Consider the following 144,179-nt stretch of genomic DNA (forward strand, 5'->3'; position numbering starts at 1 on the left):
ATCCTGTACAGAAATATTTAGTAAGCTGGGGAATGGACAAAAGCATAAACTTCTGCTTTTTCACACACCTTCAATAGGTTGTGTGGGTGTCTTTTCTTTAACGATGGAATATCAAAGAACGAGGACATTTTCTTTTTATGAACTGATCAATCAGTGGCTGCAGACACCTTCCTCTCTGTGGAGTCAAGGTAAGTATGGAGCCTATCAAAGAAGCTGATCCAGTCCAGGGGCTGGGCTGGGATTGCTGTGGTTGGCTGGTGTGGCTGCTGCTTTTTGCTTAAAGGATTGGATTTGAGCACTGAAGGGGGTGAGTGAGTGTGTGTGATTAAAATGTAAGTAAAATATCTGGTCCTGAGCTTTCCAAATGATCTTGTTGCTTGGAGGCCCTTTGGAGCTCCCAGTGGTCTCTGCACCTACGATTTCGGTAGGTCCCTGACTTCTGGTGATCCTCAAGTTGGTAGCAGAGCTGCTCTAGGCTTTGCTGAAGGACTTGCTGGTGGACCAAGCTTGGAGAGGATGAAGTTGTTGTAAGGCATAGCTGTGCCTGGTCTCCATTGTGCTAGGTGCTGTACGTGGGTAGCAAAGCGTTGGTTTGGACTCCCAAATGTTTTTTGTAACTCTGCATAAATGTTCAAGTGGTACTGCTTTGCAGCCTTGTTTCGTGCTTACCTTTGTTGTTTTAGAAGTTTTCAGCAACACTTCAGGTAGTGGCCAGCAATTTTCTAACCAACGTTATCTCTACTGGGCAGGGAAAGCAAAAGACTAGTTGGGTAAGTCATTGTGAACTGCTTGTGAATTTCTATAATTTATACCTAACAGTGTAAATCTCCAGCAGGTACACTACTGCTGCTAGGGGTGGCTTTGATAGATGTTTACATGTCAGTGTCAGACATTGGTAGAGAAGTTCTTCCTGTAGCAAAAGTGCCATTATGTGAGGTCAAGGAGATTTTGGCAGTAGCAAAGATTTTGGTGGTTTTTACTCATAAACTTGTAATTGTACAGTTGCAAATATGTAATCATTTTTAATCATTTAAATGATTTTAATCTTTTTCAAAAAATCATTAATATAATAATTTTTAATCATTAATCATTTAAATCATTTATTTTAAACAAACAAAGAAAGCTTTTTGCCCTCAGAAGTTGACTGTTGTGATTTCAGATGGAATAATGGATGGGTACAGGTGGTAGCCACTGAGCACTACCAAGCCTGATTGGCAGAGCTCTTGCAGACATCACAGCAGGTGAGGGTGTTAGGTAGGGTCTTAAAGGAAAATAATGAGAGAGGTAACTTTGCTGTTTCTTCAAAATGCCTATTCTTTATAATCGAGAGGCCTTGTTGGACAAAGCATGTGAAAACAAGCAGGCAGTAGTGGAGGGCATCCTGGTAGCTGACAGTGGGGTTTGAGCTCTATCACGACAACTTCGGAGTGGCTGCTGTGTGGTGTGAACCTCTAGCATTGGCCAGGAATGCATCAAAACTCAGGAGGGGAGTGGGGAAAAACATAAATACTGGCTGATACAATCCAAGCCACTCATACACATCTAAATTACTGCCTTGGAATATGTTTAATGGAAAAGTAGTTGGGCAAGAGTTTGGTTTTTGGGAAGAAAAAAAGTCGGTTCATTTTAGTGTCTAATTTTATACTGAAAGCAAACTTTCTTGTTTGCCCTCTGAAGTCAGCAGCAGTATGATGGGTCTCTGGGGGGGCAGCAGAGCTGGCCGGAAGCGGCCTGCCAGGGCTGCTCTGGGATTTGTTTTCTTTTGATTATGGGAAAAATAGCCCGAGATATTTCTGTGCATGCAGAGCATTCTTAATGACTGAAAAATCTGTTGTCAAGTAGGGACAAGGGGGAAGTGCCATCTTGAAAGACAACAAAAATGTGTTTGGATTAGGTCTGAAAACCCAAACAAATTTATTTTTAGTGACTTCCAGAAGCTTCTATTAAAAAAAAAAAAAAAAAAAAAAGAGTTGCACGGCTAAACCTGGACTTGCTGCACTGGAGTTTAGTGGAGTTCACGGAGACATGCAGCAGCAGGCATGGGAAGAGGGTGTCTTCCACTGCCTCTGAGATATTAATTACTGATTTCCTTCACAATTTGTTAGGCAAGAAACATGGCAGAGGGGATGTTATACAACGTGGGGGATTTGATAAGGCTTTGTGCCAGCCTGTGGCTCCAGACAGCCATGTTAGAAAAGGAGGACAGACAGGATGTGCAGCTCTCCCATTTCCAATGGTGACTGGGTGGCTGGCTCTGCCGCCTGCAGAGGGAGGCTCTGGGAAGGATAGAGTATGCTCCACAGGGGTATCTGTTTTGAAATAACTTTGATATTTCCACTGGAAAAACATCCTCTGGTGCCATTCCCATGTCCTTCAAAGTCAGTGCACTTGGCACCATGTGGGAGGCTGAGCAGTGGCCATCTGCTCCTCAAACTGTGCCACTGGCCACGTCACCTCTGGCTCTCCCAACTTCTGTCTTTGATTTTTAGCTCAACTGACTGCAACTTTTTTTTATCTGAGACCCAAACCCCAGGACACACAGAAGGGTGCCTCTTGCTGTGCTCTTGAGGCTGTGTTTTGTTGCAGCAGGCTGCATGGTGGTATCTCTGAAAGCAGTCTCCAGAAGCAGTGCAGGAGTTTGGTCCTTGCTGTCTGCTGTAGCCTGGCAGAGCCTCTGTGCCATTCCTGCCTCCTCTGCTGCCTGTCCTTGAGCACATATCTGCAACTTGGATGGGGAGAATTTCCCCACTGGTAAAATGGGATATTTAGTAAACTTCAGCTGGAGAGGGAGTAAGAAAAATGTACAATGCCAGATAACAAAGCGTGAGGAAATGTACTTACGTATGTGCAAGAGTTGTTATCTCCTGCCTCCAAACAATGATGTTGGGATACATTTAAAATACTCTGTAACTCTTTGCTACTGAATCTCACCGTGGCCTATCTCAGTCTAAAATAAGGTTATTTCCACATTACAGCCCTTCATCCTAGTTACACCTCTACATGTGGATATATGTTTTATATGTATGTTGAATATAGTATGTAGTATAAGCAGTAAGCTCGTGTATATGGGTTTGGGGATATTGGGGGTGGGAGGTGCTACTAGGAGAAACAAAACCTTTGCTACTTCCACGGGCAGCTACAAAGGACTGTGCACTGATACCACCACAGAGATGCTGGATGAAGCATTAAGAGGCTTTGCTTTTCCTCTGCTGACAGGGACAGCAGCTGGTATGTTACTTACAGTCCTGCTCACCTCTTCTTCACTTATGTTCAATATGGAAGCATTGCAGAGACCCTGCAGCACCCTGTCTACAAATCTGCTTTTCTTTCAGGCTATGTGTTCATATGCAAGGCTGCAGCTGAAGTGCTGGCTCAAAGAAAACAGCAGTCTTGGGTACTCCTGCTTCATGCTCCCTGATGGTGCCTGCTCAGCCTGCAAGTGAATTCCAGCTGCAGGAGATCCTTAGACCTGGGATATGAACAGCCACAAGACATTTGGGAAAGAGCATATGGAAATTACTCACCGCAGTGCGGTATGTGCATCTTCGTATTATCTTCCAGCTTATCACCAAAATGATTTCAGCTCTGAGGATGTTATGATTAATGAAAAATAAAAAAATTCAAACCGAAGGTTACATCATGAAATCTAGCATGCTTTATCAAAGCATTATCTGGCAGTTGCCAGAGCAGTTGATTTAGCACATTTTCTGCTGTCTTACAGGACAAAACGAGAAACATTTAAAAGAAACTTATGTTTTCCTCCAGCTTCCTTCTTTTTGATTCAGTTAAGAAGATGCAGTTGTGCATCCTTTAAGGACTCTCACTTTGTTTCAGAGGCATTCACGAGCTCTTCCATTTAGACATTCTTGTTATTTTTTTCCCATTCTGACAGTGCTTTTGGAAAATAATTGGCCAATTGCATATTACCTGACAGTAAACATACTCACTGTTAAAACAGGTTTTCTAGTTTTTTTATATTTTTAGAGTATGTTTTTTGATCCAGAGCTTGGAAAATGTGCTGTGGATGAGAGGCTACCAGCTGATAGCAGGAAATGCGTTTTTTTGTTGTTTGTTTGTTTTTAAAAAGGTTACAAATTATCTCTCTCTCTCTTTCTATCTATATATATATATAGATATTAATAGAGAATAAAATAACCACTTATAACCAACTGAAGGCGGCTCTTACTACAGCTGAGAGTCTGTCACTTTGACCATTAAGTGTGGTATCTGGTGTGACAGAACAAGGAGCCAAAGAAATAGCAGGTATAGCTTTTATAGGTTGGGAATCTAGACAGCAAGGGATCTATTTGAAATGATATGACATTGCTAGAAACAATAGGATGTATCTAAAGTTAGCATACTGTTTGTTGAACTGAGACTTGCCATTTTGATAAAAAGGATCCTCACGTGACAGTGACCGTTGGCAAGTGCCAGAGTCCTGTCTCCAGCAGGGTGCCACCTTCCTCTTTTCCCTTTTTGGTAAATGCACTGTTGAGAAATGGGAAGTGAATAATGCAGGAAGCTTTGATGTCTCTTTTTTTTTTTTTTTTCCTTTTTCTTTTTTCCTGTTCTTTTTCTGCTGTAGGGAGAAGTGAGAAAAAGGAAAAACATAGGCAGGCATGGAGGAGTGCTGCCACTGTCATTGTTTGGGAAGACCGTCAGCATTTCTTGCTGTAGGACACCAGTGCCCTTTTCTACCTCATGCCATTATAGAAGCTTAGTGGATTATTTTTTTTTTTTCCCCAGGATCTGTGTCCACTTGTAGAGGTAAGTGCAGTTAAATGCATGCCTTGCAGGTATCACAGGTAATTCTTGTTGCTCTCTCCCTATCGTTGAAACCAGCCATACACGCTGTTTTTTTTCTTCCCTATTCCTTTGCTGCATCCATCCTTATACATAGTGTGTGAACGTTGCGGACTTCAGGAAAAGGCACTAAGGTGAGACCAGAGTCATGCAACAGCTGACCTTCACAGAGCAAAATTTTTGCTTTATTACTTCCTTTGTTTCTGCACTTAATGCCTGAAGCTTTCAACTGCAGGTTTTAGGTGGAAAAGGACACAGGGAATATTTTTTTTTGTATTAATCTACCCTAATGCCCTATCTGCGGTGGGACGAGAGAGACTCACTTGGCTTGAACCAGCAGAGCTCTTTGCTTTTATCAGAGTCACATCCACCTGTACCAGCTGGGAGCTGTGTGTGTGTCACTGTTTCCTTGCTGTACCTGGAAGCACTGAGGAGTGCCTCTGCATTTGCACCAGAGCAGCCAGTAATTAACTGATTAGTTGGCTTTAATGTTCTTGCAATAGTTTCATGTGCCTTTTTTTTTTTTTTTTAATTTTTTTTGATAGTCCAGTTAGCCACTGGAATCATCACTAACTAATGCAGTACTTTTTCTCTGAGGTGATGACTTACCCAGATGTGTACCTACAAATGTGGGTTTTTGCAGATTCTTTTCATCCATGACACAAACCTCTGAGTTTGGTATTAAATGTATTTCTAGATAGACACGTATTTTATCATTTCTGGCTGAATAGCTTTCCATGTGGTTTCTTAGCTTTTATACAGTTTTTAGCTTGTACTTCTCCTATGCTGTGTGTGAATGTAGTGATGTATGCTAGCTGAGGTTGAGTATTTTCTTCTGATGGGACAGAAACTGACAGCACAAGAAAAATGCAGGTATAGCAGAACATGCCAGTTCCGATTATGTGCTCCTAAAAAATAATATGGCAACTGAAAAAAAAATATTTGCTGTCTCAGTGTTAAGTGAAGACTGGGTGAGCACTCGGTAGAATCTTAATTTTAAACAAGAGGAAAATATTTCTGGTCTTCTGGAGTTTTACCAAAAAATTGCGGTTAACTCCATAGCTTTAAAAATATGCAATTCAGATGTCTGGTGCTGATGCGTCCAGGGATGGTCCTTGAGGGATAGCCTGCAATTTCTTCCAGAAGCAAATGCTGTCTGCTTAATGGGTGACATTTCCATGTTTAGCTTGGGCACTCAGAGAAGGCTGATGTATTCTGCTCAACATCCAGCAGCTCTTGCTGACTTTTTCCATATCTTTCTGAATAGATAAGAAACTTTGAGGGAGGAAGTATGGGTGGTTCCCAAGCATGAGGCTGTAACACCAGCTGGGATCACAGTTTGACAGTCAGCGAAATTCAGCACATTTCAGTATGTTTCAGCAAGACTTCAAGTTGGGCAGCAAGAAGCTTGCAGATTGCTGCCACCCTAAATTGCGTTCAGAGTAACAAGGTCCAAACTTCTGGATGGGAAATTAGCTGTAATTACAGAATACTGTCCTTTACTTTTAAATTAATTTCATAAGTGAAGGTATCATCTGTTGGCATGTTCCAATGTTTAATGTAAACAAATCGATGATTGAAATGAGAATGTTATCGTAAAAAAAAAAAACAACACCCCCCACAGATGTTGCCTTTGCAAGAAGACATGCCCGCCAAAAATGTGTGCAAACTGCAGTGCTTATATTAGATCCAAAGTTGTTTGCATCACTTTTAGCACAGCCCTAGTTCCTCATCTTTCTTGGTTTGCTAACCTCTGCTATGTTTTTGCTCCTCTTAGCTGGTGTGAAGGTAAAGGTATGGGCAGCCGTGATCCAGCCAGCTGGTGTCTCAAAAAGAAACCTGCAGCACTAAATGTGAGCAGCTGACTTTGCTGGTACCTGTCTGACTGGGCCACTTAGGAAATGCTGTAGCGGTGGGAATGAGCCTGCAATTCCAGCTTCCTCAATGCCACACCCAAGGGAATATTTAAGGTATTACACATACATAAGCTTTCTTTTTTTAAGCTCTGCTTTTGGGCCTTGTGGAAGGAAGGTGGTGTTGCACTTAAAGTCTTGTCCCAGCCTTACTCATTCTCACTTAGTCTTCACTTATTCCTTGGTCTATGCATTAGTGGGACTAAAAGAGTAACAGGGAGCTGTGCTGAGGACTCACTAGTCTAGCTCATGTATTCCTCATGGTTCCAAGCAGTAGCCAGTGTCTTTAGTTCAGTTTTGGGAGACTTGGCAAATCCTTCTTTGCCTTTATAGCTGCAAATTGCAAGCTGCAGACCTTCCCCTGCAGGGATGGCTGTTAAGGTGAAATGCAAGGCTAGCAAAGACCTCCTGAATAACCTGCATGCCAGCAGATGAGCTGCCATGCATCATGCAAGTTTCCAGTTACACATTGCCCTGTGGCTCAGATGCCACGCCAGGGAGACATGCCACTGCAGAGTTCTGTGGTGCTTCCCTCTGGGAGCTGGGTCCTGACTCATACTCTTCCTGCAGTGAATGTATATTCATTTTCCAGCATGTGTTTCCTGCAAGGAGGCCCGCAAGGGGCAGTTAGTATTTTTAACTATGCTTTTCTTTTCAACCAGGCTGGTTATGGGCTGGCATAAATACTTGCTGCATTAAGAATATGTCCTAGATTTTATTGACTATATTTGTGTCACCCACGTGATGATGTACTGTTAAAACACTTTATGAGCTGGACAGTCTCTGTGCTTTTTTTCTTCAAGGAGGGCATGAATTGCTCATGTTGAATGAATTTCTTGAAGTTGTGAGAAAATAGTGTGCATTTGAAGGCCTTATGGATGTGTAGTACATCTGTTTCAAAGCACAGGCTGTCTTCCTTAAAACAATTGTGGTGTTTGTAATTTCCCATTTTGACTATGCAAAAGAAAAAAATTGCCCAAGTAGTCATTGTGTGAAACCCACCAGTAAACTTCACTTCCAAATATGAAGTCATGTGTACTTCACAAAAGCCAGTGTGGCTGAGCTGTAGGCAGGCCTCCTTTGAGGAGAGGGTGGCATTGCACTTGGAATAGCTGCTTGTGAATATTTGGCTTGAGTCACTGGGGGAAAGATCATCCACAGGGTTGGGAGACTAAGCAGCTTAATTGAAAAGATACCTGCTAAATAGAAGTATGCAGAAAACAGGAAAAAACTTATGCTTAAACTCTTTCCCAGGCATCAACTTCTGGACATAGTTGGAGACAAGATACCAGTGCTGCCGATCCTTCAGCCTGACAGATGCTCTCACAGGACCACTGTGTACATGGTAAATGTGACCATCTGTGCTGTGAAGCTGGAGGCAAGAAATAGGCAGAGAGCTCCAAAAGGTAAAATATATTAAAAAAACATATATATATATTTGATCCTATCAGAAAGTTGGCCGTTGATTCATTGTTACTGTGACTTAGCAAGAAATTTGAGAGAATTCCTTGAAACCAGGGTCCTAGTGCTTAATGCTATGCAGGTTCATAGCCCAGGATAATACTACTCTTCTGGAATACTCCAAGAAATAATAGGAATCTTGAAAAGGAAGTGTTCCTCCATGCCAACTGGCCTACATGTGAACTAGCCAGACTGGTTAAAGCTTAATTAAAAATTGCCAGAGTGGCTAAATTCTTTTCTAAGTGCAGCTGCAAAACATTAGCTGTGGGCATATTTTAGACCTTAATTAGTAACACTTGCACTGGAGGACCAAAATCCTTCATGACTGCAGCTGCAATCAATTAATATCAGTTAGGCATTTTTATAGGCAATACAAGGGTCTCCTGAAAATGGTGTTAGAGCCCACCTAGATTAAAAAAAATACTTACATGTAATAAACTACAAAATCAAAGATAACTACAAAATGTCTTTATTGAAAAAAGCAGATTATAGCATCTAAGGTTAAATGAAACTTCTGACTTTAATATTAAATAACTTAGGATGATAGCAAGTAGCTTCTTCTTTAGATAAATAAATCTACATTTCCCAATTTTTTTCTTCAACAATCAAGGGAATCAAACACTGAAACACAAAACCACAAGTAATTCTAAAGACTAAAAGACAGAAGCACATTGGAAGGTTTTACAAGGATATATACAAAAATAGTTAAACTAATGTATATTTTCAGCATGTAAACTAGTTACATGATATACAAACAGGGAATTTATATATTTCCTAACAAAATAAAAATCAACGTTGGTCCAAGTTCTTGGAAGAAAACTATATTCTTTTAAAGAAAATGAAAATATTTCTCAAATGAAACTTAATTTAAGTCAAATTATACACTCTAGTTACGGCATTAGTTACAGGATGAATCACAAACTTTTAAACTTTTCTTGAAACACAAGAAAGCAGCTTTTGTCTCCTTTAGAGCTTTGGTTTACTTAACTACTCTGGAATTTCTGGTCTTAAAGAGCTCCTCTAACCGTGTTTTCCTTCTGAAGCTCCACCTTACAAAATATATACATACACACATACACACATGCACACAAGTGAAAAGAAAAGAAACCCAAACAACCCCTTTTTGAAAGCTCAATTATCTGAGTGCATTCTTCTGTTTTGTTTTCCAATTATCATTTTGGTCCTTTCTTTGGATCACATCCTCCAGTGCATGAGGAACTCTGAATTGCCTAGGACAGCGTTGTATTGTAGGGACTTTGTAAGACTGCCTTACCAAAATGGAAAGGTGTACTCCTGATGCAAATGAGATCAAGTTGTTATTGTTTTAACTTTATGGAAATATTCTGACAGTACAGAATGCAGAAAAGGCTTCTGATGAACAATCACATCATAAAATGAACTCCAGAAAGTTTACATCTGTGTTGAACTGATTTTATATAAGCATACTCCTTAAGAAAATAATTAAAAGAAGCTTTCTCATTTACATAATTCCCCAGACAGGATGTAAAATGTGAAGAAACTGTCACTAGCACTACAGATTGCAGCACACCATTGGTTTAGATTTGCTTTTATTTTTTTTCTGTTCTTTGATTGAAAAACTGGCAAATTTCATTCAACCTCCAGCTTTTATACTTAATGCTGGAAAAGCAAAGCTATACTTCATTAGCCAAAAACAAAATGGACCTGTCTGTAGAAACTGATGGAACAACAACTGCTGCTTTCTGGTTTTTAAACAAATTACTTATCCTATATTGAAACAGTCAGTAAAAACTTTCAGTATTTACTGTGATGATACTTAACACATTGGAACTGAGTAGAACTACAAGACTGACAAATTAATGTGAAATTAAATATTATTCTGTTCTAAGGCATGCTCGTTTTCAAAAAAGAAGAAAAGGTATTGTATGTACATGTTAGATAGTGTGCTGACCCTTGAAAAGTAATGTCAAACTGGAAACTTAACCTTGCCCCTGACTGGAGGCAAAGTGCTAAGGAAGGTGCTGGCAGAAGACTGGGCTAAATGCCAGCATCATCTCCTCCTCTGGCCACTGTGATTTTTAAGGTTTTGCTTTTACAATGGTAGAGCAAAGCATGGTTCGGTACAGCAAGTACTGTTATGGGACGGCTTGCTCACAGGAACAGACCCAAACCTTCTCTGTATTTTAATGATTGTTTTCTTAATTTGGATTCTTTAATATGTATCACAAAGACAAGTAAACATAAGTACCTCAGAGCTAGATGTGGGCTAAAGCAGCATCTTTAAATGGAAAAGTATTACATCGCATCTCAGGCTAAAAGTTTATCCTGAAGGTCTGCTCGGTTCCATTTCATATTGTTTGTAGTAACCTTAATGGAACTGACCTAATCATACAATCTAATTTAAGACAATTTTTTTTCCTTTTCTAGAATTTGCTGTTTGGGCAAGAGGCACATGTACTTCTGCTTCCCTCTGAGGCTGGTTTGGTGACTACAGACAAACAGGTAATACTTGCAAATGCAGAGAAAGTGTGCATGCAGCCAGTGCCCACTCTTTGGAGGGCAGGCCTCTTAGGTCAAACTGTAGGAATAGGGCACTAGTTGCATTGTAATTCCATTCAAAACACAGTTCTCACATTAAATATGTTAATTTTAAACATATATTAATAAGAAAATCACTTTTTAAAGGAGCATCTGACTTGCCAAGGAGCATTCAATAGAACAGGTTCATCTAGGCCAATGGAAGTTTGGCAGAAGTTCAGAAAACATACCTTTTGTTCCTTACTAACAGAAAAAAATAGTTCACAGGAATTTTTCCTGCCTCCTTGCTCTCCCCCACCCCCCCAAGGAAATTCCAGACTATCAAAAAGTTCTGTTAAAGGAGTTAATTATTCCACTTAGGAATTAGTGTCCATTGGATGCCCTTTGTACTGCTCAAGAGCACCACAAATGGCTTTCAAAAAATCAATGGAGCATAAGAAACTAAACTGCAATGGTGTTACCAAATAAGTCATTTCATCAGTCTGCATGCTGAATTTAACGTGACTATTTCTGAACAGATTGGTCAGATTCTCGATGTGTTGAAAACTGGCATGGAAATGTCCCAATTTACACATGCGGAGAATCTTGTCTGGTATTTCCACTTCCTTTGGAGCAGAAAAAAAAAAAATATTTTATTGTAATTTTGGATACAAAGACAGCAATGATGGATTTATTTAAAATATAAATTCAGGAAGGCTGGATCAATTCTCATGAGAATGCAAGGAATTTTTTTAAACATACAGATGTGTGATTTGCATGTAAATCATCAACACATGGTAGAAAACAAACCATAAAAAAGATTCATCTAACTTCCTATATGGAAGACATATATTTCCCCAGAGCTCTGAGGTTACTGTAAAAGCTTATGCAAAACATGAAAGTGTGTACATTCTATGTACACCTAATACTTGTTATAAAATACCAATGTTTCAATTGTCAGTGTCTAAATTATTATTTCTGCTAAACTGTATTTTGTTTTCCCGTGAACATAATCACCATAATCAGTTCAAAAGTATATCTAGAAAAGAACACAAAGCTGAAGAGATAATACAAAAAACACTGTCCCCCCCTTTTTACTAACATATCAACACACAATCATAAAGCAGTTGGTAACAAATTCTTGTATAAAACAAGTAGCATGAAGACAAGTATACCTTTGCATAGAAAGGGGCTGCTAACCCTATTAAACAAAAACAGGTTTAAAAGATTGTTTAGTAAGTGCCAAATCATCAAGTTGGTATGAATGCATTCTGAAACTGTGGCTAGACTTGTACACGACAAGCAATTACAGAGGTCTATAACTTCCTTCAATTGTTGTGAACTTGCATGTAGCAATCTTTTAGATATGTTTGTCTGTAATGTGTTTTTCATGAGATGCTTGACATATTTCTTTAGCAAGCAAAATAGTCTTTGGATGACTGTGAAACCATGTAGGATAAAGAGTTGGCCTGGTGCTTCTTCACAGAATGCCATTATTTAACCCCTGCTGAAAATTGCCATTGCTAAAAATGTTTGCTTGCTTCCTATTCACTACCATTGGGAATGTAGGTTTTTAAAACTGTGAGACTGTATTCTCTAAGACCAGAATTTGATGAAATGAGCTAAAATGCTAGTGTTGTTCTTATCATGCCTGCTGCAATATGATAAGGTGCTAACTTCTGGAAATTAATTCTGCACTCCTTACTTTGGTGAAACCTCCACTGAAGAAGAGTGAGTAGGGAGTGCAGAACAGCCCTTTATACCACTGTTTTTAGAATTGCTGCCACTTACAGTTACAACTTAGTGGCACATTATTTGTTCAAGTAGACGGTGTCTCAGTGAAAACGTCTAGATAAAAGAACACATATGTACAAGATCAGAAAGAACCCCTCACCTCTGATTTAAAAAATAAATAGCTGGTTTAGATGGTTATTACTGGGATATCATCTTTAAAGGAACAGGAAAGTCATTTAAGATTTCTGTCTTCTCTTTCAAACAGCTTACTGGTAATGGAAATGTCTTTCAGAGTTCTGTGACGTGCATCGGATAGCTTGGAGGTGGATGTGATGGCAATTTAATATTAAGGCGCCTGATATGACAGCCATGACAGAGCAAGTGGCCTTCTAATGGGTAACAACGGTGGCCTTCCTCATCATTGAGCTGCAAGCCACAGTCCTAGAAGAAAAATTTAAATCCTGGGTTAGTGAGTGATTCAGGTAGGTTATCTCATATCAGTGTTGATCTGACTTCTGTAACTATGAGAGCTCCCTCCCATGCCTCCAAAAGCAGCAATCTCAAGAGTTTGTGGTAGACAGACCCTGACTATCTTGTATTAAACAAAATGCCGTTACTGAAATCTGCTAGGACAATCTCTAGAAGTACCCAGTCCAGTTTTCGCATTTTTCTTCTGTTGTTTCCCACTTATCTTCATCTATTAAATGTTGAAGCAAAACAGATAAAATTAGGCTAAGGACTAACCCTGATACACGCTCAACGTGGAACGTGTTAGGAAAAATAAAACAAGGAGCTCATTCTACAACAAGGCAGTGAGCAGGAATTAGGGGAGTATAAGCAGAGAATGAGAAAGAGGAGTAAGGCCAGAAGGGGAGATAAGGCATATTTTACTTACGTATCAGGACTGAACTTTCATATTATTATTTTTTTTAAATCTAATTTGAATTAGAGAAAGACTTCAAGGCCCATGGTTTGTATTTTTGGTGGAGACACATAAGTATCTCTGGGACTGGCACATAACTACAGGGATGACATAAGTGAACAACAGCGTAGGAACAGAAATAAAAACAACAGAGTAAACAATGATGCTGCCTGCTGACAATTGTGTACACTGCAGCAGAGGTAATCCTGGTGCTCAGTTATCATTGCAACCTTGAGAACATTTGAAAGTTACAGTGGTTTTGTGCTTGGATTTGCTGTTTCAAGAGTTGTAAGTACTTAAAATTGTTACTGTGACCAATTCTGACAAATCAGGGATTCTGAATATGTAACTGAACACCTAACAGAAGAAAAAATGTGATCAAACTGGGCATATAGGTAATTTTAGTACTGAAAATCAATGCAGAGTTTTTAATTGGACTCAAAGTATGATTTTTCAGCTTTCATAGCTAATGTTAAAATCTTTATTTTTTTATAATGCTGAAATAAGAATGAAAACTTTTAAAGTAAGCTTTAAAACTGAAATGTTAGTTTAGAGAGGCTTTAATCAAAGCTTCTGCCAATTTCTATTTTCTATGTGTGAATATATGCTACATACTACCTTTATAGTCTATTATATTAAGATTTAAAATTCAGTTCCTCTTTATAATTAAAAAAATTCAGATATATTACAAGTATTTGGAATAGCTGTTGGGTACCTTTTCCCTGTCCAGAACTGGATTCCTTTTTCTGCAACAAGAAAGTCTACTTTCTCAGTGGATTTCAGTTCTAGAATGAGTCTATATTGATCTGCAAGCCGGCTTGAACTTCACAGCAAATTTTAAGCTGTTGCATAAGGAAGAGATGACATGGAAAAGCAGAAAAGTTTCTGAGCTGACTAGTGACTTTGCATGATCAACAGGTGGTGATGACAAATGGCATTTCATATAAATTCGGCCTTTAAAAAGAATCCATATGAATCCCTCAAAATACTGGTACTAACTGAATTAGCAATATTTGGAGACAGCAGTGACTCAGTGTGTACAGTTTGAGCCTAATTTGAGGATGTTAGGCAGTAACCTACCCCTGTTAACACACGGCTAACCCCCTGATTTCTGTACATAAATGCATTCTGCCATTCTGGGCAGATGTGGAGGCAGCTTGATTTCCTTCAAACTGGAAAGAGAATGGGGAAATGAACAATGAAACAGAACTGAAAATAACCCCCTATTTGGACATTCTAATATAACATCAATAGGCTGGGAGAGAAGGGGAGGGAGCTGTTGTTTTAGGTGAAGCCTGCACAAAGCAATAGATGAGGAAAGGAGGAGGAGAGAAATAGTTTTCCAAAACGCTGAAATTTCCTGTGCCAATTTTTCTGGAATATCAGCTACCTCTGCTGGAAGAAGACAACTAAGAGGATGGGCTCCTCCTCAGGTTTAGGTTCATGTACATTTTGAGAAGCCCTGAATTTTGCTATTTTCTCCCTCAATTGGAAATCTCTCTATAAAACCTTTCTGTGCAGGAGTGCACAGAAGACAGCATGGCTACATTTTTTGCTTCTGGTGCTTATGACAGGCCATGCTGGATGCTATCACAGTTACCACCTGCATGAATAATAGAATGTATTTATCAGATAGCCGTACCTACTGCAAAAGGGAAGTTTTGGGTTGATCCCAAATTAAAGGGTTTGTCTCCTCCCTTATGGGATGCAGAGCTAGGACTGAGCGCAGCTCTCCTCCCTCCCTGTGAAGCAAGGTCACTAGTCCCAGAACCTGATCTGCCCCCCCAAATGTTTAAATGTTCTGCACAAAAAGAAATAGCAAGTCACTGGTACCCGTCTCTTTTATAGTAAAAAATCACTGTTCATCCAGCATGGAAAAACTCAGAACCCCTTCCCAGCATAGGGTAATGGTCTTTCCCTGCAAAGGCCATGTGGATTCAAGGCCCCTCAGACCACAGCCATGCAAACTGTATACAAAAAGATCAGGCAAAAAAAAGAACCAGCACTTCCCTCTTTGTTCTTTCCTCATCTACAAGTACAGAGAAAATTCCACTAAAACTAAACCCGGCCTTTGAAATTCATATACTGAGAGAAGAAAAAAGGAACTAATCTGGTGCTACTAGAGACGGCAGCACAACTGGCAGCCTATCTTGTACTCCTTCCTCTGACTCCTTTTGGGAGCTGTGGGGCAGAGCCCTGCCTGCCCAGGCGCGCAGGAACCAGCAAACACACTCTGGGGCGCGAGTCACGCACCGATCAGGAGGATGCTCGCTACTAGCAAAGCCTTGCCGTGGGGGAGCTGGGCAGAGGCACGCAGTGACGCTTACCTCGCAGTGATAGCACTCCACATGGTAGTCTTTGTCCATTGACACTACTCGAATCGTCTCCTCGGAGCCCTGTTGGGGAAAGCACAAAGAAGGTAAGAATGTGTTTTTAAGTGGTGTTTTCTCTATCTTCTTTCAGTGCCCAACTTACAGCTTTGGAAAGCTGCTTCCCAGGAGGATCCCCTCTCCTGCAGAGCAGGGCATGCTGAGGGTCTTGCCCCACTAGGCACAGCACTGCACCACTGCTTTTGCAGTTCAGCAGCAGCACGGGTATCTGACAGAGCTAAGCTGTAGAGGTCCTTTGGGAAGTGTAGCCAAACCTTCATGCTCAAAGGACAAATTTCTCTTGAGATCAAATCATTTTCCAAGGGCACCCAGGATTTGCACAGATTACCAGCCAAACAACATGACTTACTGATTGGGTCACTCTTCCCTATAGAAATCCTGACCTGATCTTTCCAGGACTTCTATTCCCCTCAAACCAGATGGTACACAAATATTTTGCACACACATGTGTCACTCTATGTACCCCATGGAGATTTACATACTAGTCCAGCAGGTAATTACGTGCACAGGCCAAAAACCTCAGCATGAGGGTGGATGTAGTGGAGTTGTGCAATACCTGGCTGAGCCCCAGGCCCTGCTGAGCAGCCCATACCCTTCTTCTAACCTCACAGACTTTCTCTGAGCCACTCTGATGCCTCTGAAGACAGAACTCATTAAATTTGCTGCCCTGCATTGTTTCCAGTTGCAGGCGTGGTCAGAGCATCAGATATGACGTAGCCTACGTCTAAGACAAGCTGTAGGCAAGTTAGCACCTGCACTGCTAGTTTTGATCTAACCTATGAGACCTCCATGGGAAAGAACATGGAGTCTATCCCGCTAACCATCAGATGAGTCAGCAGTAGGGCTGCTTTTTCTTCTCTTTTCTTTTTATTTACTTTTGTATCTAAATATATATATATTTGTATTTATATTTTATATGCTTTATATATATATATAATTTTGTAAGACACAAAACCAAGGGAAGTTTCCATAGGGCTTTTCTCCTTACACCCCACCAGCAGGGCAGGTAGTTCTGTCTCAGCCTTTATAAGGTTTTAAATTATGTGAGACTTTACCATTTAACAGAAAGAATTACAAACGGAAAATAACGTGCAGAGTGGTAGAGGTGGGCATGCTGAGAGGCTCTAGCCCTAAGCTTTACTGGGGCACAGCAGCTTACAGACAGCAAGCTCTGGCTCTATAAACATGCCAAAGAAGAGGAGTGAGATGCTGAGGCTCTTGCTTGTGAATGAGCTGGTCAGTGACCTCAACAATGGGAACTCAGAGGGTCCTACACAAACATCACTGCAGCAGGCAGAAAAGGATTGTCTTAACGTACAAATCTTACTGTATTAACGACACTGCCACAATGGGCTGAGGTTGCAAGCAGCAGTCATTCATCTGACTTTCCTTTTAGCCATCCTTTCTACCTGCTTTTCCACCCCTTCAAGCACTCTTATTACAGTGCCACCCCAGGATGACAGGCTATGTGGCCTTTTCACAGGGTCAGGGTAACCCCTCAGAAGTCTTTTCAAGCTTGGGCATCTTCACACATTCCATCAAAAATGCAAACATAGCTCAAACAGCAATTTTCCTTGTCTGCTAATGGGAGATTCTAAAAATAAACAGGGCTTTACTTCTTGGGTTGTTCTTGGAGCCCTGGTCAGGGCTTTCAATTAAACAAGATTTATAACAGCATAATCAAGACCTGGAAAGCACCCTAAAGATACAAAGTACTATGCTGCATAAGTGCTATGACTATTACAACCTCTGGGAATGTTTGGGAGTGACATTACTGCTGAACTGTATTTAATTTAGTATCTGACATACTACAGCCTCTGAAAGAGGGAGGAAAAGCATCTAATGTGTTTTTGCAAAGTGTTCATATGCCAACAGCTGTTTTCTCTAAAGAGTCTCTGCATGCTAACACGTACCTGTGCTGGTAGAATCGGCTGGTTACAGGAAGCACATTTTGGTGCGAAAACCCTAGGGTGCGAGAAGAAATTGTTCAAATTACATGCAAAGCCTCTCCAAAAAGTAGAACCAAGAGACCTATTCTAACCAGGCCCTCTCATTAGCAAAATGTAAATCCAGGCTTGGAAGCATCTCTAAATTTTTTTGGTCATATTTCGTGAAAAGGAAGTTTACAAAGGCAGATCTACCCCACCTTTACTGCATAGGTCTTCCTTCTAGGCATAGTCAGTCCAGCCCTACTCCCATATATGCCCTTTCTCTCAGCTTTCTTTACTCTTAAAGTTGTTCAAATTTTGCAGAGCACCTCACGACCCAAGGAATGTCACCAACTGACACACTAAGTGTGAAAGGGTCTGATCTGGGCTAGGACCTACTTAAACCAAATACATCAACTGGTTTTATCCACAGCTGTATTTTATGACAGTTACTGGGCCAACATTTGCTCCATCCTCACCAAGCAGTCAGTTAAACCAATAGGGCTGAGTTTAAAGTGCAGAGCAGAAGGGAGTCCAAAAGCAATCACTTAACCACGAAACATTTTGTAAGGTGAGGCTAAAATCATTCTAACACTAGCTGCTAATTACACGTCTACTGTCCAGTCTAGGTTAATGTAACTTATACTCTCCAGTGATGCGCTACCAGAATCTAGACTTATTAAAGCCAGCAAAACCTAACATCATTGCACAATTAGCCATGTCTACTTCATGTTGGAAATCCTGAAAGCAGTAGAGAAGCAGGCACCAGAGGAATATATCCTCTGACATAACTTGATTTTCAACCTCATCTAGCCCCTGAATGTCACACTAGGCCCACAAAGTGACATTTAAAACTTTAAAACACTTTACAAATGCAAAATGTGAGAAGAGCACTGAGGGACATCACAGCAGACAGAAATAACCCTTTTTATCTGCTGCAACGCTTACAACTATACCAATAATTTAACTTGTATAATTTTTCCAAGCATGCACTGGATTTATTTACTTACGTATGGTAGTCTTTGACACAGTAAATATTGTTTTCCACATCTACAGTGAAGGGGACTCCATCCAAACACTCGTTACATACCACACAGCGGAAGCAGCCAGGATGGTATGACTTTCCAAGGGCCTGCAAGATCTTAAGAGGCAAAACAACAAAATAAGTGGATGCATGATTACATGAGATTCCCCCATCCACTGCTATGTCCGACTCTTAAAAATGACAGTAAGAAACACACTTCAGAATGAAATTACCACTCTGGAGATCTGTCAGCAAGGGGCCGTTTAAAACAATGAGCTTGCTTATTTCTGTGGGTTTCTATTAGGCTCCCAATGATGACAGAGAACTGTGAAAATCAGACTAAGTCCCATCACTTTTAGTTCTGCAGAGCCAATATTGCCCAATAGAAATTAAAAATAGTTTCAGTGACTACTTCTTGGAAAAATCTGTTGCAGATACAAGTTAGTGAGATACAGAGTTAATTCACAAAATGTAACACGCTGTGACAGAGAGTCCAAAGGAGTCATTATTAAAATCTACAAAGTAAAACAATAAAACAAGCAAATAGATAGCCCTTTATTAACGCTCCTGTTCCACCACAGTTACTAACTAGCTATTTGTCACTGGGGCCCATCAGTTTCAGTTTAAATTCCATCTGTATCAATGGGTAATCAAAACTGCGCTGCCTTCTGCCATGCTGACCTTCCCTGCTGCATTTTAAAGGCTTTAAGGACAGGTTTACGCAGTCTCCTCTAGGTTGCTACAGAAAAATCCCCTCCTCATGGCATCCTTGTACTTACTGTGACACTACGGAGGGCACATCAAGCCCATGAACATGGTTCTGGGAAGGGTTAGACATAGTATCATCTTCAGGCATCTCTCAACACCTTACAGCACCACTTGCATGCAGTTCAGGTATAAGAATCACCTTTGAAAGGTAATCTCAGAAAGTTTCTGCTAGCAAGAACACTCATCTTGGAGCTATTAATAAGCTGGAGATGGAAAATCTCCCCTGATCAAGTTCTCATGGCCATGTAGGTGTTTCTACAGATAAAGTTCAAATCAACATGAAATAAGGTATGGAGCATAGGAAAAATGCGTGAAGTCAACTTAACTTCACCTTTTCCCTCTTCTAACAAATCTCTATAGCTCTCTGTTCAATGACTGACATCAGACTCTGATTTGCAAGCCTGTTCCTACCCAGACACAACTTGTCTGTGTGTGCGTGTTGCTATCCAAGCAGCTACAAAACATGCACTGTTAGCCTGCTGTGGTTGCGCAGCCACCCTTTGCACAGAACAATCCCTAATTCGACTGCACTTTCAGCCTTGAACAGCTTCAGGCTTGCAACCAAGCCTGTGGGGCTGCAGCACGGTTCCTCAGCTGCACACCAGTAATACGACTGTGCAGGCATGTTTGTGTCTGTGCACTCCTGGGGAGGAACACAGAGCAATTAGCCAAATAAGACTGCCTAATTCCTGGAGCTCCCAGAGCTGTTTCCTTTTGTTGGAGCATACTTGCTGATGGAAGAAAAGCAGATGAGCACCTGCCAAACTTCCAGCTACTGAGCTCCACCAACTAGATATTATGGACTCTTGCCTGGCGTTCTGCAATTAAGGGCCAGCTGAAAGCATGCAAGTTGGGATCCCCCTCCCTGCACGACACAACTCTAGAAATTTGCTCTTGGGCTAAAACGAACAATATCCTTGTCCAACCAGTGGTGCCAGGATATGAGCCAGAATCCTCATTAGTGAAGTCTCTGTTCCAGCTCCTACTGCGCCTCCGTGTTGCAATGCAATAGCTACTTCTAGTAGGCACGCTAATGTTCACATACATTTTAAAGCAAAAGGAAAACACTGACATATACACGATCTGCACTTCTTCAATATGCAAGCAATTTCATTTGTTTGGGCATTTTTGCTTAGGAAGAACAGACAAAATTCATCCTACTTTTTCCAAGTGAAATGATGCCAACAGTATCTGGCCCAACCCATGGCTCTTTGATTTTTAATTATAAAAGTAACTCTGACTGCTGGCTCCCTGCACATCACAGTAGCAATAATGGATTTTAACAGACATGGAGCAAGTGACAGAAGGTAAATAAAGCAAGTCACAGAGCTGGCAACAAACCTCAAGACTACTGATAATGCTTCTCTCTTCCTTAGACCAGACTCCATCCTCTTACTATTCTACTGTCTTACACAACACCTGCTTTCCTTTACCACGTTCTCATACAAAGCTGTGGTCTATTTTCCCCTTTTAGTATTTAAATTCCTTTTATTTTTTATTTTTAATTGGCACATGGCAGAACAACAGAATCCCATGATCTCAGGTATAAGAAAAGCCCAACTTCCTGTACTTTAGAGTAATACAACATGAATATATTTATGATACTGCCTCAATTTGAAAAATTACCTTTACAATAATGGAGACAACAATAGTCTGACAAAGGAAAAAGCACGTCTCACAGAGCACTATCCAAAATACATCAAAAAGACATCCCACAGTTAGAAGCTTAGCTCTCTTACCATTTCCATTATGAGGTGTCCACAAACAAAGCACTTGTCTGCTGTTTGCTGAAAACCTGAATACTGTTAAAACGACAGAAAAAACAGGATTATTAGTAACCACTCTTCTAGCTGCAGAAATACCTTTTAAATGAACACCGCGCTGTTTGCCAGCAAACTACACAATAGGTTTGGAAGACTGATTCAGAAAACTTGGTTCTGCTCTTGCAGCGTGCTGAAGTACCAGCTTGGCCTCCTAATCTGCTGTAAATACTGAGCTTTGCAACATAACAATATCATTTAAAAATATGATTTTTAGCTTTGAAGCCTGTTCAGGGAGTTTGCGTTCATTTGGCGTGCTGGAATTAGCTTCTAGTCACTCTTTTTGCTGTGCTAGTGGGGTAAAGTAAATAATTTAGAAGTAAACAGTGCAGGACTGACCTCCTGACTCGCACTCAAACTAGCAACAGGATGCTTACTGACCTCAGTTTTAGGACCTACATTTCACTCAGTACTATATGCAGCCTGGAAAGATGGAGACAGGCCCAAGGACTATTTAGCTACCTTGTGGATACCAAGCTTTTTATCAATGAGACAATTTTAAAAGTCCAGATGGAGGAGCTTGTGTTCCCTGTGATACGAAGCCCAGCTGCAAGCAATGGGAAAAGGAAAGGCTGGGCAGCCTGGCAGCAGAGCCCTCTGGGGTGCAGTCCCTGGAGCATGGCCGCAGGGAAGTACTTTGTGCACTTGGGACCACAGCTCCACATTCCCTCCCTGCACATTTTTTGTCTCATCTTTGTACCTGGGCCCCTAAAGCAGGTCCTGGTTCAGATGCCAAAGTTTCTTTAACCCTATGCTTAGGCACGTACAAATAATATCAAGGTTATCAGGCCAGGTGATTGACCTACCCAACAACTACCCTACAGGAAAGAGACATTTGCTTGATGAACTCCAGCCATGTAATTTTGAAACTGGTATTTACAGTGGCTGAACTTTACCCTCATCCGTACAAGTGCAGCATGTGTACTCCTTCCTGCCAGAGGAAAGGGGTGCCCAGGCACTTGTACGGTTATTTCAGCAACTAGGTTTGTAAGCTTGCCTGAAATGTACTGTAGTCATATACGATAAAAGATGGTGACTGGGAGGATAAGGGCAAACTGGACTCTCCTGACAGAGCTCAGGGTAATTGACTCAGAGCACCTAATGCATCCTCAGAGGCTCAGCCTAACAGAGCCTATGGCTTGCTCCATTCCCCCTTGATTTCGTGGGGATTAACTGTCCCCTCACTTCAAAAGCCAGTGGTTCACAGCCTAGCGCTGCCATATGTTTTTCTTTTTATTGGTGTGAGGGGATTACATATTATTTCACATCAAGAGGTTCGAGGCAAAATTATTGTTGCTATGCAACACAGCAGTTTAGAAGAAAAAGGTCTTGCAGACCCTTTGATGGGCCCTGAAAGTCAGTAAATGATGCTACAGCAGCTCTCACAGCTCTGTATTTGCTATGCACTAAGGAACACGGCTTGTACAATCTGAAGAAACTTTCAAACTTCAGCAAAGAGACCAGAGTGTTGAGGAACACATCCAGGGGTGGCAGTCGTAGCTGGCTACTTCTGGGAGATCCCATTCTGAACTGAGTAATGAAACTGGTGTGCAAGTCTGGACATGGAGAAATGGCTGAGTTCACCTCCCTGATTTCAGGTAGCAGTTTTTGTATCCAAATACTTGTTTTGTTCTTTTTACTGAGGTAGAAAAAAGTCCTCACTACTTGGGATGCTTCTTGGCTGCACTGTATCTGAGTAACCATCTGGCTAGACTATTTCCTAAGGTTGTGAACTCGAGGGTTACTGGAAACAGGTGGGTAGGTCCTGGCAGCGCAGACAGCAGAGGATTAACAATAATACAAACCCAGCTAATTCTAAAATCCTGCTGGAATGAATTTACCAGTACCATCTGGCTGTCATTTGATAAGGAATGCAAAGGAGCATTTACCCAGCTATTGATTAAGAGGGAACGTTATTCCCCAGGAACGGAATGGCTTAGTGGTCAGATTAATGTCATTTATTGCTAACTAGATTGTCATAAATTACACTGTTTGTCAGAAAGAAAGGTTTTGCTGACACAAAATCACTCTTTATATGACTAACCCTATTATATTAAAACCATGATTTGTTTTTAACAAGAGAATTGTTATTTGTCAAACACATCCAGAACTGGATTACCCAATTAAGACTTCGCAAAATGGCAGTAAGTCTACTAGCAGTGATAAAATCTTTCACTGTCCTTCACCACTACACTGTTCTCTTTTCTGATCACAGTATTGATCCCAGACAAACCAGAAACCTCCTGATTCACTGAAAGCTGGGGTTTGGATTAGGCTCTGCTTGTGCTTTAAATTTTCTTGGACTGGAAAAGAAAAATAGTCTAGGATCCCAGCAGCACCATTTTTCTATATGGTGGTTGTACTGTGGACAGTGTTGTGCAAAAGTAAAGAATAAAACATTTTCTCTACATTTTTGTATCTCACCTGTAAACTTCTTTAGAAACCTTGAGAATTCAAACAGCTGTTATGCTAGGTTTTCAATTTTAGAAGAAAACTTACAAAGTCTTAAAATACTAATTAAAATTGTTAACCTCTGTCTTTGAAACACTCGATAACTATTAAGCTTCACAAGCCTTGTGTGTGCAACAAGACAGAAGTTGCGATTTGCTCTAGACAGTAGACAAGGCAGAACGGCGGCATTATCATCCCAGCACACCCAAGAGCCTCCCTGATGGTGGGTTCCCAGCATGGCCGGGTGGAAGAAGCACTGGTCCCCCAGAGCTTGTGAACTACTTAACTGCATGAGAAGAGAAGTTAGGCTGTACAGACTTGTAGTTACTTTCATTACTGACATAGCTGGAGGGTGAAAAAAAAATTTTGGGCATACCAGCCCTTCCTCACAATCTGGAGACATGAAAAGCAGATTGAGGTGAAACAGTGAAATAATATGAGCTGATACGCAAGATCCTAACAGAGAAGCCATACCACAGATACAGTTCCTGTACACATGGTATTTTATACATACAATTTCATTCCAGATGGAAGGAGAACTAGGCTTACTTTATAACGTTTTCAAATGTGCCATTAAAAAAAAAAAAAAAGGAACTGTTGGCAGACCAGTAAGATGACAAATACCGACCAAGCTCAAAACTAGACTGGCATGTTCAAAAGGCTACAGACAGTACATACCCAGGACAAATAAGCGTATTTTTGAACTTTCCCAGGTATTCATTATAGATGTTCACTAGGCACATACAAAAACTTTGAAAGAAGTTGTTATAAAACAACAGCTCTGACATTCAAAGCTCAAAATGAAGCATTAGCCTTTACTGTCTTTTCCATGCATTAGAAATAAGATGCTAGTTAACAAAAAGCAAAGAAAACATTACCATGGAAGAGCTGGTATATTATTTTTCCTGATTCCTCAGTTTGGTCCCAACTGTTTTTTCCCATATTTACCTTGTCCTTGAATTCTCTTTCAGGATAATAAAATCTCAGTCTGTGTGCAAGAATCTAGACTTCAAAATAAAGCTTCCCAACGATATTCATATAAAATAAGACTCAGAAAACTAAATAAACCTTGAAGTTATGTCAATTACGTCAAAACAGAAAAGTAAAAAATAAAGTAGAAGAACTGGCTGGATGAACTTCTATTTTGTTTGCCATCTACTATACTTTGATTACCAAACAGGCTAAAAATGTCTAATGATTCTGTCCAAGAGTCTTTGTTCCAGTGTATGAGGAAAACAAGTCCCCTTCTGTCCCAAATACTTGGACTGTTAGTGTCCTTCTGTGATAATCTTGGGGTCTATGAACTCTTCTGTCTAATGTGCATTATGTCCAAAAGAATTTAACAATGAATTTTGAGTATATAATGAACAATTATGCATGGAGGATAATCCCACCAAGTACTGTAAGAAAACATTTTTCCTGTCTGCCGTCAATCCTTCAACTGAATCTTGGTTGTCTACCAAGGGTCTTTCACAGCGCGATGTTCTCATCACCATTTTCAAAAGCAAAAATAATAAAAAAACAGCATGCCTGAAAAAGGCTTCAGGACCTTAAGTTTCTACCTTAGGCAATGTCAGATCTTTGAAAAGACATGTCGCTGCTCCTCCTTCACATGCCTAACCATGCCCAAGGAGAGGCTGATGCACTTCCCTGCTGTTAGGCACTCAGCAAAACAAAACCTTCCTCCTGGAAACAGACCCTGGAATCTCATTCAGGCCCATTTTCTTCTTTGATGGGGATGTTCAAAACCTGCTAAAGGTTTGTGCAAACAGATCAAGTGGGTTACATTTCAGTAGGTGTGGCAATTGCTGCCGATGGTATGAAGCTGTAAAAACTGTTACAGCACTGCAAAGTTGCTGAATGTGACTGCTCAGCCTAGAATTGAGATTCTTACCCTTTCATGCTTTAAGGGCTTTAGAGAGGGATGATCAGGAGTTTTTGCCAAAATGCTGCAGGCATTTAATTCTGAAAACGAATTTCTGAATTGGGTGCTATGCTAATAATGTATTCCAACCCCAGGCTGCCTGTAATCCCTCACAGACTCTCTTCTCCTTGGTTTCCCATTAGCAGAGCATCTGTCTTCTCGCTGCTTTATTGTTTGCTCTCTGCATGGGACCCTTAGTACATGGGACACAACAATGCAAGAAATTCATAGGGTCACATTAAAAGAGGGAGAGAATATCAAATTTGGTTTCATGCAGATGGTTTTTTTTTTGTTGTTTTACCCACACATCTAAATGCAATGATTAAACTAAACTGAACAAAATGGGGCCTTAGCAGGCTCAGAGATACAGGAACTTCAGAGCAGGTGGCAGAGATTAAACTAAAGCAGAATGGTCCAGAACTTTACCCTTCATCTCGCCTGAAACCCTTTCATGTATCTTCCTGTTGCTTTGTTCTGTCTTGGTGCCAGTAAGGAAACACTAACACAGCAGCATATCTTCGTGCTTCTGTGTTTCCACTTAGTTAAGTTTGAAGGACATGGATAGAGCAGGGAGGGACTTTATGTTCTCTCAGTTTGTTGGGCCGTGCACAAAACACTGCCAAAACTCAGGAATTTAGCTGGTAACTAACTTTGCCTTAGCAGTCAGGCATTTCATCGCCTCTGAGAAGGGAACAGCCATCTACTTCATGGGGAGCCTACAGAGATCCCTAAGTGAGCACTCGGCAAGGATACTTTGTCTGATTAATTATGAGTAAAATGATGATTTTCTCAGCTAGATCTTCCTTGGACAAACTCCTGTGGAAGCTTTGCAGTGACAATGAACAAGAAAGAAACCTGAAGCAACAAATTTAACTCAGCACTGTATCATACAGTGCGAAATCTATGAACTCAATTCACATTGTACAACGCCTTACATTGCGTAGCACTTACACTCTTGCTACGGCTTATTTATTGTCAATGCTACCATCTATTATGCACACTGTGAAAGAAACTGTCTAGAACATATCTTCCTGAAAAAAGTCTGCATTTTATTCTAAACAGTTGTTGAAAGATTTCAATTCAAAACATACAGCAACTAATACCAGCATTTACTACAGAAGTGGAAACACACCACTTTCTCACATGTTTTTTTTTTCTAATGCTCCCATAGAAAAAAATTAATGCTGTCTGCTTACAAGTGTTTGGCAGGAGTTCCACATAATTAAAAAGAGCTCTAGTTCCTTTTTAAGTGTGCTTCAGTTACTGTAATTTATTTTTCAATGCAATATTAAGAAAAAAAGGGATAATCTGAGTTTTTGGATCAGCATCTCAAGAGGAAGTGGGGGAATGACTCTCTGACATGAAATTGACTGGACTTCCTAACGCACTTTCCACAACATGCCACTAGCACATGTGAAGAATGAGACAGCTGCAAGACCTAGTCCATAATGGTAAGTCTCATAAAATAAATAAATAATTAAAAAAATCTTTGTCTTCCTTGTCTATTTTGTCATGGCTCAAAGAGTGATTCCCATGACCCACTTAACAATCCATAACCAAATTCAGGAAACACCGAGCATCTTAGCAAATACAGATCCTACACATTGACATTCATTACATTATGTTTATCTGTATTACCATCTGGGGCTAGGTACTGCCTGTGTATTGCTCTTTTACAAACCCGAGATTTTTCTGGACTCCAGTTGGTCTCCTGTTTCAAAACACCACTTCTCTCCTATTAGCAGCCTACAGTCTGCCATGCCATGCAATGCAGTGTTTGCAGAATTCAGCCTTATGTTTCTCAGCCTTGGTGCCAACATTTTAACGTGGGCTTTAGCTTTAAAAACTTGTCATCTGGGATTAATTCCTGGGGGAAAATCCAGCTCCTCCTGAAGTCTATGGGAGTTCTGCCACCGGCTTCAGTGGCCGTGTAACTTCTTGATGTGGGCTATACAGCAGTACGGTGAGGTACAATGAGAGGTGAATCCAGACTGCCAGCTCTACACGCTCCTCGGGATGACTGAGATAATTAACTCTAAACTGCACAAGCCAATAAGTATCTGGCTATACCCTAAATATTGTGAAATTTGTATTTAAAGCCCATCTGTAGGTTTAATGCAACACTTCAATTCAGAATACCACAATTAATCATCACTGCTGTCAAATCTGTTCGTAAAATAAAACCTGGACCACTGGTATACTATGAACTGTCAAGAAAAAATAAGGAAAAACAATATTCATAATTTTTTTGGCAGGGAGGGGATGAAGCAAGACACACACAAGTAACAACTTGAACCTCACTCCCTCATGCACGGATTACAGAACATGCTATAATCTGTTTGCCGTTGTTTTCAGGGGTAGTGTTTGGGAGCACAGCAAAGCCCAGCGTTCAGGATGCCTTTCACTGCGTGTGCCGTGGATCTGCCCATGTCTGATTAATGCTATCAGCGTTCTGGAACTTGAAGGCACCTCCTGTCCCAGCCCAGAGGGTCAGTGCCTTGAAACTGCTCACAGACTTCCACACATTTCTGTCTACCAGGACTATTGCAGCAAATCCCTTTCCAAGCTTTGATTCCGTTATTCTGTTAAACACATCAATAAACAAACGTGTCTGTCTGTCCTTTGACTGGAGAATGCATTTTAATAGCGAGTCTCTGAAATGCAACATCCTCATAAGTATCTAGAACTACATTTGCTTTACAATTCCCCTTAGATATGAAATGGATATAAGCTGCAACTTTAATCATTTACCTTTTCAACTGGAGTCTATTTTTTTCTGAGAGAGTCTCACTTAGCAGTGATGGGCTCTCTGGCTAATGCACTAGCCCCAGTGCTCACCTCCCAAGGGGATCTCCAAACATTTATACTTGCTGAGATGGAAAATCAAACCCCTGACTCCAGCTGACACCAGCTTCCACCACTCTAAATAAAAACTATCTTCCTAGGGCCCCAGCGAGTGGGGCGGCCATTTCCCACACTGCCAGGCTTGGAGAACAGCACGTGCACAAACTGAGAAGAATAGCTTCGTTATTATTAATATTTACATTGCAGCCCTGTATGCCAGGGGCCCAAATTAGGGTCAAGGTCTCATTGTATTTGGTGCTACAGGAGATGAAGGTGCAAATCCTGCTCCCAAACGCCCACCACCCAGCTAGTCCTCCATTAGCATCCCGCCCCATTTCCCCCACTGCCCGCGGGCTGCCTGCCCTCCCCTCTGCCACAGCCTCAGCCCTTGCCTCTTCTGGAGGCCGGGGCAGGAGGCACTCAACAACCATCATGAGGGCTGGCCACGCTCAGGGGTAGGAAGGGCAAAAAGCCAACACCCCAAGGCCTGGGGGCTTTCAGCATCCTAAGTCTCTCTTTATGGTTGGCATGTGCAAAACTACATTTTTAGAGCCTTTCGCTTTGAGGATTTATGGGCAAAGTGACAAATCTTCCCCTAGTCCTACTGAAACGGATGAACAGGTTTAGATGAAACTTTCGACAATAAATGACAGCAGAGCTGGCCAGAGGCACAATTCTGGCATGGAGAAATTCAGCCTAAAGGATTAAATTTGGCAAAGTTGTTAAAGAAATGGGAAAATCTTGAAAGGGGAAGTTTTAGATGACCTTAATGCTACGCACTACAGCTTGTGGTGTCTGTAATAGGCTATCTCCATTGCATCTGAGTGTCTTCAGCAGTGCATTTAGCAACATAACTAACATCTGTCACAAGGTTCATTTTTCCTCTCATCTGCTCCCTGGAGGGAAATTCTCTAATTTCTTAACCTCTGCTGGACCCCCACTCAATAATGCTCATTACCTCAAGAGAAAAAGGAAAAGCCTATCAAAAAGTTTAAAAAAAAAAAAAAAAAAAAAAAAAAAAGAGAAATAAAGGCAATAATAGATCTAAGAATTCAGGCTGCTTTGGTGACACTTTTAAAGTCTTTTTTGCCAAGAAAAACAGTAATTTCTTTTAAATTTCTTTACGTGATATTTGAGCATTGAACAGGAAAGACAAATTAAAATTATTGAGCTATTTTTCCTTCACCCTTGATTAGGCAGCAATTTATCAACGAAATGGAACAAGAACATCTGACTGGGATTATTTATTATACAGTAAGGCATTTATTTTTTGTTCACTTCACCAGGAACAGTGTCCTTGTTATGGCTAGTTAGCCATCTGTGTCCTAAAAGCTTTCAGGGAAGGATTAAACGGTCATTTGTTTTATTTCCTTTCATGAAATAACTGTCCTAACAGGGCTGAGAAAAGAGCTGGGTATTGCTGGACTTGCTGCCTTAAGGTGGCGTGAAGACGAGTGACTGCATCTTCCCTCGAGCTAAAGCAAACCAGGGAAAAGTTTTTTATTTTGTTTTCTTCTTTTTTACTGCTCTTTTTATTGTCCAATAACACAATATCACTACCCAAGTGTTCCTACTGGAAATTGCACAGGTTAGGCAATCTCTACACCATGATTAGGCGGAAGTGGAATATCTGGGATTTTTTATTTTTTGTTTTTTAAGTCTGATTCGCTGACCACATTTAGCCAATATGGTTTGGATTTAAGCAGTGACAGAATCTGCAGCTAATCAAGGAACCAGGAGGCTGACAAGTGAAGAAGGCAGAGCAGTGCCATGCCCTCCATCAGTGGTGGTGTCCCATCCCTAATGCATCGATTCGCAGCCCTTCACACAGGAAGGCTGGCACTGTTCTCAGAAGGACGACCACAGCAGTTCCATGTGGCATCTCTTCTCCACCTGCAACTCCACGAGTGTGCCTAAAAACTTCTAGCATTTCTTCCCTGGAAAGAATGAGCAAAATAAGCTGCCTGATTCAGAGAAAGATAATCTGTGCCCTCAGTAAGAGCAAACATGTGGGAAAACTATTTGTTAGAAGAATGTACCTTGCGGCTATTGCCAGAGGTTTTGATGGGTGTATCTGTGCTTTGGATTGCTTTATGGCTCCACAGTGGAAATTGCTCATAATGAATGATAACATCTACATTTCTATAACACCTTTTCCAGAAATTAAAAGCACTTTTCAAAGAAAGGGTCAGACTTGGAATGCTTAACACTAGCAGCTCCTCATGTCACACTTTCACAGACTGATTTTTTTTGAAACAACTTGGTAGACAAAGCTCTCTGGCGCTCACTGTGCTTTAAGTGACAAGTGAGCTCTCCTGAAAAATGTGAGCCGTTTCACCACTGAAACGCAACTGCTTCTAGGGTGGAAAAGACACACCTTGAGTGGGTGGCACCAGCACTGTGCTAAACCTTGAAAGAGACGGTTTAGCCAAGGAGGGTGACCTCTGCTCTTACAGCAGGTGCTGAACACTTCCAAGGATCGGATAACAGCATTTCTGAAGGTCTTGCCTTCAAGGACCATGAATAATACCTCAGTGAATTCAATGTAACACCTTTGGAGAGAAAGAGCTGACCTGAAAGTTAAAGTACCTGGTACCTTCTGTGAGCTACAAAGTACGGTTCTGGAGGCTGCTTCTACAGGAGTTGTTCTGACACAGAGAACATCAGCACTCCAGAAGTAAAATACTGACACACATGGCAAAAATTTAAACTTTTCTAAAAGTTCCAATAAGTAGAAACCCATACATAATATCCATTCTTCCCTAAAAAGTATCTCCATTGGCTGTTTCACAGCGAAAACCAGTTCAGCTTTCTTGCCTTGCCACTGTTCCTGCCCAACTTACTGCAGGGCCACAGCAGGGTGCTGCTTCTTCCCTGTGCCTGGCCCAGCCTCAGGGACATCCCCAGTCCTGCTGGTGGGGTGCTGAGGGAGCACCTGGAGCAAACCCGTGAGACACAGAGCAGTAGCAGGGGGACGGACAGCACTGCCCCATGCTGCCTGCTCCGGGCACAGAGGAGCACGTATATAGGCTCTATATACACGCTGCTGCTATAGGACGGGATGGAGGCTTGCAGGAAAGAGGAGACAGCTCTTTGTGAGGGACCTGTGGAGACAGGGCTACAGGACAACTCCAGAGCCTGTTATAATGCACGGCAGCACCCACAGTTCTGCCTCCTTCTGTGTGCTCTCTTCTTGGCCTGCAAAGCGTGCATGGCAGTGGTCAGAGGCCACAGTGCAAGATTAGCCTAATACATCCAAAAGGAAAAACTTTTTACACAAACTCCTACCCCCGTCTTTGACTTTCCTAACTTCCTACCAGTGTACTGACAAAAAAAAAAAAAAAAAAAGTATGGCATATAAAGCTGCAGTAAGAGTGTTACAATGGAGACTTGGAATTACAATGAAGACTTAAATTCTCAGTTACACAAGAAGCATTTGGCTAACTGCTTTGGATGGAAAACACCTCTTTTTTAGACAGAACTGGGACCTTGTAGTGGCTAGGAACAAAACCTGGGGGCAAGAAGCAGGTAAAATTATTTCCTTTTAAATGCTACTCTGCGGACTTTTCCTCTGACTGCTACGCTTTGAGCTTTCTCAGTCCTCAGGACGCTGAAGTAGGCAAAGGTGTTTGATTTTATTAGAGAAACAAGGCAATTCCTGGTATGCTTGCTATGAGGTCTGCTCAAGGGAAGCTAAAAGAGAATTAATTTACTTTTTGAGAAGCAGCGAGTTTAACACTGGCAGGGATAACATCAGAATTTAATTTATTTTACTGCCTTTTGCTGCAGTCCCTTGGTCTGCTTCTCTCTCATCTCCCTGTGACAATGGGAACCTGCTAAGATGCATCCAAAGGACGCTTGGGCTTAAAAATCGATGCCTGGAATGTCCCAACTGTTCCTCTACTTGCAGAAAATGTATTCTTATCAGGTCCTTAACCTCAGTTTTCTTGAGAAAATCACTGTGTCTCCCTTCAGAAGCCTACTGCAGCACATCTAAGAATTAAACGGTTCCACCCCTTTGTGCCTCCCCCCCCAATTGAATGTTCTCCAAAAAGATGTAGATTTTTAGATTTTTGTCATGTTTAGGCTGAAATTACAAGATAACAGCAACAATCACATCATTCAACCTGGATGAAAGTTTTGGTCATGGGCAAAGTACATTCCAACACAGTAAAAAAAAAAAAAAAAAAAAAAAAAAAAAATCTCAAAGGTTCGAGCCCCTCTATCATACACTCCACCTTTTCTTCCTCTCCCTACACTTCTGCAGAAATGGGGGAAAGAAAGCTGAAAACAGCATGGAAGAACAAATAATTTTCTCTCTTAAAAGCAAACAAAACAGTAACACATTTCAATTATAACACAAAACGTTTCTGCACAAAGTACAATTTGCTCTTCTCAGCAGCCTCCAGCCGTGGTAGGCTGAGAGTAAAGGTAAAACATGTGAAGGCAAATACGGCTTATATTTTAGGACTTTCCATTATTTTTATGGATTGCATTGATGAGAAACGCATTTGTGTACTCTGAACTGCCAGTAACATTTTTGTTGTGGGATATACTTTGAGTCATTCCTTTGCAAAAAGGATGGCCATATTTTCATTAGAAATGGAAAGTTGTTCTGGAAGACCAATGCTTCTAAATGAATGGTATTTCAATAAATAAAGGTGCTGTAAATTCAACATACTGCTTCTCCAATTCATCATCCTATAAGCTAAAATATATCAGTTCAATTCCCAGCCATGCTGTCCCCTTATTCTTAATTATAAATGGTCTGCCACTTATCAAATCATTCTCTGTGTACCGCACAATCCTCACCCTTAATTGCACAAATATTTTATTTTTGGAACAACACAGCTCAGCAACAAGCTCCATTTTTCTTTTCATGACTCAGTCTCTATTAAAGCACACCATTTATAAAAGCTCTGGGCACATGGAGAGAAAATTAGTTGCTCCTCCGTGGCTAACAGTTTTTAGCTAATCACAATGCAGCTCCACATCACTCCTAGCAGAGCAGTGATTAAAACTGCGCCTGCAACAAAGCAACATTGTACACAGCGATGACGTGCTCCAGTCAAAAACGTCTCCCCTCTTGCTGTGATTGGTATTCCCCAGATGTTTGACTTTGAGCTTGGCAGGAGAGCCTTTGTGGCTGCAATTCAAGTCCCAAGCTTGAGCAGCTCCGCTGTGTATTCTCATAATTTACACTTTGTGATGGCTTATGGACAGTTATGTACTTGGTTTCATAGGCACCACTATGGGTCTGATTCCGTCTTCAAGGAGTTAGTGGTAAATGCTCCCCTAATTCTAGCACTGGCAGAAGGATGTCCCAGAAGAGTAAAGCAACTCTCAAAGCAAACAACCCAATATAAAAGAACAATTTGGTCTAAAAGAAAAAAATGAAAATAATGCCAAAAGTCTTACTTACTAGGAAGTCTTCTTCACAGTACACCTTGCCATTGACATTGTAGAACGCTTTTCCTCGTAGTCTTCTCCCTGTTAAAACAGTGTACAGTCAGAATTTTGTACTCTGTTCTGAAACCCAGTTGTTCAGGATGCCAAATAAAAAGCACACCCTGCTGCATGTGTTAGCAAGGCCAGTTCCTGGCTTCTCTACTCCCTGCAACGTCCATCCAAATAAATGAGGATTAGGCTCCTGTCTCCACCCTGCATTCACAAATTCTTAATCAACTAAATATTACTTGTAAGCAAAAATGATGGAACCTAGCTCATTCCAATTCCTGCAAATTTTGAAATCTAAAACCAAGGAAGATTATTCTGGACAAAAGGCTTGTTTGTAAATTGCAACAATTTTCTTAGCAGCTGAAATCACACCTAGCACAGATCCATTGGAATCAGCATCAGTGATGCACTTGTCTCTAAAGGACCACAAACATGGAATAAAGCAAATGGATGAGCCTGTCACCTTTAAAAATATTAATACATTAATCACTGTCACAACAACCACAGCCAGAGCTACCTGTGGTATCAAGGCAATACCATGTGTATATGATGGAGGGAAGGACAGAACATCACACTGAAAACAAGAGATTTCATTTTCAAGCTTGAACATTTTCTATTGCGTTACAGCTGGCTGAACTCTATTGACAATGCTTGTGATCATCATAAACTGATGGCTCCCTTTAGAGTTACGAAATACTCAACAGACTCCAGAGAGTCCCAAAAAAAAAGAATTTAAAAAAGGAACCCAGAAATCACTGAACCCAACCAGATTTTAGATACGGCAGATCAGATCCCTGCCTTACACCGGAGCTGCTACATTGAAGGCAATGAGATTTTATCAGTGTAAAAGCAGTGAGCGAGGATGGAAACCAGAATTACCCTGACTCACCTTATTTCTACTCTGTGTCAGGGTCCCAGTGACCAAAGCTCCAAAATATTTGGGTGTTCTCATGAGCCATTTGCAGCCTTGGCAATCAGATGGCACAGTGCATACTGTGGGCTGCATACCAGCTGCTGATGGCAATGCACACCAACAACACTGCCAGAGATATAGTGCAGGGAAAAGGGAAAAAGACTGTACTTACAGGTCAACAGACAACCTGTCCCAGGTCACTGCTGAAGCTTTTGTTTCACAGAACAAGCTTGGACTTCTCCAAAACAGAGTAGCTGCACCGTACATACCGCCTATCTGTGAAGGGTTCAACTCTCAGGGCCAGCAAGCTGAGCCAGTTGGCCAAGCACAGAGGGGCAGAAGTGCTCTCCATGGTTTCCATAAACAATGTTGAGGAAAATATGATTAATTTTCAGTGTTTAAAAGTGCCTTTTACACGTTGCCACTGTGATCTGATCCTGGGAAACAGTGTGTGGCACAAAAAAGTTGGGATCTGGGCTGATGCTTTTGGGAAATCACATGCTGCATGTGGTTGTCTGGCGGTTTTACTGTCGTGGCAGAGGGAAATGCTTCTTTTGTGTGCACATTCTTGGGCTGTCGATCTCACAGGCTGCTGTCTCCATACTGCTGGTAGGTGGAGTCAGCTCTTGTTTGTCTTTCCAGCTGCCTGGTAGCTCTGGTGGGGACCAGGAGCCCAGTGGCATAGGCAATGCACTCAGACTGTCAATCTGCTCTGAGGCGCTGAGGTAAAACTGGTCCGTGCCATATGTCACAGAAATAAGACACTGGGCCAGGACAGCCCTCAGGGGACCACGGGGCCTCCTTAGGCTGGCACAGGAGCAACCACCTCTAGAACTCCCCTGCTGCTTATCCAGCTGTTCTTAAACCTCTCCCCTGAAAGCTTTGTTACTGCCCTTCCTTGCTCCCTCTTGGTCTTCCTTGCTGACAGCACAGGCTTCTTTCCATAAGTATCTTTACACCCTCCCTATACAGATGCTGAAGAAGCCATTCCCCACTTGACTGCCACATCTCCCAGCTCCCAGCTCTGAGCAGGGCCCTGTATAAAACTGTAAATATGCCTCAGGTGACCTTCAAGTGCTGGTCGGTCCCTGTGAGGACCCGCTCAAAGTTAAACCCAGGTGCACCACCAGCAGCCTTTACCTCAGGTGCCAGCTCCAGCAGGGCAGTACAGATGCCCAGGCCCACCAAGAGTCTCTCAGGTCTCCTCAGCGCCACTGGTTTTTGTGGTGGTGTTGCTGTCCCTCACCACGCCTCTGAGCAGTGCTCGTGCCAGCTGCCGGGCAGTCACGTCCCTGTGGGTCAGTGGAGGCCCAGCAGGCCCGGAACCAGGCAAGGGCACACCTGGCCAGGGAAGGAATCTGCTGCCAGGAAAGAAAACAGGAACTGCTGCCCCGACGCCTTTTCCCAAACAGAAATGAAGGCACTAACAATAAACTAATGTAAAAGGAAGGGAAGGAAGAAAAGGCAAGAGGTCAGAGCAGCTTTTGAAAGGCCATCTGGGCTGTGCCAGACCGGGCCAGGACACGGGGCCTGCCGTCAGGCGGTGGAAGTGAAGCGGCCGCTCCCAGGCCGCAGCCCGGGCTTTGATGTGCTGAGGCAGCTCCTCGCCGTGCCCACACACACTGCCTGCACAGGTGCAGGGCCGGGGCATTCGCTTCAGGTGGTGAAGCTCTGGCCATCACCCTCACCACACACCCATTATGGTTAGAGGCAGCAGAGATAATTAGGGACAAATTGTGAACTCTGCTGCTGGAGGGATCTCTGCAGGAAAGGAATGCCCTCAGCAAGGGCAGGCATCAGCATCTCCTGAGGCATGGCAGAAGGTGAACGAGAACCTGTGTGTCCTGCTTTAGGTCCCAGTGTGCAGACCCTGGCAGCATTCAGGTTGCAGAAGAACCGGGTCCTTCTGTTTCCTTAGCACAGCACTCTTACAGTCAGTGGTCCGAGGCTTCCCTGACCAGGAGGGGGTAGGAAGCCCAGCACCCAAAGCAAACATGACAAAAAGGATGATTTGGACTGGCTCTCAGCGATGCCTGTGTTACCAAATGTGTTTGGCAGCTGACTGCTGGGTGACATGAAACAACCTCACCTCACCCAAGTGCAGCAAAGCTGCGAGTCCCTTCATCAGCCACTGCACAGCTTGTGGGCCACTGCTCACTGATTACACACAGCACAGCGAATCCTCCAACCTGCCAAACACACACACACCCAACCTCCCTTTCCACACAGGCAATGTGGTAAAAAAGTCTGCTTTATATGCTCACAGAGCAGCACCTTTCTAACTGAGAAAAAATATCTTTTTCCAGCTGAAAAAAACAAGCTGCCCATTAGGGAACTGACTTGCCTAAACTCATAAAGAAAGCAAGTAGCTTACTCACATGATAATTACTATTATTAGCAATAATTAATATGATTGACAGGCCTGTTACCTTAGAGGAATTTCATTCAGGGATCGCGCAATAATTATCTCATAAACAAGAAGCTGCAAGTTTATCACACAAACAGCATGGCCTTCACTATTCTGGCTTCTACATACCACATTTTAGAAATAAAGGCAGAAACACACATTCCTGGTGCCCTCCAGAAGCATTTGCTGAACGACAGCGCTGCACACAGCCATGAAGCCGTGTACCAGCGGGTGCAGGGCCTGGTAGGCTGGGACAGCTGCCTGAGCTCCATCAGCCAGGCAACACGGCTTCGTTTCTTGGGGTACTGGAGGAACTCCAGGCCTGGGCAGCACCAGCCTGTTCCATGGAGCTGTAGCCTATTACTGTCAGTCAAGCAGAGATTTCAAGTTTTTTCAAAAAAACTCACATTGTTTTAGGCAACTGAGTCAAGTGCCTGGCCAGCTAGACAAGGTACAGACATCCTGCCCACTGGTGCAGAGAACCTGCTGCTTGCTTTTCCTTGGAATGACTGAGCACAGCCAAGTGCGGGTTACTATTTGCTTTCATAATAGTGAAACAGAAGTCAGAGTTTCTAACAAAACTTGAAGCAACTTGCAGATAGCTCATTATAATAATAATGAGCACTTTTAATGAGCAGCCTAGCAGAGGGTTCACAAGTACTGGGTTTCACAAGCACTGTGCTGCTTTCCTCTTTTAGCTGGATACCCACCTTGGCACATCTGCCCTGTCAGACCAGTTTTCGGCAGCAGCAGGGAAGAGGCTCGATTTTAGACCCGACCTGAGCAGCAGTGGGTCAGCCAGGACCACGCAGGGGGATCACAAGGGTCCAAAGAGGGGGGCAGAACACCACCCAGCCTGCAGCCCAGGCACAGACATCAAACATCAGCTGTTACAGGGAAGCCCTTTTTTAGACTCTTTAGCCTCACTTACTGTAGAAAACAAACCTTATGCACTCAAAGTGACAACACCTGCCCACCAACTAACTTTTAAACTGATACCCAGATGTTGATGAGCTAGAGAGCTCCAGGATAACAAGGGTCCATCACATCAGGCAGAAAGCAGAGATCTTCCCAGTGAAGAAGGAGGTGTTTCATGTAGACACTCTAGTATTTAGTAAAAAGTAAGCCAGAAATGACTCTGTCCCAAGGAATGATCGGTGTTTGCAACCAGGACAACAAACATCCAAAAGAAAGCAATCTTTTTGGAATTTTCTTTCGATACATAAAATCAGAAAAGCTCTAGATTTTTAATAAATATTTTCACGTTTAACCAGTTTTTGAGTTTCCGGTATTTAAATGTGTCTAATAATTTCTTCCTACACAATTTTTATGTCCTGTGTGCTGCATCTAAAAGGACAGAACAGGAGAACTGTTACTTTAGCAAGGGACTCAACCGAAAGATTGGGCTTGCAAAAGGAAAAATGACCCACAGTTGACACATGCTGTCCACAACTATTCTCTCCAGTCTCCACAACACTTCGCTGGGTGGTGAAAACACACCAGCCAGGGAGCCAAGATGGGGTAAAACTTTTTCCAGCAGTTTCAAAAGCTGCTCCAGGCCCTCACAGAACAAAATGTGAATCACACCAGGTTTTACAGTCTCAAGGAGAAGCTCTGAGTGCTGAAAATGTCCCGCTCCTTCCCCAGCAGCGCTGAAAGCATCTTCAAAGCCCTTCTGGCCGCTGCTAGCAGCAGGGGATTTGCCTACGGGGAGGTGAGTTTATCAAGTCACAGCCTTCAGTGGTAGATCTCCAGCCTCACAGGGGATGATGCAACCGAATCAGGGGCCAACCCCCCTCCTTTGTAGAGCAGGAGATAGCCACGTCTCACTGTCACAGCATGGTTATTAGACCTAATTACTGTTTGCAGCATGCTTTGAAGTTGAAAAGTGCCAAGCATTATTATAATATTTTAAGTACTTTGATGATTAAAAACATGCAACTGTTGGGTAATAATCGTGATTTACTAGTATTGTAGTGTAAGCAAGTTCATGTGAGAAGTCTGCATTGTCTCAGTGGCTGACGCTACTTAAAAACAAACAGCTCCCCTCTGACATAATGGGAATGCTGCAGCAGCCTCAGCCTCGCCTCCCAGATAACGCCTGGCGCGTTCCTGAGACTACCAACGTGCTGAAAAAACACACCAGCACGCTTCCTCGCCATCGGGAGCTATGCTGGGGTATTTTAGATACATGTGCCTCTTGTAACTGCATGCTGGAAGGTTTCAGCATTAGGCGGAGGGAACAAAGTGCAAGATGACTAATAATATCCTTTTTATTTCTCATGTTACAGCTGTATGGAACAAGAGGCCTGTATTTTACTCAGAAATGTAATTAAAACCTCCCGGTACGGAGCGCAGTCGAAGAGGTCGGCTGTATTGCTGCTACAGATAAGAAAACTTCCTTCGTTAAAGCAGAGCTAATTAAAAGCCTGAACAGCCAAAGCTATCGCCACGGAATATTATTTGAGTACCTGCCATTCCTGTTTGCTGCAGACATGCCTGGGTAGGTCTGACCACACACGAGCACAGACCTCGCCTCTGCCGCTGCGTCTCCCATGGGGGCACGGCCCCCCCGGGCCCCGCGCAGGCAGCAAGGTGCAAGACCAGGCGGGCGCTGCCCTGCTGCGGCACCTCTCCGCCAGCTGCAGGCACAGCAGCGGCACTGAGGACGTGCTCGAGACCCTGGCACAGCCCAGTGCTGCTCCCAGGAACCCTGGTGAGGATTTCCACACTCTCAAAGTTTTGGTCCACGACTCATGCAGCTTTCCGAGCACGTCAGCCCCTGGCTCTTCATGCCTGACTGACCAACGGATTGTGCGTATCTGTTTTATTTAGCGATGTTAAACATGGACCTAATTGCTTGTTAACAGCTTCAGATGCCATCTCTGCAGCAACTGATGGGACACCAGCATCATTATTGGTCTTATGGTAGCATCCTAAGCGAGCCTCTCAGAGCATTCAGGCAAAGTGAAATGTAAATATAGACGAAGGATTAATACACAACATTTGCTCAAATATTTCACAGCTCCTTAAGAGAGAAGGAAAGTTCCCCCATATTACACCAGAGCCCCATTCAAGTGAAACCAGACTAGTCACAGGTAGCTGAGGCTGAGCAGCGGTTGTGTTTGCTTGCCTGCTGTCCTGCAGCCAGAGCCGCCACTACTTCAGGAAATTCATCACCTCTGGGTCCTATCACAAACTTTGTGCCAGGGCAATTGGTGCCGTGCTATCCGTGCTAGGTGCTGCAGACACCATAATGATAGCACAGGGTGCCACAATGGGGACCTCATCCTTAGCATTACACTGAACTCTCAGGTGCAGATGCTGCAGCTTTTCTTGCCATGCAAGGTGCCAGCCGCTCTCTGAAGAGCATTTGTGCACTCTCTGAAAACACACAACCACTTAGTTTGCCTTCTGGTAGCATCAGACAGATTCAGATTTCAAAAATGCCGGGTTAAAAATTTAGGTATGCATTTTAGCAACTGAGAAGCAAGGACCAAGAGAACCCAAACATTGAAAGGCGAATGCAATATCCAGCATCCGATCTGTTCTCTGTAAACCCTGAGGCCAGAACACTAGTATGTCTGAAAAGCAGAAGCTAAAATTAAAGTCAGAAGCTGACACTTCAAGAGAAATACCAAGTTTTACAAACCTGGAATAAAACCTTGAAAATATTAAAAACCAACAACCCGTTTCTGTTACATCCTCTACCAGTTATCACAGGATAAAACCAATGCTGAATTTCATCCAGGAGAAGTATTTTCTTTCACTAAGTAGAGGAGACTCATCTGTCCAGGAATTAAAGATGTGCCAGAAGAAAACAAAAGCTTCCAACAGTTTTTATTTATTTGTTACCATTTCTCCTTGACTCACATTTGAGTTTGGGCCTGCAGTTCTCCACCCCTCCCTCTGCTTTATGAGGGAGATCTGCACAGGGATTTTCTTTCCTTGGGGTTTCTGCTACTCCACCCACTTGAAAATGGGGAGCACCAAGGCTGCTTTAGCCCCTGGGTAACTGTTAATTACATTTTTCTTCTCCATCTCCTACGGGGGACTCGCACAAAGCCACTGAACAACGTGAGCACAACCTCTCCACACGTAAGGAGAGCCGGGTCTACAGAGCCCCATGCTGGACCTGCGGCCCCAGAAGCGGGGTGCAGCCACAGGGCAGAACCTCTTTGTACTGGGGAAGGAGCCACCGCGCAGAGCTGTGCTCCAACCCCACGCCCTGCAACTGGGGTGGGTGAAATTTCCATCCCCCCCCCCCACCCCCCCCGGTCCCCTCCTCACAATGCTCAGTTGCTCGGGCTTTGTGAAAGGAGGGGTGAATTTCTAGGGCTTTCAGGGTTTTTAAGATAGAAAAAAAAATCAATGCCAAATTCCTCTGAATAGAAGATACTGCGTGTTGGCAGAAGCCACTTTTCACAGACTGCAGCCGTTTGAAATCTGAAACACTAAAAAGTGGCTACTGTGGATGTGCTGTATTCTTCTTTTCAAAGCAATCTGGCACACAATTTTGGTCCCCGTTTCAGGACCCAATCCTGCATTCCTTTCACGCTCAGACTCCCATTGACTTTAAGGAATGCAGGATTGGATCCTAAATGTGTGCTTTACTCACACAATAGCTCCTCATGGTTACGATCTATTGAGAAAGGCACACTTTAAAAACCATTTGGAATTGCAGGCTCATCCACCAGGCCAGAATGCTTGTAAAGATCTTCCATTATTTCGGGAAAAATGCTTGGTGTGTGAATTACACACACACATACATTCACACATTTTTCTGGTTTCAAGCTGCAGGCACAGCTTAGCTTGAGATGCATCAAAATATTTTGAGCTGCCCTGATAGCTAATAAAGAAACCACGTGTAAATTCAGTTTTCAAAAAAAAAAAAGAAAAAAGAAAAAAAAAAAACTCCAGGGAAAAAGCAAACACTAAAGCAAACATATAAGCAGCTGAATCTTTAGGACGGTTTTTCAGAGAACATTTGTAAAGCCTTTAAAGACCTGCACTGGCTAAGACAAAACAGAGTCTTGCACTGTTATTTTTGAGGATGCTGTAGATTGAGTTACGAGGCTATTACGATGCAAATCTCAAATGTACAAGCTTTTTACTTGGCCATAAACACAAAACAGTATACATTGTCCTTTCAGAAGAAAAGGTTTGCTGCTAAAATAGCAGAAGCCCTACGTAAATAACCAACATTCTTTCTGACTGAGGTCACTGACTTGGCCTATTCAATTCCGGGCTAGTCTGGGATTTGACAATCTAAGCAGGGGAGAGGCCCTTTCCTTTTTTTCAAAAGAATGCTGGGATTTTATTTGAAATTTAAACTCTTGCAAACAAAAGGTGGCATCGTATGCTAGAGGCCTATGAAGGTGGAGTACAGGATGTGTATTGTTTTCTCCCTTTACATGGATTCTTTCAGGAAAGAGTATTCAGAGTCTGTGAACAAATTCTAATCAAATATTATCATCAGGTAGGCAGAAATAGTCAGATATGAATTAACAGTTTTAAAAAATTAGGGTACTTAATTTTTAAAACTATGGATCCAGGGCAAGTATAAAAAACTGTGTGATGATTTAAAATAATGTATTTAAAACATCTGTAAAAATCTTAACTGAAAATTCCTCCATAGCCTAAGTTCCTACACCAACTCTTATTTGTATGCTAAAAAATTACCTCGCTGCAAATTAGCTGTGACTGCAAAGTAGCATCCTTTTCCATCCGTCTCAGGTTGGTCTGTCCTGAAGAGGCAGATGGCAGTTCGCAGTTCTTCCTCCTGGCTCCTGTTGCCCAGCTCTTGTCTGGGCACTCACAGAAGCACCCCCTTTGCAGAACACTGACCAATTCCTCTCTGTGCCGCTAACCAGGCTCTGCGCTGCCTGCCGCAGACAGCTATGCTAAGCTGACTTTGCAGCTGGTGTGAACCATCACAGCATCACCGAGTTCATCACAATTTATACAAGCTGCAGACCTGCCCCAAGGTACTATCTTCACCAGAAAGAACTCCTCTCTTTGCTATGCGCTAGCTCCCATGTGGTAAAATCCAGATGAAAACAAGGCACTTTATCACTTTGACATGTTTGTAGCTCAAGGTAAACTCTAGACTCTCTTCTGCAGTTTACCTTAACCTGCCATGATGTCAAAATGAAAAACTTCATTACCTTCTCTTGGATTTTGCCTCATGTCAGCTAGCACGCTGAAGAAAACATCCTTCTATCCAGAAAGCACCTCGCTGCTGCCAAGAAGCCTTGCATTTGTGCTCATCGGTTGGTAACGTGTCTTGCTCTGACCACTGGGCAGCGTTCATCGCCACCAAAGTCAGCAAGCCCAGGACTGGGTGGAGAGGATGTGGAGGTACATTTCTGCCAAACCTAGCTGCATGGCACAAACTGTCAGTCTCCAGCAGGGTTATGTAGATAGATAGCTAACATCTTTTGTTACCTTGCTGGAAAACTCCACCTTTCTTGGCAGGGTATCCACAATCTCTGTGCCATGTTTACTCTACTGTGGAATTCTCTCTTCCTTTCTCTGTCCTCCTCCTCTCCTGTCAGGTTATTTAACCAAAAGGTTACTTAATGCTGCAGGGACTAGAGGATCTCTGACCTTTGGTATTCGGGCAAAGCGTTCCTGTACAGACATATTATAAACTTCATAGATACTTTCAAGCTTCCATATAATTTGCAGAAGTTAAAATTTGGCAGATGTTTCCTTTCTTTCCCCACTTATGTATTTATTCTATCCCATACCACCCATCAATTCCAGGGTTAAGGCATAAATTATTTCCATGGAGCTCTGATAGATGAACTTACATTTAGAAGGAGCTGGTAAAAATGTAAGCCAAGCATGTATTTAAAAACAGAAGTGCAACAGCCTGCACTGATCTAATAGCTATTTTTGGCCTATATGTATTAACTGATACATTAAAATATATTTCTTTATAAGCTAGCGAGCAGACACACTAACAGAGAAATGTAAAATAAAGCTCCAAATGTATGTGAATTAGGATTTTTTTTTAGGGCTGGTCTCACAAATGCAAGTAACATCAAAAACAATTGAAAAGTGACACAGATCACTGGGTAAAAGCCACGAGAGGCCTTCCCACCACCCAACAAGCTAGAAGGGAAAGGGGCATAGCTCTGTCCCCAAGGTAGCTTCCACTGTGGGAAGATTTCGTGGCTCCATCACAGACCCCGCTTGTTATCAACAATGAATTCAACTTTTCCAGCTGCTGCCTGTGAGCCGGGACTTAAAAGAGTACTTGTCTTATCACGCTATCCCAGGGGTCCCAGTGTCAGCCCATTCTATGGCAAAATGCATCCATCACCAAACCCCAGTCTATTCCAGGCCCAGTCTTCCCAGCTCTGCAGGACACAGCCTTCCCGAGCAGCCCTGCTAGCCGCTACCCACAGAACGTGGTGGGTGGTTTTCATTTAAGCTCCTCTAAGAACCACCACAACGGCAGCAGCAAGGATCCCTCCAGCACGGCATCCTGTCTCCAACTCTGGCCAAGAGTGGAAGCTAAATGGGAAAGAGCATTAGAAGCAGGGCTCGCACCGGCTGATGCGTTCCCAAGAATAACCTCTCTGCTTCCAGCTACCAGCACTTAAGGCCTTCCTGCACCGTGGGTTGCATCAGAACTATTATGTTTAATAGCCTCGCTGGACCAATCCTTCTTTAATTTGTCTAATTCCTCTATGAGCTCATTTATACTCCTGGCCTCCACTGTCCCTATGGCAGTGAGTTCCACAATTTCATTATGCATTGTATGAAGCGTTCCCTTTTGTTTGTTTTAAACCTCTGCTGATCTCAGCTTCTGGTGCTTCCTGCAGAACGAGGCAGCCTCTACAGCCACCGCCACCAGACCAGAGAGCAGCGTTGTAAATCAAACCCTGAAACTTCAGTCTTGACCTGCACCCAGCAGTGGACAAGGTGCAGGCCCACAGACACAGCTGGTATTTTTATCTAGTGGCTTTTTGAAGCTCTGCCGAGGTTCTCATTGTACAACACAGAAGTGGACACAGATGTGGAACCAATAGTCCCTGACTCAGAAACTTCTTGCTGCGGGCGAGCTCCCTGCAGGTGTGACTCAGCCACCACGTTCTGCACGGCCTCAAGTTCAGGAACAGTCTTCATGGAGAGTGAACTGCTCAGAGATAATTTCTACAGGAATAGAGCCAAAAGAAGAAGCCACTGTATTCCAGTAAAACTAAATGGAGGGAAAGAAAAAAAAAAAGGCATTTAGTCTCTTCTGCTATCTGGATATTCAGGGCAGGAATCCACCAGACAAACCTGACAACTACCAGAAGTTAGGTGAATGAGGGCACTGCAGACCCCTCACCATTGCCACCTTCTTGCAAGTCCTTATTCGCTTTTTCCTTCCAGTTCAGCCTCAACTAAAAATCATAGCTTAGCCTGCCTCTGGAGCAGGTGATTGGAAATGTGATCAAGAGCTGGTACAACGAAACGAGTCAGACTGCCAAGTATCACCTCTGCACCGAGCGAGCTGCAGCATCACCTTCTCTCCTACCAGTTTATGCATAAAAGTATGCTGAACACAAGGAGTGGACACAGCCCAATCCTGTGGCAACATGCAACAGTGCCTCAAGGGAGATGAGCAATTTCCCTAACCTATCTTCTGAGTTGTCTCAGAGAAACAAGAATGGATTTGCACAGGAACAGTTTACTTTCTTCCTCCCAGTAGCATCGTATGCGTCAGCACCTCGCTGTGAGTAGCATCAAAGGGTGCTGCTGCTGGACCTAAACATGCTGGTAGTGCTTGAGTTACATCCAACACCAATGGCACCCATGTGTTTGTGAAATGAAGCTCACAACGCTCACACTCTCATTCCAAGATGAATCTCTGCAATAACAGGAGATTGTTGAGATCGGCAGTGCCTACAGATGGCATCTTGAGCAACAGCTTACATTCTTTTCCTCATGTGATAAGGGCAGTTCTTCATGTGGAAAAGGGGAACTACATACATTCTGTCTGAGCACCAAAACTGCTAAGCAATCTTAGACAGGTTAGTACTAGACAGTGGGGAAAATTCTAAATACTCTCAGGATGACAAAGCTTTAAAATGTTCTGCCAGTCTTGAAGCACAGTCTTTGGGTTCAGATTACTTAGCAGGAAGTTTGAAAGAACTGGACAGAGAGACAACTCTTCCCTTGTTCACGCTAGTGAATGATTATACTGATGTTAATAATGTTACTCTAGATTTATTCTGTGTAACTTCAAGCAACCCTTGCAACCATCTTAGACATGTTTTGGTGACAATCTAGCATACGTTTCTTTTGATAAAATACAACTGAAAACTATAATTGTACTGAATTACTGAAATGAAGAGGGGCTTGCCCAGCCAATTCAAAATATAATCAGAAAACTACCCTCCCGAACAGCCTGTCCTTGATATTTTGTGGCAGGCTGAGCCCAGTTTCCTGCACAAGGTCACATTAAAACTAAAAGCACAAGCAGATTCCAAGACAGAGAGCTGAATAGGTAGGACTCCTGATAACACACTTGCTTCTTTTGGAACTCAGGTACAATAAAGATATTGTTCCTTTAATGCTTAGATTTCCTTTTAAGAAGTATGTGAGATTTCAGCCAATTCTCCCCAACGATTAGTTCAGGATGAATGTACTTAACTCGGGATTCAGCTGGAAAGAGCCCAAGTAGATGCAATCAATTTTCCACTAAATCCACTTCCTTCCCTGCTTCCTTACCCAGCATGAGACATCAGCTTGCCACTACAGCCAGTGGTGACTATGATGATGAAAACCTCTGCCTTCACCCATGCTTATATCAAACTTAGTTATTCCCTCTTTTGATTTTCCCTGGTTTTCTGTCTTCTTATATCCCATTCACTCACCCAAACCTTGGGCTGGAACACTTGGGTGGAAAAGCAGCTATGGAGCAAACCACAAATGCATTGGTTGCTGTAAGCACCAAGTTATTCATTCAAAACTGCACAGAACCAGCTGTGGAATTCCACTGATAAATGACAACTTTTCCCTTTGCACATCATTTACCCTAAGGTTTTAATGAGCCAGTTCTGTATGCCTACATCTAAGCTGTACTTTCTCCATGTCTAACACCAAATTATCTTCACCATCATCATGTAAACACCACAGTACTTCTGAGATATTAGCCACCGGCCACTTTATTTGAGCCAGCCCCACACACCACTGCCTGAAAAACAACAGGGATGATTTGCTACTAGAACTTTAAAAAGGTAAAAGACATCTTTTCCTTTTTCAAAATCAAGGCTTAGAAAACACAATGTCTGGCTCTCACCTATGTGACTTCTTAAAAGTTTAAGTAGACATCTTCCAACCTCATTTCCCCAGTGTATAAACTCTCCTTTGTTGAATAACTTGCAGAAACAGCAAAAGAAGTCCTGCTGGCTGTGTATTCCTCTAAAAGAGCAGTCTCCAAACTTTTTAGATCATGCTCCCCTATCAGTAAAATTTTTTTGAGCATGCACCCCTAATGTACGTATACTTATTTATAAATTATATGCAAAGGCTATGAAATTGTAAGGTTTTCTTCCTGCAACCCCATGGATCATCTAGCAAATCCCCCGGGGATGCATGCACCCTACTGCTCTGGAAAACACTGGGTTGTTAATCCTGATCCAGCAAATTGTTTCCATAGGTCTGAATTTACACTGCTGCGGTTCCTAACGTCAGGAATCCACTGACTCACTCTAAGCTATTTGCATTATTTCCAGGAAGAGTTTTGCAGGGACCGCAGTTGGAAAAACGACAGGGCAGTGTATCCAGGCAGCCAGCAAGGTAACTGAGGTCCTGTGACTGCATCCCGCCCAACGTTAGGAACATGCCCTACTTGTGATTTTAAATGCACCGATAGACAACCATTTACACACAGCAGACAGTAATCAAAAGTGATTGCTAAATCCATCCACGGTTTTAAATTGGTATTAATCGGATGCCTTCGCTCAGGTACAATTAAAGAGCTGGCAGACCTCCTGTCAGCAGCCACACGCAGGCAAGCTCTGAGTCACCTACACCAAGCCAGCCAGCTGAGCTGGCAGAAGCCAGCAGTAACTGGTGATTTTATTTCTTCTTACAGGAAAAACTTTGTAAGTTTCTTTCCTCAAGTGCTTTACCTATTTCTTGCCTAACTCATCATTCGCTTCTATCGTTATTATCCCAAACAGTGAAAATCCACAGGATTATGGCAAACAGAGCTGAGGCTTTACAGTTTTAGGCAAGAAAAATCAGCCTGGGAAAGGGAGAGAGAAGCAAGCCTGAGGAGGGAACTAGAGCAGGGAGCACTGTGGGAGGCATGCCCTGCAGGAGGCAGGCAGGATGCCGGGGCAGCCAGGAGCCTCTTCCCGAACACGGCCGGGCTGCAGGCGAGGGATGGAAGAAGACGCAGGGGAGGGCAGGGCTAGGGACCAGCCAGGTGAGTCATGGGGGAAGCAGCAATTCGAGCAGGTAAGGATGCGGTTGGCTGGGGCCCTGGGGAAGGAATTCACTTTTTTTTTGGTGCATCAATAAAGGGAGCTTGTGCAGACAAAGCAGCAGGATGGTGCACGAGGCAGCAGGGCGAGCCCTTCCCAGCTCAGATGCCTCCACACCACCGTCACTTCATGCAATGAACAGGCAGAGGGAAGAGAACATTTGTGAGACATGAAACTTGTTCTCACGAGCCTGCTGCTAATGCCATGAGGCAGTGAGCGCTCTCAGGAGACTCTGGACATGATTTCACAAGGCCCCAGTAACCTCACAACCAACCAAGCTTACCGTGGGGTTTGAACGCATCTCAGAGGCCGTGACTCCATCAGCAGCCTCTCCTACACCCTCCTCTCCAGCTCCTCCCAGACTGCACGAGGCAGCAGGAGTACCTGCAAAACCGCTCAGCAGAAATTCCTTTACAAGCACAAACAATGCTTACTACCGCTGGTAGGCTTCCACATCTCTTTAGTTCCATCACACAAATTAAAATTTAAATGCAAACGTGCTGAGCTACACCTTCACCTGTTACTCTGCTCTGTGGGACGTGGCACAGAGAGGTGGGAGCAGCCTTTGCCATTTCAGCTCGGAGGGCTGTCAAGAACAGCAATGTCATGGGCAAAACACTGAAGCACCTGAGCCTCCACAGCCCCAAACAACGGGAGCAATTACTCTGGCCCAGGGCCACAGACCTGTTCCCTGAGTACTAAACAGCCATGGGAAGAAGAGGTCCAGGTCCTCAGGTACTCGCACAGAGCATTTATTAGGAGGTGCTGGCCCCAGCCAGACTGCTTCACCCGCAGCAGCTCACTGATAGCGCAGCGTATCGCCTTGTCTGCTGGCTGCCAAAGCGCACTGGCTGTGCTCAATCAGATACCGGCCCTGCGAGCTGCCAAATGGAGTCAATAATCCTATAAATGGAGGAGCACTGAGTGCAGACTGGCCGTTGGCCATGAGGGAGGCCGTGGTGGGGTTCTGCTTCAGGTTTGTTTTTAGAAAGGAGTTAGTGCACCTAATTCAGTGCTGGGGGACTGAGTTTGCAAGCATGGAGATTTCTTCCTTTTGTGCCAGTTCAACACAGGGCACCCACAGAGAAGCTTCACTCCAGTAAAACAGGAGTTTCTCATTAAAACCATAAATTAAGTCCTTACTATTTCTGGCATTGCATTCATAATTAAGATTACTTGCTTTTTACACAAGAACAGGCTCACCTAGGGAGCACCATCAGTGTGAGTGGAGAAGGCTCCCGATGCTCAGCTGGGAGCTAATGCTGCTGCCCACAAGGGCACTTCGACAGTAACTGAAACTGGATTTGGCCATGAATGATGATAAATCTAAAAAGTCCCAGTAGAAGTTCTGCTCAAAGGTAGGATTTTCAGGAAATGAGATATTTATTGGAATGGGAAAAAAAGCTTTCTGGGTAAGATCAAATATACCAAGTTTTTCCTCCTGCTCTGTGTTTGGAGAGAGAGAAGCAGAGAGGAAACCCTACCTGGGTTATAACTGAGCTGAAGTTTCTTGAGAAGTCTAAGGAAGGGAGGCGACATCCACCACTGATAAATAACTCTGGAAAGTGACCTATAGAAGTCAATTTACCAGAACCAAGCTGGTTGTTTTATAACCGTAAATTTATAAGCAAGCAAAACATTTGGCTCATGTCAAATACCAGGGGTCACCGAAGCACTTTCCTTGGTGCCCAAGGACAGCCCACTGCAGCTATAATCGGCCAATCCTCCCGAGTCCCGTCAGTTAAATGAGAAAAAATTTATGGTTGTTTATGTAGGCTTTGTGCCAAGCCCGTTTCTCTGATAAGCTTCTCTGGTGCATTTGTGTCTCACATCCGATTCAGAGTCCTCTGCATACTGGAAACAGCATTCCTTGGATACTTAAATTAAAAACACAACGTCAGGCTTGGACAGGGGAATGGGAACCCATACACTCAGGGCTCTGGGGAACAGCGCTCGGAAAATATTCTTTTTTAAATCTTGCATTAGTCCACATATTTAATGACATGTAATCCTCAAAATATTCTTTCACAAATTGTAAATATGCATTATTTGAGAAAGTAATTATTTTCAGTAGCATGCTGCAACAGCTGTATAGTCTGGATGCCAGATATTGCAAGTGGTTCCTCCCACAAATGCATCTATTTGTGATATAATTATTTCAGAATTTACATAACTTGTCACTGAACTGGTACTTCCAACTCAGGATCTCCAATTCTCTTCAAAATATTAATGAAAGCAGCCCAGTATCACTCTTGTGAGATAGGCAGAAATAATTAGCCACATAGAAAAGGTCAGACAGGTTAAGTGATCTGCCCGAGATGACAACAAGGCTGTGGCAGAGTGGAGCAAAACCCCATCCTCCAATTCACAGGGTGGATTTACTCCTTTGTGACCAACATGTTAATGCTTTTGGCTAAAATGCCTCTGTCTTTTGCTCACGTCCACTGCCAGAAGGAAGCTTGAAAGACAGAATGCTGGAGTCTTCCCTGTCCTTTGTCCAGGGACAGAAACGCTGGGTCTGCTGGTGTTTATTTCATAAATGTGAAGACAAACTACACCAACAAACCCTTTTATTTTGTTTTGTACATAGCAAGATTCTGGGAAGCATCAATCCTGGACTTGCAAGTAGTAGAAGCATTTTTCAAGGTGAAAAGCAGCAGTGAAAACCTTCAATCTGTAAAACTATTTCGTAAGATAAAGTTCTGACTGCTTTCTGCTGTTAAACACCAATGACGTTTGGGGCCATACAGCTGTGTCTCCCTTGAATGAAGGGACAAACAAAAGCGCCTAAGGATGAGTTGGTAACCTAGCCCGGATAGGAGACATGGACGAGGAACACACACAGTCCTTTGTTGGAGAGCACATGGGGACAAGGACAACAGCAGCAGCTAAAACATTTCCACTTTGCACTGCCTCTGTTGTCAAGAGCTTCATGAAACATTTCACTAACAAATCCTGCCCTATTTTGGCAGGACGTGCAAGGCAGACGTGAGCAGTATGCATGTGGCCGGACATCCTGCCACCACAGTGTGGAGTATCACCAGAAAGGACAGCAAGAAGTCCAAGACTGGAGACAGAAAACAGGCAACATGACTAAGAACAGAATATGATCTGGTTGACTTAGTACAGGGGCAGCTTGGAAGAGAAGCTGTGTTGGTGAGGGAGGATGTAGTAGGACGTAGTGAAGCATCCATGGCTGCAAAGCGATCATACTCTTGCCTCCTTGGTAAGGGATACGATGGGCTGCCAGCAGTCTGGAGTCTTTAGACTCTGGGAACACAGGGATCCAGGAAAAGCATAAAATACACACAACGCTAGGCAAAGTGGAAAGTCATCGGGGTACAGTGAAATTTCAAACAGTGCCAAGGACGAGGGGGAAGCTGACAATTTTCTGGATAAAGAGGTACTGACAAGCAGTTAAATGAAGGTCTTTAGTAAAGAAATTTATTATGTTCATTTGAAATGAAGAACAAAAGATGCCCACACAGAAATAATAAAGTCTGAATTCTTCAGTTGTAGGGTAGGCACATGCCAGAGCAAATATAGGCAGAGCGAAGGAAGAACTAATCAAGGGAGACAGAAAGCTGGCTTCCCCCTCACAGAAAGGGCACGTGAGAAAAACTGAAGTCTCATTCTTCCAAGACACCAGGAAAAGGATCAGTTAACGTCAACCCACGAAGCACACCTCCAGTCAGCCCAGAGCACGAATAGCGAGCTCCATGCATCCAAAGGACAGGGACAGAGGAACGAGAGATTGAGCCAAATAAGAGGAGAACATGCAAGGGACACACATGTAGAGTGGAGACCAACCACATGAACGTGGACGGGTTTGTGTACACAAACAGGTTTGCACATGAGGCACACATTTACTGGGAGAGGCACCGGAAAGAAACTATCAGTAGTGGGAGGAAGAACTGACTGAGTGCTGAGGTGACGAAGGACAAAACTGATTAACTGGTACATGTGGACGTAGGGTTCATTTATTGTTTAAGGAGCGATGATGATATTAAATTAGAAATTGTTTCAGCAGGCTCTGGCTTTCAGATAAGTGACTGCTCTGAATACTAAGGGATTCACTATGTATTTTACAAAACACATAACCTATAGCAAAAACCTAGATCAACAAAATTAGATGAAGCAAACCCCTCATCTCCTTTGATTTGCTTTCTTTTTCTACTTTTTTCCTCCCTGTTTTTCCCTTCAGTTGTAAGTAATACTCAGAAGTTTCAGAACCTGGAAATAGGAAGCAGAAACATCTGTTGATAATGTCAGTGATTTCCCTGTGCTCTGTTCTGGATTATCTGGATTTCTTCTCCTTTGAGAGATGAACCCAGCAGCACAAGGGAATCTGCTCTCTTGGAGAAATTGAGATGTTTTCCAAGAAAACATTTTAAATGGGCAGAGGGAAAGGCAAGAAAGAGCAGAATGGAAAGATGGAAAAAACAGCAGCGATCTGGGCTTCTAAGACAATCAAGAGCTGCAGATAATAGATGTTGATAAGGAAACAGGGTAATTTTTGCAAATCTTGTTATGCGAAACAATAGGTGGCATTCCAAACAAAATTACATAAGTGATTAGATTCCCTCTAGTATTTACCATAGCTCTTACAAATAAGAAACAGAGGCAGAAGCCTTCTTAGCATATATTTTTTGTATTTTACATATTTTCCAAACCCCGAAAGGATCACAGGCACTGTCTGTGATTGGTTCCACATTATTAATACAAAAATATTTTGGGAGGAATACATCTATGGTCAGTCAAGCAATGCAGAGAAAAGTTTCCACTATCAGTTGCCAGGCAACCCCCACCAATTAAAAAAACCATCAAATGCCACGGATTTAATGCTAGAATAATTAATAGCAGAATGCAATTAATACCTTTCAAGGAAACAAGGAGACAGACAAACCAGCCACCAACTATTCATCGCATGCCCTCTTATAATCAGAAACGGAGGACTGAAACGTTTCCCATCTCTCTGTTGGCTAGCTACTCAGGAGAGCAATACTGTGTGAAGGGAACTATACACGTTTCTCTTCGAGCATCTGAGGTGTCCCCCTGAAAGCAAGGGCCCAGCACTAGACTGATCAGATGAGTTGCCCTTAAAAAACAGGTCCTAACTTACATTTGAACTAACTTGATTTCAAGCAGCCACAGGAAGGAAAACCTTTCATGACAGAGCACCTATCATCTGTAGAAGGGACACAGTCAAGGGACTGGTCTATCTATCTGAAGGCAAGCACTTCCATCAGCGCTGTGTCAGACCAAGGCATAGCTGAGGCACAAAGCAATAGGCAACGCTGTGAACTACAACTTGAAAGAAAAAAAGGAAAACGCCACAAAAAGCCTATGCCCACAGCTAATTACATTCTACACAGAGGAGAGTTTCCTCCGCCAGTTCCATCTCACACACCTGATAACCCACTCCCCATCCCTTCTCATGTCTCTGAAGCCTGGAGAACTATCAGATTAACAAGGGTAAGATAAAGGAAATATTTTCCTGCCATTCAGTACCCAAAGGTACTCGGGCTCTTACAGGGGCTGGTGTCCAAGCCTGACTGTTAACTACCAGGAACCAAGATTACATTCCTTTGCTAAGACTCATTCATGGTTCAGAGTCTTGCGCAAAGTAAACCCAAATGTCTGAAGCCAACTGTCATCTCTATGACCTGACTGCCCTTTTTTTTTTTTTTAAAAAAAAAAAAAAAAAAAAAGTGAGTACCTCCCTTTTGGTGAGTTTTGCATTAATGGGTATGTCTGGGACTGCAGCTACAGACATACCTGAAATAACTTCTCACTATCCATCTTGATAGGTGTTAGAACTGAAAGCACGGGGCTATGTGCAGGCTGTAACTTATCCCAAAGAGGCAGAATGACTCAGGCAGAGTTCTGCACTCCTGGAGCAACGCTGCGAGTTGTCTGTTACACAGCTACACAAACTGCTGTTGTAGCAGCATACGCAGCCCCTGAAAGACCAGTGTTTCACAAACCCTTTTTCTTAACTGAACTCACACCTCTCCAAAGCATTTAGCTTTCTCAGTGAATCATTCCTCAAAATAACCGCCTCACACACAGAGCATCAGGAGCTCCTGCCAGCTCCAGTTATGGCTTGGAAATCACCAAACATTCAGGTGGCCGTAAATCCAATCCGAACACGGGGTCTGAGTCGGGGATGAGTAACAATTGCAGTTATGCAAGTTCAGGGCATCCAGCTCTCACGCTCCAGGCCACGGGGGTCGGGGAGGAATGTTCCCACATGCACAGCACTGAATCACCCGCCAGCTTGTCTTCCCCTAAGCACCAGGTATTAGCCAATGGCTCTGGCAGGATTACAGACCAAAAATCCCAAAATTCCAGTCTGCTCTGGCCTGACAGCATGTGGTTAGAAAACTGCAGAGAGAAGTGTGCGAGGACATGAGCTTCCCAGTAGACTTTCACTGCACAGCAATGTACCCCTTGAAGCAATATTCATTAGCTCCTCTGCCTTACACATCCTCAGTGTTTTTTCTCACCGCTCAAAAGAGCTGCATGGAACAGCGGCAGGCAGATGAACAGATACTGAAGCTACAGCTCACTCACCTGAGATTTGGCCACAAGGCACTGAAGAGTTAAAAGCCAACACAAATTTGTACCACTAACAGCCAACCCTAACATCAGTGGACATACAGTACAGAGATCAGATTTGACGCTAAATTGTTTTATTCTACATGAACATTGCATTCACAGAGATCTGATTTAAAATTCCAAATCAAGTATTGGCAATAGTGCAGTCTGGATGCTGTGACTCACACTAGACTTATAAATATGCTGTGAGGGACAGGACAAATATGAATTGAAAACCAAAACAAACCTTCCACTGGGAAGTTTGCTGTTTTATTTTTGTTCAGTTTGTGTTGGTAGTTTTTTGCATGTGTGTTTTGTTTTTAAAAACTCAGCTACCTTAAGATGTTCTGTGCCTTACCACCGCCAAAAGCAAACAAAGGGTCAACCAGGGGCAGCAAATACACAAAAGAACATTTGCAGTGTCACAAGGAGCTTCTCAGTACAAGCAGGGACACAATCAACCTTCTATTAATACACATTTACATACAGTAGCAATCAGTGGCCTCAGCAAGAAGGCAGCTGTTGTCTCCGAGATGTAATACAAGTGTAAAGAAAGGTTGCATCTACAGCCACAACTGATTCCCCTTCTACACCAGCTGGAGGGCATGGGCTAATTCACAACTGTGCTTTATACCTTCAGGGCAACAGTACCTACTGCTACAGTCGTCCCACTTGGACCTTTTAAAATGAGCGTGCTGTCAACCTTCACTGTAATCCTTCTCTTAGAGCTTGTAGCAATGAATTTGGGGGAGTCTGGACAAAGGCTAATGCTGATGCAGTAGCAGCACTGTCGGTAATCAGCTGAACTGTGATACCTTCACGAGCTGTCCCTTAAAATGAAACTGCTGCAAAAAACCCCCATGTGTTCTCCAGTCCAATCAATACCTACTAGGTAAGAAATGAGCTGCATACCTTCGGGATTATACAGTTTGCTTTAGGCTTCTGATTGATCTTGCAGTGATTTCCTGTGCCTTAAAACCAGTGGCAAAAGTGCAAATTAAAGACGAATGGCATGCTCAAACATTTGCCTTCAAGAACAGAACGTGTCCCTGCTTTTCACAGTAAAATACATCTCAGCTTTTAGAGCCTGAGACATCAAGCCCTTAGCTCTGCAAGTACCACCTGAAAGTAACAAATATCAAACTGGTACCTCCTCATCATAGAGGCTTATCTTACTGCAGTTTCTACAATCATTGCCACTAGATTAAAATATCCAGCCTGAAAAGATGCTGTGGATGGCACTATGATTTGAGCATTGTTGCGCCCCCTGAACCCTAGAGGTGCCTGGTAAGTTATTTTCTGTAACAAGCATCAAACAGATCCTATCAATTCCTCCAACCAACCACCCTCACTGAGGGCACAGGTGACCTGGCATTATTGCAATTATCCTTCAGGAAACCCTGCCATGCTCTGAAATACTACCAAGAAGAATTAGATGATGAGCTTTTCAGACATTTTTCAGCTTGTCTACCATAAGTAGAATTTGCAACTGAAGTCCTGCCAAAAGTAAAATTTTACACTTAACGGAAGGGACAATCTACACTGTTGCCTAAATCCATCTCTGTTATTTAAGATTCAGCAAAGCATGCTTACATTTGAATAATCTAACTTATTCAAGCATGTTTAAGCGTTTTGCTGAATCAAGGCCTAAAAAGAACTTTCTCTGGCATTAAAGCTAAAAGAAGATTTGAACCTACATTTAAAAAGCATCCTAAAAAACTTCAGTTGTTTTCTGTAAGAGGCTGAGGATAGTGATCTGCATGTAACTATTTGGTCCCAGCAAATGATCCCATTCTCTCCAGGAATTGTGTGACACATTGACAGGCATCCACAGGGGCAGCACTGGGGAAAGCACTGTGCTCCCCTTGGAAGGCCCAGCATGGCCCACTCTGCCATGCACTGCCCTTTTCAACCACAGTACCCTGGCAGATCGTCTTTAGCAGTGAAACCAAAGTTAAAGAGATACCTAAGGAAGGAGTCTGACTGCCAGAGTTTTGTTCTGACCGTCTCTTCCCATTTATCTGCCTAACAGCACTTGTCTTGCTGAGCTGAAAACACTCACCGCTGAGCACTGAACCTTGGAGGCTCTCCTACTCATCATCACATTTCAGTCTGAGTGGTCTCCAAACCACAGCTTTTCCCAGGAGTGCAAAACACACTTAATTGTTGTTGGTTAAATAGCGGGCTTTTATCGAAATCAAATGTCTTCAGGTATGGATTTTTTCTTCTTTGGTTACTGACTTACTTTCTAGATCTGTTATCCTCAAAGGTACCTGCTGTAGGTTAGTTTGGATCACTCTTCTTATTTAGGAAAAACTGGAAAAAAAAAGGCAAGCTTGTAATCTTTATCTCAGATTTCCAAGTATAAATAGGAACCTGCATGGAAACAGCATTAGGCAGCCACTAATATGCTCCTCTACTCTCCTGTCAAAGGCATAGACCGTAATGGCCAGGAGGAACATTAGTCCATGGGATGCGACTTCCTGCCTAACAAAGGTCATTAATTATCAATTATCACTCAGTTACCTGTGTGTTGAATCAAAAAGTTTGGCTCAACTTGAGACACTTTCCAATGGGACATTTGGTCTTAATTTGAAAGCACCGAAGAACACACAATCTGTCACTTATCTTGCTGTTTTGTTCCAGCAATTAATCATCCTCCTTATATAAAATGTCTCTTTGATTCCCTATTTGAATTGTGTGGTTTCAGCTTCCAGAAGAAGTCTGTCTTGCATTTGCCTCTAGTATGCATGAAACCACTTTCTAATGCTGTTTCCTGGTAAAAGCTGATTACAAGCTCTAGCCAAGTTCCTCCCCCTTTATTATTTCTGATACTCAAAATACACTGGGCCCTCATGATTATCTTTTCTCCAGGCTTTTATCACCCACATAACTCCTGCTATCAGATCCTGTCCAGTTTTTCCTCATCTTTCTGAAATCCAGCATCAAAACTAGAGCACAGAACCCTCAGCTGGGTCTCACATTCGAGGTAAAATGAACCCCTCGTTCATAAACTCCAGTACTGTGAGAAGTTCGCATTCAGTTGCTCATACAAGATGTCCAGTAAAGCCTTCTCAGCAGCACATTCCAGGATGCAGCTCCCACAAATGTGACCTGCATGCCTCACTCCCAAGGTCTGGATCTACCACCTGCACTGTCCCAGAAGTTACTGCAACATCCCCATCCTGGCTGTGCTCACTTTGAGCTATTTAGGAGCTGAGTTGAAAGGAAAAACTCTGCTTTTGACTCAGTTGACCATAAGTTTTGATCAAGTATTTCACCTGCTGCTGCCATATTAACAGCTTAGATACCTTCCAGTACTTAACATAAGAAAGGCCCCACACGTTCCCCTTTCACCAGGATCGTATTAAAGCTTGCAGACAGAAGGAAACCCAAGCGCTTCTTGCTTGCAAAACCTCCTGGCAGATGATAGCTGTGCTCTCCAGCCCATGACCACCACAGCGAGAAGCCCAGAGACAACCTGGAGCGCTGTTTCCTCATGCATGCATGTGTCTGACTCACAGAAAGTGGTGTGAATCACAGAACTCCACCAGCACGGTGGGGTGAGGCAGAGCTACGCTCCAAAAGGGCATGTCTCAAGTCGCCCTCTGTTAGATGTACACTGGCCACACACACCTCACCAGGATGGTCACAGAAGCTCATTGTACTTTTGGATAATTAAGTTGGGATTGTGTTTTGCTGTTAAAATACATTCCCCAGCCCTTACCTATTCTTCTGGGGAGGAGTGTGACACTTGTGTACAGGCCCCTGTGGCAACAAACACACATCCTGACTACTTTTAAAGAGAGTCTGCCCCACAGAGGAAGCTGGAATTCACCCATGCAATTAGGCTAGGTTAATGTTGGCGATGAGTGGATAGATATTATCCGATATCATATTTTGTAATCCTCTGCTAAGCAGGATGCTGAAGCACTTCGTTTACTCTGGGAGCCAACAAAATAGCTACTCATTCAGTGTCAGGCTTGAACAAAGTCATGAGTGATCCCTGAAGCTTTGAGACAAGTTTATTCTAGAACCTGGTAATGGTCCAGAGCGATTTATAAAGGTCACTGAACTCTACGTTCAGGTTGTAGGTTTCTTTAAACAAATATTTACTTATCTGTACATATCTCAGGAGAAAAGACAAGACTTCTCCTTTCAGAAGTGAACTTCACAATGGTTCTTTTCATTATAAACTTACTTAGTTCTATGCCAATAATCTTTTACTCTTTTTCTAATCCTTAATTAATCCTTTTTATAAACAATTCACACTCGGCACATTCTGCTCATGGTAAATCTTTTGCAACGTATATTTATCACAACAAGGTCTTCAATATCCAGGCAGATATTATCAACCTAAGTAAATGTGTGGCCGTATCAAGGAAAGCTACCTGACTCCAAAAATGCATTCTCAGAGATCTCTTGAACTTGGTGGGGAATCCGAGCACACTTGGCACTTTCAAACAAGACACTGAGGAAGTTTCCAACTTCACTTTAATGCCACCCAACTAAAAGGAAACACTTCTGAAAGTGCTGTCCTGTATTTTCCAAGCCCTGTTTTCCCTGGCACAGCCATGACTTCCTCAAATCACAGAGTGCATCACTCTTACATTCAAATGAAAAAAGGAACCTGAAAAGGCTCTGAGAGTAGCATGGAAACAGTGATTTACCCGCACAGCTTTCCTCTGAAAAATCAAAACATTGTAATAGCTCAAGGGGTTTCAACTCACCATTTCTATTTGTTTCTATCACTTTCAAACATAAGAAAACAATTTTTGAGCACTATATACACACAGAAGTTACAAATACGTGATTGACTGGAGCTGAATTTGCAAATAGAAAGTGAGGGAAAATAGGTTTGGCTGCACAAATTTTACTGTTTTTCTGTAAAAGTAATAAGTATGCATTACAGTTTCATAAACAAGTGATTTAAAGTATGTAGTGCTTATAAAAGCCAGGTTGAAGCCGTTTTGTAAATGCAGCCCTTAAAACAACCAAATACTACTTTTTTGGCCTGTCACTTAAGAAAAAAAAAATTGAACACTTACAGATGGTAAATAAAAAACAACTCTTGAAACCGGACTCCTGCATGGGAATTTTGCCCCAGGAAACAAGCAAGATGAGGTCTCACCTTGCACACTGGTTGCTACAGGAGTACGTATTACAAAAGGAAGCCACTTAATAAGGCTACATTAAGTCTGACTTACCACAAGAGCAGCACGTGAAGCAGTTGGTATGATAGAGGTTACCCATTGCTTGGCAAGCCTGGCTCGCTCCATACACACCTTTTCCACATTTTATACAGATACCTACAAAGAAGAAACAGAACAAATGTTAGAATTCTCTGCAGCTTCTAAAACCAGCTCAGGGCCATTGATTCATGGCACTCACAATACCCGCAAATCAATGAGCTCCTCTACATCAATAGATTCAAGTACTCAAGTCAGCAGCAGGCAGCTTGTGTGAAATAGATGCATTGAAATTAACCCAAAATAAAAGGGGGAAGTGGAAGGGAGGGCAGAGCCTCTGCTGGCGATTCAACACATGGAGACTGAGGCTGGCTAAACACAGAAATCCCAGAAAGACAGGTGAAATCACAAATAGAACAGAAGATCTGCATGGCCTCTGGAAATAACTCAGTTTACTGAAGAAATAATCTAGTGAGATCTTCATAACTAAGTGCTCTACCATATTATATTCAATAATCACTAATGAAACAACCAATCAGGTTGAAACAATCAGGTCCAAAATCAAAACATTTCTTCTCTTTGACCCTCTCCAGAACCACGATACATCAGCAGTGCTGGTCCACGGTGGGAGCCATGCAGCACAGGGAAATGGGTCTTGTCCATTGGATTTATTAATTAATTTTCCACAAATAGTAATAAGCAACCTTGTAAGCATAACCTGGGAGCTTACAAAAACAGAAGAGCAAGGCATTTCCCTTCCTTATGGTCTAAGGGCAAGAAGCCCATCCAGCACTTTTGCGGTGTGGTCAGAAATTCACCTTCACTGCTTGAGCCTGCTCTTGGGGAAGCTGGGGATGCCTCTCATATAGTCTGCAGGAGATCAAAGTACAAAGAGCCAACACAGTGCTGGCAAATTCAGCTGTTGGTCCCACACAGGGCACTCACTACAAGGAGGGAATGAAATGCTGGAGAATCTGTATCCTTCCACATACTCAAGAATGCTAATTTTATCAGAGATGTCCACTGGTCTCTGACTGCTGCTGTACAGTGCATCTCAAAACAAAGCTGTGTGATACTGGAAGTACTACAGCAGAAAAAAAAAGCGTTTTCTGCATCACGCAACTTTTGAATGAAACTGTTGTGCTCATGCTGTTTGAGGCCCTCTTTCTACAGATGCACGCACTAATACACTTGAAAGTCTAGCAAATCAAGAACTACAAAATCAGGCTTTGATCACCTAGAATTTTCCCCTGCTGTGCTGTGAACATTTCACAAACACATGCATTCACACACACACAGAAAATACAAATATTTATATAATATTAATACATTATGAGCTGGTAGAAACTTAAATAGCAAAAAAAAAAAAAAAAAAGCCCGAAGTTAATTAAAGTTAACATTGTTAAGATACCAATGTCCCAAGCTAAGCCTGTAACCCTGAACCAGCTGTCAGCTACATCCATCAGCTCACTGCAAACAAAGTGTTGGGAAAATATTCTGGTCCTTAGACAAGCTCAGCTCTGACACAGGACATTGAAATTTCAGCATATTTGTTGTCTTATGTCTACTTATTTATTTGTAGCCAAAGGTTATGAAAAAGGTCTGCTATTTGCCATGAGTTAATGGTTAACTGCTGCTGAAAGATGGCTATTGATTACTGGGGACATCGATTGGAGAATGCATCCCAGCACCTGCACTGCGACCAGCCAGGCAGTCAGAGCAACCCACAAACCTGCTGTGCCTCCTCACGTGCTACGAGCCCTGGCACAACTGTGGTCCCTCCCTGCCTCGGAGAGAGGAGAGGCAGAGCAGAGCAGATGGCCTTCACTTCTGAAATGAGCGGTTTTAGCGTAAGGTCATGATACAATATTTGCCTACTCTTGGTAATGGAGCCAGAAGGGAGCTCTTTCAGAGCTCCCCAGCTGTCTGCACCTTTCTTGCCCATCTCTTCACACCCAATGTTTACCTAAGACAGATGGCTATTGCTAGCCTGGCTGGGAGGTTACACAGAAACCTACCTTCTCCTATTTACGCCTAATTTTACTCCGAGGATAGCAGAAATCCAATCTGTAATTCTGACATCTCTCTGAGTTCTCATGCACTAATCTACTGCAGCCACAAGCCTCTTTGATAAATGAAGTTATTGCCTAATTTCTTTGCCATTGCTCCACTGAACCGTCAGAAGCAAAAGGATTTATTGTGAATGTTAAACTTACATTGGCCTTTGCAGCAAGTGGTTCGTTAAGAGCAGCTGTCAGTTTGTTAACTCATTTTCTCTAAAAGACCAGTCATTAGCTCCAGGAATAAATGACCACAGAGACCATTAGCATACTAAGAAGGCACATGTATAATTCCAAAAGTGTACTTTGGAAAATATATACGCAGCTGTGGTGTGAGCATACAGTGAGCTCATAACTGCCTAGGAAAAGCACTGATTACACGGCTGTTCAGGTCTGGTTTTCCACCAGTCACAGCCCAGACCGCACATTGCAAGCTTGTGAAAGCCTTGACATAACAGCTACATCACTTTTCTTTTCCAGATTTATTTCCAAAGCTTGTTAAACTGCCTGTGAAGAATGTTCTGTTACAGAGCAAGCACGTCTCATTTCTGACACCTCACTATATGTGACTTCATGTCAAGTGTTTCAGCCTTGGTGCAACTCCTTGCCCCTCGCACTGCCTCGACTTGAAGCAGCCATGGTACCTCCAGATCCTTAGCACACCAACTGCTGCATTTTCACCCAGGTCAACTCTCCTACAGCGCTGGTCTCTCTCTTCAGCTGGGAAAAAGACATTACAAGGTCTTTCACATACACTAATTCTGCATAAAGGTTCACTCAGCTGGAGCACAACATTGCAGCCTTCTTTAGCTGAGGTTCCTATCCTTACACAGTATTTAACCAAAACTGGGGAGGAAAAAGAAATAAACCCACTGTGGACCTCAGCAAAACCTCATCAATAAAAAAGCAATGCCAGAAAGAGAAGGAGCTCCCTGAGAGTCCCTACTAGAGTGAGCTGCAGCATTTTGCCTGCACCCCCCTCACCCGTAACCTGCCCACTTCATTGGGCTTGACTGTACCGTACAGCAATAGAGCCACCAGATCAGCAATGCTCTCCGGCTGGCGCACACATTAGCAAATCCTGATAAAAGCACCACAAGAAAATAAGACAAAAGTTGTAACTAGCCTAGACGTGTATTTTCTGTTGCAGTCACTGATTTTGCTCCAAGACCCGAGAGACTACAACATGACACAGAATAATGGGCAAAGGGACCTGCAGCAACCTAAAGAAAACCTTACAGCTATGCAGTAAGCCTGCTGTAACATCGGGGTAAGAGTTCCTTGCAGTAGCCTACACATTTGAAGAAGTTTGGGACCTAGACATCAAGTTCAGGGATGATCTTTCTCCTGACAAGCCTTTGCAGTGTCCTTTTGACCATTCAGTACAGGTTGCAGACTGGTACTTCATATAGATTTCACCCAGATTTAGGAAAAAGGCAGTAGCCAAGAGGTGAGAGGTCCTACATATAACGGCAGATGTACAATAACCTGTTGGCTGGGCTTTGTCCTCATGCACATGCGGAACTCAGCCTGCACCTAATTCCATCCTCACTTAACCTGAGTCAATGCTTTAGCACAACTACAAGAAAAATGGTACCATATGGCCCCCTCGACTTCAGCAAGCAGCAGTTGCACGAGCCAGAGAGAGAATCTGGCTATCGCATTCCTGACAGCGCGCCACAGCTCAGGGATGAGCTGCAGCTTTACTGCCTTACAGCCACACCGTATCTCCAGGATAAGTGCTACATGCTGCCTACAGTAGGAAACAACCATGCCCTGTCGTCAAGAGTTATGGTAAAGCTAAAATTAACAACTAACACATGGCACAGATGAATCCCTCCCTGCCTCTGCTGTTTTGTTCATGCTGCAGGGCTGGGAAGAGGGTGGGTGAAATCTACCCTTGGGCTGCTGCAAAGTCCCATTTTCTCTATTCTCACAGGGAAAGACCATCTCTACAAACATCCACAACAAATTTTCTATAATTTTGGCTTACTCAAGATGTGGGGAATGAAAACCTACAGCCATGAATCAGGAAGAACAAAGAAACTGAACTGCAGCCAGCTGTGAAGGCAGGACTGCGGAGGGGCTGCACTAGCCATCCGTGAGCCGCAGCCCACTGGAGGTGTTTCTGCAGCCTCTCACACCTGGGCAGGTTTTGCACAGGATGTTGTTATTACCTTTAAGAACTGTTCTGCTAAGAAGCTGGGTAAATAGGGAAGCATCAAAGGTGCCTTGAGCTGGCCAGCCGTGCCGCAGCGCTACCTGCCTGAGCTGACAGTGGCTACTGTGCAGACATCCTGGGCTGCAGCAGCTCCGGATGCCGCAAGGTGACTTCAGCAGAGAAAAATGCTCCCTTCCTTCCAACACACACAGGAGGAGGGATGTTCCAATGCACACGTCATCCCCCAGTCAGAGCCTGATAGAAAAAACAAGGCACCTACACAGGACACGGGCAGAGGCTCTTTGCAGCAGGCAGCGAGGAGCTGAGAACCCTCTGCACCCCAGCCCTTGCCATCACTGGGAGCTCTCACCAAAGGGCTTGAATTTGTCACCTAGCCTGGCAAAATTTTCAAGGGTTTGATTACCCAACAAGAAATATGACACATGCAAGTTAAAAAATATACTCTGGACACACTCAGCAGCAACATAATTGCATGAAGAGTTGGGCTTACCTTTTTTGGGATAGATATGAGGGAGCCACCATCTGGGTAAGCTGCCTTACCTGGGGAAGCTTTCCCCAGTGGGAAGATCAGAAGAGATCTCAACTTGATTTAAAGTTGAAAGTAACAGACTGAGACAAGTGGGAAATGCTCAGGTAAGCATTTTGAACTCCCTCCCCAGACACAGCCTGTCCACAGCTGGAGTCCCAACACCTCATGGCCGGGAGGGACCTGGCCCCAGCCAGCAGCACAGCCCTGGTTTGCAGGTACACACACACAGGACTGGAGCAGGTTAAACCAGGGGGGAGAAATGGGTCACAACACCACCTAATACAAGTCCCAGCTTAAGCAAAACAAGACCAGAAGGCTCCTTGCTGTCATTATTAAACCTTATTGACATCATCCCCAACCTAGTTTTCCTCCTCACAGAAAGATCATAAAAAACGTCATCAGTAAACTACTACTCAGGCTCAAAACACTTACATGCCAACCTGACAAGATCTCTATCACTTCTGTGCCCTCATACTGCAGGAGGTCTTACTCAATTTACAGGTTTGGTGCAGAGAACTTACTCAGAAAATGGAACAGACATTCAGTGAAGAGTTTTGTAGAAGCAAACTATGTTCAAGTTTCAGCTCCTGGAAAAAAAATACCTTCGCTCTGCATGTTACTTAACAAGGCTGTGTCTTGCATAGAACAAAGCTGGTGGGAAAGGTCAGAGTCAGGAAAAGAGTTGCTGGGACCAGTTCCAGGCACAGCACTGCAGATCAGGACACTGGAGCTGAGCTTTACCTGCCTGAAGGAATCTGTGCTGCCAGCAGGTTGGCAGGGCTTGGCATCTGCCTATTCCAGCCTGCTTAAATACATCGGCTGTTCTGTTTGGCTGGAAACTTTCCAAGGTTTCAGACACAGGGTGAGGTGATGGGTGCAAGTTTGAAATGACAGAAGGCTGTAGAAATGACTCTGGCACCACCCTCCCTGATTCTGTATTCTAGCAGCTATAAACTCAGCAAATCTCTGTGCTGGTGAATTAAATCTCGGCAGCTCCAGGTCAGCATTGCAGAGCGGGTAATGTCATGGGAGCCGCTATCAGCTCTGATTAGCAGCTGCTAGAAACTGGAAGGCTTTTGTTACTGTTAAAGTCGATCCACCCAATCACACAGTGAAAGCCTGAAGCTAGTACAGCAAATGCTTATTGCTTCATACAGTATGTGAAATTACTGCTCTGAACCATGAAATTACTGACACTATCTGCACAGAGTTCATCCTGCCTTGGCCGCAGCAGGCGTGCCTCTGCATAACTTTCTTTTGTGCGGATATCTCACTCTGCCACGGAGCCTCGCGACGGCACAGGGCATATCACAGGGCTATTGTTCTCCGCAGTGTTGTACTTACATTGACACTTGGTTTACAAATATTCATTCATTTCTCTGCTTCTTGATTTAGTGCATGGCAGTTCCAGGATGATTTATACTTTTCACTTGGCATTTATAGAAGGATCTTTTGCTAGTGAGGCAATGAACTGGAAGACCAAATAGTTCTTGTGGGCTGCTCTGCCTGATTCAGAGCTCAGCTGACTGCTCAAGCTTCATGCCCAAGTTGATAACCACAAGTAGAAGCACAAGGGGACTTACAAATAATTTCAACTGCATTATTGGGGGGGGGAAAAAAAAAAAAAAAAAAAAAGAAAATGCTGATTCTAAAAAGCACCTTGTTATTACTGGAATTATCAAAGCATGGAGATGTACAGCTGTGAGCAAAGCAGAGCACCAGTGGGAACAACCAACTCTTGCAGGGAAAGTTTGTCTATAAAACCCCTTCCGCATCCCACTCCACCTCCCTAGACACACATCCTACCACAGCTACATTTACAGGGTTTATGTGGGTGCTGTACCACACCTACCTCCAGCTGTTCACCAACACGCCGTGACAAGGCATTACTGTCCCTTTAGATCCACCAGCAGAGCTGGTTGGGTCTGCTCCCAGCCATCCTATTTCACCCCAAAGGGCCCAGGTCAACAAGGCCTTTCAGCTTAAAATGCTTACCTTGGCTCTTTTCACCTGACACATCATGCAGCGTGAACACACAATCAGATCGCTTGAGGAGTGGCAATTTCCAGCACAGTGGTAGCAGCAATCTGATGAAAACAGGCTGAGGCCAGCAAAAACCTGAGCTTGTGTGACTGCTGGCAGGGAAGGACACACTACCGCATCCAGGGGCTGCCTCTGGCCAGGCAAATCCAACAGAGAGGCAAAGGAGTCACGCATACAGTGGGAACAACTTATGCTCCTGAAGATCCTAGTTTCAGCCCAGAAAGATCTAATCCAAAAGCTCCAAAGCAACACCCAAAGCTCCCCTGAGCATATTTCTTTTTTGGAAGGTGGTACATGAGAGTGCTGGTGGCGTTCAGCAAGTCGTTTAGCTTCTGAGTCTTGGCTCCTTTACACAGGAAAGGGGAGCCAATGACACCTATGCAGTCTTCAAAGAAAAGACAGTTAAGCTTTCTGAGATAGCACTGGAGAGATAATCAATTAAATACTTGAGCTCCAAAGAATCTGTACAGCCAAGTTCCGGTGACACTGAAAACACCAGCAGTGCAGCCCAAATACGCTGAACTACCCAGCATGTCAGACCTGGAAACATCAGCTGCACACAGGTCAGGCTGGAGAGACATTTCATTGCATTCTCCTGACATCGCCTGTATGAGTCATCGCTAATATATGGCAGAAAAAGGTCATATATTACAGCTGCCTTCCTTGACATATTTAAAATGGGTTCATGATTAAACAGGGAGACTAGTCGAAAAGTTTCCAGGTGCACTTTTCTATTTTCTTAGATAATGGTCTATTTCCAGAACGAGCATGACATTCTGGAAAAGGCATGACATTATATAACCACATTGGGTTATAAATTCAACAGCTCCTTCCATGAGCACTGCCCCAGCGTTATGCACTGACATCAGGCCCCTGCTTCTACCACCTACCCCGCTAAGGTGCCACAGTCATCGGTGTCACCTTCCAACATGGAGGTTGTCGTTTCCAGAAGTACAAACAGGTTTGCTTAAATAAAAAGCATGCACATAGGTAAGTATGATACAACACTGTTTAAAGAGACAGAACTATTCACTCGAGGAAAGCTGGAAATCACCTGAAAACCTCAGTGACCTTAAAAAAAAAAAAAAAAAAAAAAAAAAAGCCAACAAACTGATTGGAGGTTTAAGTCACTGCAAGCGAAGTGACTCAAGGATGCTTTCAAAACATGTTGGGGAGGGTGGAACATACCTTCCTCTAAGGGCATCCAAGGATAGCAATTTCAGAAAGTCATTTGCTGTAGGCTTCTCACACCTCCAGCTCATGAAACATTCTAATTCTACAATACATGTAACTATTCTGGCAAGTCCCATTTTCCCTGCCCTGCCTGCAGTGCAAAGCCTAGTCCTTCATCAGGCAGTGAGGCACAGGGAGGAGCTCAATGCTAGAGCAAACAGCGGAGCTCCTCTTCCAGCAGGACAGGAAGCCTCTCAGACCATAAGAAAAGCGTGCCTGATCTAGCAAGACAAAACCCCTGAAGACAGCTGGTCAAATACAGCACTGGCAACATGTAAACAGGATATTCTAATTTTGCTTTCTTCACCTCCCTGTCCCCTGGGAAAGAGTAACACTAAATGCTATATATACAGGCTCATTTCCTTCCTATGGATCCAACTGGAAATGAAAAAAAATAATCCAAAAAGGAACATACCACCAACATCCACTGCAAAATATGAGTGAGTCTTCTACAAACCCAGCCAGTCCCACACATTCGGCTGCTCTCCAACAGAGACCAAAGGCAGAAAAGTAGCATTGTTTAACTCTGTGTGTCAGTCTCCTGGTTGCAATGATTCTTCCCAGAGGACAATTCTGAGCTTTGCATAACCATGCTAGACCTGAGCTCAATTTCCATCTTCTGTGACTTGCTCTCCAAAGCCAGCCAGCACTGTTCAGACCCTTCAGAGTGAGCAAATCTCACTTCACTCCATAGCAGCCTGTCCCTTGAAATGGGCAGTGTCGGTGCAACAGATGAGGCCATGCTCCAGTGATGGAATAGAACCAGCTTTACAACTCAGTGCTGTATAAAAAAGAAGCTACACAATGTGAAGTACTGATGGCTAACTTTGCATTGGCATGATTTCTGCTAGGTCAGGTATCAACTGTCTGGACTGCTTTGACTTTTTGCTGGATCAGGTATTGCCTGTTCTGGATCAGGTAACAGCCTGCTCTCCAGCAGCTGGCATGAACTGCAGGGTACGTGGTCTGTCTGGCTAATTCAAAAGAAATGTGAACACACGATCTACGTCCAGTCTAGCACTGTTCAACGATCCAGGAATGCACAAATATCACACTCAGTAACATCCCTCTTTCCCTGCTTTGTCTCTCACTGTCTCACTCATCTTGATGCAAAATGGGAACAAAGCGGATATAAAAGGACAGAAAATGGGGATGAAGAACAGAGACAGTTTCCCCAGATGAAAGAGCAGGGAAATGGACCTGGTTACAGCATTCAAGTAAATTGTATGCATACTTTGGTCTGTGTTCACCATCTGTTCTGTACCATCTCTCAACTAGTGACAAACCATCATCCAGAATTACAAGACCGCAGGCCTAGAACCTCGCTTGGCTTTGCCACCACCCAACTTTTATATTGGCATGGACAGACCGATGGCAGAAATGCCTGGGCTCCTCTGCAAGAACTGGGCACAGAGGAGAAGTACAAACCGCTGACCGTGTTGATGTGACAAAAGACAAACTCCAACTACAATGTGGTTTTGGCATAACCTACTCTTTTCACCACCTGCCCACTGCACCTGCAGCCAAAGCCCAGCCCACCACGTCTACAGAGAAACCTGCAACTACTTACCAAAGTGCTAAGCTGCTTCTATTAAAGAACACGTGTCCTGCAACAGCAGCTTGGCACAGAGACGGCTGATGTCGAAGTCTATTTGCTTGAGGGATGAGAGGAATTCCCTTCAGAAAGGATCCCTGTGCAGATCACTGGTGAGCTGGTGCCTAGTGAGCACTGTCTTCACAAGGCAGATGTGGGCAGCTGCCAGACAGCCCTTGGTGCTGGGGGCCCGACCACACATCACGGCAGGCCTGCTCCAGAACTAGCACCGGGGCTTTCTCCACACTTACCCTATATCCTCTTTTTTAAGCCAAATTTTAGAACAAGGACTCCATTTCTCATGAAGCAGGATGTCAGGCAGAATCAAGTCAAAGCAGTGAGCAAGGTGTGCGCCTTCTCTCCCAGTCCCGCCACACAGCACAGCACCCCGCTACCCAGACAGCTCCCATTTAGTGAGCAACGAATCAGCTCCACCGATGGCCACCAGACAGGAAAGGAGTTACAGCTTCACTTGTAGTAATGCTTACAGAAACACTACTAAAGCGCAGTGGAGCAAACACCTCTCAGACAATTACTCATTAAAACTATTTAGAGGAAGCAAAAAATGCAAAACCAGGGAAAGAATGAGCAGACAGAAGAGACGGAAGGGCTGGAAAGGCAATTTTCCACTTTGTTAGTTTCAGTAAAAATCTCCAAATAAATGTGATCTTACATAGTTTATCAGTCAAACCTGCCCTCTGGAAAGGTTACACAAAGTGGTGAAATGTTAGTTAATTATGTCTTAGAGGACCAGCTAAGAAGTAACAGAAATGTGTAATCCTCTCATAATTAAAATAATAATGAAACTCACCGCTTAACTGATATGAGAAGGCTCTATTCATAGCAGCTAAAAGGAACATTCATTCCTCTTTACATCATCCCTTCAGTGGTATGTCTTGATAAAATTTTCAACAGCAGGTGAAATCACTAAAAATTGGAACCTGTGAACAAGTTTCCTATCTGGTTTTAATTAAAATACTCAGCAAAACACAGAGGAGAGATAGAGAGCAGTAACCATTTCAGCTGAGCTGTCTGCTCATCGTTACAGAGCAGGTGGAAACCCCACCAGTGCCGAGCACTTCCCTATTAGAGCAGGGGTTCACTTTAGGATCATGAAAAAAAGAATAAAAGATAACTGACAGCTGATTATGATCAACATAGTAATTGTTGGCAGCCTCTTAAGTTTCAGAAGGGTCCACCTAAGAAGCAGGCACTACAACCACCGCTGCCCAGACTGGCTGAGACCAGGTCAGTCATTCAGGACTGGCATGTGTATCTCAGTTGCAATGCTCACTGTCACTTGACAAACACTGCAGCGCAAATGAACACAACCTTCCCTTAATTTCAGGTAGGTCCTTCTGGAACCTTTCCTTTCACTGCATCCACTAAGAAATATATTTACAAATGTCCCCTTAAAAAAAATCCACAAAACTCCTTCTGAAAACTAGCTAAAAGAGGTAGTGTATTTGGTTTTGTTTTCTTATTGATTACTAGAGCCTTTGTTTCCAGATGAATCCAGCCTCTTCTGTAATTATATCCATGGAAATAAGGGGAGCTTTTACTAAATCAACGAAGAATCTCCCCACTGGGCTGTCTTTGTCAGGTTAAGAGCAAAGTCCAGTCATTACTAAGCTGGTGCCTACATGTTCCCTGCCTCTCCTACTGGTGCTTTTGAGAGATGGATTTTATTATTTTGGGAGATGAGTTATTTGTCCAGTGTATAGAAGGAATCATTGTTTAACCTCCATTAAGCAGATTCTGTTTCAATCTAGTATCACCCACAACACATCTCCTCTAGTTGTTGTCCACAATAGCCAAGAAGAGAGATGTCTCCTCATACCAAGCAAGAAAAACAAAGCCATCAGCACAACTGGTTGTTCCCAAGTGATTTTCATCTGATAGCTTCGATCCCTATGTTTCCTTACACCAACTGACACATTGCAAAGATGGAGTGTGACATAGGAGTTCACAACTTACACCTTACCTCCCCCCCAAAATGAAAGCTATGTTCCTCTATAGTGCTAGTTTTAATCTCAATCCTTTACTTGCTGAAACATAATTAATACCCAAGCATCTGCTAGCAGAAGGCCCTTCAGCTCAGACCTGAAACACTGGGTGTCTCCCAGCCACTGATTTCTGTAGCAACTTCTTTTCCAGTACAATATCGCCCTGAGCACTATTTGCTATTATTTCTAAATGACCTGATCCAGGAGCCCTTCAAGAAGAAAAAGCTTGAAACATTATTCCTATTTAGAATTAAGCATGTGGACTGCTCTCTGCTCAGATCTACACTCCAACCGTCACAGAACAGCCTTACTTCAGCTCTCCCCCAACACAGAAGTCAGTGCCCTGGTGCTGAGCTGCAGGATAGAAACCAAAGACGGGACTACTGGGTACAAAACAGTCTCACTTGTGACAGCTTGTAATAACCATTGGCTAAGAACACCAATTTAAAAGTTCCCCAAATGCACACACTTCCCGTGACTTCCCTGCTCTGTCCCTACCCAGGGCAATGGCCCCCAGCAGCTTCCCAGCTCGCCTCCCCACCTGCAGAGTAGGGCTCGAAATTCCCTGCACAGGCACAGTGTGCGGACTGACCTAGTTGGAAATGCAAAGCCTCTAAGCCAAAATACTCATTATTCATGGGGTACTTTGTCCAAAAACTGAAAGAAACCCTGCTTCCCCCCAGACCTCGTGATGCACCCTTTCTCTGACCCCGCAATAATGCACCTCTGGGCTTCCCCATTCTGCCAGTCCTCAACCAAGCCAAACACCCAGCAATTTCAAAGGCAGCTCCGCTCGTGAGGGACTCCAAGACTTGGCCTAAGCTCAGGAGCTAAGTTTTTTTCCCCTCCTCTTTCACAAGCTACGGAAATAAGTTAGACCCAAGCGAGGCAGGGTGGCCAGAGCAAGGCCACCATGGCACCCAGGGTGCTCCTTCTCCACCGGTGTCAGCCCCAGCAGGCAGGGCCCCTGCGAGGTGAGAGCAGCAGCAGGGAGAGGCAGAGCCTCACGCGCCTGGCACCCCAGGAAGCTGCCTTGCAAGTCTGCACTTGGAGTATCTTCAAAGTATTTTCTTTGTGAGCAAATGCAAATTAGCCTCTGGGGATCACCTCTTTCTGGGCTGGTTCTTCACCAGCCTGAATTCCTCCCAGGTGTGGAGCACGAGTTGAGGAAACGTTTTCCCAAAAAAGTAATGTCTGTTTGCTCTTACACCCTGTGTAAGGCTGCTCCAGCCAAACCCAAGCTACCTCTTCTCTTTTCTCCTATACCTAAGAAGTCAGGGAGGTAGTGGGTGTTTTACATATGTTTTGGTTGTTTTTTGTTTCAAAACACCACCACCACAGCATGGTCTGGCACTCCTGAGTCCTTGCAGCCCCCAGCACAGTGGCTCTGTGAAGCTGCAGGGCTATGAAGGACTTGGTCAGTGAATTATCACGTCACCACCCTGCCAGAAGCTGCAGCAAGGGGCAAACCTTGCTTTGTATCTGCCCTGTGCAGCAGTCACACACAACTCCAAGCCCCAACAAGCACTCAACTTGCCTTGGTTTTCTCTCTTCTCAACAGAGCAGTGACCCGAGTTGAAGACGCTGCTTGTGCTGGTGCCAGGAAGCCTTGTGCCTCCCTTGCAGGCCTAGCGCAGGAATGCTCTTCCTCTAAGCTCACGTACAAAAATAACCTGTGGAGAGTCTCCTTCCAGGCCACACAAAGCAAGGAGCTTCTCTCAAACTGGTTATGAAACAGCATTTGAATCCACACCTGATTGCCTCCAAAACATCAGGAAAAACTAAGCATCACTGAGCAGGACCACTATTTTGCTGCAAAAAATGCAACCAAAGGAAAAAAGGGCACTAGTACCTGGAGCCCTGGCAGTTCCTTTGCAGCTCACACATCAGGTGACTCCACGTGACCACCTGCAAACCAGAGACCAGCATCTCCCATGTCCATACACCCATCAGCCATGCCCATGGCTATTCTTCTGCTCTGTGCAACCTCTTCAGTGAAATGTGAAATCTATTTTTCCATCAAACTTTTTTTTTTTTTTTTTTTTTTTTTTTACCTTTTCATAGTGTTGCAGTGTTATTTCAGACTCCGCATTCAGCACTGCTTACAAGAAATTCCCATCTAACACTAAGCTGTCCACAGTCAAACTACAACTCCCCTTGAGGATGACTGCAAAACTTCCAAATGTTTCAGAGACTGACTGTCAAAATACAGAGCTGGTAAAAGGTTTAAAAGAGAGGGTGGCTGGGCATAATAAAAACACACGAAAACGCTAGATGTGACATCCTGCTAGCAATATGATGTTGTCCTGGCCACTAAGACAAAGTTACCCAGCTCCAAGTGTTTGCTCAACAATAAACAAGCACCTCTGAGAAACTGCGACAAAAGGCCACACAAAATCACTGCAGCAGCTGACAGAGGACAAACAGGGACAGCAGGGCAAGAGGATGCTCAGAGCCCCCATTCTTACCAGCCAGCAGGACTCACTCTCCACATCCTAGCCCCCACGTGCAGCTGAGCAGCACCATCTTACCCTGTCCGTGCAGGTCTGTCCTTGTTATGCAACAGCACTACGGAAAAATTGGGTGTCTCATGTTTTTTTCATAGTTAAGTCACTAGGATCTGCACTGACCTAGTGCTTTTTCACTGGAGCAAACACATCACAATGTGAACCACTGCTGACTTACAGGGCTGCACCACGGAGGCTCAGCCCGCTCTGGCCAGGAACAGGTAAACCAAGCCAACACACTTTCTAAGAATACCAGCTACTGACCTACACTTCAGAAAATTTCATGCTTATTTCTCAAACCAGCTCAAAATCTGGACTCCAATGCACTTGATTGTTGCACAGCTCTGTTTTCTATTGAGTGTTTAGATCTGGGAAGCATGGCTTTGATTAAAAATGGGCAACCCACCAATTACAGAGAATTTTCACATAACTGCTTGGCAAAAGAAGAGCTGCAGCAGCATTAGCCATTCATTAAAACTTCTCCTTTGCCTCTGAGGACTTCGGTGTTTCCCCCCAACTATCCCCGAATATTGGGATGCTGAAATTTAATAACACAGCAACTGCCACAGCGCGGAGACAAACGCTGAGACACAAGATTTTACCACTTACAGATCCTTCTGCTTCCCGGTCTAATCAGCAGTTCTCTAAGTCTCAGCTGATGTTGGGCTCCAACACTTTTCGCTGCCTTATTCATTATTTTTTAAACACAACAAATAACATTCTCTTTGAATTTATTTAACCCTGGAGAGGTGGGGAGAGCGACAGGTGAGTCAGTCCACGGGGACTGTGGATCCATCGCTGCTGCGTTTCATGTCCGTGACAGAACGGGCAGGGCAGCAGCACACAGCTGGCTTAGCACGCTTCAAGTCGAGGAAACCATGGCTGAGTGACAAAGTCTATTCACTATCCCCCTGCTCAGAACCATTCCCCCGTGATTATTTTCCAATCATTCAACATCTGGCTCAAACAAATGAATTTGAGCCAGAATTTCACAACAGGAGCAAAGACACCAGAAAAAAAAAATCTTGCTCTGAAAACACCGAAGGTAACGGCACATGCACAATGCCAGGGAAACGGGATCAGGCCACAGCAGCAGAGACCTGTCCACTGCCTCAATTCAATCAGGTCAGCACTTGACGAGTTAAAAAATAAAAAACCACACTTCTCCTCATCAATACCACTTTTTAATAAAGGTTTCCCACCAATCACACCCTGTACACGTACTAAGTTTTGCAAAGGCCAGGCACAGATCCTGCACTCAAACGTTAACCTCAGATTAGCAGAGTTTAGTTTGGGACACGCACAAACAGACGCCTGGCCCTGTGTTTCAGGTCCAGCACCACACCATGCTGACCCCTCCAGGGACCTGCATTCAGAACCGACCTTACCTGAAGCTCTGTTGACTGGGACCACCGGTACAGAGGTAACATCTGAGGGGTCAGTGCAGCAGAATCTGCTAGTCCTGGAGCTTCACTCATGGGAACCCAGCTCTGTGCAAAGCATGTGCTTTGGGACAAGGCTGCCGCACGGGAGAAAGGTTTATGCAATGACTGCCAGCACGCAATGGCATTTCCCATGCCTGGGAGAGGCCACAGGGTCTCCGTGGACCACAAGAAACATGATCCAAGTGAGCCGGAGCAATGCAAAAGCATCTAAATCTGCACAACTGTCAAACTGAATTTAGGAATGGCTTCTCTTTATTTTAACTCTGATTTTTTTTTAATTTTTTCAAGTGGCCACATTAAAAGGGAGAAAACATCTTGTTTTCACTTTCCAGAAGTTCTGCGGTGTTGTAAGTGAAACTGTTCACCAATTAAACAAATGTTTGGATGGCCAGGAAACCATCTGAGAATCCCCAGCAGTTCTTCCACAATAGCTGTCTACTTTTCACAAAAACTATAAATACGTTCTGAACCGAAACACATCTTGTTTGACCAAATTCTTAGAAAAGCAATCGTGCAAACCCAGGCCTGACCTCCAGTAACCTGTTAAATGCCTTGCCATTGCTCACTGCATCCCTTCCCTAGCTATTTCGTGACAATACGCGGTATTGGTATTCTTTGCATTTGAAGACAACCTTCCCTGCCCTTCTCCCAGTAACTGCAAATACCTGTACTAACCCTCACACCACATGCACCTGCGTGTTGCTGTCTGCAGTTAAAGGCATTAGAATTAATCATCTCCCCCAGATACAGCCATGGGTATTTGTGGTGTTATTCCAACCAGGTCATATCCTTCTTCACAGTCATTAGACTTATCCCTGGAGTTCGCTTATCTTTAGTACTAATTTCTCAAGTCAGTGCTGGAAGCCACGTTCAGTCCAAATTTACTTTTCTTATGGAGTTAGAGCTCTGGGTGACCTACCCTGGCCAAGAGGCACCCTGTCACTTGCAGAAACTCAGTTCTCCCTTTGGTAACTCTACTCCCAAAAATTCCTCGCAAGGGCACCCACCAGCAGAGCCTGCACCAGCCCAACCCCAAAGGCAGCAGTGCTCACAACAGGGTGCAGAGCCCTGCTCAGCAGGGACAAACAGCAGGGTTTGGGACTGGGGAATTACCTCTGCTTTTGCTGTGTGTGAAGCAACAACATTCTCCTTAGAGGAGCCCAAGGAGCTCTGTCACTGCTGGGTATATCATGTGGACAGGAATTCCCTAAGCCATGCACCCCAATAACCAAGCAGAATGGTCACACAGTGCCTCGCCACCCACCTCGCCCAGGACTTGGAGCTGATGTGGTTGTTGTAGGAGAGGCTCGGGCTCCTGTGCAACCAGACCCCTTCTTCCAAGCCACACAGTAGCTGCCAGTTTGCCCCCTTCTCAGGGTAGAGAGGGTCAGGGCTCAGAGCCACCCCAAGCAAGACAGCAGCTAACCCGCACTTGTCAGACACGTGCACCACTGCAGCCCGACCTAAAGCTTTAAACACAACCATCTACAAGCTTTTGTGCAAAATCAGCTGAGGGGAACTCTTCCAGGATCTCAAATTTGGAAATAGGTGTCACTAGCAATAAATCCCTGCCCCATTTGAGCCTCGCAATGAAAGCCCCTACATGTTTTATATGCACAGTAGTTCTCAGCTGAGCATTAAATGAGTGTTTGGGCTCTGCTGTGCTGTTGTGCTTTTCTTTCCCCTTAATGAGTCATAGGCCTTTTCTTAAAAGTTTGCTGGAATACATAAACGTGACATTGGAGATTTAGTAAAACCACTCCAAGAAGCAAGGAATGAAGTTTCAGATGATGTGAAACTCTCCAGCTGGAAGAGATACACAACACTTGGCCGTTTTGCTGCGCTCCTCTGTCTCACTGCACAGCAACAAGGCCACACTGATAGGAAGTTAAACAAACACAGTGAGGTTAATAGGAAGAGATAACACACACCACACCAGAAATATCCACTCTGATGTAGCAAGTGGGACAAAATCCACACCCAGAGATGAGATCCACACAGGCAAAGTGAAAAATCACATAAAAATCCAACTCAAACCAGATGTTTATTGAATGATTATTAGCACGGCTGCTAATTTTAAGAACTAAAGGCTGGTCCTGCCCCCAGATAAGCCAACTGGAATCCTACCGCCAGCCTTGGGAACCATAACACCCCTGGAACAATCTCTGAGGAACAATCCCAGCCCCAGGTACCACTGTTCTGTCAGCACTCAAACCTTGCAGGCTGTTGAACACAGCCCTCCAATATGTGCGTTTTTAAGCTCATACTACAGCTTGCTGACACCACGCGCATTCCTGTATTTCTTTCCTTTCTGCTGCTGCAGTTGTGCTTTATGTCACACATTCCCACCCCTGCCAGAGAAGAGGCACTTTGTGCGGGATGAGCATAAATCAAGCACCACATTGTGCTCCCAGCGACGCCCAGTTTCTCCAGCCACAAATTAAGAAGTGATTTTGGACACAGCTAATGCTGACAGCAGAAGTGCTCCACCTTGGCACGCCACAAGACAAGACGTGTACCTCAAGGCACTGCAGGAGCGGCTGCACCCCCTCTCCAGCCAGCAGCACAGGGGATGCATGGAACAGGGTCTCACGGGATGCCAGCACCTTCACCCTGGTACAAACAACTGCCCCAGCGCCCGGCTGGCAGCCAGCCCTCCCCTCACAGCACCGAAGGACACAGTGGATTGCACCCTCGGCAAGTGCCTGAGCTCAGTCCAAAACAAAAGAGATGTCCCCAGCGCTGCAGGGCTCTGTGCCCTGCCAAGGAAAACCCCAGACCACTACTCTGCCAGGACACCACAGTGCACTGCCCTGTGGTAGCTGGGATAGGCAAGAGGCCAAGCCCCCTTCCATTTTTGCAAATATTTCTTGGTTTTAGTAAAACTCAACTTTCTGGATTAGTGCTGCTGATTTATTTTCTTTCCATTGCTGAACCACCCTTTAAACCATCTGAAAAATGACTTTGCCAGGATTTTTGGTTTTAATCGCTTGAGCATTTGGAAAACTCACTTGCTTTGAAGGCCTTCTAAACATCCAACATGGCTGCAACAGAGGCATCTACGTCCTAGTTCATTAACTATGGATACTAACGATGCCCGAAGGATGCCCAAGATAACAGACTGGTATCTCTGCTGCTGCCACCATGAAGCAGGAGCACGCAAGCACAACAGACATCCTCAACACCCACTTCAGAGTTACCTCTTCAGTGGAAGATTTCTCTCTGGGTGTATCACTTTGACATTTAAAAGCATCAGCTTCACCTTACTGCAGCCACTTTGACAGCTACCTGTTACTCCAAATTAGGGCCATTTTCCTACTCTCCAAAATACAATTTGATGGATTCTGTGGCTGCTCCTGATTCACCCACCATGGTGTACAAATCTCCAGCGCATGATCTGACACCAAACGGGGATGCCCACACATACAATCCTTTGTGGAGGGTCAGGTACAGAGGCTAAGTAAACAACTGCTAATACCAGCCAGGATTATTTTGACTTGGGATCCTGCTTAGGATGTTTCCTTAACCCCTCTAAGAAGGCACACCTGACCATTTTTAGGGGCAGAACACAACACGGGATGAGAAGGGTGTTAAAAGCCTGTTGTTACTTCTGGAAATTTGAGTGCCTCTTACTTGAGGAATGCAATAGGAACACTGGAGCTTGTGATAGAGCCCTAAAACCAGGCAGATCTAACAACTTGCTCGCTGCTTTGCACAGCAGCCCCAAGGCTCTACAGTCACCAGCAGGGCAGCGGGCTCCAAACCAAAGCAAACTGCAACATGGGCTCCGCTCAGCTCTTACCTTTCTATATCCTCCATCTCCTTTCTGCAAGGCTATTGACTTTGCAACATGGGAGAAGTTTCTTTTTGCACGCATTTCAAACCTAAACAATCTCCTTTCCTTCAGATCCAGAAGACCAAGTGGATCACCCTGTGGTTTAAAACCAACCAGCTGTGATGTCCAGAGAGGTACACGAACACATTTCCTAAAGCATATGGTGACCACTAAACCAGGGCCTACCACACCATGGCAGCATATACACCTGCACCAATGCTGCACGGCACATCCAAACCTCTCTAATGCTGAACTTATCTGTGGCAGCCCTAACAGAAGACATGGCAGTTATTGCACAACACCATCATCCCCTGCACCCAGTGCATCTCTAACACTGACTAAACCGAAGATGAAAAGCACAAACAACAAAAACAAGAAAAAAACAGTTAAACAACCCCTCCTATTCAGAGTCAAGTTTTCTGCTATTGAAGGTAAGGAAGCACCGCCCCAGTCCACAGTGCATGCTTCTGTGCAAGTTATAGACACTCAACCTGCCACATATGGTTATTGGTACCCATATTACAGACATTTAGTACATAAAACTGTACTGCCTGATGCCTTGGTGCAAGACCAGTGACAGGAAGAGAACTCCTGGCAGCTTTGAGTCTCCAGGAAAAAGGACAAAGCTCACTGTGACAGGCTCGGTTGTTTCTCACTGTGGACTAACAAGCAGGGTATGAACTCGCTGTATTCTGTCTACCAGATGTGAAACAAGGGGTGAGGTGGCAGTGAAGGGGTGGGAAGCACCTGATGTGTAGCAGAGGTTGGGGAAGGCACCTTCACAACGGGCACTGCGCAGGGGTGCAAACACCGCTCGTCTCCCCAGACTGCACAGACAGAAGACAACTCACTGACCCCACACCTACGTAGTTTCACTGCACTTTTTCATCTTGTTTTTAGTCCAAGATAGTGAGACAATTACTAAATCAATTCTCGCATGGGATCCCACCACCCTGACCAGGATAGGCAGACAGCCCTCGTTAGGCAATGGCTGCAGCACAGCAGGGGCTGCCAGGAACACACAGCTGCTGCCCGTGCCCCGCTGCAGGCTCTCCTTCCATTTCTGACAACACCAGCAGAGCCACAGGACAGAGATCTTGTCTGAAACCAACATCCCAGCCAGCGTGACATTTCCCTGCCCGGCAGATGACAAGTCACAGGTTTACAGTCAGTCCCAAAAGGACAGCTCTGACTTGGACGGGTACACCAAAACTTTCTTTTTCAGCACCTAGACATCAGCCCAAAGGTTTCTGCAAAGTAAATAGAATTTAAGCCAGCGCCTGAGCTGCTGACGTTCCAACACCCACGAACGTCCTGTTGACACCTCAGAATGCACATTCAATTTTAAACATCCCCAAAACACAGCTTTGGCAGTTTACCTCATTGCATACAAAGCCCATCTGAGAACAGTTATGGAACTGAGTGAAATTACTTTTTTATTGCTTCTGTTCTTAGCGTCTGCCAGTAAACTGAGCACGCTTACTGAACCGTCAGTACCTCGGGAGGGAACGGACAGGGGCCTCAGGGGGTTTAGGATAAAGCAGTTTGGGAAGAGGTAGCTGTACCTGCTCCCCCTGCAACATGAGCACAAAAGCTCAGTTCTACCCACCTGTGGGACGCTGCCAAAGGAACAGCCTCAGCCTTCCTGTGCCCTTTGTCTGCACCCTTGGGTCAGCCCCGGCCATCTCATTCACCCCATCACAGGGGTGAATCCGGAGCAGCTCACAGATCCAGCCCAAAGCAACCCTTCCTATCTCCTTCCTTTTTTGCAGGCTTGCTTTTCTCTGAGCTCAGTGAGCACATGTGGCTGCAACATGCTGGTGGGAGCACTTGGAAGTGGCAGGGTGCTACTTCTCAGCTGTGCAACTGGGAGCAGGGCAGGCGCAAGGCACTTCTTGCAGCATTGCTGCTTTTGGTCAGACTAAACCAATTGTGTAATGACATCTTCCTTCTCTCTACAAACGCACTGAAGCCTGCTGGAAGGAAGAGTGGGATGGAGAAGGTGAGGCAGCAAAGCTCCCTGCACAGCACTGCTCAGAGCCAGCTGCTAGCCCCCAGATCTGCTGGGACATGCCATCCAGTTCCTCTCCAATGCTCACACGCTGTACGTGCCCTGATCACAGGAGGACACTTCAGCAGGTCCCCAAAGGCAAAGCCAGTCCCACAGGGGTGCTCTGTCTGGGCAGTGTTACTGAAGGACACTGGTTCTTGTCCCTTCTCTCTGGGTCCTTCTACTAACGCTCCTGTGTTCTGACTTGGGGCAGACACCTGATCTCCAGCCACCTTGCACATCTCATTCCAGAGGAGGAAAGGGCAAGCGCAACGGCAGCAACAGCAGCTTCATCGTGTATTTATCTGCCCCAGAATACAGTCTGCTTCTGAAAGGGAGCAGTGCGGTTTGGGAGAGCCGCCAGGACTGCCAGCACAAGCATGGTGAGGGGAACACCCAGACTGACCCACAAACAGAACGAACGCAGGGTACAGTTATTCTTCCTCCAAACAGGACTGGTTAGTCACTTGACCTCAGATTTAAAATAACTCACTGTCCAAATTTTGGAAGTTGTATTTGGACACAAGACAGAACACAGTGGTCTGCAGACAGCACCGTGTGGAGTAGCCCTCGCTCTGAATGGACAAAGTAAGAATCACTGTATTCTTTCCCGGGGGCAGGGGGGTGCAGAGAACACAGTAAAATTACATCAGTGTCACCACATGAGCATTTATTCACCAGGCAATTGAGCTCATCTAATTAAGGAGCATTAAACCATCTGCTCTGTTGACTATTGGCTTAACATTTCTGTTCTCCATGGGCACCACAGGGCACTGCAATTGCCTTCAAAGCATGTCAGACACAAGTATGTGTGATGCTAGAACTTAATGCATTTCTGCTTGCTTCTTTTTACTAACATCAAGAACTTCTCAGAAAAGTCAACCTAAATAACCTGCTCCTGTACCTGTCAATAAGCAGACTTCTCCTCATGCTGGTCTTTCTCCTTGTCTCTGTCCCATCAGCCTGCAGTTGTACCAGACCAAGCCCCACAAGCTCATTCAGCCAAAGCTCAGCATTCACTTCTATGGGTGATCTGCACCAGAAATGCAGGATCGAGCCCACCAGAATTCACTAAAACTCTGACAACTTAGACAAGTCAGCCCTCTCTTACAGCACCCCAGTTTTCTGGATTTCATCTACTTCTAGGGTGCAAGCTGTGGCAACTTTCTGCTGCTACAACAAATACCTACGGGGCAGCTGGTACGCGTGTTCCCAGACAGAAAGGCACAAGCTTGCTGCCGACCCGACACAGGACACATCTGCCGAGGCTTAGGGCATGCTGCAACATGTTGTGGGAGAATATACATGCAAGTAGTGACACTCACAACAGGTAAGTCCTTATAAATAAGTAAAACCCACCCACACCACAGATTCCTGAGGCTGCTCCTGGAGCCCCTGATCACACCCAGCTTCCCTAGCCACTGGAAAAACCTTGCAGAGGGTCAGGACAACCATAAGATATGTTTCTTACTCAAAATGCCTTTTAGTTCTGTCCCTCACTGCACACCACTGATATTTTGAAGTTAACATTTCTTGGTGTTAGCACATTAATTAATCCCCCTCTACCCCCATGCAGCTTCTGCACATACTCATGAGTGACCCGTTATTGACCTCACTATTATTGACCCCAGCTGGTGACGGGCCTGCCAGCACCTGAAGCCCCTCACCAGGTGCAGCAAACCACCAGCTTTCTTCTTCAGCCCCGCACAGGATGGATGGAGGCACAACAAGGCTGCTGCAGTAAGCTGGCACTGTATTCAGCCTCCTTTGTCCAGGCACAAGAGCTTGTAAAAACAATACCACCGCAGTTCACAGAAAGGCTTTCCTAGTAGGAGAGGGCACCGCTCGCTCAGCTACCTCAAGCGATCTCCCCAGGTCCGTCTCACTACAAGCACACAAAGCCCTGCAACTCCTCCCTCCCGCACAGAGCACACTCATGCTACACCAAAAGCTACCTGGAAATTCAGTGTTTAAATCATGGACTGAGGTAACACGTGTGTCCATCTCACACAACACTTGTGTCACCCACGGATCACACTTTCAGCACCCAGCCAGCACACAAAGGCTGAGGTACCTGGCCCCTCAGAGGCAGGGGACTCGGCAGCTCCCACACCCCAGGCCACTGCTGGGTGCTGACTGACCCCAAGTCCCCCACCTCCCCTGGCCTTGCTCTCCCTCCTCTGACAGTAGCTACCCCCCCACAGAGCCCTCAGCTCCAGTTCACCCAGTACCCTGTTTGCACCCAGTATAAAATATAAGACACAGGAACTTGACATGACTACAAAGCACCTTCACGTGTTTCAAGAAGTTGCTTTTGTTCTATAAAAAAGCACTGAAGATACTTAGATTACTACCACAAAGTTGACACAACCTCACCAAGGACAGACAGGTCTCCTCTCCCCCAACCTCCCCTCACGTGCCAGGGATGACACCAGCCCCTACCAGACTCATGCGCAGCACAGACCTGCAAGGCCTCACAGGGTGGAAACAATGCTGGGGATCCCACAAGCACTCCAGACTAGGATAACGTAAGTGAATGTGGCACTAAAACTGCTTCACCAGCCAGGCTCATCCTCTTTAACAATTTAAACACTGCAGATGGCCTGAAAGTATGATCACAAATATCACAGCCTCAGGGAGGCTGAACTTTATCGGTGAAAGCAAATGAGCAAGTCAGCACAAACCCCAACAGCTGCTGTAACACTTAAGACAAGTCTCATGGCCACATTTGGAAGGGGAAGAGTCACAAAGCCTAGCAAACCGTGCAAGAAATAGAAGATTAAATGCCAGGGATGAGGCAAGGTGCAAACGCTTCTGACACCAGTTAGAAAGACAGTATCTGTGGTAAAACAGCTTTGTCTTGCAATGACCAGAGACTTCAGTGGGTAACTGGCCCAGAGCAGTTCTGGGTATCACACACCTTCCCCAGAGCTAAAACCGCCCGGCTCCAGGCAGGCCCCAGACACCATCACCATCTAGCCACTCGCCCCCTCCAGGCCCTACACCCTGCCTCCCCGAGCGGGTCACTCACCGAAGTACTCCTTCTTCATGTGCATCTCCAGCTCCTTCTCCAGCTCCAGCGTCAGCGCCTCCAGCCTCCTCTCCGCCTGGCTGGGGCCGCTGTCCCGGCTCGGCGTCACCTGGTAGGGGAGCTTGAACTTGGGGGCCGAGGCCGAGCCTTTGCCGGGGCTGTAGGCGTAGGGGGCCGCGGCGTCGGGGCCGGCCCCGCCGGCCGGGTGCTGCGGGTCGTGGCGCGGCGGGGACTGGGCGTGGATCTTGTGGTAGCCGTCGGGCAGCTCGGGCACCGCGCAGTCCTCCTGCAGGCCGGGCCCCAGCAGCGAGGAGCGGGGTGAGGGCAGCTGCAGCTCGGGGTAGGCGCTCATGGAGCCGCGGGAGCTCCGCGAGCTCTGGCTGGAGATGCTGGAGCGGGGGCTGACCACGGCAGCGCCCTGCACGCCGCGGCCCTCGGGGGGCCCGCAGAGGCTGGAGCGGGGGCTGGCCACGGCCAGGCCGGCGGCGGCCGCCCCGTCCAGCTCGGCGCCGCCCGGCGGGCCGTACCTGGAGTCCGAGTAGCTGGAGCGGGGGCTGGTGGGGCACGAGTACTGGCTGGCGGTGCTGGAGCGGGGGCTGGCGTGGCGCTGGTCGTAGCCCATGCTGATGCCGCTGGTGCGGTTGCTGCTGGGCTTGCTGCCGCCGCCGCCGTCGTAGCTGGTGAGGCTGGCGCGGGGGCTGGAGTGCTTGCTGGTGTCGCTGGCCGTGCTGGCGTAGCTGGAGCGGGGGCTGAGCGCCGCGCCGTCGTACTGCACCAGGCTGCCGCGGGGGCTGCCGTACTTGTCCTGCCCGGGCACCACCAGGCTGGAGCGGGGGCTGGAGAACTTCTCGTAGGGCAGCGAGCACCCCGCGCCGCCCAGGCTGGAGCGGGGGCTGGAGAACTTGCCGTGCTCGGCGCCGGGGCCCGGCGAGGCGGCGGCGGGAGCCAGGCTGGCCCGGGGGCTGGCGGCTCCGTACTTGCCGTCGGGGCCCCCGGCCGCCCTCCCGCCGCCCTTGGCCACGTAGCCGCCGTCGTAGGCGCCGGCGTAGCGGTAGCCCTCGGCCGAGTAGCGCTTGCCCTTGTCGGGGAAGCCGCTGTAGCAGGGCAGCGCCACCTCGGAGCGGGTGCACAGCCCCTCCTCGCAGCACGGCGGCCCGGCGGCCGGTGGCGGCGGCTCGGCGCGGCCGTTGGCGGCGCGGAGCGGGGCGGCGGGCGGGTAGGCTTTGCCGCAGGGGGCGGCGGGGAAGGGGAAGGCTTCGGCGGGCGGCGGCGGCGCGGCGGTGCCGTTCATCTTGCGGCCCCGCTGCTCCGCCGGCATGTGGGCGGCCAGCACCCGCTTGGTCTCCTCCAGGTCCGGGGGGAGCGGCGGGTCCCGGCGGCCGCCCCGGCCGTACGGTGCCTCCGGGCAGGGCTCGTAGAGGGACAGGTCCTCCAGGAGCTTGGTGGCCTTCAGTGCCATGTCCTCCTCGTACTTCTCCATGCTCGGCCGGAGCCCGGCGAAACTCTCTGCGAAGGCGCAGTCCGGAGCAGAAAAGATTAAAAAATAAATAAAACAGCAAAAAAAATCAAAATAAAAACCCGCCCCCAAAAGCAAGCTCCTCGGCGGGGCACAGCCGGCGGGACGCGGCTCCTTCCCCGGCGGGCGGCCCGGGCTGCGAGCAGGCTGCGCGGCGATCACCTCAGCGGCATCCCGGCTCCGTGCGGCTCGGTGCGGCCGGGCTGCCCGGCGGCGGGCGGCGAGCGGAGGCGAGGAGCCCCTGTGTCACTTTCCAGCCTTAAATAAGTTGCTGGGTCCAGTCAATGGCGCGCTGCGCGGAGGAATTTGCGCTCGGCGGCTCCCTGCCCCCGCCGCCCCCGGCCGGCCGCCCCGCGGCGGGGCCGCGGCTCCGGCCCGCACCCCCGGGCGGGGGCGAAGGCGGCGGCCGGTCCGTGAGGGGCTTGGCGGGGCGGCCGGCGGGGCGCGGGGCGCGGCGAGGCAGGGACTCCTTTGTGTGGGGCAGGAATGCGAGGAAGGAGACTGGGCGCTGCGTCCCGCTGGAATGTAGTTAATGCCGGAGCCAAACAATGATTTGCACCGAGTCAGGCGGGGAGAGGGCGGCCGCGGCGGCGGGGCCGGCGGCTTCCCCTCAGCGCGGCCCGCTCCCGAGCGCCGCTGCCCGGGGCTGTCACCGCCACCGGGCTCGGCCGGGGGCTGAGGGGAGTCCCCGGCGCTGAGGGGGGGTCGCGGTGCCGGGCGGGGGCGGCCGCGGCCCCGTTTCCCGCTCTCGGCCCTGACTGGAACTTTCGGCCGGGGCGCGCCCCCCGCGGGCAGGGGCTGAGGCGCGGCCGCTGCGAGCGGCTCCCACCTGTGCCGGAGCCCCGGCACCTGAGGGCTACTTGCACTCCCTGTGGCTTCGTTTTTAAATAAATAAATAAATAAAAGCACTACCGAGACGCGATGAACGCTCCGTGGCCCAAAGCAATCTGTGAATTGACATGAGCTTGAAAAAAGCGTGCTGCTGTTTGTGCTACTTCGCGAAAGTTTATCTGTTGATCCTGTAACAAACACGGCGCTGCTTGGCATTTACGTTTGTACACACGCAGCAGTCTGTCAGAAAACACCACCAAACGGACTGCTGAGCTGAGACCTCCGATGTGAAACGGTAGCCTACAGTTTTTTTTTTGTTTTTTTTTTTTTATAAGTACAACTCCCTGACAAGCATCAGTGCTGATCTCAGAAACACTGGTGCAGCCCAAGCAATAGGTACCTGAGTGGTGTCGATGCAACGAGAGAAATATATTGCAAGTTTGTGCTGCAGGTGCTCTGCTCCTGCCAAGAACATTTTATCCTGTTATCATACCTAATTAAACATTAAAAGCAACTGTGTACTCGAAAATGTCCCCAGCTGTGGAGGGCAATTGATTGGCAATCTGTTTGTTTGCATGTGCAGGATGGTAGGCAAAAAAAATATATATATAAAAAAATCTAGCAAACCATCTAAATGTGCAAAACCAGCCCTGAAAAGCAAACCTGCTAAACATGGAAGAGGCTGTTCGCTCTTGATGTGAACATATGTGTACAGATGCAACCCCTCTTGGGAGTCAACAACTTTTCTGCTACGTTTTCCCATCTCCAGCAGTCTCATTACACTTTCTGCTGGTGTCACCACGTGCTTCCAGAGGTTACTTCCTAGAAGGTACGTCTTACCTCTGTTTTGCAGGTGTGTGACAGCTGAAAGCACCTCTTGCTGTAGCACATCCTGGCACGTACTGCTGCGGTTCCAAACAGCACAGCGTGGGCCCTGGGCGATGGCAGCAGAAGCCTCCTGGTGAAGGTGTCATGGCGCTGACCTGGATCACAGCAGCATTTCAATTCCCTGCCCCGTTCAAGCCTTGTGCTTTCTGGTGAAGCTGTTGACAAAGACACTGATCACAGAATCACAGAATTGTCTAGGTTGGAAGAGACCTCAAGATCATCAAGTCCAACCTCTGACCTAACAAGTCCTCCACTAAATGATGCTGTGTCTTCCACTGATGATGCTGTGAGCTGTGCAGTGTGGGCACATACCCACCAAGATCAAACAGAGGTTCCTTCTGCAGCATGTGCAGAAATCCCAGTTAATTTGGGTGCTGAGCCAGGGACTCCTGAACCAAGTTCACCAAGGGCAGTGGGCATCTCACAGGCTGCCTTCAAGCACATGGGTGCTGAGCTCTTCCATTTCTGGTTCCTGGGGCCTTTGCTAGGATGATCCGTCCTCTGACTAGCTCTGGGTTACTCACAGACGGTTTTTATTAGGTTGTCTTCTTGTGAATCTAGGAAAGGCTCATGGACAATCTGGGAACTTAGGCCATCAGAGCACCTATACAGAAAAGCTAATTTATTATATATATATTTTTTTGTTAGTTTGTTTGTTTTTAATTTTGTTTCTCAACAGTAGGTAACTCTATTATTAATCAAACAGGGTGTGTTGAGCATATCCTGAGGGGCTCTGCCTGTGTGCTCACACAAGGAAAGATTTTGAGCATCTGTTTTTAGGAGCCAAACAGTGGGAACTGTAGAGCTGATGCTGTGTGAAGTCAGAAGCATAAGCTCAAGTGGAGGAGCTTGTTGTCCTCCCATAGCTCTGTCTTCTAAGCCACAAATCAGCCCTTGTTCTGCCTCCAGCACAGTCTGATGCTGCTGCTGCAGCAGGTTGCAAGTTCCTACAATAAGCCTCTTGGTATGTAAGTAGTTAAAGCACGTGCTTTCTTTAGTATGAACTCATGGGAAAAACATACTGGGGACTGAGAGAGCCTGGGGAATCTACGGAAATAGCCCCTTTTAGTAAGCAATTTGGATCAAACAATAAAAATCACTTATGTTTACTGTTGAAAGCTTATGCTCAATAAGTAAATCCTCAAAGCAAGGCCCAATCAAGTCTGTTGCAGCCCTGGGCCAGAGTATTCCTGCACAGTGTTCCTGTCTCAGCCCTACAGCAGGGGCAATACTACAGACCCGCTCTTCTCCAGTAAATCGTACTCCTGTCATACACATAATGAACATAACATTTATCCACACTATAGCCACAGATGTAGCCCACATGGGTGAAATAAATATGTTTGCAGTGGTACATAACACACTCGAGCACTGCTGCATTTCTCATAGAGGACCATATGTGCCGAGCTGTGCAAACAAGAAGTGTAGAGTTTAAACTGCTGTCGCTATAATAAGTACCCCCATCATTCTCCTTACTATTATATAAAAGGAAAACCAAAGTACAAGGCAATTACAGCTTGACAGTCCTGACATGTTTTTCTCCCCAATTTGTTTAAATAAATTTGCTTACTATTAACAACCAGATGTAAATGTATATATTGCAAAAAGACTCGTGCAACTAACAACATGAGCTATCACAGAGTATTATAAAAGATGAACTCCATTTCTTAATTTGTTGTGGTAATCCTTGTGTCTGATTTTGAGTTATATCAGTAAAACAGATATTAAGGAAAGCCAGCTGCTTCTGTTAAATAAACTCCTTTGTTTAAGACTTAAAGGGAGCAAAAAAGCCAGGTGGAGTTATTGATCTGTGAATATCATCCGGCTGGGCCTCACAGGCAGTACACTTCTGTTTCTTCTAATTGCCAGTGCCTTCAAGAAATGCTGGCCAAACCAACAGGCAGGGAAAATTAATGGTCTGCTGGGGATTTTGTCTCCCTGAGTTGCATACAGCTTATTACCAACAAAGCAGAGAATCTGTAGATATAAGAATTTACTGGTAAAACCTTGGGCCTATTGAAGACAATGGAAAAAATCCCACTGTTGCAGCATATCTTATGTCTTTACTGTGACAATGTAGGAAGGAGTTTGTTGTCTGACTCATCAATTTAACAATTTAAAGCTGCTATGCAGATTTGCATGTTGATTTGGGTGCTACCTGACTTTTGCAAATTCCCTCCTTCTTTCCCATAGTGAGAAAACAATGAAATCATACTCTGAAATCCCCAAGGTAAGAAAGACTTACAATTATGCAGGTTCCTGTTCTCTCCCAAGTTTTGAAATTGATTGGTTTCTTGGTGAAGTACATAATGAATATTCTTCTCCTTTTTTCTATTCTGAGCCTGATTAAAAAGAAATAATTGTGAAGCTCATACAAAAATTACATTGAGTAATGTATTTATTTTGAGAGAAGGGACTGAAGATTTTGTTTTCTTTGAAGTTGTATTGTGTTTTATAGTGCTTTGGTTTTTTGGGTCTTATATATTAATTTGTATTGTGATAACTTTAAGTATAAGCAAGCTTGTTGGAATATGAAGTTTGGATGTTGATATACATTAATATTTGGGTGAATTGACTGCAAATAACGTTAATTAAGGTTATTCTGGCTCTCCAAAATAATTTAAAGCTAGACTAGCCACTTGACTGGAAGCAGTAGCCTGGGCAACTATTTTTACACTATGTCAGGATATGAATGAAAACATCAAAATTACTTAATTGTTTTATTTTTAGGACTGTCACTGTACCTTAACTTTTTTTTTTTTTTTTTTTTTTAATACTCATTCGCAGATCACAGTTTTTGAAAATTGGAATTACTGAATGTGTTTTAGGGCACCATCTTCTGGTAGACAGAACGCAGTGTATTTGAATGGCTACCTTTGACTGCTAGACACAACTATTTAAAATATTTTTCACTAACACTACTCTGCAGGCTTACGGGTCACTTCTCATTCTAAATCTGCAATAAAAAACTATTTAACATTTTTTACATTCTTCGTATTCATTGCAAATGCAGCTATTCACCATGCTGCACAAATATGACTTGGGACAGACCCTGTAAAATTCCAGTCACAACAGCCACTTTGTGAATGTGCTATGTTAGACAGACAACATATGTCTAAGCACTTAAGATTAATGCACCATTTATGTATCTTATTTCTTTTATAGCTTCATCTTCTACTTCTCTTACTTATTTCTGCTTTTGGCATTCCTGGCCACAGCAGCTTATTTGCTCATAGCTGAGAGACTGCACACAGCTTTAGTCATACTTCCCTTGCAATCAGAAGACATAATCACTGTATATTCAAACACAATCTATTAGCTTAATAGCAGCTATTACATATGCATAAATACATAATTTATTTGGCCAGTACTGTTAACAGTGCACCCACTTAATACATTTAAGTAGTTCTTAGTTACGTAGATTCTTATTTCAGACTTGAAAATAAAAAAAACAGAGACTTCACAGACCTAAAATTTATCTTGTGCTAAAAACTAAGTCCTGACGACAATATTGCAAACCATGATCCAGGGGAAAAAACAAACAAAAAAACAGACTGCATTAACACATTTAGTAAAGAAACAGAAACACTGCATGAGGGGCAGACTGCTATACATGTCCTTCTGTTCTGTGCTGCTGAAAAATACCAGACTAACTGTATGTGCCTTTTTGTACCACGCCAAGAAATATAGAAGGCTATGAGCATTGACCTCCTGACCTCACAATACAAGGCACTCCAGCTATGGTGAGAAGAAAGGGGACATATGTTTCTTGAGAATACCAATTACATTTACCTTGCATGGTATTTTCTGTATAAGACGGTACAGAATGATAGCTGCAACACTTGTTAACTGAAAATAATAAACATATTTGCAAGCAGTAAGGAGCTGTTCCATAACCAATAGAACTAACGAAGGCTGGTCTCATACAGGACTGTATTCTGCATTCTTTGCGTTCTCCAGCTTGTAACCTTTTCTCCAAATCCCCAATAACAATGCAGTACTGTCACCCCCCTTTGGCCTGTAGAGCTCAACCACTGCGACAGTCTCCAGAATTTACCTGAGCCCTAAGACATTACATGCAATACCTTCAGGTTCCTCCCATTAATTGCCTACATTCCTCAACAGACTTGTCAGTGTTCTTCTATCTCTGGCACTCCTCTACAACACCTTTAATTCTTTTCCAGGTCCACCTACATACAGCTTTCTCCATGTCCCCTTGATAATATCCATAGCTCCTGGCAGCTTACCAGGCTTCTAGTTAGGTATCTCAGCTGCCCTCTTTCTTCCCAGCACACTCCTGCTAACTCCAATCACTACTTAGATGGACAAAATGTGGCAGGTGTGTGCTGCACCTAAAGGCTAAGTGTTACCACAGAAGGACTTTTGTGGGTCTCTATGTCTAGAGCCACTTACTTGTAGAGTTGCAGTATCTTCGAGATTGCTGATGTAGTTGCTTACTGTTTGCAAATAGCTTCATATTTTGTTGGAGGGGACTGGTTGGGGAATTCCTTAAGTTTCTTTTCTTTAGGAAATCATACTGAAAATTTCTCATTTTTCTCATGTGAATGAAGCTGCATGCTGATGAGAGAGAGAATGACAGGTATCTAAAACAGTAATTTCCTACTGTTAATATAAACAGTTATCACACTATATCTAGAAGTACATTTATTTACTTGATCCCATACCTCCTTTATAGAAGAATCAAGGCCTCCAGATTACAGCATTAAGTTGCATCCTCCCAATCCCTTTACCTGCAGGTATATACTCTTTGTAATCTTTTTGTTTAAGGGGCTAACTCAGAAATAATATCAGGCAAGCAGCAAATAGATGACTGACTTGTGTAAGATTTGTTTATTACTTTCATCCTAGTTTCTGCTTTCTTCTAAGTCCAGTATTTTAGATGCACACAATTGAAGACTTGTCCTTACAGCTGCAAAGAGAATAAATAAAACGTCTCTATTTAAAGGGAAAGAAACAGAACAGGGTGGGGAATTTATTTTCCTTAATTCAGTGTGTTCAGTTTTCTAATCCAAATTTAGAGCTTTGGGACAGTGGAGAAACAGCTTGAAGCATTCAATATTAGTGGTATATTCTAACTCAATGCAGGCCTATTTTATCTTCTGGGATCTAATAAATGGCTAGCAAGAGGTCTTTGTTGTAAAGGTCACAACCTGAAATGGCACATCAATCTGCCTGCCAGCTGCCAGAGCCTATAGGTCAGGAAAGCATGAACATCTCTATTTTTTTTTTCCAATATAACTACTTACTACCCAGACAAAAGCAGTACAGTCACATATCTTAAACATCAACATGCAATTGCTTCTATAGCTAAATTCTATACTACCTTTCATGCTGCAAGCCAAATGATGATGCCTATTTTAAAATTCTCTGTGGTTCTCTAAAACTTAACCTAATCATTGTCCTGCAATGGTACCCCCCATCCAATAATACAAGCATCCCAAATACTTTAATTATCTGAATATTGTTGAATTATGCTGTAACACTAGTAACTTAAGGAATACAAGCCAGTGAGACTGAATAAAACCCCTCACACCTTTCTCTTTTTCACCCCCACATCTGTTGGTCTCATATTATTGTAGAAATCTGCTTAATTTCAGATCATTAAACGCTCAACTTGTAAGTCATATACGCACTCAAGTCAAACTAATGTGATAGTTACCAGTATTACAGCTTTTGCTGTTAAATTAATCAAAGAGATTTTGAAAGCTAAACTACTGTATACAGATCTGTGCAAGCAAGGAAATTTCTTGGGTAGTGGGATAAGATCACATTCTTGGACATATTATATGTGCCAATAGCTTAGACAGACCTTTGCTGTGTTATAACAAGAATCTCATCCTATTACACACATAACAAGTCATCTGACAACTTATTTAATAAACCATTTTTTTATTTTTAGTAGAGCTTAAAATGAAAATGTCAGCCTTAATTATTGTAAAATGTCATCAGACATTAAATTCTAATGCTTTGTTTACAGTGAGAACTATAAAATCTTCCCATTACAATGTTTAAAATTGTTTCTCTAACTCCTCTTATTTACATCTTTACCTCTCAGTCTTCACTGATGCTGGCCAAGAAGCAACTAACTCAAAAAGATTTAGTTTCATGGTAGAGTATTATGTCTCCAAACAAGTTTGAGAAATAGTCATTGCATATGACTATTACTACCTAAAAAAAGAGATAAAACATTAATTGCATTATAGAATCATAGTTTTGTATCACATTGACAATCTAACACTAATGAAAACCTGGCCTTTTACTAGATGGAATCAGATGCAGGAACTGAAACTTACAAAAGGTGCTGGTTTTGTTTTTTACATTTTCTTTCTATACAGTTAACATTGTTTAAAATTTGGCCAGTTTGCAAACTGCAACAGAATATATCTTGTCTGCTCAATTTCTCCACTCTGTAAGGCTATCACTGACTACTTAGTTAAAACAGAAGCGGTTCTGATTCATTAACATAAAGTTTAAACATAATTTCAGTGCAGTGACAGAAATGACAGATTAATGCATTCTAAGAATCAACACTGATAGTAGTGAGAGCTACCAAAGTAATTAAATGCAGTAGGCTTTGAGATACTTCTCCTAAACATTGCACTTTCGCTCTAGGCACAAAGTGTAACATACAACAGACTGGTGCTTTTCTCTTTCTGAAGGCATGAGGTGCTGAAAGCATGTGTGTGGTGGTACAAATGTTCCAACTGAAGAGGCCAATAATTGATTGTCCAAGAAAAAAAACATTCACAAAAGTTTTATTAAAAAAATTCCCCTTTCACCTCAAACAAGTGAAGCTTAAGTTCTGTACTACTAGGTTATGTTTAGAAAAATGAAAATAGTACAGTAATTTTGAAGGCTATACATTGTAAAATCCCATAAATCAGCATAAACTCGGACTGTGCAAGCAAATATAGCAAGTATTTCAGATGTCATTTATTTGGTCCATCAGATGTACAGTATAGTAGTAGTATCTGAGTTTACAAAAACATCAAATATAAATAACCTGAAACTGTAACAATACACAAAAAATTTGCTTCTTACATTGACATACCAGGCAGTACGAGCTGAAAAATTGGAGTAAATTAACAGTTTTACAGTAATGTACATAGTGCCAGTTGAAGTTTAAGAACACTGATAAAACATGGCACTAATTTGCTTTAGTGAATTTTCTCCTTGTTCAGGATGTGAAAGATGTTTAGGACTGGACTAAAAATACCTTTCTTCAAGCAAAAAATAAAAATTTAGTTACTTAAATCTGGGCATCAGATGATGACCCTCTACTAAAACGGAGTACGATTTTTGTCCTATTGAATTATACCTAAAAGGTATTTACACAACAATAACATGCTTTTTTCATGATGGTTTAAGCAAATACTTATCTGCAAGTATTTATAAACTATGTTTCTACTACATTTATTATATGGAATTCAATACAGAAAAACTTCTAAAAGAGTCTATTGAGATGACAGCTTTATCATCAAGAGAAACAGACAACAAATTATTCAAGCCAATGGTTTGATATTCCTTTGGAACGAAAGCCTTAGAATTAGTCTAGTTCTGGACATTTTTCACATCCCAAAATAATATGCTGTTACTGCATTACATTATCTCAATCATTTTGTCAAGGGGCATTTGCATGTTCAGTCTAACGCTATAATTTCATCTTGCTCCTCTGTCTGCTCCATACGCACTCTCTTTGTACTGATGCACTCTTTGTCTTCTAGTTTTCTCTTGCGGCTTTTATCCTCCATATCATCAACATTGCTTGAATGGCCTTCATCTTCAGAATCGATAATCAACAGATCATCTTGATCTGGAGCTGCAAAATACACATTTTTAATTCCAATGGGTACTGTTAGGTTTATCAACCCTCAAACCGAACTGCATACAAGGTACCTCTAAGACAACAAATAACATCTTGAAGCATTCTTTATCCATACTTTCTCATTTAATTACAAGAATATTTTCAGTTTCTCTCAAAACAGTCTAAAACAGGCTTTTCATGTGGTCATTCCCTCTTCATTAGAGGTATGGAAAATATTGCAGTAACTCAAAAGTATTCCCATATTTTTGGGGAATTCTTACATTAGCTAACGTTAGCAAATGAACATCATCCAAAAGCTTAAGACAGAATTACAGATATTTAACTTTATCTGTCACAACAATAAAACAGTAACATGTTTCCAGTACATCATCTTTCACTGCTTAAACATCCTGTATTTGAGTTAAGCTGTTTGGGGTATATTCAAAAGAACAGCCTATATTAAGAAAATGATGGTACTTCCTCCTGGGTAGCAAATAGCTACTTCATTCATCTTTTTTTCCATCTCTTGCTCAAAAGGCAAAAAATAATTATTTTGTAAGCAGATTAATAAAGGTGTCTTCTTAAAATAACAAAATAAAACATGATCAAAGATATCCATAAAGTGACTTCTAATCTGTAGGGAGAAAGCAACCAATCTGGTTGATTCTTTTCTGTCAAGCAATAGGGTGACCATCAGCTAGAATGGGTCTAACTTTTTAAAGTGACTATTTAAATCACTATGCAAATGGCGTATTTAAGCTGACCACCCTCCAGGAACCTGCAAGTTACATAATATAATTTCAAGGTGTATGTACCGAAAATCTTTGTAACAATCTTTGCATTTTTATTTATTTATTTTTTTTACCATTTACTATTATACCTATACACAGAGGCAACTTATTTCTTTCTTTTCATGTTAGTCATAGAAGTGAAGTATTTCAATTAAACCACCCTATTAAAATATTATTTTATTTTATTTAAATTGCTTATTGTGACTTACCTGTTGATGTTGAGGGTTGCGCTCCATCATCGCTACCATTGGTAATGTTCTTAGATGTTGGTTCTGAAGGTTTAGGGCCAACATTTTCAGGGGTGTCACCAACAACTTCAAATTCTACGTCTTTTTCTAGGTCTTCACTGCAGAAAAATCCATATGCTTTATAATCACAGAATCACAGAATTTCTAGGTTGGAAAAGACCTCAAGATCATCGAGTCCAACCTCTGACCTAACACTAACAGTTCCCACTAAACCATATCCCTAAGCTCTACATCTAAACGTCTTTTAAAGACTTCCAGGGATGGTGACTCCACCACTTCCCTGGGCAGCCTGTTAAACAACCAGGTGAAAATAAAAACATGTATTTTTTCACAAACAAAATATGTCATTCAAATTACTAGAGCACCCTGCAATTAGGAAAAAGTAAATATATATATATATATATATATATATATATATATATATATATATATAAATGCATTTTTTAAAAAAGGAAAAGGTGTTCAGCCCTCTATAATTTGTGCTTTGTCTATTCACAAACACTGTTCCACCCAGTGTCATGCCTTAAAATGCTTAGGGAAAAAAAATATTACCTAAGCTTACTTTTCTTCCCCAATTTCAGATTTCTATTCTCACTGTGATTGCAAGGTATTAATTTCCTGTATATGACATTGATATTACTTATCCAAAGTTAAATACATACACCAATTATTGACTTCTCTTTGCATTGCCATACTTGAACATAGGTAGTCCGGCAGATGATTTACTACTCCAGCAGGTTGTTTGTTTGTTTTTCAACAGCAGTTTCTCACTTGTTAGCTGCCCCACAAGTAAATCTAGCTTTGCACTGTACTTTGATGTTGCCTAATGACCAAATTATTCAGATGAACTCTTAGCAATTACTATTGTAATAAAATAACTATATCGATTCATTAAAAAATTCCTCTTTAACCACTATATATTAGCAACCTGATCTTTTAACTGTATTTTCTAATTTAAAATTCTTAATTGGAAATTCCTTATGGAATCTTGCTACATATATACACAAAAATATTTTTTTCAGAATCCTTACCTATGAAGCACATTGATTAACAGCGTATAATCCTGGAGGAAATCATCTGCTTGTAGTCGAGTGCCATTTCGAATTCCAAAGTCTGATAATTTCCTGTGGTTATTTGCTAGAAAAAAACAGTGAAATGAAATGCTGTGGTGAATAGAGATATTTATATAAAGATTTTCTTTCATGTTAAGAAATGAGTACTACTATCTAAAAAGCATTAATGTGCCACATACCTTCTGTTTCTCCTTCTTCCGAAGAGATAAGGATAGTTCCTTTTCCATCATCTATTTGTACATCTGGTGCTACCATAGCAAATTTTTCTTTCACTATCTGAAAGGATGAATACGATTACTTAGTCCATGTCTGACTTTATAATACTTATAAATAACCTTGAATTATGCTGATTTTCCTATCCTGGCCCATGTTCAGGCATCTGCTAAAGCCGATACTTTATTTTTTCATTCCCGTTTAAAAAAAAATCATCTTTTTGCTGTCTGAAATCTTAAGATTTAGTCACAAAAAGAATATCTATGACACCTCTACAGGTCCAGATGATAGTCTGAAACTTTTTTTTTAAATACTTTTCTCATAAAATGACAGAATTACAAATCAGTTGTTACTGTACCATAGCTACTGAACTATTCACCTCAAATACATTTTTTCCCTGTTAGTTAGGAATAGGCTTTAAAAAGACCAAAAAAATACAAAATACAAACATTCTTTCACATATACGAACACACATAAACAAGACGCATACTGGCTAATCCAGCTTTTCTTGTAGCTGAGAGAAATGCAAAGAGTAGAGCAAATATTAATAACTAACATTCAGTCAACATATATGGAACAAAAACCTAACTTCAATACTGTACAACATAAGTGCCAAAACAAAAGCTGTAGCTAAGATTTAAAGTTTTACCTTGTCCTGGAGTGTTAGCACAGTAACTTTGTGTACATTAAGTTTCACAGTCACTTCTGGCTTACTTGCACATACATAACAGTTAGGATTTGGTGGATCCAAAGCACAAGGAACCAATAGCTTCTTTTTGGGATTTGGCTGCTTGTTCAGGAAAATCTTGAAGATAGACAAGAATGAAACAAGTTATTCTGTAAGTAACAGCACTCATAAAACCTGTTTTCTTACGGATTTGTTCTCTTAGTCTCATAGGTTGTCCTGTTCTCTAATCCTCTTTGACATGCCTGGTGAACAGGAGAAAGTGAGTATTACAGCTAGTCTACAATGACACCTGTGCTGACTGACTACCTACTGCCAAACAGATCTGTAACATCAAACAGACATGTTTCAAGTGATGTCAGTCTGGTTCTCTCTCTCACCAAGCAGCCAATTTTCATGAAATCTGAAGGAACTTAATGATCCTTGAGACTTCTACTTTTCTTTCTATCGCAGCTGAAGGTTCCTAGCACATTCAGAATGTACTGAAGTAGCAACGAGTGATAGTCAAACTACACACTAGTAAAAGCAGGTTAAATATAACTTGAATAAATAACGAATAATAAGAAAGTAAAAGCATCATATTCCCACTTACCGTTCTACACTGATCTATTTTTCCTGATAAAATCTTCAGACCCTCCAGCACTATCAGACCAGCTATTACTGCATTAGTAGTAGCTATAGCTGGGATAATATTTCCTGCCATTGCTGCAAAATAATCAAGAGTATGCAGATTTTTAACAGCAAATGAAAACTAGAAATTGAGATTATTATTTTAAGAAAAACAATGTTATATTTTATTCTTACACTTAATATCAAATCTGCTCTTCATATTCATACTGAAAACATGCATCCTGAGGTTGGCAGCAGAAGTGACAAAATCCATTGCAGAAGGGTCATCCTGGCAAGAAGTTAACATAAAAAGTATTTAAAAATCAAATTACACATTGGGAAAAGTTAGAAATACACAGTACCAAAAATCACTACCTTAAAAACAGATATTTTTTAAAAGGTCCATACAATATTCCATTTCAAAGTTTATGTACTTCCTCTTTCAAACAGCATGTTTAGACAGAGCAGTAATACTTGAAACGTGCATTTTAAAATTTTATTTAGTATTTTAATTTAGTATATTATTAATTTAGTATATTATTATTAATATTTTGAACATACAAGGCATTTTAATGTCTAAATACAAAACCTTACAATGCTTTATGCTTAGTTTCAAAAACTTTTTTAAGAAACAGTGTTTTTTTGTTTGTTTGTTTTTAATAACTGTTGTAATATCATTTTACTATTTTGTCAACACCCTATATTTACACACTGCTTTTTCTTTATGCCAGGTGACAACTGACTACAGAAAGATCATGGTCTCTGGTACTAAGGGAGAATTGATTTGCTTCATTTTTCTCCAGCAAAACTTGTAATACACTCCACACTTACTCAAAGCTAGTAACTTCCAACTCAGCAGAACTCTAGCAACAAACAACTGTGTAAAAGCAAGTTTTAGAGGTAGCTAGAGCAAAGGAAAAACGAACTGGCATTCTTAAAATATTTTCGAAACGAAAGTATTGCAACTACTTCTGAATTTGTGTGCTTTTTAAAGTTGGTGAATAGTTATTTTACATCACAATACTTAATCCTGACACTCAATGGAATACGAAGCATGTAAAGTATGTATATGCTTACATATGGAGTTTACTTATGGAAAGTACTTTCAGAGATGTGTCAGCCATTTTTGTTCTAGTAGTACTATTCTGGAATTAAAGAGTCCAACATTCATTGTATGTATGTAGAATATAACTGTCTCCTTTGGTAATTTGGTAAACCAACCTTATCCCATATAAGCTCTGCTCCATCGCCTTTCTCAGCCAGGTGAAGTCTAAGGGTTTCGACGCTCTTTGAAAATAAGTGTGCATAGCTCTTGACATCGAGAACCTGCTGATCTTTCAAAACCGAGGAGGATTCATTTTGTTGGTCAGATACGTTTTTCTCTTCAAGAAAAGGAAAAAAAAATAGTAAGATAAGGAATATTTAGAAATTCCACTAAAGTTCTCCCAAAGAGCTAATTATTTGCTAATTCAGAAAAAATATTTATTTTCTAAATTAAGAACAGTGTTCTTAAACTACAGTTTCACCAAGATTAAAAAAAAAAAATCCACATTTTCTACTGTAACTAATAGCTATACTATGCCATATCAATAGATGTGCACAATTTATAGCAAATGTAAATTTTCACCAGAAGTCAACTTTTAGAGATAAATTCATCAGTGCATGAGAGATAAGGTCTTTGGTATTTAATTCTGTGAAACGCAAATTTTCTATGACTGATACCAAGTATCTGAAATAATTCCAAAACAGTTTTTAGAAAAAAAATATTTTCTATATTTTGAAAAACTACAAATCTCCAGGAGTCATAAAGAAGTAATATGTTAAATATCAGTAATCAACTGTGACAGGAAGAAAATGTATGTCACTGCGATGCCTTAAGAAACAGGTGTGACTTACAAATAGACACCATGAGGAGGAACAATTACCTTGATTTTGTACTTCAGCCCAGTCCAGAGGCACTGGAGGCTTTCTTTTCCTCCACAGCTTATCCATGGTCAACAAATATCTAATGTCATCTTTGAAAAGCTAAAAAACATTAAAAAAATAAAATGTAAGAGGGGAAAAAAAAGTATTTTATTTTTACACCTCCTTTGACACTGAAAAATCAGCATTAGATTTCAGTTTTTGCTTTTCTCCTTGATAATATTTTCAGCTGAACATATAAAATCATGTATTTCGTATTTTCAACTCCACACGAAAAAAAAAAAAAAAACACAAAACAACAGATTTGAAAAACTTATTATTCCCTGTTTTCTAACATTTACTGCAGAAATCAGACAGTTCTCATTAATTCAGGGATGGGGGGAGTAAAATTAAGGAACAGCAGTCCAAACAGTGGCTCCATGTGCCTACTGAAGCCATCTCTACAGCAATTCGTATATTCACCCCAAGATACTTTTACCTACATGGCAAAAAGGAAAATTATTACTACCTATCAACATGACATTTTACACTACTTTCCTCTAATTATCACTTTTAGCAACTATTATTATTTAGCAACTTTTTAGAAGGAAAACTCCTAAAACAGTTCGTATTCTGTTATACCAGTGTCTGATTATATACACAGCATGAATGATCGCTTTCTGGTCCTCAAACTGGTTCTGATTATGCTTACTAAAACTCCTACGGAATGCAACAGTTTACCTTCTCACATTAGAAGTAATTTGAATTATTTTTTTCCTCACATAATATGGACAAACTGCTGAAGTTGTCCATCCAGGCACAAATGGAATGCCATAAAACAACAAGACCAACACAACAGCAAAATTGGTGGAAGTCATAACATAGTTGCATGACTGATGGCTAGTATTAAGTGTTCAAACATTGGTTTTGACTTGACTTTAAACCACCTCATACACTTCAAATAAAGACATTTATTGGGGGTAGAAAAGATACCTTAGTAAAAAGCTTAACTGGATCGTATCCAGTTGATTTAGCCCACTCCTTAGTTGAAACACGTTTAATCTCACCATCTTCATTGGATGCTCGTGCTCTGGCTTCTGCTTCTGCTGGCTCCCCTATTAATGAAGTATTAACAAAATAAATTATTTCAAAAAAGAAAATAAAATCACATCCAAACATTACCCTTAGTCAATAACCAAAATTATTCAGGGTCTATAAAATGGCTTTACTGTTCCCAATAAGAGTTAGATTAGACGTAGTGCAACTGCTCCTGCTTGTTTCTACAACTACATTCCACAAGCCTAACTTATTGCCACTAAATTCCTTCATTGACAGAAAAAATGAACACTTGTTTACTCTTAATTTTCTCCACATTATTTTGTGATTTCATAAATCTCTAACCATCCTCTTTTAGCAGCCTCTGTTACTGGCTGAAGAGTCTTAATCTGGTTAGAGGTTCAAAACAGAATCAGCTTCCTACCTCTGGCCACCTCTATCCAGGAAAATTCCATCCATGCAGATACTATTCATTCTCTGTTTCTTTCCCAGTCACATCCAGCAATTGCTATTTTGATTACTAGTAAGTAGCAGTCTGATGTTTTCACACAACTATTAAAATCTTGACTGAATGAGAAAATCAACTCAGAGACCATAATTTTATATGTAAATTTGTGAATGTTTCCCCCTTCGCCAGTACAACGTTTCATATTAATCTGCACCAAAAACTACTTAGTATTTCATTGCCTAGTTGCTCTGTATTGTGAAGCATTCTGCTACTTTCAATGTTTAGCCATCATCTTTATTATTCTGAGTGAGTTTGCTTAATCGTGTAGGCTGAACAGTACTGGTTCTATCCCCAGTCTGAGAGACTCCTCTAATCAAGACTTATCTCTATCATTTATGTAGTTCATCTACTTCAGGATCTCATCCTTTTTTGCCCATGACATCTTAGTTCCTTTAGGTTCCTCATAAAAGGAACCTAATCTGCAGGTTCTTCCTGCAGATTCAAAATAGAGTAAACCAGAAACACTTGTCCACAGGTTTGCCAATGCCTCCCAAGCTTTGCCAGTTTGACCAGGGAGTGACGGTATCCTCCTGGCAGAAGGCCACAGCTTCTCTCAGCTTTGTACCCACCACAACTGATGCAGCTTCCCAGGCTAGGTTAACGGTTGGACTTGATGATCTTAGAGGTCTCTTCCAACCCAAATGATTCCATGCTTGTAATCAGCATTATAGCAACTGACAATTTGCTCACTACAGATACGAGGCCTCTCGCTAATACGCTCACGGCAGCTCAACCCTTCCTCTGATTGCCCTAATATCCTTCTTCAAGCAAGCAGCATTACGTCTGCTACCTTCAAGTACTCCAGCAGTTGTTGATTAAAGTGAGTTTATATTCCACTATCTTAAGAGTTAGCTATTCATTCAGGACTCGTGTAGGAACAACCTGTTAGGTAAATGCTATCCGATAAACAGAAAATCTGAAGTATCCGAGGCAGATCTGAGCTCCCTCTCCCAAGTCCACCACTCAAAAGGATCCAAAAGGAGAAGCTACAAAGATGTTTATTCACCTTTACAGTTACTACAGTTACTATCCATACAAAAAATAAAGAAGAACTACAAAAACATCACTCAAAATGGGCATAATTGCTATGTGGATAAATGTGGAAGTGTTTCAAGCTAGAAGAGTTCAAACATGATCCCTCTGTTTTCAATTTGGCAATCCCTCAGCTAGCAGTGGAAAATGCAGAGAAACTACAAATATCACTCAGTTTTCAGTCCTTGGTTCAGAAGGCAAGCCTCCCAGCTGCAGGGAAGGAATTACTCCATCAAATCCAAATATACTGAAAAAAATGCTGCTCTGTGAAGATCAATAATACTTAATTTTCACATCAGATTCACTTTTCACTTCTTTGTGCACATGGAGGAGACAGCTTGCTCCAGAGGGAACAGGAATCTCTGAATATATATAAGTGTATTAATCTAAATCATTTATCACACACCTGGATGTATTAGCTGTTCCTCATAGCTGCTCTACCCACACTCTGAAGAGAGCTAGTGCATGACAGTGACCTATCTTAGATTGTATTAAAAGGTTTTGACAACAGCTGAAGTAATCACTTCATTAAAGTTTTAGGCTGCCCACAAGGGCTATAGTTCTGACTGCTGAAAATTATTGAAACACCAGCATTCTGAGAGGCTTTTTTTTTGCACACTGGCCACACAAAGACCTCTGGTATACACAGTGCATTGAGTTAACTAAAAAAAAAAACCAAAAAAAAACAGCTTGAGCCTGCTTCAAACTTTTAATAAATGGTAGTATGAGGGAACTAAAGCATGCATGGTGTACAAAAGTATCTGTGCTGCAAACACAACCTAAATTCATGTTCTCCATGGGCACTGTAAGTGGAATCCTCCTAGAAGAAAGTGGGGTTGCAATGTAACTTTACAAAATGGACAGAAGCAAGTCAATCTGTGACATAAAACATTTTAGTAACAGGCTAAGTTACCAGTTTATATCACACTTACAGGCAGCTTCAGGATCAGCTCTGTCAGGAGAGACTTCTTGATCAGCATCCTCTTCTCCAAACAATTGGCTATATTATAATTAAGAACAACAATAAGACACTAGATTTTCATCATGTCTATTTAAAGACTCAGATATTTGCTATCTGACATATACCCACTTTAGAATTCTTGCTATCAGAATGCCACTTCATACATTGCTTTTTCAATTGTTGAAATTAGTCACATGCAGACTTACCACTGACAATGCAAAAAGTCCAATATAAAAATTAATATAGTAAAACAGATCTATTTGACTCATTCAACAGTTCATCTATTTCCACGATCCCTGCAACCTTTATCTCTGTTAATACAATTGTTACACTGAAAAATGTAACTTCTGTACAAAAGCAAAGGATAAAGCATCCTCAGGCTACACCTCTTTGATAAACTTTTCTGCCAAATTTTAAGTGAGATCAGAACAACAGCTGAGTACTAACTGACATGGTATCTTTATATATATATATATATAAAAAAAAAAAGCCAAAGAACTGGAGGTTTTCGCTATAATCCATGTTAATTTTCAAATGAAGTGTCTTTCTTATTTCTCAATCTGTAGGTTTAGAAACCTACAGAAAGAGAGTGAGTCACAGTAGCTATTAAAAAGTAATAAAAAAGACAACTTACTTAAACAAATACTTGGCCCACACAATGCAGTGGATAGGTTCCGATGGCGTATTTCGGATTGTGCAACCTGGAAAAGTCTTCTGAGTTGGTTTAGGATGACATTCATAACATTCTGTCACTCCCTGGGGAAAAGTGAAATATTTACTTGTCACGCTGCGAAGGCTACTGGTAGTATATGCTATTATCAGATGAACTGTAACTTTATCTCAGAACACCCAACACCCTGTTGTCTAAAATAGCCAATGATTTAAACTTAGTGACAAGAGTAACACAGAACCTAACCTTCTTAATAACTGTTACTTGTCCAAGGTAGCCTGCGGTGCCACTCTCTATCAGAGGAACATCAGCAGCCAGACACATCCTGTTCACGTGGTTGCGGGCAGCTGCAAAGAGGTTTTAAAGAAAAATTTGAATAATTAGAAAAAAGTCTGACTTTACCAAACACAAACTTGCCTCTTATGCACACAGTGACCCTGAATCTGCCTTATTTTGTTAAAGAGAGCACTATGCCTTTTTCACAAAGGCGATTTTCCAATTAAAACAAGATATATTGACACTATTAAATACAGCAAACAACTGAATAGTCATACATGTATACACAACACACATCAGTTCCCATAAAGCAGTGACATAGCAGCCAATGTTTACTTACAAAGCACCTGTAAAAGCACTTACTACACTTTCAAGCTTCTAGTTAAGAACAAAAATATTAGTCAAACTATAGCTGGCTTAAGAGGATGTTTGTTATTTAACTGGCATTGCTTAAGTACTTATAGTATAACACGTTAAAGTTCTGTTCCTATGAACAAGCAACAGTATTCTCATCTCCAATAAAAAAATCACAGTGAAAACTTCACCTCTGTTATCCAGAGCATTCATAACCAACGTAAACTGGCGGAAGAACTCTACGTTATAGTCAGGGCTACAGAAAAGAAAAACAATACGGCATATCAAAGTTGTTGGTTATTACACCACAACGGAAAATACACACATTGAAAAGGCTGTATAAATTACACATACTATAAATTTAGTGCTAGCCTTTAACTACCCCCTTTGTCTTCTGCCCATTTTAAAGATGCGTAAATGCATGAACTTCATGCCACTGGAAGGAAGCTTTTCCAATTATTATTACCATGACCAATGCAACAGGAAGACAATGGAAAAAGTGTTTACGCTGCTCTGACCTAATGAGTAAATTGGCTGAGCTCTGATCACTGACCTTAAAAACACCATCAGCTGAGGGTAAAATGCACATACCATAATTACCACAGCTCATCAGACCGTTGATAATTCATTACAGTTATACTTTACATATAATTGAATTATATCATAATTCAATTGGTTTTGATTGTGCCTCCATGCCCTTAGGAGCCAAGATGAGGGAGTTTAAAATCTTGACACTTTAGTACCCTGACACTGCATTTTTCTGACTTAAAAAAGGTAGTGGCAAAGACAACGGAGTAGCACGGAAATAGGATTAATGGTTTTACAGTTTCAGGAGAAAGATGCAATGAGCCAACGCTTCAGTGTCTAACAGCAATGTCAGAGCTGAAACCTTGATATTATAGACCATGCCTTTTTTTTTCTTATTTTTTCCTTAAAAATGGACAAATATGCATTTAAATGTGGGAAATATGGCTAATGAAAATCTACATGATCTCATATTTTATTGATTTGTTATGAAATACAAAGACTAGATTCTGATTGTTTAGGGCATGGTATCATATGGATGATATAAATATTACTCGGTTACCTATATAGACACAGAGGACTTTTTTCCTTTTTTTTTAAAATCATGGACTCAACATTCACATTTGTTTTAACCTAATTATTGCTCATGACATTAGGGCATCCTTACAATGTAGAAATGTATGTAGTAAACGTTGCTAATAATGTGCAAATTACACACAAGCAAACAACTACAGATAATCAGAGCTTAAGAAAATTCATACAAAATTCACACTCCTACTCAGGTGCATGGTAGCCTCTCATTTACAGCTATTTCGTCTTACTGCAGAAGCTTTGTAAAGTATCTTAAAGCACACCATTGCAGCATTTAAATAACAGCACTTGAAAATCAAAACATGTGATCAGAGCTTAAAAAATAAACATACTTCATGATGCTATCATGGTAAGCTATAATATTAGCTTCTGGAGAAAACTGTAACACGCTTTCCTTGGCAACCTAGAAATAAAAACAAAACAAAAACAACACATTATTTCTTCCATCTTTCTAAAGAGACTCAATACCTGTTGAGTATTGAGTAAATTGACTACCTTACTGATTTTAATACTTTTAAATGCATTATTATAGAGAGCCACGAGCAACCAACTAACACCTCTTAATAGCATAAACAAAACTGTACCGTTTCTAACAACGTCAATAATAATAATACTGAATAAGTAAGACTTGAGCTTTGGCTTTTTCCTCACCTGTGATTTCGATCTTCCAACATGTTTCTTTTGAAACAAAAACTGCCTGTTGAGATTGCTGACATCAATAGTATCCAAATCAATCTACAAACACAGAAAAGGCAGCCATTTCACTTTTACAGAAATAAAAGGAACAAAATTAATAATAGATTTTGAAGCAAATGTGATAGGATCTGTGAAGTTTATGCATTGGGTCCTTTTCAGACCTGCATACAGTTATTACATCTGCACTACAGCAATTGTAAAGGCACAGTGATCAATTATTCATTTTCAGGAATCCATTCATTTTAAATAATTATTAACAATGGAGTGATCTCAAAAATTAAGAGCTTTATGACAACAAACTTTCTTCAGAAAGAGTCCTTAGTATACCACACACAAAATTTTGAGATACATAGGCAGAATATTTAATAGAAAGTCAATAACTGACTCTCCTATTTACTGCTGGATGAAGACTGTAGTGAGAACTCATCAGGAGCACAGCGTACACACTCAAGAAATCCTGCAGGATTCGGTCAGGCCCCACACGGGACTAGTCACCCTGAACAGAGCTCTGCACCGTGCTTCCCCACGGTCCAGGAAAGGCTACCCAGCACACTAATTAGCACTTCTCCTTTACGCTTGAACATGGCTTTGAGCAACTGAAAGAGTAAACTGAGAGCTGCACTGTCATCTAATTCATACACTGCGGGGCAAACTTTTATACTTGGACACCAGGACCCACTGCTTAAGTGCATATTAAAAAATAATGAAGTTCACTTAAAAAAAAATAATCCAGTCGTGTAATCAAAATGTTTAAAAAACATACACAATTCATGAAGTACAACCTGAAAGTACGCCATGACCTTGATTCCCCTAAGAGCCATGTTTCTATTCATTAATACACTCACATGAACATCCTAACTGCAAATGTCTTTGCCCCCCACCACAAGAATCAAGATTTATTCATTTTTTTGTTGCCACTATTTTTCCTTTATATTCATGCTAGTCTTCTCATGCCCCTAACGTTTTTACATGGTGGGGGTGCGGGGAGACAATCCCTGAGCCTCATCAGCATTTCCCCCAGCTCCCCTGGCAATGCCAACACCCTCAGCACCGTGGCACCTACAGCTCTGTGGCATACAGAGAGCCAGAGCGTGCAGCAGGAGCACAACTTGCTGAGGGGCTTCTCATCAGCTTTCCATTTTAGGAACCAAACTCAAGTAATGAAAAAAGGTATGCACACACTTCTCATTGAGGACCCTTTGCATGCAAGATCCAAGTTCCAATATTAAGCTTCCTGCTGTCCTAAGGAAGTATTTTTAATTTAAGGATTAAAAATTAATGTACTAAGCTGCAATAGCCAAATAGTTTTATTTAAAAAACTACATAAAAGAACCTGTGAATACTGAGCAAACTCATTAATATAAATTCATAAAAAATACATACTCTTTCAGAAATGCATTATGAGGTACATGGTGCTTATTACCTATAGTACCCTCATAACCAACTGCTATGGTCTTGCATCTCCTAACTAAAACAATACATGTGTTTGCCTGAAAACACACTTCTACCACCTTTCCTTTCTTGTAAGGCACAGTCAGAACACTTGCACAGTCCAAAGCCATGAAGTTTGAGAACTTGAAGTGAAACTGATTAAGTGCATAATTCTGTTAAAACATCCACTCCCAGGAAAGCCTTAATTTAGCGCTTTAAGTGGAGATGATAACAAGTGACTTAAGCTAGAGCTGAAAACTGATCTTGAACAGTACTGCCAAGCCCAAAAAAGCAAAGGAAGTTCTTCTCCAAGATAATACTTGAGACCACCAGACCTCAACCAAAACTACAATTTAGCTAAGAATGATCAGAATCTGCCAGTTCTTGCATTAAAACAACTTTACACTTTTGTAACTCCCATTTCTGTACATTAGAAGGAAAATATCTCAGAGGTTCAGACATGCACAATTGCATTCTTAATTTAGACTTGGATTTTGACTAATTTAATTTTGTTCTTGATTCACGAGAAGAAAGACACTGTGTTTCAACAAAGCGTACTTAATAAAGTTACATGTTTCTGGTGTTCAAATTGTATTTGTTTTAGTTTTAATGTTTTGTTAAAAAAAAAAACTCTCAGTTTACTTACAAAAAAAAAAAAAAGCATTTTCACAGTTTTTGAGTTTATTGGTCTGTAAAAATCAAGAAAAACTCCCAGCAATATCACGAATGCTGACAAAAGCAATTTCTTCTACTGATATCAATTTTCCTCTTTGCACACAATTCTATTTTTGCTCTCACCTTGCCTTTTGCCCATCCACTCCATGTTATCAAAACGTTACTCTCTTGCATAGAACACTGCCAGTAATATTTTTAAATTAAGATGGCCCTGATCCAACATATACTTAAGTTAATGGAATCCAACCAAGTCAGACTTGAAAGACAATCCAAAAAAATCAAACTAAAATAAGGGAAACAATAAGCATGCCCCAATGAGATTTATGCTTAATGACTAACTGGAAAATCAGGAGATACTAAACTCTATTTCAACGGACTGCAGGAGCACACAAATGACACAGTAAGGTGGGTAAGGAGGAAAAAAACAACTGCAGAAATTGCAGGCTTCTGCTCTCCTTCACAGGTTTAGTTTACTCCTATGTTAAGATTTGATAGGCTCTCACTGGCAGATTCAAATCCAAGGGACAGTGAGGAATTACACTTTAGCACATCATACAAATGTTTAAAAAAACATTTCAGTGGAAAAGCCTGAATTATAGGAATAACAGTGCAAACCTGTAGCTGGACTCCTCTGCCTGCTGATAGTTTTAGAGAAAAGCTGTTTCTAATGAGCTCGGCTCAACAAGTCTAAATGCAGAAACAAACTTCTCACAACCTGCCACTGAAGCGGCTCCGGGCAAAGCACCGGAAAGTAAAAACGCATTGGACCAAACGGGCTTGTGCTCTCGCTCCGTTTGTCCTCCCCGACTTCTTAACGTGAAATCAGGCAGACGCTCCTCAGGGCCGCAGGGCAGCTCATCTCGCTGCCATCCCTCGGCTCTGCCCTTGCTACCCCCGCAACCACCACCGGGAAGCAAAAGCGAAAGCAGCAGCAGCCCGCGGGCAGCTCTCTCGGCGGCTCCCCGGGGCTGACAGCTTCAGGGCCGGCTCCCCGATACGCGCCCCCCCCCCCGCGGCCGGGCCGTTACCCCCGGCACCAGCAGGGGCCGCGCTGAGGAGCGCGGAGCCGGGCCCCGGCCCGGGGGCTGCCCGCGGGGGGCAGGGGGGCGCCCGCAGGCCGCGGCCCTTTGTGGCGGGCCCGGCCCCCGGCGGCGCTGCGGGGCCGCGGCAGTTCGAACGCCCGCCGAGGAGGCGGCGGGGCCCGCGCCCCCCCCCCCTCCCGCCCCTCTCGCCACACGGCGGCCCCGCGCCCCCCGCACCCCCACCCCGGGCCGCACCACGTCGATGTTGCCGAAGCCGGTGAGCACCAGGTCCTTGAGCAGCTCGCAGCCGATGCCCCCGGCGCCCACCACCAAGAGCCGCGCCTGGGCCACGGCCTCGGCCAGCTCGCGGCCCAGCGGGCCGGACACCGGCGCGGACATGGCGGCGGGGGAGCGGCGGTGACGGGCGGGCTCGGCGCGGCGCGGCGGGGCTCGGCGCGGCTCTCCTCAGCCGGGCCGCACTCCGCACAGCGAGCCCGGCGCGCACCAGAGCGCCGCCCGCCCGGCCCCGCAGCGCCCCCCGGCGGCGGGAGGGCCCCGGCCCGCCCACACGGGCGGCAGCGGGCGCCGCAGCTCGGGCGGGGCCGCGCGGGAGACGCGGGTTCGAGACCCGCTCCCGCCGCTCAGGGCAGCAAAGCTCGAGTGGGGGCAGCCCCCACAGCCTCCTGCCGCGGAGGGCAAAGCAGACGCCCGGCACCCACGGGGAGCTCAGGCACTCTCTCGAACTATAGCGTAACAGTTTCTAACCTAAGTTAACAACTCACCTCTGAACGTCAACGTGGTAAGCTACAAGTCATCTCTAGAAGTGCAGTTCTGCAAAAACATCTCATTATTTTAACTGCCTCCCCCTCTTACTTTCTTAAAACTTCGGTAGATTAATTTATGCTGTGGCATTCAGCCTGTACAAAAAGCTTTAAGGACACTTACTTAAATTACTCCTCCATTAAGTCAATTAAAATACTGCAATTTAGCTTAAACCAACAGGGAGTTCACAGAATTTAGACTGTTAACTAAAGCACAGTGTGATCAGCTTGCAAGCACTATGCTGCAGTAACACAGCAGGTGCTGTACCCTTCTGTACTCACAAGAACAGAACTGTTAACAAAAGCTTTCACTTTCTCCATCCCAAGTAACTGTCAGAGCTCTTCTAGCTCTGCAAATGTGACATCCTTCAATGGAAAAACATACAGAAAAGCTTCCTCATAGGACTGTAGTTACAGCAAGGCTCTCTCAGCCACTGCCCACTCACTGAGTTTCCAATCTGTCATCAATACAAATAAAGCAAATTTGTTTGTTTAAATACTTGGATTAAGCTTCTCATTGCTGTAGTTTCTAAAAACTGGATCCCATCAGACTGATCAATGCAAAGTATAACAACGGAGTGCAGTTCAGCAACCTTTCTCCTTTACATTCGTCCTGTGTTTAGAAGTTTCCATGTTTAAAAGTGTAACTGGAATCCTGAAACAACCTCTACACTTCTGTTTGCACATGTAAACAATGTAAGCAAGTTTTCTGTGGCCACATTTCAGAGGCACCTTAACTTGTACGTTATTCTAGGAAATAAGCACCATGCCATCAAATCTATTTCATTTTCACCACATTTGAGGAAAACTCTGTTGCATAATTATGTACTTTCAACTGTAGGAAAAAAAAAAAAAAAAAAAGAAAAAGAATAAAACAGACTTCCCATCTCTACAAAGAAACAATTTATTTAAATAATTTCTGATCAGGGTCTTCTTGTACAAAAAGAAATTCTTCAAGAGGGGTTTGATGATTTGCTGGCCAACAGCTTTTCTCACATGTATAAACTATAACAGTCCCAAATTCCACTGACAGATCTAAAAACAAAACAATAAAGGGATGTCATGTATTAGAAAAATTAGACAGTGGCTATTGCTTATCACTGTAGCTCAATCTTCCAATTCAAAAAGTATTTTTTCATATTCTGTCTTGTACAGACATGACATTTTTTAATTTAAAAGATTTTAAAGCAAGCTGACTGAGAATTTTCGAAGAGCTTCTTACATGTCTGCAATTTGACAACATTTATTATTTTACAAGGCCTCATTTAAAAGGTAATAATTACTCCCAAAGTCATGGAATTATCTACATTGTTATTATGACAATTCACTAGGGAGCAAATAAAGCTGAAATCCGCAAATTCCCATAAACCATAACCATCATTTGCTTAATGAAACCTATAATGGGAACATTCTATGTACAATCCATATGGATATACCTACCCATATGTAACATATAATTCTATAACCACTGTAGTTAGGCTTGTCAGTGCCTATGGCTAGCAAGAAACAATCCAAATTACAGTTCACCGAACTTTACCAGCAAGGTGACTGTTTCCAATATTCATTTAGCTAAGTCAAAAGCCAATAACCTGAATCGCTCTGGAGCATGCTGACCAGTGCTGGCATAAGTTGAAATTCAAATATTCTTTTGCCTCCGCAGTTACTGCAGGCTGGAATACCTTCGTTAAAGTTGGCTGGAGGACAAGTTATGAATAAAGGCTGACCACCCCAGGAGTATCTTAAGAGAAGAAAGGAAAAAAAAGATTTATTTTTTGTATCTAAATACACAAACATTATTAAAAGCCACAATCATTGCTTAAGTTTCAGATGAGTCATTCAACAAAAATTAAAGTTGGTAAAGTTGGACCTTCGAAGGTCAACACCTGGAAAGTCTTAACAAAAGAGCTACATTTAAAGGAGATAAATGCTTTAAACTGACACCTCCAAAATATGCTGTACCTGACTCAATTAAACAAACTAGAGCTCAACAGGGATCCAGCAGTCCAGGGAAAACATGTTTGAACATTAGTGTCATGTACCTATCATGTATATTCACAGTGCTCTTGAAGGGAAAAAGGAGCGTTGCATAAAGACTGTAACTAACGATACTCATAGGGGTCACCGGATGCAGTGTTTTGGAAAAATGGAAAATTCAGAGAACATAATACTGCAAAGTGATAGATCCAGTGCAAAACACAAGTTGTCTGAAAACTTTACTTGCACTCTCTATCTGTAATTTTTCTGTATAGTCTTTGATAGCTAATTAACAGAAGTTTCTAATATTTCTTATGTGCATAACCAGCCCTTCAAACTTTACCTCCTCATCAAAAAGGTACCAGTTAGTTCCACCTGGTTCTGAAAACCTGATAAACAAAGGTCATGTCACTAAACTGAGACAGCTTGACCAGATGGGTTGCAGCAGACTCTCTGGAATAAAGTTGTTAAAAACAAATACTTTGTATGATCCATTAAAATTATTGGTATTATCTCATACTATATATCAGAGAGTTCAAATCAACTTATTTACTCTCATTCAGAAATAATTCCTCTTTTCGGAAAGAAGTTTCTCTGAGGCTTAATCTGCTTTAGTTCTAGCAAAGTAACCTATTTACAAGAAGCGAAGTCTATACAGTCATGAGGGGTAATCATAAGCTGCAAATGAACTCAGGCTTTAAAATGAGTAATGTCTTACTTCAGGAATGTCTCAGAGACTGAGACATAGGCAGTAACAATAAGATTAGAAAACTTTACAGGAGAGAGCCTGGGAGGTATATCACAGCACACCACTATGCATTACACTTCCACCTCAAAACTATCTCTTGAAAACCTCTACACCTTGATTTCAGTAAGTCTCTAAAGACAGTGTGGGTCTGCTCTCATCAGGTCTTACGTTGAAGAACATTTCTTATAGACAGATCTGGGGGCTCTGATTCTGCTTTGCCTCTCATCCAGTTAACACTTAGTCCTAGAAGTCCAGCCAGGGACTGAAATCTTATAATTCAGGCACAGTAACAGCACTCACAGCAAATTTTTCAATTAAGAAAAATAAATAAGCATTTCCAGTCAAATAATTTATTTTGATTTACTAACAGTCCATATCTATGCTCTGTATCACCCTGTTACAACCAAGTGATCAACGTACCTTAAAATCTGTTCATGACAGACAGATATTTTTTTCATAAATTTATGGAACGTGTGGTCCCCACTTTTGACTTCACTCTTCTCATATTTTTCTTTATCACCTTCAGTTGCAAAACTATGAGAACAAGAAATGAAATAAAAAATAATTCCTTTAGTAACTGCTCAGCAATTGTCTTTTTTTCTTAATTACAAATTTAAAAGGAGTGTAATTTAAGCACAATCAGAGTTCCATGATTCCATCAACATTAAAAAAAAAATCAACAGAACACAACAACTAAAACCCATTCTTTGCATATTCCGCAATTGCCAGTAGCTTTAGTTATCAAAAAAATCAGCATTGCTCACAATTCAGGGAAAGTCACTGTAGACTTCAACAAAACTAAAAAAGTAGTAGTCTGGATATTAAGTTAAAATTGAAAATGTTTTCAGTAGTTACATCCAAAAATTGTTTTTCGGACAACTTCTTTATCAAAAACTCCATGAGTCCATCTGATACCATCATCCCAGTCTCTAGTTAAAATTCCTGAGTAGTTAAGCTCTTAAAAATGCAACTGGAATAAGAAAAGTTTTAGCCTTCGCTTTCAACACAAAAGTCAAACCTATGCGCACCTTTCTGACATCAAATGTTCCAAATCAACACCCTCTCTCTGCTGATACTCCTTCCATAGCTCATCTGCATGATCTGTATCAAGGAAACCAGCATAGTCTTCCTCATCCACAACACTAATGTAATAGGGACGGAACACAGGAGCTGAAGTGGCTGTTACCATATCCTCCCTGACTGGAAGATCCATATCCACGGAACCTGACACATCTGTAGCTTCAGACAGGCAAAGCTGTTGGAACTGGGATGCACACTCCGCTTCTCTGGATGAGGAGCTGCTCATCACTTCATTTAAGCCAAGCAGCTGAAGGGCACATGCAGGAGATTCTGCTCCATCACAGACTCCCCAGTCATCTGCCTCATCACACCAGTCCTTTGCAGAAAAGTTAGGTTGTTGTTTCTGGGTGGGGGGAAGAAAAAAAAAAAGAAGAGAAACACTTTCAAGAGCTACCTGATACATTTCAAATACAGTTTTACTACTGTAATGGATAAGAAAAGTAAAACCTTAACCTGATGCTTAGTTGGGTTTTTTTTGCCCGTTACCCTCAGAATAGCAGGTACCAGCATATCCACTGTGCTTCTCACAGCAGCACACTTATGGCAAAAAACATCTCAAACTGGAGAAATAGGGCAAGAATTAATTTACATTTTGCATGGGCTTCATGCCTTATGTTGCCATATCTAGGTGGTTGGCACAACTGACAGTAGGTAACTGGTTTGGATATATTTAATTGAACCAATTAGTGTACCACAGTAACCTCAAAGAGCAGATACAGAGGAATATAATAACAATAAATATCTGCACCATTTTTATCAGAATATAAACTCATTTACCACAGACCAAAATACTATATTGCAAACGCACCAGCTGAATAAGCACACTTCCTGCCTGTCAGCGTTAGTTTCAAAGCCAGCCTCCCCTTTCAATCTTCCTAAACCAATATGAAAATGTTTAGCTTAACAGACAAAAATCCCAGAAATACTTTAACAATACTTGAGTCAGATAAACTAAAGTTGATTTTTATTAAAAAAAAAATCATCTATTTAAATTAGAAAATAAAGACAGCATCTTAAAGATCTAAACCTAAAGCAGCATAGTCCTTTAAAGTACAGTTGAAAAAGTGTTTAGGTAGATTCAGTCATTATGATATTAAATATCAATCTTAACCGTATAACTGGATTGCATCCTCCATTTTAAAACTACTCTAACATAAATCACAAGTAAGAAATCGATCTTGTAGTACGCAGCATGTAGCGCTCCCTGTACCAAAGAGCCTGTGACTGCGATGACTTCTCCATGTGACTCAAAACCAGCACGTGGCACAATTTCTCCAGGGCAGCTATGGCTGCTTAAACAACTACACATAGACGTGAAGCTCACCCGACTTAACTACTTTTTTATTTGAAATCCTCCTTAATGCTGTACCTCACATGGGCACACACCAAGAAAGCAGCTTGCCGGTTGTACCTGCTTTAGACTGCAACCTCGTGCCTCCTTTTCCTGAGTCTGCAAGCACTGGGAGCGCAGCACCTTCCAGCTTCAGCGTGCCACATGGAAAGAAGACAAGACAAGGGCGTTGAAGCAACAGCGCCGGCTGACCGGGGGGGTGTTTCCGAGCCGCCAGCACAGCGCATCCCGCTCCCTGCTCACCTGCGGGGCTGCCCCCAGCATCCCGTGCCGGGGCAGGCGAAGACGTTGGCGAGGCGGTGGCAGGGCAGGCCCCGCAGCGGGCAGTACACCTGCACCAGGTGCGCCAGGGCAGCGCCGCACGCCCCGCAGTGGGGCCGGGCCGGGCGCAGGGCGGGCAGCGCGTCCTGCAAGCCGACACCACACGCACCGCTGGAGGACGCCCGCGGGGGTTCCGCCGAGCCGCGGCCGTGCCGCCCCACAGCCACGGCTCGGAGCAGAGCCCTCCCTCCCCGCTCCCTTCCCTCCCCGGCCGTACCGCGGAGCCGCCCAGCTTGTTGGTGGCCCAGCCCGGGGCCTCCCGGCACGGCCCGGCCATGGGGGCGTCGCGGAGCCCCAGCAGCACGGGCCGCCGCTCCTCCGCCATGGCCCCGCAGCGCAGCCCCGCGCTGAGGGGAGCTCCCACACGCATGCGTGGGCCCGGCGGGACGGGACGCGAGGGGGCGCGCGCTGCCTGCGGCCGCCATCTCGCGACGCGGCCCCGCCGCTGAGGTGGGGTCCGGTCAGGTCAGGGGGATCCTGTCAGGGGGCGCCCAGCTCCGCTCAGAGGGCGGTGAGCCCTCAGCAGGAGAGGTAAAGGCCCCAAAGTCACACCGCCCCTGCAGCCCCCAGAATCGGGTCCGGCAAAGAAAGCTGGAAAATCCAGACTTTAAGTAAAAACCAGGGCTCGTCTGTGGCTTTTTGAGTGGCACATAACCACAGCATATACACAGTGGTGTTGAAGAACAGCCAGCCGTGTACTGTCTAGATTACATGCACTTCTTTACACCCACATCCAAACAGGCCATTTGTTTCAGTATGAAGGAAATCCTCCTTCAGATAAAGACATTACATGAGCTAAAATTACCTGGGGTAATATCAAGTAATTACAACATTTTGAAGTTACACAGACACTTTTACTCAATCATAAACAAATTTGCAATATAATCATTTTTTTACTCAATCACAAGCAGACATTAGCAACATAATTTACTTCAGGTTTTTAAAGTTTTTAAATACCTTGACTACTTTAAATCAGAATTTTATAAAACACACTGATTACGTATTCTCTACCTGATTCTTGGTTCTGGCACTGCTTCCATATCCCAAGCACTGGTTTATTTATAATGTGGAGTTAAATCTGTGGGGAAAGAAACAGGAAGGTTTATGTTAGTCCAGATAAAGACGTAGGCATGTGTGCAAGACTGCTGTAAAGTTTACTGCCCTGGTAACCAAGATGCTGTAATGATCATGGCAAAAGAAAACAATTTTTTTAAAATCAGATAAGGCCTTGTTTCAGCTGAATGAAAAAGTAATTCAAGGAAAAGGTACTCAAGTGCCAGGTTTAGGCTGGTGTAACTAATCCTTTATATATTTTATGTATCAGCAAACACTGCTGTCACAACTAGGTAATCTCTACAGAAATGGTTTGTGTTATTACAAGTTAGTCTTAAAAAACCTTGTAACCACTCCAACCAACCCTTTCCTGAAATCGCTGCTGTGCAGCACAACCTTTTCAGTGAGTGATCTTCATCCACTTCAGTGCCAGACCAGATAGCTCTGCTCTTTCACATGCTTAGTTTTAAAGGGCTTCACCTGCCCTTTATTCTTCCCTTGCTTTGGGGCAGTAGGATCCAGGTAACCAGCCTGCTCTCACAAAGAAGCTGTGTAGCCATGGGCAGCACTGCTGCCAACAGACCTCATGCAAATAGCTAGGAAAGCCCTTATAATTTTGCAAGCTGCTGCTTTACATATGACATGTACATTTGTACCATGAACTCAGCGGTTGGTGTCTGTGTGCAGACCATCCATGCTCTGCAGCTTTGCTTCCTAAGCAAAATACCAAATTCAGACTTGGGCAGCCTGAAACCAAAGGCCACCTTGCTGCACAGAGTAGCTTGGGCTGCCATCTCACTCCCTGGACAGCTGAGAAATGACAAATTTACAAAAATTAGAGAAATCTCTGTCGTGTTCCCAGCCCGTTCCTCTATTGCATGCAGCACTTTGTGCACAAGACAGCCAGCCATGCAGCTAGGCAGGCCTCAGGCAGTGCAGACTGGAGAGGGAGGTATCCCAAGGCCAAACCCATCAGTCCCACCCTGTCCTGACTGCACCTGGGAAGAAAGAGCCCTCACAGTTCCCAGTTTGCACTTTCAGAAAAATTCTTTGTTTAGACTTCCTAGTGGCTTTCACAATACCATTTTTGAATTAGCCTATAGAAGTTAGGTGAAAGAAATGGAAGTTCCAAAAAATTAAAAGTATCATTTATTAATAACAATTTACAAAACAGGAAAACAGGTAGAGACTTTGTCTTCCTTTGTGAGATGCCAAGCCCATACAATCCACAGCTGTTTTCTGATGGATGCTCTGCTCCTTACAAGCTGCTTCCGCATAAAGAAAGTGGAAAGAGGCTGTATGAATGACAACTAAAGACTCTTCTGAAAGAAGAGTGGACATACAACATATTTTGATACTTAAGACATATTCTGTATATATAATTTATTACGGATTTCAATATATTTGACAATTTGCCCCTCTCATTCTCCCTTCTCACAGGAGTATTATTCAGTTTTGATATTGACTGGATAGATAGCATTGGCTCAGTCTGCAAGATTGCAGTGTTTTTTTTTTTCCCTGCTTGTTTCATTAAATAGTGATTTATTAAATAGTGATTTTTAGTCCCACAACCATTCTACATTTCCCTTGAATCTCTCCTTTCACTGTGATCATGACAACAAATTACATACTAGTGAGTTAGAAAGTGATTATTAAACTCTGCATTCTGACAAACTAATATTTGACTTTAATTCATGTTTCAAAAAGAAGCTGTATCCTCTGCAACTCTTATAAATCTGTGTGTTTTCTTCTTCTGTCACTCATTATTTGTTCTGTAAGCTGCATCCAAAACTCCATTTTACGTTCTTTCAATTTCTTCGCTGCCTTTTGTGTTAGGTCTATTTCCAGGTATCTTTCATCCAGATCATATTGAGGCCAATGTACCAAGCCTTCTCCATTGGGATTTCTGAAAACAATATAATGAGAAGTTAACTGTACAGTTGCCAATCAATTGTGCTCTGACTTCTCAGGCTGAGATCATTTCAGAAAACTAACAGGATCTCAGATTATGTAATTCTAGTACTGGAATAGTTGGATGTTTTTATCAAAATGCTCATCATTGGAATAGTCAACATTAATAATTCTCATTACTTTGGGACCTAAACCTCCACTGCTCTTGGATTTTTATTTAATTTTATTTTGTTTGGTTTGCAGGCTCATTTAAAAGGTTGTGTGTGTGTGTTTTTTTTTTTTTGTTTGTTTGTTTGTTTGTTTTTTTTCTTGCAGTCATTAAGAATAGAAATTATTTGCTTCAATACTTATCTTAAATTCTACCAAATGTATAGGAACTACCATACAGGTATTGCCATTACGTTTCAGGCAGCACAGACAAAACTTGAGCTGTGATTAGCATTGTGATTCTCACCCATTTCTAGCAAAGTTAGTCCAATATTTCATAACAGTTCTGCTAAGTTTTGCTTCTTCTTCTGTAGCATTCCCTGCAAGTGAGAGATGAAATAGCAACATTAAAAAAATAATCAAAAAATATCAGTTAAATCTATTCCGATAGACTGTAATCAGTTCTGTAGCAGGGGGTGAGGAGGTTGGAGTAGATGATCTTTAAGGGTCTCTTCCAACTCAAACCATTCTATGATTTTACTTGTTACTCTGGGCTGTGGGAGTTTTACATGAACAGAGCTCTAGGACAGAACAGCAGATGAATGATTTCATGAGAAGTAACTACTACTGAGGACAGAAAATGATTATTTTGGTTCTGATATTTCTAAAAGATATTCTATTCTGAAAGCCCTCAGGTAAGTACGATTAATAACAATGATGTTTTAAAAAGAATTATTTAGCAAGCATGGATACATCACCAGCTAAGAATGGCTTTCCAAAGACAAAGGCAATCTCATCTGCATGATCTGCTTTTACAAACTCCGGTACAACACCTGCAGCTGAGCTTGGTCGATGCTGGAATTCATAAAAGTAGACTGGGTTGCCAGCATCTAGTAGAAAATAAAATTAAAGAGAAGAGTGCTAGTGTTGAAAATGCCTGTCATCAAAGATGATAAATTTTTATCACAAGCTATTTTGATAAAATGAACACACTATCAGTTCTATTGATAATGAAGTGTGATACACACTGTCCACATACACATCCAAGGATGTAATTCTACATTTCTTCTAATTGATGCTGAATTAGAGACTCACCTCTGTGGTGTCTAGCCACTTCAATAGCTGAAAAAACAAACAAAGGATCTGCTATTGAATCAAGAAGGCCATCTCGCACCTGAGCACGGTTCTCTGCAACCTCTATGTATTCATTGTATACTAGATCAACAACGTCAGAAGGAGCACCCTGAAATGAATAATAAAGATACTTTTTATAATGACAATGAATATTAAAAGGAGTAACAGCATTAACTGAGCATGCTACCTGCATGTCTATGGCTAAACCCCAAACATTACCTTCTTTCAGAGAAAATCCCCAACTGTGCCACAGTGCATCTCCAAGTTCAGAATTGGGAGTTACACCATTACCAGGTATAGATGTTCTTAAGGGAAAGAGGCTTGCAAGATCACAAAGGATGCCCTCAAACATCTTTAAATAAATATTAGTCACTGATGATGATAGATAATGGTAGTCTGTTCTCCCTTCTGTGGAAATAACTCTCTTAAGAGAAAAGAAATCCAGCAGGATTTCATAAAATTCATTTATTGCTGCAGATGGCCATCATTTACTCCCTTTCAGAACAAGCCTGTGCTCTGTCTTTCCAAGTTCATGATACATATCTGTGGCTCTGAATGACCCATTGCACGTACTGGCTATGTTTATCAAGTCCTTAATTCTTACATAATAATCTGCAATTTTCTACGTTTAGTAGCTTCAGGAGAGCTCAATAAGCAGAAAAGTGAGAACTTTGCAAATTACAGGGAAGGAAAACCTCAGGTGCCTAAATGTAGGTCTCAGTGCCATTTTAAACATCTCAGGGTATCCTTTCTAGTCTCCATCTGCCACTTCAGAAAAGCCGATATGTTCTACAGGTCTTGAGTCATACCTGCCAGTACCATACATAGCTTAGATAACCCAGGGTATCCTGAATGTCACAAGAGACCTATGCTTAGCTAACTGCATTAATCCTGGATTTCCACAGAACTCCTTTTAAAAAAGATGGGGCATTTAGGGTGGAAATTTAGAATATTTTCTGTGTTTATCAATCAGTAGCAGCAACAGGAATACACCATCTGTGCTGTCTGTTTGGGAATTATTGTCCCAAGTTAGGAAGCTGTCAAAAAGAACAGTTTACTTTTAAATATATCCCTCCAGCAGTATGAATATAGAACCAGCCCAGTGAAGAAGGAGCACTTAGTTATTCTGGAAATGGTCTCTTACCTTAAATGATAATGCTAATGTGCTCTGTAACACTTGACGTGCAACATCTTTCTCCAGACCTTCTGTAAATTCAGGAAATTTCATCATCTGCATGACAAAGAAACTATGTATTTATTAGGAAATCTTTTATTAACAAAATTATATATGAATAAAACCATTATGTATCTCTTACTCTAGGAAGTACCCATCCAAATTCACAGTTATTTACTCCTATTATATATGGGACTGCATTGATCACTTTTTCAGATAGCAATTGCCTGGGACTCTTAGGGAAAAATACGCCATCCAGAGATGCACTGATGAACATGGGAGGCTGGAAAAAAACAAACAAACAAACAAACAAACAAAAGAAAGCTTCAATAGTACATTACTATTTTTTTTTCTTCTAGAAAACATCTTCGCATTTTTACTATAGATGCAAAGCAAAAGAAATTAAGTGCCAAGTGAAAATATAAGAAGTAATAGTATTCAAGCTCTCTCTTAATTTCTCTCATCAAATTTTCTGCACCAGACAGAAAATTTGTGAAGATTAGCATTATATTTTGAATATCCATGAAGTGTAGGTGATATCCAATTTACACTTCTTAGGTAGTTCAATCCCAGTATGAATGTGTGGAGCAGTGAGGGAAGAACTAACTTCTGTGTTGAAACTGCAAATGAACATGGAAGCCAGTATAGTGACAAGAAATTTTGAGTTGGACATAATATATGATATCAATTAACGTTCAAATTCTCCAGGAAAACTTTTACGTTTCAATATGCTCTTTTCCTTCCCTTGGTAGAGCATGACAGCAAACACATGCAGCTCAAAGCCCATGTAGAATTAAAGGGAAGTAACCTGTTCACATTTTTCAGATGAGGTATTGCATAGCTGCAATGTTGTCGTATCCTGAAAAGGTCAAGAAAGAGTCAGATGTTACATTAAACTGAAGTTCTCCTAATATTACAATACATATGCAGCATACTCTGTTATGAAAAAATTTGAAATGTCATTTGAATGCAAGTAGTATAATTTCACCTACCATTTTTAGAGTTATCTGTTCTATCTCTGCCTCAGTTTTTTCTCTTAAGCACTCAACCAATGCAGCTGAACTGGATTTTTCACAGCCAGCTGCAGCAGCAATACTCTGCAATTAATAAAAAGAACAATCATGCTTTAATTCACTAATTATCCATATGCTTCCTGCAGAAGGTTCTTCTGTGTCACTGAATCTAAGAGTCCAGTGTGTGGCAATCTACATTTCTCAGAAAGGACGAGCAAAGCCAGATATGTTTCAGCTGCAGATGCAGAGAATAGTAAGCTCTCATAACCCTTCATGTTGTGGGCTGAGTAGAAAGACAAACATACTCTTCAAAACATTTTCATACAGTGGATACAATTACCAAGGTAATTGTTTTGGTAAATATCATGCTGGGCTAAGAAGGCAGAATAGCATAAAGGAGCTCAAGTGATCCATATTCAGAATACTGACATGTAGATGATAACAAGGAGCATGCTACACCGTTCTCAATGATGTATAGTTTTTTTGGGTAACATTAGTTCTCAGCTGTCATTAGAGAGACAGAGTTCATCACAATATTGCCTCTAATACAACCCAGACTAGCAAAAAGAGGTTTCTGGATATTTTTTTTCTTGCAGGTGAAAAAATTGGGTTGACGTGAGCTGTTCTTTTTAATTATAACCAAATTGAATAAAGTCTTGTTTCTTTGAGCACAACAGGCATCAAATAGGAGGGAAGGACAACAGTAGTCAGAATCTGGTGCCATTTTCCAGCCAAAAATTACAGCTCAACTTTTTCTAAAGACATAACAAGTTACAGTGTTTCTTTACGTTTCACACTTGCTCCCTGCCTTCTCGCTCTGCTTCCTCAGTCTTCTGCTTTCACTCAGACATCTGTGTATATTTGCATATTTTGAAAGAAAAGACTCATTAAGTATGTATTATCTGCACACAGAAACACTATCTCTGGTGATTGTGATTGCAGTTTCACAAGAAAAAGGTCTAGTGCTGCTTTTTAGAATAAACCATTTAAGGTATGCAAAAACATCAGAAAATAAAAACATAAAAAACAAAAACACGGGATACCCACCTGTGCTTGCTCCTCAGGCTGGTCAGTGAACAAAATCCTGACCGCAGTACCACTCTCTGAAATGGCCTTATGGAACAAGCCCTTTGCCAGAGGAGATAAGACCTGAAAAAAAGCAAGAACAAGCATTACAAGCATTTCAGGAATTACATTCTGACCACTGACTTAGAATTTCATTATCAGGAAATGCCTTTTAAAATTCTTCAAAAACAAATGTCTTAAGATTGTTATGCTGTAGACTCTGACCATAATTCAGCTATGCAAAAGTCTTTGGCAGTAATATCAGGGATAAGGAGTTCAAGCCTGCCAACTTCCATAGGACCTTGCTTCCAAGACTTCATGGAACTATACTGTAAGCCAGATATGGAACACATAACTATGTCAAGGATAGTCTGGCTGTGCTACAGAAATGGAATAAACAACTATTAGACAGAACGTAGGAGGTTAGCAAACAGAAATTATTGCTTAAGTGCATTCGTTGCTGAATCCCAGGCTCTCTGTGTGATCTGCAGCAAATTGTGCGAGACTGGAAGAGAATAATCTCTTAATCAATTAATCAATCAGTGTTGATGTAAAAATTTGGCATCATCACTGTATCATAAAATGCCAGTCTAGTTCACATATAATGACTACTCACCTGGGTTACTTTGCACAAGTTGCTGTTGCAGCATACAGGAAATGGGCAACAGGGCTTCCTCTCAGAGAACTTTTCTCAAAAGGATAAATTTTGCAAAAGCCAAAAACCCCAGAACTCAAATTAGGAGATGATGAATAACATCTTGGGTCTAAACTACAAGATCTGTGTATGAAAAGTACCTTTTCAACAATCAGAAGCTGCATTGTTATCACATTGTATTATAGACAAGGTGATGTGTGGTTTACTATAAAGCCCTACTTTTTTCTCTCACTGATTTTTCATTAAGGCACTAAGAATGAATGTGGACAGGTGTTTTTGTTGTATTTTTTTTTCCTTAATTAACTAAAATTCATGACTTGTGAACTTACAAGAGCAGAAACACTGACTCCTCCTGCAGATTCTCCAACAATGGTGACAGATCCTGGATCTCCTCTAAAATGTATGATATTTTCCTGAATCCACTGGAGAGCTGCTACTTGATCCAAATACCCCCAGTTACCACGAGCATGCTTATCACCAGTGCTAGTAAGAAATAATATGTTTAAATGCTCTATGTAAGAAAAAGGTAGAAGTAAATACAATCTGAAGTATAAGAAATCAGCTGCAAAAGAGCCTCTCTGCATAACTTAAAAAGAAATGGCTGAGATCAGAGTATCAGGCAAAACCAGATTTTGAAGCAGATTTGGGACTTGTAAGTTGTTCCCAACTTGCATGTGTAATTAAGATACATATAATTTATTTGCATAAGCCAATATTCTATATGTCTTGTCACAAAGGATTTGTGCATATAATTTTGGAAATCACTTAGCAAAAACTAGGATAGAATGTCTTACCTAAAATATCCAGCAATACCTAATCTGTACTGAATTGTTACAACTACCACATTGTCAAACGCTGCTAGTGCTGAACCATCATACGATGAAGCTGCTCCAAAAACTAATCCACCTCCATGGATCCATACAAAGACCTGGAAAGGAAAAAGCAGAAACAATTCAGCACAGGTAAGAGCTCCAATGATATAAACTAAATACAGTATTTTGTGCTTTCACTCCCAAGTCTTTCAGGTTAAATTTCACAGACAGTAGAAGTCTTTTGAAATGGAGGGTAGCAGCCTTACAACATACATTGATTTCATTAAATACTTAAATTAAACCAGTGTCCTGTGACTTTTCACAGGTTTTGTTTGTTTGTTTGTTTTTGAGGAAATCAAACATTACTTATGTAAAGTGTTAGTAAGATTTTACTTGTAAAATGGGATTTATTTTTTTTTTTTTTTGTATCTGCTAAAGCTCAATTAAATATTTAGTGGTGCAAAGTGTGTAATTGGATCATCATTAGAGAACTGCACCTGTAAGTCTCCATATAGTACAGGTTGTAGATCTGCTGTAAAATTGTTATAATCCTTAGGAAGCTTTTAGAAGTTTCAAGTTCAGGCTCAATTTGGTCCATCAAGTCACAGAAGCAGTAAAGTTTGCTAGAGGTTTTACAATGATTTTGCTTACAGGCAGCTTCTCCTGTTCTTCTGTAGAAACGGGTGTGTATACATTCAGATATAAGCAATCTTCAGATATTTGGAGACGAACTTTTTCTTTTCTGTTAGTAATAGCATCTGAAAAATACTGTCCTAATACTTTGTCCTGTAGACACCTGAATAAAAGAAAAAAAAAAAAGCAACAGAAATAACTAAAACCTCAGTGGTACAAAGCATAGCTTTTATGTACTCCAAGTACAAATCAGAAATCTGTAGTACATTTCTAGATTGCTGGAAACAGAAAACATAAAACGTATTTTCACCATTAATATATTTTCTTCCATTGACTTGGCATTAGTAAGCTCTGTAAAAAGAAGTCACGGTCTGCAGCAGTACACAGTGACAGGCAGATATAATTTTGCATGTTTCGAAATATTACAGAAATATACCTGCAAATGAATATGGCTATAAATTGCTTAAATGAAAATGTAAAGTAATTATTTTACATCTGCAATAGTTTTTTGTATTGCAATTATAGATATCAGGCTTGAGTCACTCCAAGAAGGGCGCTAGTACAAGTGGAATAAGATATTTATAATATAGTCTAGAACTGGTCTGTTTCTTAGATGTCCTATTAAGCATGTGATTTGTTGGGCATTCTTTTCTTCCAATATTTTATTCCAGCATTTCCTCAGCTTCTTTCTGTTACTGCTCCAAAGTTACACAGTTTATAAACATTATGGCCAAATGCTCCCAAAATAGAACATTATTGATCAAGTGATGATCTGTATTAGTTCATTGCTGATGCCATTTAGACAGCACTTTTTAACAAAAAGAGCTATAAAGATATCTTTAGAAATGCATTCATTGTAACAGTTGCAGGTGGTAGTGAGATGACACCAATAAATTTATCTTTGTGGACTTTGACCATCTTGTGTATCAGTGTCCTTGAACTGCGTATAATATAAAATCATGAAGAAGATAAATGTTTTTCTCATTGTCTTACATCGGTGGATAGGAAGCAGCATCTCTGACACCTTTCCATGGCTCAGGTGGCTGGGGTTCAGAAAACCTTAATGGTCCAACAGGAGGCTTAGCAAAAGGAAGTCCCAGAAAGACATTTACACTCCTCTCAGCTGCATTTACTTTGACTTGGTACCCTCGGACACTTCCATAGTTGGTCACCACTTCTGGTTGTTCTGCTTTTTGTCCTGGGGGATGTGTACACAAAATTCAGATAATTGAGTGGTCTGGTTAGTAATTGAAAAAATTCTACAAAATTTAGCTACCTAAATATATACCTTTTTTTTTTTTTTTTTTCCTAAACAACTTATTTTCAAACATAAGGTTTCAACAAACTCTATCAGTATAGATGACAACATTTCAGGTATATCATATATATTTACTCACAATGCACACACATTAGTAATTGTGTGTAGATCGTAATCCATTTGATCCAAGTTGTTGAAAGTCCAATAGACTGCTCTCATTAAGAAAAGGCATTTCCTTTTTAAGAAATGGATCTGTGAATGCGCAATATATATTTGGGACTCTCATTAGTAGATACAGACAAAAGAAAAAAACTCCTAATATACCTGAAAATAGTCTGGCATATACAAATGGTGTAAACATTTAGGTAAGATTTATGTTAATCACTGTGAAAATTCTCAGTATCTAATTAAAAACATGGCATATTTTGGTCTTCTCTGACTCAGCAGACAAAATTTTGCAAGAGGAATTTAGTTTTACTAGTTGCAAAAACAACAACAACAAAGACAAATGCCTGATAATAGATAACAAAGAAGAAATTAAGAACTATTTGCTATTCAGACCTAATTTCTCTGCAGCAAGGTTGGGCACCCAGGTCTTCAAAGAAGGCTGGGATTCCCATAGGTAGTCTCCTTCCAGAAGGGAACCATGAAGAACATTTCTGAGGCTTACCAGTAGCTACAAGTGCTGTAATCCCAGCAGTGAGAATTAAGGACAGCAGCGTGTTCTTTTCAGTTGCCATTTTGCATGCAAGTCACACATTTACCTCCTCGGTGTATTGCCTTTAATACTCTGTGAAGTATAACTGTTACGCAAGACAAACACTGATTAGTTAAAGCATTTCTCAAGCTGTGAAACCAAACCAACAGTGGCCAGCCTGAGCAACTGCCCTGACTGTAAGCCACTCCCTTCAAGGGGAGTGTGCAGCAGCTTGTCTGTATATGGGAACTGCGAGACCTATATGCAGAATGTGTCCAGAAGTTTCATACTAGCTTCTCGCCGCTTCTTATAAATCTTATTCACGGAGTATCAGGCCTCAACTATTTGCCTTAAACTACATTGTAAATAGTCCTCATAACATCAGGAGATTCTTCCTGCTACAATAACACTACTATCTTTGAAAAATTAGGACTTAATCTCCCACTACACACTGAAGAAACCAGGAAAACTACCCAATTATTTTATTACATTTACTTCATTTTAGTATGTAATTGCTTCATTTCAATATATGTAACACATAGCATATCCACAAAGACCAAAATCCAAAAAATAATCCTGAAAAAAGTGCCTTTGCTGAAGTAAAAATCGGAAGATTTTTCATCTCACAAAGGGATATTTTTTGACAAAAGCAATACTAGAAAAATCTCAGCTTTTCCTGCAGGGTGGATACTCCACCTACCACTCAGTCCTGTGCGTTCAGGAATGTTTGTCTTTTATCTCAAAATAAAAGAGTTTTGCAATACTAAAGAGAGGCTTTCTTAACTATTGTAGCACGGGACCAATATTAAAGGATTTGGGTAGTAACCCCACATTTAATCCCTATGAAGAAATCAGGAGAGTTTAGAGACTTCCGTGTGAACTTATGTCTGTCACGCAGGTATGATATGAAAAAAAGGCAAGAGATAGATGAATAGAAATAAAAGAAATTGTCAGTAAAAGAGATTATCTACTATGTAACTAGGTGGTTGTGTTTGTTCTATGTTTCCTTGCTTTGCTTTTTTCTTTTATTTATTTATTTATTTTTTTGGCTAGAGTCAGTAGCTCTTGTTCCAGAAAGCCTGTTTTGTAATTCTATGGCATTGTAATTCTCAGTTGTCTGAGAGAGCATTTCTAAACATTATCTTAGTGCCCACACCTTTGTTTCAGCTATGTGTGTCCTAAGACCCACAGTCATTACATTAGTTGAGCACATATGTTAAAGTTGTAGTGGTCCTGTGTGCTCAGGCTGTGTTCATGCACTCTGAAGAGATGCTTTACTCTAGACTCTAAGTTTGTCTGTACAGGTGTGATTTACAGCTTGTATAGGTAAATCCAGGCAACTTTAAACTGGACTGCTCAGGGTACAAACTATTGGCAGCTTGTTTCAGATGTGTATATTCACTGCATACTGATTATCTTAAGCATTTACTCCGTTATCAGACGACTTTTTCCCTCTGTACTACAGCAGCTCTGTGATGCAGCCGCGACACTGTTAATGCCAATGCTAGATGGCTTATCAGCTGTTTTGGAATGTATGGTTAGTGCAAGTATACCCTGGCAAATGGGATAACACATTTGAGCTTCTAAGTAAATAATGTGGACTGTAACTTCATTGTAGAATGTTTATGGATTTATACATGTCTTTTGAGAGTCTTTTTTTTCCCTGTATTGTTTCTCAAGAGTAAATTTCATGCCACGAAAACTGGGCTGGCATTAGTCTGTACTGTTATGAATGTAAAGTCCGTGCTGTATTGATCCATGTATGCACTGTTAAAGGCAATGAATGGAAACAGGCACCTGGACTGCAAGCAATGGACTTCAGCATAAACTACCTCCTACCTTATTTGTGTGACAAAGGTTTCCTGGAAGCAAAGGGCAGGAGTACTCCATAGAAGTAAACTCTGCTCTCCTGTTTGCCTGGTTGAATACTGTTGCAAATTCCCTCAGAATGTCCTTGGACTGCTTTGGTTCCTAGCACGGGTAAACTGTTTCTGCGCAAGGTGAAACTACAAGAATCCCTGCTTGTAACACTTGGCTTCCATCCTGAAGAGCATGCATGCCTCAATTACTTGCAACCCACAAACTACAGGAGGAGTCCATTGCTACAAAGCCAAACAGTGCAATCTGCTCAATGCTCTTTCCTTTTGCTAAAACAAACCTTACGAATTTCCATAAATAATTTATTTTCTACCACCTGCTCTTTCTGGTTTTCTAAAAATCTGCCCTTTACAATTTGCTTTTCCTTTATTTTCACCCTTCATTTACTATTCTATTTTCCAAGCTTTACTCTTCAATCTTTCATTGTTCTACTCACTTTTTCTTGCTCAAGAAGCAAAATGTCTCAGCTCATAGCCCATCCACGGTCCCAGAGATGTACAATTTGAAAGCCAAAAGTATCAGCCATCCAGAAATTACTACCAGTGCAAAAGGTTATCTGTGAACTGTGATGACCTGATTTACATGACAAAATAAACAAATGGGATTTTAGATCTTTACTACCTTGACTACAGACCTTTGTATGGATCTACAAACAGGACATACCTCTGCAAATGTGGAAATACTTATTCTAGTGATATAGACAAAATTTGGGGAATCTGGAGACAGTGCTATGTACCTGGCAAGTGGAATTTTTTAAGTCTGCTTTGCATTTAATTTTAAGAAATAACATTTTGCAGCTTACCCTCAATCAGTGAGCAATGCACAAGTCAGGGACCAAGCCAGAAAAATCCTGCTCTGTGATGACATTTGCCTCTTTATAGATTAATGCATTGCTACCTGTCTTGATTGCAATAACAAAAAAAAATAGAGACAAATACCACATTTATAGGCCCATAAAATAAAATAAAATAAAATAAAATAAAATAAAATAAAATAAAATAAAATAAAATAAAATAAATAATAAAAAAAAAGCTCACAAATACATTTTGCTTCAAGTATGCAGGGTAGAAATGTTTAAACACGCATTTAAAACAGGGTCAGTTTATTTTTATTTTTTTAAAACTTATCCCTGGAGCATGTAAAACTTAGAGTGACAGTCTATGAAGCTAGAGCTTTTACAGCTGTAACACTTTCTCTTCAGCACATGGTAATCTCTCACCAGAACATTTCTGGGATGGGACAGATTTTCAGAGCACTCACGCCTAAGCAGATAGGAATAAAATCTCTTCACATTTTCCAGTGCAAGTCATTTTAGTGTTGTGCCTGTATGTAAAAAGCCAGTTACACTGCACGTCTGCATGCAGCGTACAACACAAGCATATATTCTGTACATAGACATACAATGCTGCCTGGTTTTCTCCTTTTAAAGGGAAAGGTACAGCCCCTCAGGGGAGCTATGTATACAATGAAAATCTTTGAAGACTACTTTGAGATTATATTCTCTTCACAAAACACTTTAGCTAAAACAAAGGACAACGGACAGATGCTTACCAGGAATTCTCACTTACCAAAACAGCAGTTATGCTAACAGTCTAACCTGATCTCCTGAGTTCTGACTGGCAACAGAACATGGGCAGAACGACATAGGAAACCCCACCCTATTTATCCCAATAAAGTCATCCAGAAGGAAGGGATGTCCAGGCAGTTACTGTAAGACATGACTAGACTAGCTGGGAATGATCTTAAATTATTCCAGAAATACAGGTTAAAGAAATCATGGGGTGGGGTGGGCAAATGTGTGGACATCCCTGTAGGATCTACTGTGCTGCATAATGCTGCTGGGAGGTAGCAGTATGGTCAGGAATATGGCTGGGATAGCTGGAGCAGCCTAGGGGTCAGACATAGGAAGCAACATGACATGGCAAAGAAGATCTTTGCAACACTGAAATGATGTGTTAAGACTTGTTCTTGGCAGTCCAAGAGCATATCAGCTAGTAAGAGCACTGGAATAATTCTGGTAAATGAATCTCTCTCCAGTGCTAGTAATGAAGGCCTGTGACCTGGGCAGAGAACCTGGAACTGACTGGAGGCACAGAGAACAGCCTGGTGCACAATGTAAAGAACCAAGGAGAAGACAGAAAGCTTACACTTTATGTTACCACAGCTGATCCTTCTAAAGTAGTTATTGCTAAATTTAGAAGGAAAACAATGGAGGTAGTAGAGATTATTTTTCTCTTTTCTGACATTTGAGAGGAGTCTTAATTCCAGCACTGCACTACTGTAACAGACTATGTATCACAACAGTCAGAAATAAACTATTTAAGTTGTAAAACCGATTTATAGAGGAGTACTTATTTAGTTTCATTTTTTCTTCACAGAGGATGTTTCTGTATGCGAATCAGACCAAAACTTTTGTAACACCACTGATACACTTGACATAACAAAGACAGTTTTACTTGCAAATCAGGTCTTTATTCATTTAACTTTATTAAAACAAGTTGCTGCTACATTCCCTCTTCAATCATGGCAAAGCTATAGGAAAACCTGAGCAGCAGGGAATTCTGGTAACTACATTTAATAAATGAGACTTCTAGTGTGGACATGAACCCAAGAAAAATTAAAGGATTACAAAGTGGAAATAGGGCCATTGGAATTATTACAGTGACTAATCATAAATATGACAACTGTGAAGAAAACGTGAAAGGAATGGACACATTATCTTATCCTCAAAAATATTTTAAGTAACTTCTTTTGCTATCCTAATAGGATGCCTATTATATATGTTTAAACTATAAATTATAACTCTGAATTAACCTTTCTGTTTTCCATTCTTTTGGTATTTGTCTGTTCAAACATAATCTTTTTCCAAAAGTCTACCTTCTTTTCCTTCAACTTTCTGGCTTTCTTTTGTTCTAGGTTTATTTGCAAGTATTCTTCGTTTAGGTTATAAGATGGCCATTCAACCAAACCTTCCCCGTTAGGATCTCTGTAAACAACAAGAAACAAAGAGTGAATACCCTCTCCAGTCCACTGGGGAATTCAATCACAGCAATTAAGAATGAAACAACAACACAATTGATTCACTACAGAGTCAGTACAAAGTAGCTAAATTACTTTTGTAATATTATCCGTCATGAATCTCATTCTCACCCATTTCGAGCAAAGTTAGCCCAGTACTTCATCAGCGTTTTGCTAAGGTTTTTTTCTTCCTCTGTAGCTTCACCTGAGAAACAAAATGTAAAACAATTATTATAGGAGGCAAAAATCAAAACCATGTTGCTACACAAGCAGCATTTCAGTCTGTGAATATGTGGGTCTTGTCAAAACTTCCTGGTTACAACAAAAGCACCACACCTGAAATGTATTAGTAATCCAGCAATCATCAGGAGATTTCAGCACTTTTTATGAATAAGATCAGCATTATTACCCTTATTCTACAGAGGAATTTAGATACAAGGAAATAGAGCAATTTGTCTGTACCCTTCCAGGAAACCAGAAGCATAACTGGAAAAAAAAAAATCCATTGTTTCCGAGTCCCATTACAACTCATGAAATGGGCCACATGGTTTAGTTTCATAGATCTCAACCTAGCATAGTGGGACTGAAATTTCATCTGTTATTTAGAGTGTGACTAGGCAAGGTTTCTTCATTCTGATCCAAAAGGATGTCATTCCACGTCTTGGTATTTTAAGAATATTAATCTAAAAGTACTTACTTGTATGTCCTCTCCTATCAATTCTGTGAAAGTAAGTTTAGTTACTGTGTTTAATGTTAAATACAACTCAACACATCATGAAAAATATTTGACATTTTAATGCTTTCAGTAAAGTTGGGCAAATAGAAAAGGAAGTGTATAGTTTTCTCTAGTATAGGAATTCATAAGTAACAAACACACACAAAATACAAGCAAAGTAAAAAGCCCTAGTAACAGATTAATGAATGTTTTTACAACATAGCTGGGTTGCTCCAAAGTTCAGTGGAGTAAAAGGAAATACTTTCATTTATGTGGACTTTGAAAAAGACTATGAACTACCATGAAAATGGCAAAAAATAAAAGCAGAAAAATAAATGGTGAATTCCGCTTAAAATATTGTTGTGTTTCTTTTTCCAAATAAGAAAACCTATATAACGAGAATGAAAAGACTCCCTTCTGAGTATTATTGTTTCAGACATATGCAATTAAAGGAATGTGCTAGATTTGTAACATTCCTGAAGACATGGCATTTTTTATTTAACTGTTTAGTGATTAGCACATTCATTTGGTCTATGGCAACATGGGATTCTTCCTGAAGGAACCAGAGTCCACATTTCTAAAATCCTACAAGAATGCCCAAACTGTTAAAGCAAATGTAATTTTGGGAATACACCTTTAATCCTTCCTCAACGGACCAGTTCCATGTTGGATAAAATGATTAAATGTTAATGAGTCGTGGTAGAAAATAGTCTTTAACCTAACCATTATATTTTCATGTGGCAGTGAAACACTGGAGTTCCAGTCTTGCTCTAATCAACACAAGCTGGAACACTGCAAATAGATCATACTCCAGTCTCTGGGCCCTGACAAGCAGTCGGATTTCATGGGAAATTTCCCGAGTACCTTGCTAATTCCCTGTCAGCTTAACTGATCTCTCCCTTGAGTTGTTTTTCAACCAAAACTATTTGGCAAATTCACAAACAGTGCCAGTATAATGACAGAAAATTTGCTGGAAAACATCATTATTTGCTAAATTGTTTACAGCATACATAACTTCTTGTGGTCCAGAAACAGCCTATATGTGATAAAGAATGGTGAAGACGGTAAACAAACGTTAAACAAAATAAAACAGGAAAAAGGGTTATACTTTGGTCTCACTAATTATATGCACACTTTAGTCTGATTGAAATGGAAGTAGCAATGCCAAATAATGTCAGTATTATGTGAGTAATTTATAAGTGAACAATGATGTTCCATTCCTTACCGCGTAGGCCTATATCACCTGCCAGATACGGTCCTCCAAAGACAAAGCCAACTTCATCTCCATGATCAGCTTTCACATACTCTGGTTTACTATCCTGGTATGCAGTGGGCCGATGCTGATATTCAAAGAAGTAGGTAGGAGCTCCAGTCTCTAGAATATGTAACACTTAGAGAATTAGAGGAGAGGTGCATAAATTACATCTTCCATCATCTACTTAAAATATTCTTTTCAATACGCCCAAAGCTTTATAGGTGAGCTGGCACATTTCTAAATGTAACATTACACTCAAAAATGTATTTTTACTTTTAATTCAAAATGAAGAATGCACAGTATTAAGAAAATGAAAAATCACCCCAGGAATACCTACAGAAAACAAAGTAAAATCCAATTATTTTCCAGTTCTTGATATTTTGGAATGGCTTGCCTACACTTAAATACCCTAAAATCTCGACTACAGAGCTGCTGATTTCCCATGTAGCGGTGGGCCAAAAGACAGTCCTGGTTCTTTTATTTATTTATTTATTTTAATTATTTTTTGTCTGTGTACTTCACTTAGGAACCATGTACTTGTGTTATCATGCTCTGCTCTCAACATACTGTGAATATGAACACAAGTCCAAAACACTAGTACAAAGGTAAAGGTGTCACTTGCTTGCCATGGTCCTGCACACCTAAATCACTCTTCACCCTCAAGATTCCCTGTGGGAATTTCAAGAAGGGCTGCCTACACGACAGGATTTTCTTCTATATTGTTTCATCTAGCATGCAGAAAGAGGTTTGAATGTACTATTTTGAGACTGCTCGCTAGCTAGAATTCACTAGCTCACCCTTGTGATAATTCAATGCTTTAATGGATGGCATGACAACTCCTACATCCCCCAGCAAGTCGAGAAATTGGTCTCGTAGCTCAGCAGGATCATCTGTGTTTCCCAGATACTCATCCATTATCATAGGCAATAACTCTGCTGGCAAATCCTAAGAGAAAAAGGTGAAACAAGAAACAAACAGAAAATAAAATATCAATCTAAAAATGTCATCTTTTAAACTTCAGAGATTTTGCAAAGGCACAAAAATGGCAGGTAGCACCCACATTGATGGGGAAGTATGATGGCAAATAAAACCTTTTAGACTTCTTGTGAAACAAAACAAAACAACACAACAAACCTCAGATTAAGTTTACAACAGATTTATATGGGTTAAAACTCTAGGAATGAAGTTCCAGAAGCTTGGAAATTCCTCCATCTTGATAATGCTTTTCACATCCCTTTTCTTCAGAAGGTAAGAATGAGGAATAATAAAAGCAAATTGAGTCCTTGAAAGCTGTGTTGACTATTCTGATCCAACCTTTAACCTAGCTCTGCCAAGTCCACTCAAACCATGTCACTAAGCACCACATCTAGAATTTTGAAGACCTCTAGGGATGGTGACTCAACTAGTTTCCTGGGCAGCCTGTTCCAATACTTCACAACCCTTTCAGTGAAGAAGTTTTTTCAAATATCCAAACTAAAACTTCCCTGGCACAATTTACGGCCATTTCCTTATGTCTTATCGCTTAGTGCTTGGGAGAAGAGAATGATCCCCACCTCACCATAGCCTCCTTTACCTTTACTCCACAGGTAATTGTGGAATGCGATAAGGTCTCCCCTGAGCTTCCTTTTCTCTAAGCTAATCAAACCCAGCTCCCTCAGCTGCTCCTCATAATATTTGTTCTTTAGACCCTTAACCAGCTTTGTTGCCTTTCTCTGGACATGCTCCAGCACCTTGACCTGTGACCTTCTTGTAGAGAGGGGCCCAAAACTGAAAAAATGATCCTATGATTCTATTAGACTACAGTTCAAGACCAGCAGGATCTCTAAACATAGCTTAAGTTGTTAGTGTTACAATTTACTGCTTGAATGATACATTTCAAAGCAAGGAGTGCAAAGTATTTTTGAAAACTATTTTAAAAGCTACATTTAATTTATTGAAAAATCCTGACCGGAAACTCATCTGCCAGGCAATTAGACACCAACTACTGTAGGATTAGGGGTACTATTACCATAACCCTACAAACAAATACATAACGTAAAAACGTTTCTGAGGTCTAGAAGAAAAAACATATTTACCAAAAACTAAGGCTGACTCAGTCCTATTTCTGATTAGCTCCATACACTGCAGTCCTGTCAACTTTGCTGGGACTCTCTTCAAAGCATAATGGTACCTCAAGCTCTAGTAACACATGGTTCAACCAGGAAATTAAAGAATACTAAATTTCACTGATTTGGTATATGCATTAAAAAGAGGTTTTACATCTTAATTTGGATTAGTACAACAATTCTTACCATCATTGGTAGTAGAAACTCTAATGTTGAAGTGATTGATTTTTTATCTTTCACTTCCTTCAAACCTGGTATTAGTGATGTCTGCACAGAAAAAAAATAATGTTATGGCGGCCATTCAACTTCTCCAAAGTTTTCAATATTGAAACAACTTTACTTCGCTTTATTCTTACTACTGGTATTGATTTTTGAAGCATCATATTATAAAGAAAATTCACAAATCTACCCCCTGCAGTTTGCTGCACTGTATAGCAACTGCTCTCTTGGAGTCACCCATGGAATTTGTGTGCAAAAGAATTTATGCACTGAGAGTGGGTTGGACACCCATGTTAACCCCATCCTCTGTTCCCCTCTGAGATTTTCAGCCAATCGATCTTTCTACATGATAACAAGGAACACAGGGCAATGAAATAACCAGCAGTCAGCAGAGTTCAGGACTTATGGGGTAAGCTGCTTACAGTGATCACTGTAGCATTTTAAATGTCCTGTGTATCAATATTTTATATTGTGTATTTGTTGCAGGGAAAATAATTCTTTCTATTTTTTTATGAGGAATAAACTTTTGACTGCTGCATTATTTTTCCTTCCTCTGCCTGGATGATTTTAGGAAGAGAAAGTACTGTATAATATTGAAGATCCAAGGATGTTCATATAGTTCAGCTTGCAGGATGGAGCCTGTCTCACTGTTTTGTGACCAGCTGGTTCTGGGTCACTACAGAATCATAACTCAAGCAAAATTGAACTTGTATATATTTTCAACAATTCATACATAAAAAATGTCCTACCAGCAAACACCTCACCTACTCTTCTCAGAGTTGCCTGCATCTGTTAATACAAACATTCCAAAAAATGAAGAATAGACACTAAATTACAGATCTAATGTTCCAGCCAAATTCGTTGTTGGTGACTCCTATCATCAGTGGGACCATATTAAACTCCTTTCCAGTCAATATCTCTTCAGGTGACTTATGAAGGAATACTCCATCCAAAACTAAGGGTAAAAGCTGGATTTCCTGGATGAGCAGAAAAAACATATCAAATTACTTGTCAGTAGTATTTTCCTTTTTCCTTCAAAACACATAATAAAACATCCACGCTTAATGTTCCAAATGCAAAAAAAAAAATTTCAGAAATCTAGGTATATACAGACACTGTAACATACATTTAGAGTTTTGCACAAGCATGTGAAATGCTAGCCTGGTTTTGGCTTGTTAAGCAATTTAACCATTTCCTGATCCTGTTCTGTTTCCAACTAGCATTGAAATGTGTGCTCAAGTCTTGCTCACAACTTTACAGGTGCTTCATTAAAAATTCTGAAAAAATACTCTGTGAAATTATTTGAATACATAGAGTGTACTTTAACAAAAATTCAGAAAAATAAACCTTGGAACAGGCCAATTATTAACTCCATTCAGAAGATGAACTACAAGTGTGCCATTAAAAAAATCTGTAACTAAGTAAAGTTTCACCTACCGTACTGTTAGCGATAATATCCATTGCTTCTTGGTTCCTCAAGCAGTTTATGACTGAAAGTGAACTACTAGTCTCACACTTAAATATACTTGCAATTTTCTGAAAGTTATTAACAAAGACAAGAACTGTTAACTATGAGGTAGTCTATGAGGAATTTATATGCAGAAAATTATTATACACAGTAGTATTAGCAGCTTTAATAAAGCCTAGTTTAGGTGAGATTGATAGATCTTGAAGTACTTTATTTTACTAGAAATACTACAGTTAGATCATGAAGTCAAATCATTCCTGTGTACTTCTCTTTCCTGCTATGTTTCCATTCATTGTTCTATAACAAACCTTGCTGTTGAGATAATACTAAGTTGTGACATAAATCAAAGAAAATTCAGAGAATCAGCTTATGATTTTGACATTATTGGTGACTACTGCTTCAGGAAGAGAAATACATTTACTGAGGAATTTAATTTCAAGGCTTTTTTTATTGTTGTTTTGATGGTCTCTATTTGAAGTAAAAGCACTCCATAAAAGACCATAGCTGAATAAAAATTGAGTACCTCTTCTGTATTCTAACTAAATTTCCCATAATAAATTCCACAGTCACTGTATAAGTGACAGTATGCATGAAAATGGGTATATGCCTAGATGGGCATGTGTATAATTGAAAATACTTAAATCTACCTACAGACGTTATAATCACATAACTGTACAATCTATTTCTAACACCAAATGACCGTGGTAAGATTGAAAATAAACGGACTATTTGAGTTAAAAACTAACTTAGTGCTAAACTATGTATATATAGATATGCCTTGAAAATAAATTTAAATCAACTTTTTTGCACAATATGCAATCAGATTTTCCTCTTTTTCTTTTAAGGAAAGAATCGGATATAAGAAATACTTTATGATACAAAGACTTGAAAATGCAAAAATGAGCCTACCTTAAGATCTGCTGAAAGAAGTAAATTTTTATTAGGGGGGATTAGAATTCCACTCTCTGATATTGCTTTATGAAAGAGACCCTTAGACAAAGGAGACATAACCTGCCAAAAAGGGAAGAACAGAAAGTATTTATACTACATAATGGTCCTTATCCCATGACATTTTGCCCAAGTAGATTGCTGCATTCAGTGGGGAAATAAACACTTTTATATGCTTACAGGAAAAGTGTCCAGACTTAGAGCAATGTGCCACTAATCTTATTTTCAAAAACTGGATTAACATTAAATGTTACACTAGTTGAGTTTACTACTGAAGATTTTTTTTAAGACTTTACTTTTTAGTATAATCTATTGCATGCTTACATGTGCATAAACAGAGCAAGATCCTGCAGATACACCAAAGAGTGTGACAGATCCTGGATCTCCACCAAAGTGTTCAATATTTTCTTGGATCCAACGAAGAGCTGCTACTTGATCCAAAAGTGCCCAGTTCCCACGAGCATGTTCATCACCAGTACTAAAAGAAAAGCAGTATAAGCTAACTTCTCAGGAAAAGTAATAGTTCTTCTAATGCCAGACAATATTAACCCTAACAATTTATAGTTTGTGCAAAGTGCCCTATTTGGACAAGGAGAGATCTGTATTTACTGATCTAAAGCCCTTCATAGTCAGATCTAAGACCCACTTACTGACCTCTATTGTTCATCCATGCACAGATGGATACCTGGCTTTGACATTATATGAATTTTTGTTTTATGCACCACTGGATAGAGTTAATGGCAAAATTTAAAACCCTACAGAGAACCAAATAAGCCCAACTATGATTTGGTAGTAGGCTGTAATCAAATGGCAATGCAAATAGAATTGAAGAACTACGTTCTTAATGACCTCATAACCTTTCAGTTAACTATATACACTTAAACCACTATACCAGTGGGAAGCTGGTGTACGAGTTCAGTCAATTTAGAAAATAAAATTATCCATGCTTTACACAAGATAGAAAGTGTTTAGTAAAAAGTGAATCAGGTCATCTTACCAGAAGAATCCAAGCAGTCCAAGTCTGTACTGAATTATTACTACCACTACATTCTCATAGGCTGACAGGGCAGAACCATCATACCTAGAAGCACCTCCAAATACAAAATTGCCTCCATGGATCCATACCATTACCTTCGAGAGAAAAGGGTAAGACATACTTTTATAAATTGCTTGGCAGATTTCATTTGAAAGGGGGAGACAACATCAGAGAATTAGGCACTTCTAACCTCTGAAAGTCAATGGGAACTGAATTTTAAGTTGGTGTACTGTGAATTTTGTATAATATTGTTCTTACTAATGGAGAATAATATTTTCAAAAGCAATTAAGCGATTTAGGAGCCATGATTAGATGCAAACTTTGTACAATGCAAGTTTGCACAATGGGTTTACGTACAGGTAATTTGTCCTTCTTGTCTGAACCAGCAGGGCTGTAAACATTTAGATACAAACAGTCCTCTGAAGTTCGGAATGGAATGTGTTTTTCTTTATAATTTTTTTCAGCTTTTTTCAACAGGGACAGATCTTGAGGACATCTTTACAAAAGAAAGAAAGTGCGACTATTAGTAATAAAACTGCAATACCAATGATGTAACAATGATAAACAAAACACATTTTCTTTATCAGACTGAATTTCCACATGGTGCTTCAACTTTGTGTTATTTATATACAGTTAGAGGTGTCAACTGTAAAAGCACAGCTCTGTACTTTTACTTTAAAATATTCATTAATTCAGAATAGTATAATAAGAAAACTGGATTTCCAAATAAAGGAATTTACCAGGTATTCTTTATACTTCCTATTCCCACAGGTCTTACAAAATATTTCACTACCAGTCAATCCAAGCGCCTTACTTAAAATCAGATATTTGTACACTAATAAACACAACGCTGACAAACATGAGCAAGTCCTACATATAAATGAACTGAATGGTTCTCACAGTGGTGGGTAGGAAGTTGCATCTCTCAGATCATTCCAGGGTTCAGGTGGTTCAGGAGGGGAAAACCTCAAGGATCCAACTGGTGCTTTTGCAAAAGGAATACCGAGGAAAACATTTACAAGTCGATCTGTCCCCTTCACGTTTGCTTGTTTTCCTCTGAGCCGTCCATGCGCAATAGTCACTTCTGGTTCAGCACCCTTCTGTCCTAGATTACACATAAGAAAAATAATTAAGTTGCATCTTCATAACTATCAAATTTTTCAGTGAATCATTTTTTTTACCAGCTCGTTTATTTAGAAGATTTCAGCTTGTACAATTTTTTTCAAGTTTTGTACAATGACAGACACCCCTTGCCAAACATTTCCATAACTGGCTCCGCCTATGACAACTGGAGCTAGGTAGGACAGTTTATTCACTGTGCAACATTATAAATCTTAAAAACAATTTCAGAGAAAACAGTAACTGTCTAAATCATTAACGTCTTCTATTTACCATCCAACAAAAGATTTTCAAAATAGTTTAGGTAATTCAGAAATGTTCTGATTTCTACTTTTTAAGAAACAAGGTCTTTTGTTATTTTCATAAAACCATCTCAGAATTGGTTTCCTCCTGCAAAAACAGTCACTTTTGCATTGAGATTATTAGGATACTTTTGCAGATTGCTAACACAAGTATGAGAAATGTACTTTCTTTGAAAACTACAACCCTTTAACTTGCTAATGCAGTTGCTTCCCCATCAGCAGTTACAAAAGATTTTATATCTCACCTTCTATTCCACAAGTGATAAATGTTATACTACAAACCAAGGTACAAAGCAAAGAGATCTGGCTTTGAGGAGACATTTTTTCCCCTACTTGCATTCCAGATATTGTTTCCTGTTTTTAAATGGAAGATATTAGTACAAAGGTCCCTAAGGACTGCCCTCTTGGTAGGGAGTGCAGCTAAATTCCCTTCCAAACATACACTGCATTAAGCACTTTCAGAGCTGTAATTGATATGAAATGTAAATACAATCCCTTAGTGTAACTTACTTAATTGTTATCCAATCCTGATCATGAATGATCCGAAAATTACAGTGCAAGAGAATTCAGAGCTATGTGCCGTTTCTTATATAGTTCTTAAGTCTCTGTGTTGTGCTAGTTGTGGAGATGTGTGACAATTTCTCACAAATTTCACTCGGAACTGTGCAAACATGCATTGTAGGACATACCTTGCTTCTTATTTTTAATACTTCCCTCAAGTCTTTCTGGAAAATTCTTTCTGTTGCAGTTATTTTGTTCCAGTTCAATCTGAAAATGAAAAGATGTAAGTAGGAGGTGAGGTCTATATTAAAGAAAGGAAAATGAGACTCCTTCCAGGTG

General features: G+C 42.0%; 5 protein-coding genes across 6 annotated transcripts in view; all 5 read right to left on the bottom strand.

The window, feature by feature from the left end:
- Positions 1–8,664: 8,664 nt before the first annotated feature.
- Positions 8,665–86,681, bottom strand: WTIP (WT1 interacting protein). The gene is made up of 8 exons (XM_032195661.1): positions 85,052–86,681; positions 60,555–60,656; positions 33,901–33,968; positions 21,179–21,241; positions 18,658–18,788; positions 17,633–17,684; positions 15,657–15,725; positions 8,665–12,848 (listed from the first exon to the last, which is right to left on the bottom strand). Exons 1-8 carry the CDS (start codon positions 86,529–86,531, stop codon positions 12,696–12,698), a joined length of 2,118 nt encoding a protein of 705 aa, XP_032051552.1. The 5' UTR covers positions 86,532–86,681; the 3' UTR covers positions 8,665–12,695.
- An 8,365-nt stretch (positions 86,682–95,046) lies between these two features.
- Positions 95,047–111,849, bottom strand: UBA2 (ubiquitin like modifier activating enzyme 2). The gene is made up of 17 exons (XM_032195511.1): positions 111,685–111,849; positions 108,257–108,340; positions 107,938–108,008; positions 106,681–106,745; positions 106,106–106,206; positions 105,824–105,945; positions 105,161–105,228; positions 102,626–102,747; positions 101,656–101,755; positions 100,952–101,112; positions 99,926–100,019; positions 99,714–99,826; positions 99,086–99,241; positions 98,403–98,499; positions 98,182–98,287; positions 97,112–97,248; positions 95,047–96,126 (listed from the first exon to the last, which is right to left on the bottom strand). Exons 1-17 carry the CDS (start codon positions 111,826–111,828, stop codon positions 95,948–95,950), a joined length of 1,920 nt encoding a protein of 639 aa, XP_032051402.1. The 5' UTR covers positions 111,829–111,849; the 3' UTR covers positions 95,047–95,947.
- Positions 111,850–113,154: 1,305 nt separating this feature from the next.
- PDCD2L (programmed cell death 2 like) lies at positions 113,155–118,149 on the bottom strand. The gene is made up of 6 exons (XM_032195788.1): positions 117,647–118,149; positions 117,464–117,533; positions 116,001–116,395; positions 115,393–115,506; positions 113,840–113,988; positions 113,155–113,285 (listed from the first exon to the last, which is right to left on the bottom strand). The coding sequence occupies exons 1-6, from the start codon at positions 118,147–118,149 to the stop codon at positions 113,155–113,157; spliced, it is 1,362 nt and encodes a 453-aa protein (XP_032051679.1).
- Positions 118,150–120,505: 2,356 nt separating this feature from the next.
- Positions 120,506–129,319, bottom strand: LOC116493976 (fatty acyl-CoA hydrolase precursor, medium chain). Its single transcript, XM_032195662.1, has 14 exons — positions 129,250–129,319; positions 128,315–128,519; positions 127,340–127,484; positions 126,671–126,804; positions 126,206–126,359; positions 125,204–125,305; positions 124,136–124,240; positions 123,952–124,002; positions 123,286–123,426; positions 123,114–123,200; positions 121,931–122,078; positions 121,594–121,725; positions 121,143–121,215; positions 120,506–120,683 (listed from the first exon to the last, which is right to left on the bottom strand). The coding sequence occupies exons 1-14, from the start codon at positions 129,317–129,319 to the stop codon at positions 120,506–120,508; spliced, it is 1,725 nt and encodes a 574-aa protein (XP_032051553.1).
- A 4,327-nt stretch (positions 129,320–133,646) lies between these two features.
- The window catches only part of LOC116493927 (fatty acyl-CoA hydrolase precursor, medium chain-like), an 11,014-nt gene continuing 481 nt past the window's right edge, over positions 133,647–144,179 (bottom strand). The window contains exons 2-14 of one of the 2 annotated variants that reach the window (XM_032195602.1): positions 144,029–144,107; positions 142,819–143,023; positions 142,276–142,414; positions 141,880–142,013; positions 141,207–141,360; positions 140,844–140,945; positions 139,904–140,002; positions 139,303–139,443; positions 138,434–138,514; positions 136,940–137,087; positions 136,113–136,262; positions 134,305–134,377; positions 133,647–134,140 (exon numbers count right to left, since the gene is read on the bottom strand). In XM_032195602.1, coding sequence (XP_032051493.1) covers positions 133,951–134,140; positions 134,305–134,377; positions 136,113–136,262; positions 136,940–137,087; positions 138,434–138,514; positions 139,303–139,443; positions 139,904–140,002; positions 140,844–140,945; positions 141,207–141,360; positions 141,880–142,013; positions 142,276–142,414; positions 142,819–143,023; positions 144,029–144,107 — 1,695 coding nt within the window. In that variant the 3' untranslated portion in view covers positions 133,647–133,950. Of the gene's footprint in view, positions 134,141–134,304; positions 134,378–136,112; positions 136,263–136,939; positions 137,088–138,433; positions 138,515–139,302; positions 139,444–139,903; positions 140,003–140,843; positions 140,946–141,206; positions 141,361–141,879; positions 142,014–142,275; positions 142,415–142,818; positions 143,024–143,584; positions 143,661–144,028; positions 144,108–144,179 lie in introns of those variants that run through there. The other variant, XM_032195604.1, reaches the window with a different exon arrangement.

This window comes from Aythya fuligula, chromosome 12 (genome assembly GCF_009819795.1).
Source record: "Aythya fuligula isolate bAytFul2 chromosome 12, bAytFul2.pri, whole genome shotgun sequence".
Taxonomy (NCBI): Eukaryota; Metazoa; Chordata; class Aves; order Anseriformes; family Anatidae; genus Aythya; species Aythya fuligula.

What these genes read in the sequence shown, in the direction of transcription:
- UBA2 (XM_032195511.1), bottom strand. Translation starts at nt 111,828, where the DNA reads ATGTCCGCGCCGGTGTCCGGCCCGCTGGGCCGCGAGCTGGCCGAGGCC. An exon ending in TGGGCCAAGTATTTGTTTAA is followed by an intron (nt 105,229 to 105,823) that starts GTAAGTTGTCTT and finishes ATTATAATATAG; the next exon opens with CCAATTGTTTGGAGAAGAGG. An exon ending in TTAATCAATGTGCTTCATAG is followed by an intron (nt 97,249 to 98,181) that starts GTAAGGATTCTG and finishes ATTTTTCTGCAG; the next exon opens with TGAAGACCTAGAAAAAGACG.
- WTIP (XM_032195661.1), bottom strand. Translation starts at nt 86,531, where the DNA reads ATGGAGAAGTACGAGGAGGACATGGCACTGAAGGCCACCAAGCTCCTG. An exon ending in CTTCACGTGCTGCTCTTGTG is followed by an intron (nt 33,969 to 60,554) that starts GTAAGTCAGACT and finishes CTGTTTTAACAG; the next exon opens with GGAGAAGACTACGAGGAAAA. An exon ending in TGGAGTGCTATCACTGCGAG is followed by an intron (nt 12,849 to 15,656) that starts GTAAGCGTCACT and finishes TTTTTCTTCTAG; the next exon opens with GACTGTGGCTTGCAGCTCAA.
- PDCD2L (XM_032195788.1), bottom strand. Translation starts at nt 118,149, where the DNA reads ATGGCGGCCGCAGGCAGCGCGCGCCCCCTCGCGTCCCGTCCCGCCGGG. An exon ending in TGCTGGGGGCAGCCCCGCAG is followed by an intron (nt 117,534 to 117,646) that starts GTGAGCAGGGAG and finishes GGCACGCTGAAG; the next exon opens with CTGGAAGGTGCTGCGCTCCC. An exon ending in GAACATTTGATGTCAGAAAG is followed by an intron (nt 115,507 to 116,000) that starts GTGCGCATAGGT and finishes TTGTTCTCATAG; the next exon opens with TTTTGCAACTGAAGGTGATA.
- LOC116493976 (XM_032195662.1), bottom strand. Translation starts at nt 129,319, where the DNA reads ATGGCAACTGAAAAGAACACGCTGCTGTCCTTAATTCTCACTGCTGGG. An exon ending in AGCCTGAGGAGCAAGCACAG is followed by an intron (nt 124,241 to 125,203) that starts GTGGGTATCCCG and finishes TATTAATTGCAG; the next exon opens with AGTATTGCTGCTGCAGCTGG. An exon ending in AGTGGCTAGACACCACAGAG is followed by an intron (nt 121,726 to 121,930) that starts GTGAGTCTCTAA and finishes ATTTTCTACTAG; the next exon opens with ATGCTGGCAACCCAGTCTAC.